Below are 126,678 nucleotides of genomic sequence, written 5' to 3'. Positions count from 1 at the left end.
CGGGAAGCTAATCGCGGGGTGAAACGCCTAAAGGCTGAGTTTGGGCTTTCTGTTCTCTCCTCTCCGGAAATGGGGTTGTCTCAATGAGGACGACTGTTTCCCACTTTTCGATTTTCTTTTTGTTCGTCTTTAATTTTCTTTTTGGGTGCACCAAAAAAAGACAAAAGGAGAAATGTGAAAAAGAAAATTAAAAATAAAATCAAATTGGGGAAAAAGAAATTCCCATTTTCTTCATCTCCTTTTGAGGGAAAGGGATTGGATCCCCAGCGCAAGTATATCCCACCGTGCGTGGAACAGAGTGGCTTTGTATCAGCCGGCACTAAGACCAATGGGTACCGATTGCACCCAAAGGAACTGTAGGCGATGCTCACAATCCATCTCGATGATCTTAAGCCTAATCCAGGGGTCTCCCGGGGGAAACTTCCTCGTGGGGATAAGCATGCATCAACCTAGTGTTGCTGCTCGCAGTCTCGAGATGGGGTTCAGTGTCAGGTAAGTACATGTGGTTCATCAGTGCATCTGACTCAACCCTGACGAAGGACGCTGGAGGATGGCATTACTGGCTGCCCATTGGGATTTTTCCTAGACAATCTTTGAGCGAAGGGGGAAATCGCCAATGTCTATCTCCGCCGCTGGCTCTCATGACGCGTAGAGTGACCCCGACATGTTCTGACCATGTTCGGATCTTAGCTGTCGAGGTGGATGGGAGACGCCGGAGTTGTCTAAATCGCTCATCGAGCCAACCCTCCAAGCCCCCCCCCCCCCCTGACCGTGTACGATCGACCTCGCCGAAACCCTGTTCGTGGTAAATGAAGCAGTGAAGAAGAACCATGGTCTGGGAGTCTTGACATAGTGGGGGGTTTACGGTGGGTTCCACTTTCAAGGATTGACCGCGTAGTGTTTCTGTCGGATGGAGACTCAGAAGGGGAAAGGGCCCTTGCCTGGGTTGCTTGTGTCCTGACCGGTGACCGACGCCTACGGTCACAACGACTCCTGGCGCTGGCAGTAGTATGACAGTATGTACGTTGATGAATGTACAGTACATGGGTGAACTGCTAGCCTAATCATTGAGGAATGAGGCGGATAACCTTTTTTTTTTCTTTTTTTTGCGGCTTTTTTCCTTTCATCCTTGCTCTTCTCTCCCCTTCACGCAGCTTCCGCTTAAGTGATTGGCGATGAGAAAAGCTGACACCAATGAGCTTGTTAGTCACAAGATCCAGTTGTGGCACGGCACGACTGTTTTCGGTGTGTCCCAATGGTGATCACTGGAACGCTTCGCGTCTTCTCGAATCATACATGTTTTTTACTTGATTTTTTCTTTCCCAAAAAAAGAGAGTTTAAAAAAAAAAAACTAAGAATCAGATGTCATGGACATTTGAAGCTGGATGATTGAAATCTCCCGGTTGTTCGGGTGTACGTTCAGGGCCGAACCACCGATTGGGGCTAACTGATGCTAAAAACAGACATGCACGATCCACGGCTGATGCGCACAGTAGGGTCAAGACGATGCGCGCTACCAGGAGGTCCAAAATTGCAGAATCTCCGTTGTATCTCAAAGTGGTCGAAAAGTGCCATTTATCAGTCACTGTGGCGGCCACTCATGCTGTGTGGACTAGGACTGTCGTGGAGGATGGTGCTCAACCAGTCCTCTGGCGAGAGGTCCATTTCGTTCTCCCTCTCTTGCGCGCGCGCGCTCTCTCTCCCTCTCCCTCTCCCTCTGTAGTAGTCGGGACTTGCTCACCATCGATCTCCAACAGCTAGACTTGAAACCGCATCAGATTTACCAAACAGAGCTGAGCTCTGCTCAGATTCCGGTGGTCCGACTTGATTGCATCGTCCGCATACTAGTCTAGTCTCTGCTCCACCCATTGGAGTATTGCCCAGTCATGCCCACGTTTCGGAGGCTTCCACTGTGCATAGCTTAATTTGCCTAGTGTCGTCTGGACACAATGACCTCCGGTCCCTGAACGTGAGACACTTCCAGAATCTCAAGTGATGCATGGGCGAGGTTCGGGTATGCTAGTTACCATGGTCCCTCTCGTACGGGTTCGCTGGGCCAAAGGCATCTTCCCCCCCCCCCCCCCCCACTTTGGGTTTGGAAAGGGGAAAGGAGTTGTCTCTTGGTTTGCACGCACCTTTCTTTTTCCGATCGCGCGGAGGGGATTTTTGATTTGCCTTTTTTTTTTTGATGCTCCCTCGACCTTCACCTCTACCCGGCCAATAACTTTGAGTCCATCGAACATCTGGCGGGGGGCAAAGACACGAATGAAATAGCGGGCGTGTCGCATTTAGTCCTGTGAATGCGGATCCACTAGGACCAAGGGCCATTCACGGAAACCGAACCCTTGACCGAGAAAATCCGAAAGACCACGACTCTACAAACACTGGGACAGCCTCATTTTGATCGGCACCATCCAGCCTCGGTGGGAAGCTGGTTATCCTACACTCGGATCCCGAGGACTTGCACCAATCCCATGCATCCGGAGAAAGGTGAGAAAGGGGGGCAATGACGCGCGACAGATGCGCCGAGCACTTGCACGGCTTGAAAATCATCCGCCGTTTGGTGGGCTAGGAAAGTGTTATAGATCTAAGCTACTGATGTGCCCACCGGCCCAGTCCTCGTCGAATGACCACGGGTCGTGATGTATCTGATGAGCGCCAAGGCCAGGTACTGACTCCTCAAAGAGGATGTCGGTCCAGTGGGCGTCGGGTGACCCAGTGATGAGAATACGAGACCATATCGACCGGTCTTGCTGGACGGCCGTGTGAGTTGGTTGAGTTCGTTGAGACGTAGACCACCGCCTAATATTGCGACGAAGAAGATTGAAAACGGTTCGGGTGGTCCTTGAGGCGGCCACCCGTGACACCTGCTCTCGGGGAGTCTCCGTCGCGGTGTCCGTGCGTGGCTGCTCGCTTCATTCGCTCTCCGCGGTAATTAATGCCGAATCCGAGCTTATCGATAAGGCTCCCAGGCTTCGCCGTTGTGTGGAAGTGCGAGGATGGATGGCCACTGAGATGACTTTGTGCACAAAGGTTCTAAATCACCCCAGGATGCCTCAACATTCAGGCTGATACACACTCGTGTCCATGTCCACTATTGCATACTCATACTCCTCAAAACTCATAGTATGCAGCAGACGTGGGGCTCTGGAAGTAACAAACACCTTAAAACGCAGGCATCCGGTGTAGCCCCACGTCCTCCCACATGCACCACATCTCCTCCATCGATGCCACACTTGCCGAGTGGCAGACGAGCCTCCATCATGTGGGGCTCGATGCAGATGACTTGGGAAAGTTGTCAAGGTTTGATTAAGGATCGGCAGCAACGCCCCTCGTCCGCTTAGCGTGTTACAGGTTTCTCCTGCCCCATCGCAGACCGGTCTAGCACGGGCGACCGAGATATCAAAATTGTTCTCCCTCTGTTCGATGCATTGTTCTATGGAGCCAGGCGGGACCCATCGGACACTGCTGGCCCATCGTATTCGCTCGCCTCGCCAGTGAATGTCATCCTGGACGCGCGGTCACAGAATCGCCCCGGCGCCAGGACCGACGGTGTCTGTTAGTTAAACGGAAGACCCGTGGCACCGGAATCGAGCGAGGCGTCCAACTCGCGTGGAGGTCACCGACCGGATACTGCAGGTGGTATTTGCCGAGCATGCGCATCGTGTGTGCGCAGCTTCGGACGCACTTTGTTGGAAGTTGACATTGGGGGTGACCATCAGGTCCGGATCTCGCCTGCTGATGAACACCTAAATGTGCAGTCCATACACGGATGTTCAACCATCATCCCCGCCGGGCCAATATCAACGGGGAATCTCAATCTCGGAAGATCGCACCTCACACCTTATCGATGGTGGCATTGCAAACCCGCATCCAGGATCGGGTTTGTTTTCTAGTCGATTAATGAAGAATTCTGTTTTTCCAAATTTTGCTCCTCATACTCCACCCCCGAGCTATCGCTCAATCCATGGATATCAGCAGCTCGAAACGCCGTCGCCAGATTTCGCTTAGGCACAATGCCAATGACTTGGAACGTAATGCGACAGAATCTGAATTGTGGAATAGCATCAGTGACCCACTTGATTTGACGGACGTGGCCTCCCCCATCCGTCGCCTGCCTAGGCTCATCCTTGCTCTATTCAGGCTCAAGTGACGAGATTGGTTCAGGGTTCTCATACCCCGATCCATCAAGAACACCACCTTCCTGATATCTATACCGTGCAGGCGTGCACTGCACAACGTACCTTGATTTTGCTCACTGCATCCTGTACAGTCATCTTCATCTGATGGAGAATGTGAAGATGTTTCCCAACGCTTCGACGCGGAAAGAGATGTAATCCACAAACCTAAATCCCGTTCTGATTATGGCTTTGTCATGAGAAGGGGATACCTACGATCTACTCGACGGTCTCGAGTCGAATCACCACTGCGTAGCGCACAACCGAAAGCAACCTCCAGCGAAAATTTCATCTGAACAATGCACAGCCACAGCACCGACGGTGATGACGGGCCAGCCCGACAAAGCAGAAATGAGGGAGCTCCACCAAAGGAAGGATGAAAAGGGTAAGTTTGGGGTTTTCTTTGGCTTTAAAATTCCTCTTGTTTACCTAATCGAGCTCGTTCGGCACATGCCTTTTACCCAAAGAAGACAAAAATCATCCATGGACCCGGAAGCCAAATGGTTACATCATACCTACAATCTTGGTCGAAGTCATCCTGTGGACATCAAAAAACAGGGGCCGAGCCTGTCTTAGCAGGAGCTAACCAGTCAGATGGGAAGTAATGTGCATTCCTTCCGGAAACGGTCAGGACACGCAGGTGCATACATAGTAGGGGTTCGGAGATTATGCTGAATTTGTCGGCATAAATTTTCTTTTGCATTCAATGTCCCCAATGCGGATAAAGTCCTTCATCTGTATCGAAATGGTGTTTGACCATAGCCCAGAATGAGGGCACCTCGAACCGCAAGAGTCAGCATTTCTACCGATTATAGGTGTTTGAATATGGTGTTGATTTTATCGCGAGGCTGCAGGTGATCGACAGGATGAACCAGGCTTGTGGAGGGTCTGAAGACGACCCCCGTCACCACGATGCGATCATGGTTAACAACTCCAAGATAATTGTGGATCGACCAGAACCTAAGTGAGCTCTCCAGATCGCTCTAGTTGGCAGAAATGACAAACAGCCGATCTGGTGCATCGAAACCATCGCGATCGGTACACTTCCGGTGTCACCGATCTAAGCATGACTGTTTTTCATTCAACCAATATCCATGTAGTCTAGTTTCTGGGTTCCACTTGCAGTGACCTTCATCTGATGTTCTTCATTTACCTGAGAAAGAACTGCCCTCAAGTCTCCACGTTGATGGATGTAGAGACCACTATCAATCATGCCCGTTTACGCACGTACGAATTTCAAAGCCTCCTTCCTCTACCACGGAAGATTCAATGTTGAGATAAGATCCTCCTCGATTGCCGAATGGGCAACCAATGTGCAGTGCTACCGTCATACAATCTCATTGGCAGACCCTCCAGATCCATATTAGGGGGGAAACAGCACTGTCGATGGCCGGGCCAGGAAATGAATGCGCTGCTATCACGTAGGCCATGTTTCACCCGGCAATCCCATGCAGGACAATTTCATGGTGGTATCGATTATCAGAATATCAACATGCTCATCAGCTGCAGTACACAACTCGACCAATGGACACGCGCAGTCAATCCTCCACTATGCATGCTTGTCGGACATGATTCTCCTTTGGACGAGAATTCCGTGAAATGGACGACTTTTAGGGCTCCGGAACGAAGTGAGCTGAGTTCCATAGCTCTGATTCGGTAACCCCGTAATTCGCAAAAGAAGCACAGCAGTATGTTCACATTCTGTCAGTGATTACTATGGTCGTTCGCCAACTTTCGGGTGAGACAGGCGGCAGTTGGAAATGGCTGCTCTGTGCCAAGAAGAGGCGCCCCCGTTCACCTAATCCTGCCTTGGGGTCCTTGCAGATATTCCAAATACATTTGCGCTAGAGCCATCTCGCTGACATTACGAGGATATACATACACCATGATGCCACTGTGATCAAGGACGGTCACCGACCAAAGCATGAATGTATAGTCGGCAAAATGGTCACCCTTTTACTTCATTGGCTTATTTCTTTGCTCGATCAATTGCGCCGTGACTCCGAAAGGAGAGCTGAAACATAATATCCCATCCAAGTTCCAGCCAGGATGTAAACGAGAACGAGAGGGAGGGAAGAGCAAAAGCTAATTGTCCGATGTCCTGTCACTTTCCAACATTCACCATATGCATCTGCGCCCTGGATCAGACGCGAGATTGATCCTGGTTCTGATGACAGCAACCAAATCCACTTTGTCTAGATTCAACACCTGCCGATGTATGAATGAGTCAAGGAATGTTATTTTTCCATCCAACGGCCATGCATTCAGGCATCTCCATTCCTTCACACTGTAGCCTCAGCCTTCTCAAACAAGTGAATAGGCCAAGTAACCATCTGACTACGCATGACCTTGGCCCGTCACCGAGCTAAGCGTCTAGCCCGTACTTTGACCACGTTCAATCACAGCTCAAGGATCTCTTCCCAATCCCGGAATGAAACCTCATCAACGCATGGCTAAGCATCCGCTACTAATACATCTGGAACGGGTGCACCTGGCACCTGCAGGAAAATGGGATCCTTCCCGGCGTGGGCTCTGTTTCACCATCCACGGGCCCTTGTCTCTATTTGGTCGAGGACTTGTACGCTTGGATGCTTGGCAAGACCTCCTTGGCGGATTTTCACACATCTGTACTACAGTACTCGAGTCACTGGATGTGCTCATATCTCCGAACTTCAATTGAGCTCAAGCATCTGTAGTATTGCAGGTGTGCTTTCCCCCAGAACCAGAATGATTTTTTTTTTAATTTTCTTATTCATGCTCCCTCACTCTCTTGCTCTCTGATTCTGCAGTGTTTGGTGGGAAGCATGACCTTTTGCTCCGGTCTCCTGCCCATATCGTGGAACAGTACTTGATAAACATTTGCAGCGTTTTCAAGTGTACATCTTTGCAAACCCAACCTCACGCGTCCTTGTTCATTCTACTCGTTTCGCGGAAAAAGGGGCGAAAGGGGACGGAGACGGAGAAAGAGAGAGAGAGAGAGGAGAGATCAAATGGGGAAATTTCTTCCGTGATTGTCACGGAAATTGTTGATTGGCTGGCCATCCTGCTCACGGGGATCCATCAATTTCCGAATCTGTCGTTGGACTTCAAATCTTCTTCTCTACAAATCACAATCATTCGCGTCGACTCTGTCGGGTCCCCGGTGCCTTGACCGCTTCCATCTCGCTGAACGTCACGCAGTGCGCCATGAAGCGCCATTACCGAGTCTGAGTCTGATGTATGAGCCCACAAAGACCCCACCCATTTTGGATTTCGCCCAGACCATGTGGGTGTCCTGTCGAGGATCTGAGAAACGACCAGACAAGATGGCCGAGAACTGATGAGCTGAGGAGCCCCGGTGCTTTGTGTATCGGATGGGGGGGGAGGGGGGGAGGCTCTGTGGCTGTGAGCTATATATGGTTATGGTAGTAAGTCTAGTGAGAGTGGCGGTCTGTACTGATTCCTAGCATTAGCGTCGCCGTCGCTCTTGGGTAGGGCTGTCGCCGAGATTGGATCACGTCGGCTAGACCGAGCAAGGGTCACTATCTATCTCTCTCTCTCTCTCTCTCTGGATTTGTGTTTCAAGTCATCGTTCAAACGTCCCGACTGGGATTCGCTCGAGCCAAGTTTCATTGGATGAGAAATACATCCTAGCGACATGCTTCAACAGGTGCCAAGAAGGAAAAAAAAAACAAAAAGAAAAAGAAAAAAAAGAAAACTGCCAGTCCAAAGTCATCGTCTCGCCTCCAATGACGGGTCCGCCTTCGCCAGTGAGATGTAGCCTTTCTTGTCTGGAACCGGAGTGGACACTGGACAGATCCATATGATGCGATGATCTCAGTGATATGTACACTACTTCTTGGCTCTTCAGAGACAAGACCCTCTAGCGTGGAACTATCTCAAAGCCCCGACTAAGAGAGCCTGGAGCCAGCACCGAGGTCAAGTGGAATTCCCCGCGAATCTCGCCCGTTTTAATCTGAAAAGGGGCAGGATCCCGCCAAGTGTAGTAGTTGGGCATCTTTTGGCGCCTGGCGCTTCCACAAGGTTACACTCTCACCAGATAGAGAATTCTGAGCCGGTCCTTCTTGTCCCCCAGAGCTTCTGCCCTGGGAATTTCACCACGTGTTGGGTGCCATTGACCCAACAGAGAGAGAGAATAAAGTACAAGGCAATGCCGCCCCTATGCAAGAGATCCACTATGTGTCGCTCTGCATCTGCGGTCAAAATCAGGGAGAAAGGAAAAACCACCCCCCCCCCCCAAAAAAACACCATAGGAATCCTGCAGCATAGAGAGAAGCGTATGATGAACAGACCCTATTAGAAAGTGTAGCACGCAGAGGCACAACCAACGCAGGCTGTGTAATCCGCTCGAATTCACCAGGTTTGCTGCGCGGTTGGATCGGCGGTTTGGCTCATTCTGACTGGAAGTGCTCTCGACCCTGTCCGAGTCCGGAAGCCCGCTGAAGAGATTACGTGATGCTTGATAATAGCCCCGTAATTCACCTGCCCTTAGTGCCCCATTTGATCTACTCCCCGTCCAAGGACGCCTACGAACCTCCAAAACTTCCATGGACCCGAGTTGGTGTTGTTTGGCACTGTGTCTGGAGGTTCCAACCTTGGTAATCTGCCAGATCAGTTCGAATATCTCATGCCTAACGGATTCTCTCAAGTGCCTTTATGTGTGTACACAAAAACTGCTGGACGCATTTGAAAACATAGACGCCACACTTGGTCCACGTGCCTCAACTTGATCTTGAAAATAGATGTACATATGGCAGGTGAAGTTTACTAGAATTTTAAAGTAACCCAATTCAAAAGAAGAGATGTTGTAGCCTGCAGCTTTGCACATTGCACACTGATACATGAAACACATGCTGAATACCCCCCTTGGCTCGCCACCTGCCATGTATATGGTTTAAAGTTCGTGAATGTCGTGACTTGTCGGGTGTTGACCGAAAGCTACCGATCGATTGCCACTGTTGTCTTTGCCACCGCGATGAACGAGGTGGTTGGGAGCACATGTAGCGGACCAAAGTCCCTTATTGCTATTGAAGAGCTCGGATGGGGCAGTGGTGTATGAAGATGCCAGAGCAGCTCAATCAGCCGTGAATTTTATTAAGTTTTTCGACCCGTATGATCGTCTTCCTCAAGACAAGCACAATCGGCAGATCAACTCTAGAGCTCGCCACTCAGGTTTCATTGCCCACTCTCACCACCACAGAGATGTCCAGCGCTCGAGCTTCTCGAACACAACATGCTACACACGATCTCCCCACTCGACCGATCACAGCGTGGCAGCCAACGGAGGCACACCAAGAGCGTGCAAACGCCTCTTTCGACCGACATCCCCGCGCATCCACAACGTAAACGGTCGCCGGTTCCTCATCGGACGCGCAAACCGGGAGGGGCCGGCCAGGAAGTGAGGCAAGTTGCACGTTTTCGAAGTGATATGACTGATGGAGCGGATGTCCTGGTAGACGTTTGAACTGAGCTGGGTCTTCAGACGAGTCCGACCCGGACCGCTGATCGTGTGACAATCCAGAGTCTCTTGTCCGACATACGGCGACTGCGTGTGGTCGTTGACAGTGATGAGCTGAAACGAATCGCACATGATATTTGAGCGGGAATGAGATTGTAGTAGATGTATCTGTCGCCGCATTATTCATGGAGAATGTCATTGTGGCCTGCTCACATTCCGTAATGCCTCCCCTTGGAGGGGTTTGGGCACGCAAGCCCAATTGAAGCATTTCGACCTCCGTCGTATGTCCATTCGTCGGAGGATCAATGGGGAGAGTAAATGCGTCGGCGGTGATATCGCCATTGCCCAACGGCGTTGACTCGATCGCCAATTTGCCTCCCTGTTTGATGCGAGACTTTCCAGAGCCTCGAGGAGCCTTTTGCATGGGAACTTCAATCCAGCCGTCTGACCAGGGCGTTGAGGTCGATTCCTCGCAGGGCAAGACACTGCACCCAACCCATCCCATGCACGTCTGTGCTCCTTCCAAGCAAGACAGGACTCGGCCCACGACGCTAGATTTGCTCCAGTAACTGCGGCCGTCGTAAACAAACCCGCCATAGAGATTAGCCACGGATCCTAAACGCGCGATCGCATCTTCATCACTCTCCAAAAGGGTTCCAATGAGAAGGTGGCAAATCGATTCGCCGGGGATGACAAGTCCTGAGAGCCAACTTCGAGAAATCCAACCAAGACGTTCAGTCCCATGTAAATCATCGTCATTGAGGCATGGGCTGCGCAGCCGGACATAGCGTCGGCATCGATTGCGACCATACATGTCCTTTTTGTCCGAGCTTGCCTTCGCGTGTTCATTTGAATTGCTCAACAGACTGCGCGAACCAAGCTTCTCGAGTTCGGGGTCGAACAAATTTTGGCCACTTCTGCAAAGCCTCTCAAAGTTGGCTCGTAACGCATCGACCTTGGGCCAACCGATATTCTCGGCAAAGACATACAGACCCTCCAGCTGCTGGCGCACATATGGAGAACCGATATGACAATGCCAAGCAGATGGTAGATCAGTCCCCTGCGTGGACGAGATTCGGCGACTGATCGAATCCAACAAGGAGAAACGATGAGACTTTGAAGGCGACTTGTCTCCTGTGGTATAGGGTGAGCCATTGCCACTAGCACCGCTCGATGGGGTCGAAGGCGACTCCGACTCGCAGCTGATGTCCAGGTTGTCGAGGAAGCGGCGCACAAAAATGAGATCCCAGTTGACTTTGCCTTCACGCAGCTGATCGAAACGTTGCAGCTCCGGTGCCGTCACGACTCCTCCGTGTGCATCGTGCAACATGCCTCTTCGAACAAATGCGTCGAGGCGGAATAGCAGCTCGGCTGCTAGAAGAATCTGGACGAGGAGCCACTTGCGCTCCATGCCAGAATTGATCCAAGGCTGCTTCGAGTTCTCTGCACAACAATCACTTGGGTCGATGCAATCTCCATCGCCATGCGGAGGAGCCTCCCACAGGATCTGTCCAGCTCGCAACCGCCATTCCGGGACACTGAAGTCAATCCATGCTCCGGGGGTAGCAAGAACCGCCGCAAGGGTCTTGATTTGAGATTTGAGGCCCTGTGGATGACCCGCGAGTAAATCGGCCGGGGGAGGATGAGGGTGGAGGAAATGCGTATGGAGAATATTGTGCAGTTCATGTGGTGACTCCACGTCCAGGATAGTGATAGTTGACCCTTGGCGAAGGATATCAAGACGTAATTGACGCAACTGATCAAGGCGCTGAACCAGGTAGCGCAAGTTGATGTCTCGCACGCCCACTCGTTTCCAGCCCGATGGTCCTTCCCTGATCAGTTTGTGCCGGTCCAAGACCGCACCGCTGAGGCATTGAGAGTATGGCTTGTCATAGTGATCCATCAGCTCAAAGGCTTCCGTCGCAGGGAGAGCGGACACTCTTTCCAAGTTGGGGGACTGCCTTGGCTCTCCCGGTCCCGTGTATTTCAACAAATCCGCAATTGACAATTCGAGAAAGTTGCGGAATCCAATGGTGCCCGGCTCTCTACCATTATTTCCAAGCATATTCGGCACCTCAAAGATGCCCACGTCAAACGTCGCCCTCTTAAATGCACCAGATCGACGCCAGTCCTGCAACGGTATCGGGACGCCCCCTTTGACTACCCAGTCGTCGGGCACGGGAAGATGAGCGTGCAGCGTACAGAGGGTAAACGAGGCATGTGCTAATGGCTTTCGGTCCAGCATGCGCTGGATCGCGGGATTATGTTCATCCCAAGGAAAGATGACCTGCGGATACCAACGACCATGCTTGCCACGCTCAAGCATAAAGTGCGGCGCGCCGGACAGTAACGCCTTGACGTCCTTTTTGGTTAGGACAGATTTTGAGCTGGAAAGGCATCGCGGATCGCTACTGTCGTCCGGCAGACCTGCTTTTTCAAGCCGGTAGTCTAGATAGTCCTGGATGTTCCCTGGTTGTTTGGGCTCGCTATGCGCTGCCGCAGACGGGCACTCTTGGCTTTTGGGATCGGTTACATGGCTGCTTGTGTACCCTCCTGAGTTTTGTCGATGGAGATCGTGCTTCCCCTTCCCTAGACCTCTGGCTTCGGCGTCTCGATGGACAACCTTGTCCCGGTCCTATGAGGATGTGGTCAGCGCCATCACATATGAGCTCGAGGCAGAGATGATGTACTGAAGCTTTTGTTGAATCAGCAGACGACGTGCTCCCGCTGCGCCTGCGAAAGAACCCGCGAAATAAGTGAGAGTCCGGATTCTCGTGGGGAAGAGGCGTTCTTGACGGATTGTGGTCGCGCGATGGACTTTGCGCGCTGGTGTCGAAGTGGCTGGCCGCATCTGATTGCGACCGGCGACGTCCGAAGATGAATGACATCAGGGAACCCTCACACTGGAGATCGGTCGTCAGGTCCGTGGGTGGTATGCTGCGAGTCTCATGGCCCGCTCGAATGATGAAAAGAGCAAAGCAGACGGTCGCAATGATCTTAGCAAGCCAGACCACTGCTCTGCCTCAAATATCAACCTCAGTCTGCTCGTCCCGGGTCGCTCGGCATGAGTACGGATCATCGGATCTTCTTTTTGGGGAAGTTGACGTTCTGGAGGTGGATACGACGGCAACGCGCACAAGGACGGGGCCCGAAATTAGTCCGCGACACCCATTCGGTCGTTGCATAGGGGGGGGGACTGCAGTACCTGACATTGGGCATGACTACGAGAACAATTATTCTCCATGGCTGCGACAAGATCCACTGACAATACATTTCCTTGCAATTTCACTCAATTCTAATTGAGGTAGGTTCTTGCCGCTCACATCCGGGATGATTGGGCGCGACCGTGAGGAAAAAGCCAGTTGAGTGTTCTCTTGGCTCTTCAATCTCCCACGTGTGAGGTGAAACAACAAAGCAAGCCTTTACAATCAGATACTGGTTGGAAGACAGTCCCCTCGTGATTCTTGATCATCTCGAGAAGTCATGCGCCTAGGAGGTTCTTGCGAGGAATGGAAGCGACAGGCTCGGTAGAGGTATTCAATCAAGAACATCAATTAGACAATATATAGTGGTGTTTCCGCCATGGTTTACTATGCGTGCTGGTGGAAGAATTCGAGTACAAGCCTGTAGCCACGCTCGTACTCCTTGCGAACCTCCGGATCCTCCAAGTTCGATCGAGCTGCCATAAAGCCATGAATCTGGGTGGGGAAAGTTTCGACCAGCTTGGGAACCTTGAGGTTATCTCCAAACGCTTTCAAGTCGTCGGTGGGTTCGTCTTTGGAGGCCAGCACTGCGAACGGAACAGACACCGCCTTTGCATCGTTGGGGTCGACCATGGCTGGGTGAGCTTGAGCGCCGGCCTTGAAGAGCTTGTTGTCGGCACCGACGGAGAGCGCAGCGATCTTACCGCCCCAGCAGAAGCCCAGGATGGACCATGAGGTGAAGGCGCCACCAGGCGCCTGCTTGTTGGCCTCGGCAACGACGTCCGGAATCCGAGACAGGGTCTTGGGAGGGGCAGCCTCGTTACTGAAAAAATCACCAAGCTTCTGCTTGTGCTCATCGGTAGTTGGTGGGTACCACGAGATATCGGCGGGTTTGCCGTCGAAGAAATCGGGCATGAAGACGCGATACTTGTTCTCATTAGAGGTGGAGAGAATATCGGCTCCCTGGAGGGTCTGCTCAAAGAAGCCAAAGATGTCTAGGTGAGGGACGAATGAGTCTCCCTTTCTCGCGGCGCCTACCATTCTTGATCGGGGCCGATGCATGAACACGTACCGTATACAACCAGAATGGCCTTGGTAGCAGACTCGGGTCCGGTGACATCTGCAGCGGTGACTCTGGTCAGTTGCCTGATGCTTTTCTTTTCACCCGGTTCCGCCCAGTCTGGTGTCCCCCCATGCAAGGTCCTTGCTGCACTGCAACACCCGGATCTCTTGTGGTCACATACAGGTCTTCATGCCATTGATCGTCTGATAGGTTCCCTTGGCCTGGTAACCCTTGGTCACGACGGGAGGGATCCTGTGCCGCCCTCATCAGCTCATGCGCACCAGGCGAAAGGGAGGTGGAAAGGCTGAACTTACGAGCAGCAGGCTTTACTGATTCCAGACATTTTTGCCGAGCTTGTTTATGGTAATATGTCAATTGACCAGAGACGTTGTGAGTATGCGGGAGTGTTGGCCCGGGAGGAAAGCCAATGGTAAGTGATCGAGAGAATTTGGAAATGCTTTGATGAATTGAACACACTCTTGGTGGATCGAGCAAGTCTTAAGAGGAAGTGCGAGTGGACGAGGACGGAGTTGTGAGTTGCGCCAGCAGGGCATGAGGGGATGTGATCGAGACGCAATCGGGTTCCCCGCCCCAATCGACGTCATTTGGTCGTCGCGGCATCGGGAAAAAGGAGCAAAAAACAACTCGGGCCTTTGTAAGACTGGCATGACCGGATCCTCCAGCCCTTCAGTTTTGAGAATCAGAATCTTCCCTGTACGAGTGAGATAGCTTTACAATGCCACTCGCTTAATGCTTTTGCTCGAGAAAAGGAATGAGTTGATGTTTCTATGACGACAAAGCCGGTGTGTCATTTATGCCGTTGACTATGCGGAGGGGTCCCACGCCCGCGAAGCCCCAGCTTTTGGACCCCGGTTTCCAATTTTTCCAGCATCAGCCACGACCATCAACTTCTCCGGAGTTGGCGTTTCGTAGTTCTTGTGTTCGGTACTGGGTTGTATATATTGATCAATGCGAGTCGAAAGAGGGGTCCACTTCCAATGACACTGCTGTAAGGCCGGGTAACTGGGGGAATTCTATCGCTCGCACAAGAGTGGGTGATGGGGACAGGAACTTGCAGGCAATCCCCTGAATTTCAGGGGATCATCTCCACAAGACAACGGCGTATCTTCATCGAGATTCGTGCTCGGGTACCGCCCTGTCAAGACCTGAAGCTTCGTAGAAACAGCTCAGGAGTCCAACATCCTCGACTCGTCCACGTGACGGCACCCAAGGGCATGCTGTATCGGACATCAAATGCTCGAGCAAAGACTTAACCGCATCTCCAGAAAGAATAGTCAACTGAAATTCCGAAATCAGAAAGTACGTGGCGTACATCAAGCCCACAGCTAAGCTACTTGGTGGAGAAGAGACATCAACTGCATGACAACATTGAACAGTGACTCAGATGAGGGTCGGCTTTCCTACACTGTCACACGTGCTGCCAAGGCCACAAGGCAAGACCTGCGAGGGACTCGGGGTGGAAGTGATATGAGTCTATTTCGTCAACACCAAGAGGGGCGGTCAGCCCTGGTACATAGCATCGTCAAGTTCACTTCAATGCTATGAACTGAGGAAGCTTCTTTGTAAGCGCGTTTGATGGGCTACCACAGACACGTCCGAACCCAAATGGAAGCCTCAGGATGTGCCAGGATGGGTGGACCGGAGGAATGCTTGGGTTCAAGGACCGCAACGGGGTTCACTTCCATTCTTGCGACATAGTCAACACCTTTGGGGTCCTCTGTCCGAGGCTCTGTCCATTCTCATCTTTGAAATCAGGGATGGCGGTGTGGGATGACAGCAAGCATCACATCAAGAATGGCCGATGGCTGAGTTGCCCGGTCATGTCGGAGTTTTCTTCGTCAAAACGGATGAATCTCAGGGGCGTAGGCTGTTGCTCCACAACCACGGAGATTCGGCACGCGCGGTGCCTCGTTAAGCCGCTCGTCCTGTCAACCGACCCCCCGGCACTCGGCACGGCCCCCCCCCTGGGGCCCTGAGACTTGGGAATGTTGATCTCCCGATGTCTTTCAGCCCCTTCCGAGGAGGCCCACGGCCAAGCCGCGTGGAGATGGGAATCTGCAATCCAGTGGAGAAGAAATCAGAAGGGCTTCAGCAGTGTGATCATCATTCGGTCATGAACCGACACGGCGCGTGGCTTGCTAACTGTGTGGGACGCCGCGAACGCCATCGACCACAAGCCACATCGGCACGAGCCGACGGGCGTCGATCGCGTCTGTAGGATGAGGACAGACAATGGGCGAAACAAGTCCACGGCGAATCTCGTGCAATTTCCCTCGCAATAGAAGAAACCGAAACCCAGAGAGAGAGAGTAAGTATACTCTCTGTTTAGGATCTCCCCATCTTCTCGAAAATGCCACATATATAGTAGGGCCGGGGATAATGACAACATGCCTGGCAGACCCTACCGATTGATGCGTGGTGCCTTTACACGATTTGAGCCTGCGATGTTGGAGCAGTGGATCACCGAAAGTAAAACGAGCTCCTCCAATTCAAGGGACAGGGTCACCAGGCTTTTGGGGACCACCATACTAGGAGACCATCACTTGAGAGCTACCAGATGAAGGGTGGCTCCGCGTTGCGATACACGTTGGATGTCTGCGTCAACCTTTCTCACAGACTGTATCAAAGTCGCAATGTTTTTTGCAGGCATCTTCCGTATACATAGTTAGAGGAGCCAAAAGCGTTGACATGCTGCGTCCGGGTACTGGGTCCGGTGCGTTTCATTCTATGCGAGCTTATTCAGCCAGTCGACCAACATCCCCACCAGCAGGCAGGCGAACTCTGGCCTGCCAGTCTCATAAGAAATGGCCACCGGCCTCTCAGAGACAGGAACTGAAGGCCCCTTCTTTGAGAACGCAGGACCTAGCAACCCCAGAGCCTTTCTACCAGATCAACTGGTAGTTCACCATACCAGGATCTTTGAGGTTTTCAAGACCCTTGATCGCATTTTCTCCCCCAGGCTCGACGTTCAAAAGCTTTCATTGAGCCTCTTGCCTCACATCATCTGGGGCGGTGCCGTCAGTTTGATACTCGCACAGAATCGCAGCGGACATGAAAATCCAAACGGGAAAGGCGAGACGATCATTGCCAATTTGGGGCCTGACAGAGCCCCGGAATGAAGGCTTGACCGTAGAGATACAGCACATACCATGTTAGTTGACATTGCGATCGTTCATTATGATGCGCCTAGACACCCGTGTAATCGACAGTTGGTCATCTCGTCGTCTGTGGACGCCAAAGGTTCTCGGGCAATCTCATCCCGTACCTCTTTCGTCCAAGTCACTTGTCAAGATCTCTTTGGCCGAAGCCTGACGGAAAACAAGGTCGCACTCTGGGCCAGTTAATTCTGTCGCGATGAGCGGTCCGATTGTTTCGATATCAGATCTGAGCGTAGACTCTTCCGATTCCTGGGGGATTCCTTGACATGATTGACCAGGGTCTGTATAGCGTGAACAGTGTTCCCGCCCGTGATTGTGGTCATCATGCACTCGACTACACCAGACGTGCGTGCTCAGCATGCGCTAATGCTCACGCAACAAACTTTAACCAACCGCGTGGTCAAATTTGCCACCGTCTTTTCGCAAATCGCAAAGTCCCTTGTACATCTGTTTGGGGTCGATGGTACTTTCCGACCGTCTCTTTTGGCGAGGGGTCCGAGGCCAAGGCCGAGGCTGCTTGTCCGTAGGGAAACACTAATCGATTGGTCCTCACCTGAAATTGCATCGCCAGCTGAAAAAAGAACGAGCAAAGAATATTTGGTCCTGCTCTCCAAGGAGAAGAGACCAGGAAAAGGTGAATCCGTGACTGACCTCATCTTGCGCCGAGGCCCTATCAGAGACACCTTTTCGCACTGCGCAGTCGTCTAAAATGTTTGACGGGCACACCCCTCTGCCCCATACCTGTCAGACAGCTGTCTAGTGCATCGGTTCTGAACGGTCTGTGTCACCGACGCTCGCCTATTGGCCGATGAAGCAAATCCATCACCGGTTCGTGGAAACCACCAGTCTCAACACAGACACCTCGCCAGTCTGGCTCGGACTAAACAATCACTAGCGTGTAACAGTCCCAGCTCAGTTAGATCTTTTTTTCTTTCATTTCTTGTCCTTTTTCCTTCACAGTTTTTTTGTATTTTTTTTCTCTATCTATCTCTCTAGTAAAGAGTCCCTACTATCCTGCATGTCGCTCAACTTATTCCTGGGCAGTCGATATTGTTAGTGGGTGGCATTGAGGCTAATCCAATCCCTACGCCAGCCCCGTTCGCGCGCACCGCAGTAACCAGATCCTCGGGGATCCAGACTCGAGGTTTGATTATTCCATGGGTCTCAAAGGGAACATCAGGCGAGTCCCCAACTGCTTATCGTGCCATGGGGTCTGTGACGGATCGCGTGGTGGCCCTCTTGTCCACTTTCCCGGAGGTATCTATCTGGAAGGGGCCAGAAGGGCCCGGGGAAGTGTCCGTGGTGCCGTGGTCGATGCCATCCAAGTCCTCGGGGCCTGGGGGCAACCGGTCCAGTATCACGAGAGAAATTCATCATGAAATGAATCTCTCCGACACAAATTCACAGACTATTTGCGACCAGTCAAACCGGACGAGGAGGCCGGGCTAGGATAGACACCCCTTGATGGGTACTGTACAACGCATTCCCTGTAGACCAAGTCATACTACTTATGCATTCTACGGCATACTCAATGGTATTCTTCTGAATCCCCGTCGCCAGAGCAAATCCAGCGATCCCCGTCGGTGCCGAGGATTAGCTTCGATATAATGCACGGAGCCTAACCGGTGTACGCCCAGCAGAACCTTCTTGAGTCTGAGAGATAGAGTCAAGCCACCGGCGGTCGCGGAGTCCTTCTCCCAACCAAGGTCCCCCTCCCCCGAAAGGACGTTAAGCGAGACAAGGTTTCTGTCCGCGTGAACAACACTCCCGAGATGTCTGATGTGATCCACTCGGGGGAAGCAGCCTGCAGTGGATGTGCCAACTTGGGTTGTCATTCGCCCTCGAAGATTAAGCACATCAGCTAGCTCACAAAATCAGCGTGTACTTCCATCAGCACCGGTGTAGAGTGCAACCAGCGTCCAGCCCAGACGACGGAGTTGCTCAGATTTCCTCCGGACATAACACGAGCCTACTCTCCTGATCAATGAAAAAGAAAATCAAGATGCCCGAAGGATGTACAACTGTCTCTCTTGATAGTTCAAGGTTAAAGTAATAATGGATCGAGTTGAGCGAGTAGTCTGCTTGATGACGGGAGTGATGTCCCCTTGGAGTAATCTCCGGCCGTGCAGTATACAACACACACATGAATTCTCTATATTCGCAACTCGTCATGGATACCTAGTCGGTGATGGAATCGTGGCTGTGGCCGACTGAGAGGGAAAGCGGGTGAGCATACTTCAATGGGAAACACGTTCACGTTACGGTCCAGCTTCTCCAGAGACATCGCCGAGATGGCGTAGGTAGCCACAATCTTACTGTCAAACTGGACACATACATAGATGGGGTGTTGTACAGTATAGATATAGATATGGGCCTCTCAGATGTGTCAATACGAGCAGTGCTCCAATCCCACTTTCCCATGTGTTTATATTCAGCATATTGCCAAGAATTTCTCGATGAGGGGTAAACATGGATGTGTCAGTCCCATCGTCAGTCGTTCAAAGTCTCTTTCGGCCAAGGTTCGCCCCTCCTTCCCCTTCCATCCTCGGCTGGAGTTTGGGGGAGTGAGAAAACATTCGGTTCGATTGATTCATCACGAGGAGCAGGGGCTCTCACTCGACAGGGAAATTCAAAAGTCAAACCAAGAGGGCCCTAACGAAGGGACACCTTGGAATTCCGCAGCACTGCCATGATTTCGAGGATGTTTGCACGACTAGACATATGAACATGGCGGAGATTGGGATGACCCAGGTAATCAGCCCAATTAGAGCAGAAGCAAGTCACATTGAAGTTGTATATCGCTCAGCATTGAGAGGAATCTCTTTTACTTTTTTGTCAATCAAAAAAAAAGCCGAATTGAACCTAGTGGGTTCACTCTAGCGTTTCCAGATTAAAGACAGGAGAGCGGAGGGGACTGGAGATTGACTGGATGCGTTGGGTGCGGGAGTCCATGGAGTCGCTGTCCCGTGAACCAATCATATCCTGCTCTGCTCGCTTGTCTCTACCCTTTTACACATGCGACCCAAGAAAGAAAGCTCCCAAGGAAGAAAAGGTCGAATGACTAGGATGCGAACGATGTCCGGTATTGATTCTTGCCGCTCCACCATCGTTATTGGGATTTTTTTTCTCCATTCTTCACTTTTATTTTGATTGCTGTTGCGATTTTGTTTGCTCATCAAATTGGATGATTACAATAATGATGACAGTACATACAGTAATTGTGCGTCTCTTCGCATGCCTACCTGTTCGTACGGGCTGGTGCTTGGGACTCGAGCGTCGATTCTAATTCATAATTACGGACGGAGAAATGCCTGATCAAAAAATCGATCGCTTCGATGATGGGATGCACCATGTTGAGATTCATCAAACTCGACCTCTCCGGTGAACTGCTGGCGAAAGGGGAGGGGGGAATCATCCTGGGCCATAAAATTGGTCAGGCGGGAGTCATCGGGCAGAAATCTCATCCCGAGACGTGCGCGCGACCGTGAAGTGGCCCAGCACTGCCATGACCGGGTCAAGCTCCCATCATTCGGAATCTTCCAGTAGAGCCCGCCGAAAGAGCCAGTCATCTTTGGCAGACCAGAGGAAAATTCAACACTGGATGATGAAGATGTAGATCTGGTTCCTAACCTGTCCACCAAATCGTGTCTGCTTCATCTCCATCGCCTATACACCACCCTGCATCTACCACTCCTGAGTACTTGCTGTGCTCCAAAAATTCTGGTGCAGAGACCGATGATACCGGCGTCCAATTGACCCGAAGGTCCAATCTCTCTGTCACATCAGGACTGCAGGATTGGACTGTTCTGTAGGGACTTCCGTCGGGGGTTTCTCGTTTTGTCCGGACGATGGGAAACGACATGTGCGCACGATTACTCGCACGATTCGACTCTTGAGTCGGGAGACCCCTCCTAGACGCGGAGGCAAAAATCATCCGATAGACGAAAGTTCCTTTTGGGCTCAGGTGATCCATCCGGATGAAGCTAGACAGTAGTTTCCGCTCACCGATCCAGACTAACGCGCCATCGCCTTGACAGATTCGGATAATGACCATTCCATCGGGTACATGGGCACACCCTACACCGTATACCCCTTAGGTCCTTGGGCTGCTCTATAGTGCAGCTTGTGCGCAACTGTACACTTGCACAGGACACCACTCCAGTTTAGCCTACACCCTAAGACACCATGCCGGAACTTAACTGTTGGCAGACGGGACAAGAACCCCAAAGCAGCCGTGAGCTCCGCGTGAAGGTCGCCCGCCCGGGCAGGCTGACGCCAACCGTCTTGGGAGTTGGTTCTTCCCTTCTCTGATTGGACTGGAAAATGATCTTCCGTCACTCAATCCTCGCTCCCCAGTAGCAAGCTGTCTGTTCAAATCAACACACGCGATGCATCGGCCATCCTGGTCCAACCCGGTGAAAGTTCAAGTCTTGCTCCCTCCCAGTCTATCCGTCACGTATCGACATTGGGTCGTCGACTTACGACGCAAGGAGACAGCTACGGATACGGACAAGGGAGACGGATAGGGGAGGGGGAGATTTCAATGAGCGAGAAAGTGAGCGACAGAAGGAAAGTGGAAAGATCTCTGCACTTTTGCACTCGAGTCCAGACCTGTCAAGCCTCGCGAAAGATGATCCACGGATGATCTACGAGTCAATCTGCATGACATTTTCTAGGCATCGATGAGCCTACTTGTATACGGATACCTTGGCGTCAGGCCACAGTCTTTTCACTTGGATATTCCGCGCCATCACTACCACACATGCCAGTCAGGGAGGATCACCAGAATAGTCCCGCTCGAGTGGATTCTAGCTTCACTGGAGTGTATGACGAGGTGTTCCCTTTGGTCGGAGGAAAGAAGTCAACTGAAAAGTATAGATGATTATTCATGCCAAATCCAGGATAGCGAAGGGGTACCCTATAGATAGGTGGTTCTGCAAAATACGTACCATACTATCCCTGAGGACGAGGATGGCACATTGCGAATCGTATGATTACCAACGTACAATATCATTCAACAGGTCAGGAGTACCACGACTACCTAGGAAATACTTGAAGACGTACTTGCCTATCCATTTCTGATGTGCCCATCGAGTCAGATGACATTCATACATCAAGAACAGCCTGACTACGTAGGAAGGACCAGTACCGTTCAAGGCACACTGCTGGCCAGGAGCACTCATTCATGCATTCCGACTTACTCAACAATATGTAGGATGCACACCAGATGTCTAGCAAGTACGATATATAGATAAGTGTATCCAAGAAGTACTTTTGCACATTGTACAGCCCTGGAAGAATGCTCCGTGTGATATGATTGGTCGCCGATGCTGCGATCGCGATTATAGGCAGATGCAAACGATCTACATGGTGACTCGTGTCTGCCCCCTTCATCCTTTGATAATAAAGCGCTCGGTATAGTCCCTGGAAGATGCCTGCTCGATCGAGGCAGCCAGGTATGCAGGTGCGAAGTAGGGATTGAGATCTAAAGTTTTGATGACTCTTTGACTTTCCAAGGGCTTCATGCATCCATGCTCGATGCGGACAGCAATCGAGATCATTGGGCCGGCCGAAGGGGCGAGATCAATTCGGACCGCGAGTGTTCAGTGCTTTCATTTGATGAGGTGCACATGGTGCAAGGAAGAGGCAAAATCGCGTCGATGTCAAGCCGACTGGTCTTGCAAGCCTGCACAGGTGAGCAGAGGTGCCAAGCTTCCCGATTAACTCAGCCCCCCGAGTTTCAACTGTCCTCTTGACTGTTGGATGTGGGACGCATCTCTCTGGGTCTCTGGGGCTCTGTACGGGCTCTGACTGGTCCATTCCATTCGCGTTGCGGTAGGCTGAAGCCGGTCGGGTGGATGAAGACCCTGTCAACCACGTTGTTGAGTGCCCCTCCGTCGCCAGGTCACAGCAGCAGCGGCGGCGGCTGCAGTACCATAAACACTAGCGAGTCACAGCGGTGGGTGATGCCTCGCAGGAAAAAGAGAGGAGTCTGGGCCCGCCCCAGACTCCGGGCTCTCGACTCCACATACGCTCAGGTGACCTGGTTCAATTTCTCGCCTTTTCCGATCAACTCGTGCATGTGCAGGTGGTGGGGGTCGGCCACTCCATCTGGACTGAAATGTCAATGGCTCTCGTGTCAGCTTTCCATCGGTAGGCGCTCAAGCTCCTGGATCTCGTGGAAACCGCTGCAGATACCCATCAGTTAGACCTGTATAAGGTTCTTCACTTGGTCTTGGTTTGGTGAATAAGGACTCGGCTAACCTGGAAGTGCGGCGCTGCTCTTGCTCTTGGTGAATCCGACAGCAATCTTACCCTCACGTTCAGCACGGCCATGGTACCACACGATCTCGAGGATATCCTCTCGTTTATGAATACATTTGTCCTAAATCTTGATCCCCCCGTCTCCCGCCCATCAACTCAGATTTCCTCTTCTCAGAACCGGTCGTCCGTCGCTCTTCGTCCTTCATGAGCCCAATTGTCCCCATTCATGATCAATTGGATCGTGCATCTATCTCACAGACTCCCTTCATCCTGTAAATCCCGGAGGTGACCACCCATGTCTATGTACTAACCCTCCGTAAACACGATCTGGTTCGGTCTCGGGCCCAGTTAGACAAGATATATACATTGTCCCCGAATCTTCACGCTGAGCCAGCGTCGTGTGCAGATTGACCATGGATCAGTGGGGAAGACGATGACGTGACAAAATCTCATTCCGTCTTTTGACTACCAGTAAAGACGTTGAAAACCGGGAAATTGGATTCAGCCTCATCGATCAAGAGGTGAACCGTTAAACCAAACTCCAGAATTTGAAGATGGTCAGACACATTTTGAGGGAGAAAACATGTGCTTTCAAAGGGGATGAATGAGCGGCCGTGTTTTTTTTTTTCGTCTTTGTTTTTTTGGGTGTCTTTTTGAGGGAGGCCCACCCGATTTTCTTCCAGTGCTGTTGCTCCTCCGGTCGGTGGCCCCGGCCAGGCCCTCGCAGACCCGTGGCTCGTCCATGGGGCCATGCCATTTTCGATTCCATGTATTGAAATTTTCTTTTCTCGGTGCTCCGGCCTTTCCTCCTGCATCTGGCCATCTGCATCTGCTCCCTCCAATCCCGCCGCGTGTGTCCGTCGCGTTGCGCTGGTCTTCTGATTTGGTCTGTGGTCTGGTCCGGTCCTTGCTCGGGTGGGGGTCTCCCTGCAGCCTTTCGCAGATTCCTCCTTTCGGCTGGCCCCGTGGGTGCAAATCTGGGACAATCGAGGCGATGGTTTGGGGCCAGATCTCACCTCCTCCGCCGGTCGACCTCGTGAAGCGCAGAAGAGCTGCACGATGCGTGCCGGTCCAGGCGAGATCAGTCCGCCTGTTCGTACATGGCCGACTTCCTCTGGACTTGTCTCCTCGCTGGTCGTGCCTGCATGACCGGCAAACCTGAATCGAGTCGATGAACTGATCAGGACATCGAGTGCAGGGCATCACCAGCCACGGATTCCGCGGTCGCTTTCAGAGAAAGGCTGGAGAGTGACCTGGAGGGGGGGGGTTTTTTTTTATAGTGAGTCAGTCCACTGCGTAGGGGGTAGGAGTTTACTGCGCCGAGGAGTCGTCCAACGAGTGTACGCCGACTGTACAGGACATTTTCACTTCCATGTTTGAGTATCCAAATTTACCAGGAGTATCTTCTCATCGCTCCCCCCTCGACTTCTCTCATCCTCGGGCAATTCTTCTCTCTCGTGCTTCGCATTCACTTGGTGCATTGCTGTAGTCAAGAGATGGGGGACTGGACTCCCATCGGGCGTGATGTCTGTACGAGTGGAGGGGTTGGCCACTGGCCGCAATGTGCCGACGGTCCCCATTTTTCCTTAATTCCGGCTGGCCCAATGAGTGATCGCTGGTGTCCATTCCAGTCCGGTCAAGGCCACGCCTCATGGCTCCTGCTCGTTGGGACCATTCTTTCGGGTCTCCGTCCTGCTGGGCCGAGCACGAGAGACCAAGAGGTTCGCATTATTTTGGTCCCGGGGTGTTGTTTGTGACGGTTGGTACCATATAGTCGTCGATCCTGTTCAGCATGGAGGCCCTCTTCGACGGTGGTGCATTGTTGACGGATTGGAAGGGTAGGCCCAAGTCAGCTCTCGAGGATACGACGATGGAAAGAGAAAACAAAAAACAACCGTCGGTCCTGGCGGTAGAGTACCTTGTTGCTGATACAGTAGTCCCAAGATTTCATCTGCCCCATTTCAACACACTGATCTCTTTCCAAGTTCTATTCTATTTTTTGTTTCCCCCATCGGTATGTTTTGCAACCAATATGACCGGCCTCATTTCTCCAGCGTACTTTCTCAGTCTCATGCCTCTCTCACCTGTCCGCGCTGAAAACCTTGTCCATGCGCTCTTCTGGCTGGGCGCCTCGACCCTGTGCCAGCCAGCGACCGTCGCTCTCGTCCAGTCGCTCTCGTGGAGCTTACTAGTCTAAATTTTCCCGAACCAATCATTAAGCCTCCCGATATTAAGTCGCGTCGGGTCCTGCGATAAACTCGGGCTTATCCGTTCGAGGTCGACGGGCAGGACTCGCCTCTTTGGGGCTCATCGTGCGCGCACGGGAGAAAGAGAGAGGATGAGTGGTGCTGGGCCTGACCGAGTCGTCGAATCCTGCCTCTACTCGTGAGGATGATGGTATTACGGTCGGGCCAACATCATCTCTTCATCTCTCTTACGGCCTCTATCCCAAACTCCAGGACCTCTTCTCTCCCTCTCTCTGCCTCTCCTTCTTTCAACCCTTCCTTCGCTCTGAACTGCATTTTGTCGTCTCTGAGTCTGTAGTCTGTACTGTACTGCCGTATTGAGCATTTTGTTCTTCGTTCCTTTTCAGCCTCGCTTGTCTTCACCTCTCTTCTGCATGACTACCGGACCGTAATAGGGGTGTCTTTTGATCTCTAAATTTTCTCTTTTTCTTTTCTTTTCTTTTTTTTTCGCCTTCCATTTTCCTTTCTCATTCCCGATCTTTCCCATCTTTGCCCTTTGTGTTTTTTTTTTCTTTGTCTGTCCGAGGTTCTCTACACGATCAGCTTGCCTTTGCCTAATTAATATCACCATTATCGTTATTATTATTCTGATTATTTTTTTTGGGAAAGAAAGTCTTCTCTTGTCTTCCTGAAACGGTCCAAACCCTTCCTCTCGGTCGGGTCGAGTCCACGGCCTATTCTGACTTCCCCTTTCAACGGTCGCCCTTTCGGAGGCACTCCTTGCCCTCCTCGGATCGCGATCGTTGAGGGCGACGGATTGGATTGCGCGCACCACTGTCCGGTGCCCATTGACCCTGATCGGACCCCAGCTGGTTCTGCCATCTAGGTGTCTGGTCGGTGATACACTCCAAACCATCCTATCTCGGTACGGCGTGAAGCTGCACTGGCGATTGTCCCTTCATCTTCCGAGTCATCTGAGTCCCCGATCGATCAGCCTCGAGCCTCATCTCACTCATCCGCTGGGCCTCTGGGGTGCTGTTGACGGTCCAATTTCATGCAATACTCCGGTTCCTTCAACTGCTTTCCATTCTTGGGGACCCCCCGTCCTCACCCAATAGACCCACGGCCAAATTCCCACGGTCCCGCTCTCATCGACGGGAACTTTAACGAGCTCGTCTGGGGGGGGGGTCTCGAACTATTTTCTTCTTCCAGCGCGAATAATTCCCATAATTCGAATAAATCAGAATCCCCGAAAAAAAATAATCCCGAATAATCGTCTTCATCTCCCATCAAATCACTTTTCTACTGTCCACTCTGCCCCCTCCTCCTCCCCTCTCCCAAAAATATCCCAATTCAAATTCAGAGGATCAAAATTTATCTCTTGTTGGCGGTTTGGCCGGTCGTCCGCCAACCGTCATTTCTTCCGGCCCTGGACAGATCATTTCTTATATTTTCCTTCTCTCCCTCCCCCCCTCCCCTCCCCGCGCTTCTGCGCCTCCTCAACGCCACGGCTTATCTTTCTTTCCCCCACTCGTCTCCCAGTCGGGTCATCCTTTGAGCCCTGACTCTGCCCCAATTCCTCATTACTCCCCCTTCTGTGTCCTTTTCCCCGAACAGAGGCCTCGATCTATCTTCGTCCGCGTCGAGATCTTGCGTACATTGTCAGGACGCCGCCAGTCCGCCGCACTAAGCTGCAATCTTGAAATTCACCGTGGCCAAACTGGATCTGGTTGCCATTTGCTCCTAAGATAAGCCACACGGCCATCGTGTGGAAAGCTTCGCCCAGCCGTTCTCTGCCTGTTCCACCGGCCTCCTCTCTTCGCCTCTCTGCTCCATCTGCCATCTTCTGGACCTCTCACCTTACCGGCTTCGTCTCCTCTCTGTGCTCCTCGTTGACGCGGACTTGGACACTTTCTGCCGTCCTGGTCCTTCCCCTTACCCCATCTTGCTTAGTGAAGAGCTGCGCGACACGTCCGACCTAGAGATCATGCACTCTTCGCGATATCCTCGGCCCTAATTTTCTTCGCTCCCTGGAACCCGCTTCTTCCTCTGTCTCCCTCAACTTGCTCGCCGACGTAGGCTGCTCAACCTTCTGTGCCCGTCACTCTCGAACCCGCCGTGTCCTGGGGGGATCTCCTTCGAGTGCCTCCGACCAGACCGTTCCGTGCGATTTCTTGTGCTTGTCCGGGAAAGGCGCTCCCACGTCAACCCGGCTTGACTGCATCTGTGCGACTGAAGCTCTTCGCCCGCCTCCGGAGACACTTGCTGAGGCAACCAGTCTCTCTATCGAGGTACCTCTGCCCTCGCTCTACCTCCGCACCGGACTCTGCTTCGGCGCAGAAACAGAAAAAAAAACCTCTCTCCGCCACCAACGTCCCCTTTCTCCGTAACACGAGAGGAGATTGACGAGAGTCGCTCCTGGACTCGGCTTTTCTCCCGATCGCGACCTCCTGCGATCAACAGCTTGCCCCTCCTGGATCCGTCTAGCCCTTCCGGGGCCAATTTGGGCAGTCGAGATTGGTCACTGAGCTCATTGAACTCGCTCAATTCCTTTGCGGGTCCTCTGCCGCCATCGGGTCAACCCTCTCTGTCCGAAACTGATCTCTATCTGACGGGCCCACGCGACCCCGCCACCAACATGACCGCCCTCGCAGTCCCTGCGGTGCCCGCCCCGGGCATGGGGACGACCCTCGAAGGCCTCAGCTCGCAGCCCATCAACTCCCGTCGCCCCGCCGCCCCTACGCTCCCCAGCTTTGAACTTCCTCCGCCGCCCTTCGGACTCGCGAGTGCGACGGGGTTGAAGTATCAAGCACAGCCCCAACATCCGAGCCAACCCCCCGTTTCGCATCCCCCGACCAACGTGAGTGTAGGAAATCTGTTGACACCGCCCGCGACCAACCAGCCCACCGATCATGGATCCCTCTCCCACTCCCTGCCGCCCTCCTCGGGGGTCTCTTCAGATCTGTCGCCGGCATATTGGCCCGGGACCACTCCATATGGTGCTCCGGGAGGCGGTCCGGGCCAGTGGGCGCCCACTGCCCACACGGCCTATTCGGGGCGCAATTCGTTCTCCCCGTCCAGTCTTCATCGGTCTGGCTCCATCACCTCTCCGCCCACAACCGATGGCCTCACGCAGTCCTTCGAAGCGCCTTCCATGGCATCGTTCTCCCAGGCCCTCCCAGCGCCCTCCTCCACCTTGGCCTCCGGCCCGCACCCGGTGACCTTGGGTCTCTACCAGCCGAGCCACACCGCATCCACGGCGCAACTGCCCTCCAACGACCCCTACAATACCAAAGCTCACTCGATGTATGCTTCTCCCGGCCAGCACACGGGATACTCACCCATGTATGCCGGTCACAATCCGCTCGGGGGCCATGGGAATCCGGTCATGCATCCCGGCGCACGAATGCCCCTCCAAAGTCCCGGTGGACAGTCGGCCTTGTCCTATCCCCGTCAACCGTGGCCGTCCTACTCCCTTCCCGCCATGTCCGGTCCGATCATGTCCAACGTTCATAGTCCCAACAGCCCCATGTCGATGATGGGGGGCATGCAGTCTGGCATTCTGCCTGGGTTCCACAGCGGTCACCTTGCCAGCACGCAACATCTCTATGGCGCTCACCCCGCGCCCATCATGGCATGCCTGGTCCCGTGGCCGATCGCCCATTCAAATGCGATCAATGCCCCCAAAGTTTCAATCGCAATCACGATCTCAAGCGCCACAAGAGAATCCATTTGGCGGTGAAACCGTTCCCTTGTGCCCACTGCGACAAGAGTTTCTCGCGCAAGGATGCGTTGAAGGTAAGGCGGATTGGCTCCCCACCTCCCTTTTTGTTCCACGATGCCATGGGCATTTTTGGGCGGGCGAAAACACGATTTTGGATGTCGTTACTGACCTTGTGATTGCAGAGGCATATCTTGGTCAAGGGTTGCGGTACCGGAACCGCTTCGGCATCAAATGGCACCGCCAACGACGACCAAGGGACCGTCAACTGAAACGTCGGGCTCTGGGAAGATGTGAGTCCGGTGACCAACGGCCGTAATTGAGTCATATGAGCAGTTGCCGCCCTTGACCTCTCTCTCTCTCTCTCTCTCTCCGCATCGCCACTGGAAATCCTTCTGGACACACCTGCCAGCTCTCCTGTCGATACATTCCCCTTCTGTTGGGGAGGAATTTACAAGCTCGCATTCGATGGCATCCGGAGAGACACTTTGCCCGTTGGGCAAAGTGATGCAACCGGCAGTGTGGATGTTCGAGTTTGAACCGTTGTCTTTTACCTAATTCTCTTTTCATTCTGTTCTGTTTCTTTTCTTGTTTCTTTCTCTTTTGATGATACTCCGGATCACCGCGGAACGTTCTACCTTGTCTGCTTTTTCTGACATGTTTCTTCTCTCCGGCGAAAGGTGTGTGATTCGGGCATCATGGGATGGGTTGAAGTCTTTTGTGTGGAGTTGATCAGTTCTTTTGAGCCTTGTCCTTGTTTTTCCCCCTCCTTCCTGATCTTCCGTGTTTGTTGGCTGTATTCTCTTTTCTGGATTCACCGTGTCCTTTAGCCTGACGTGTGACGTGTGACGTGTGTATTGGTTTGTTCATATCTGACCGTCTGTTCTGTTTGTCTATTCTTCTCTTTTTTTTTGTCTATTTTTCAACTCCATTTCCTTTTCCAACTGGGGGTTTATACGAGCGAGCTTCTCCGTGATTGTGAACTTGACAGGAGTAACCCGTGAGATGGGATCTGATCGTACATAGCCATTTGTGATCCATGCAGAACGAATCTGGAAATTGTGATTAGTTTCGCCCAGACCAAAGCGATATTTCAGATGGAGTGGCCAGATTCGATCAAAACGGTCGTCGAGACAACGAAAGGTTTAGAGCAAGAGAGGGGAGCTTCCTGCCGATGTAGGACTCACTGATTCATCTCCGTCTCGGCGGCGTTGATCCGCACGAGACCAGCAATTCCTCGCGCGTGTGATCTTCAAGACTCTTTAGAGGATCCTTTGATTGAAACCGGCCTTGCTCTACTGATCAGCCTCATTCGGGCCGCGACGGCTGTGACTGTCTTTCAGGAAGATCATCACACTGATGGACGTAAAAGTGGAACCAGCCAGGATTGGAATGACAGCTGTACTCACCCCATGACCCCCCCTCCCCCCTTGGGCAGGACCCTCAACGATTCAATACTGCCATGTCTTTCATCGCAGAAACCTACTACCGATTTCAGTGTTGAATCGGATCGGGCTCACCTGTTCAATCCAAATCCACGTCCCACCCCTTGGTAGTCTGCTCTCTCAAATAGGAAATATGTCGGGACGCATCCATCCCATGTGGCGCCCCAGTCGATCACCTCGTTCAATTCGGTTCCTGAGATCGGAACTGGATCCACCAGCACATGGGTTGTGGGGGGTGGATCAGACGCGCACACCATCATGTATGTAGCTTCCAACGAACACACAGCTATGAACTAGGTGCTGCTTGGTAACTGGTACCTGGATGTATATATCTATTGACGTGAGCGGCTCATTGGCAGCACCGGGGAGAGACTGGTTTCGTTCTATTATGTGGTACATGCCAGTAGCACTACAAATGTGGTGGGATGAATGTTATGTCAGTCTCACTACTTTCCAGAAGTGGGCATGGAATGACAGTGGAGGATGATCGACATTCACCAACCGGGGGGGGGGGGGGGGTGTCTAGGTCGGGATCGGGGCTGGAGGAGATACGTGGGCCTATATATACCAATTAAGGGGCAACAGGTAAATATTTAGTGTTGATTAGATGAAATGGAGCTGGTACATGAAATGCATACATGGGAGGACTTTTGTTTTCTTTTTTTTTTTTTGAAAACCCCCCCCCCCTTTTAGTTGATGTCTGCATCTAGTTGGAAGTATTTCACACATGTGGTTACTACAAGTGAGTACTCATGTCTGTCCTAGGTACCTAGGATCAATATTCAATGATGTGGACACGGCTGAAACTGCCCACCCGGATAGGGAATAAATGTACGGCTGAACACCGTGAACTTCAGTCACAGACTGGATCAATTCCTCTCCATTTGCTCGTACAAGAACGATTGGACCCGTTTCAAGACCTCAAGATACAAATTGGATCCATACATCAATCACCCGACACCTCCCTTCTACGGACATACCTTACCTATCTCCATAGGACGGACGATCTTACCTACTAGGTTACTGAATAAGCCGGCTTGAACCGACCTTGCCTAGTTATTTCTTGCAAGGTGGATTGATCGACGGCAGAAAGTCCAATTGTCAACTCTATTTGGTGAGATTCATCCTGCCAAGTCACCGCTCGGAATCTTCTTTGTTTTTCTGTTTCTGATAAAATTACATCCAAAGGTGAAAAAGAGCTGCTTCTTGATGAGTATGAAAGCCGGATCCATCTTTCCGGGGGAAAGATCAATCCGTCATTGATCTATAAAGGTCGGTGCGAGATCTATCTTGAGCGGGGGTTAAAAAAAACCTGTCAGCAATCAATTTGATCGAGGCAGGTTCTCTCAAGGGGAAGTACCTCTTCTGACACTCAAGTCACACCATCTAACCAACGTAACACACCATGTCAATCTCATCCAGGACCTTTACTATTTCCCCGGAAATTCAGAATGAATTGGCTCATGTCCGGTTCGCCATACCGACCCCAAACCCCCCATGGAGTCCCGAGGCGATCATGATCCTGGACTCCCCCCAACTCAGCGTGATCAACGCTTCCGTCTTCGACTGGTGGTATTTTGACAGCGTGTCTGCGCAAGATCCACGAGAGACAGTCACCGTAACCTTTTTCAAGTCCACCGCTAGTGCATTTCCATGGCTTCCTGTTGAAGAGTCCTCTGTGCTGATTGCGTATCTCTGGATATCCTTTGCAAATGGTACGATTGTCGAGGAGTATGTGCCTGCGACAGCTGCTATTATTGATCAAGCGATGCACGGAGATCTTTCCAGTTCGGGCAATTGGTCGTCGACGGGCTTTAGCTGGTTCTCGTCAGGACAAAATCTGTCCCAGTACGAAATTGTGGTTTCCTCGGGGAAGCTGCAGATTGATGGACGGCTTACGTTGACCTCGGTAAGTGTCACTCACGTCAACCCCACAATGTGCTTTTTTGAAAAAGTAGAGAGTCAAAGAGAGGCCGGGTGCCTCATGGAAAAAAGAGTAAAAGCAAAAAGCAGGACAGTTGTCGCTGATCCACTTCTAGAAGCTGCCACCTCACCTGCCCTGTGGAATCAGCCCAAATACCAGCACATTGGAAGTTGCCCCCCACATCGGATGGGCTGCTCTTATCCCAGATGCCATAGGGAGCGTGGACATGACCGTGAAGGGTTCTCGTCTTCAATTTCAGGGTTCGGCCTATCATGACAAGGTAGGAAGACTCATTGCCTTTTTTTTTTCTCTCGAAAAAGCCCGGTTCAACGTTTCGTCCGCTCACCGTAAGTAGAACTGGTCAGATGGGCCCTTTGTTGACTCTGTTGCAAGCTGGTACTGGGGCCACGGCCAGGTTGGCCCATATTCCGTGGTGTGGTTCAGTTATCTGGCATCCAACGACACCAATGGGAAAGAATACGTGAGCAGCTATGTGGCACGAAATGGGACTGTGCTTGTCTCCTCCTGTCATGCCGACGCTTTGAGAGTCGTCCCGACAGGAAGTTCTGGAACCAGTGCGCGATATCCACCAAGGGCTGGCGATGTGCCCGATGGGTTTCTGCTGCAATTCGATCTCGGAGCCGAGGGTTGGCTCATGGCCAATGTGTCTGGAACCCGTATTGCTGGCGACAATAGGTACTATTTTCGGTGGGCCGGGAGTATGACGGGCCAGATATATGAGAGCGGTCCGGGAGATGCTGGAGCTGAGTGGTGCTCTCAGGTGGCTTCGGATGAGAACGTGGTCCCTGGTAGCCAATCGGTCATGTCTGGACGCGCCATCTTTGAACAGTTTGTGCTCGTAGAATGAGATTTTCCATGCGAGGAATTGTCCCAACGAGCTGTCGTCTAAAGATCGGTTGACCCGCGCCTGTTGGAACCGGGTGTAAGGAAGTTGATCAATCTGACCGAGCCATGGAGGGTTGGCCGGTTTCCCAAATCCCATGAGGAAGCGAGTAGTTGAACCCCAGTATCGGATACAACCTCGCTAAGTCTGTAGTTGCCAGAGAGATAGAGTGAGAGACGAGAGTCACTCCCAAAAAAAAACAAAAGAAATGATCTTATTCTGAAAATCAAACACCCTAGAAGATATGATGCAGGTGCCAGAAAATGCAGTGAGTGAAACAAGACACGATAATTCCTCGGAAAGTTGAGAGGTATCTGGGGGAGAGTAACTTATAGAAAGACACGAGAAATATGAATAAGAAGACACCGATAAGGATACTCAACCAAAAAAAAAAAACGTACACGCTGGACGAAAAATCCTCCAGAAACCACCTTTTTCAGGCCTTGGTGGCCATCTTTCCCTTCCACTCGTCGACAAGTCCCACATAATCCTCCTGGCCGTAGGGACTCAAGCATCGAGCAAGCATGCCTTGCTTCCGAGTTGTTGACAGCCCCAGATCGGTGAGCATCAGGTCAATGTAAGGGAGGGCATCAAAGACGAAATCGGGGTTGCGACGACCGAACCCACCGGGGTAACGGTACTTGCCAAATTCTGAATGCAGCGCAGTCTCCCACGCCAGGTTGAGCTCGGCATCATCGTCAACCTTGATGTCGGATGCCGCCCGCACAGCCTGGGGACACTGTTCCCTGGATGTCGGAGTGAGTTGGCCACCAAAGTAGGCCGCAATCCAGAGGGCCTGCGTCTGCGCGATGATGGTGGTGTTGATCGTCATCGTGATTCCCATGAAGGCGAGCGACCGGTCCCTGACCTGCGAGAGTGGCACCATGAAGCGCGCAAGCCGGAAGGGATGGGGTACCGCGGCTTCGGCGGTCTTATCGAGAGGCTTGTATTTGGGATTGGGCGGAGGTTGGTCGCGCAAGCGTGGGAATCGGCGAAGGATCTCTTCATCCGCCGCCTTGACCATTTGCGGGTCCAATGGATCGGCGCTCCAGGGAAATCCCAGTTCGCGGTCGATGCCTTCGGGGAGGAATTTCAAGTTGGGCGTGGCTCGCCATCCTGTTGAGCAAATCAATGCCGTCGTGGTCAAGACTTCCCCCGTGGACAGATGCACCGCATGGTCAGAAAGGTGATCAATGTCGGCAATGTGAACCTTGATGGTACCATCCTTGATCAAATCGAAAAAGTTCGTCGGGTAGTTTAGAATGCTGAGAGAGGACGCGATCCAGAAGGGACTGATCCAGGGCCGAAGTTTCTTCATCTCCGGATGCTTGTCGTATCCATTCAGCTGGACCACGTCGTCCGCCAGCACGGCCCAGAAGGCATCGACAATCTTTCGTCCAAGCCAGGTCCCATGCAAGAAGCCTCGAATCCCCGAATATCCATCGGCGGCCCCCCAGATACACGGACTGAACCATGTCAAGAGACGGGTGGTGACAAGTTTCTCCAGCCACTTCTTCAGCGGCGTGACATAGGGGGGTGCCATCCAAATGGGCCCATGACCGGACTCGCGGATGACCCAGTCGATCTTCATCCCCGAGGTGGCACATGCATATGCTGCATCCCAGGCGGACTTGGTGCCTCCAAAGACAGTCACTCGCTCCCCGGATTGAAAAACTTGGGACTCGTGCTGTCGCAGATCCGCACAGTGGAAGATTGGGGCGACAAACTCCGTCTGACCGGCAAACGTGGGCAGGTAGGCTTGGGAGGTGATGCCCGTGGCGACAATCAGCTTCTGGGTATGAATCGCGGTCACGGCTCCGTCATGCTGGACCTTCAACAGCCACGATCCGTCCAGATTGTGCTCCGCGCTCTCCACACAATGGTTCAGTCGAATGCGATCCTGGAAGCCAAAGTGCTGGGCGTAGGCCTCCAAGTAGCGCTGGATGGTCGTCCCAGGAATATGCTCTCCTGGCTTGACTCCAAAGGTTGCTTCGTCCATGGGGAAATCACTGTATTCGTAGGTTCCCAGCATATTGTTGGATTTGAGGCCTTTGTACTGTCGATGTGTGGCCCAGACGCCACCGACCGATCCAGCAGCCTCGAGGAGTAGCACATTGCTATCGGGATTCACTTCACGATAGGTCTTGATGGCGGCCAGTCCACTCCATCCTGAGGGATCAAACTTTACAGTCAGCTCCCGTACAGAGATCTCTTTTGATCCATCTCGACCGATATTCTTCAACGGCCAGTGGAGGTAGATTCCCACCTGATGAAGGGAAGAGGGGTGGATGGTTCACTTTACCTGCACCCACAACGACGAGGTCAACATTATCCATGTTTTTTTTTTCCATTTGTCAAGTGTACATCCACTCAGCCGGCGATGGGATGAAGGGAGCAAAAGCGAGCCTTGCAAGTGGACACTGAATTGCCGTGTTGTTTTTTTCCCCCCTTCTCTTCCCGACTGACAGGCTGGGGACTGCTTTTTGACGCGTGGTGCCGGGAGAGTGGCTCGATATCCGCAAGGGAAAGATGTTGGGGGAATGAGGTAGCCAAACAAAAGTACGGAATTCTCGATGACTGAGAGAGGGAGAGAAAGTGAGAGAGTCGCCAGACCACTGCGCGCTAGGTCCCTCGTCCTCCTCTGTTCTGTGTCACCTGAGTCAAACCACCTGCACACGCTCAGTGATGCAACATAAGACTAGCCGCACTTTTCTTTTTCTCTCTTCCTCTCAAGATCTTCACACTATCTGGCGAGAGGTTGGAGTTTCCCAGGACGATGTGGTGTTTATTATAGTTCTCTCGGGGTGGCACCCCCCCCCCCCCCCCCCCCCCCCGGTAACCGACGGGCTATGCATCTGATCAACACGCCTACACTACTTGGTAATTGGTCTTAGTCCCAGTGCCGTAAGGAGGAGGCTATAGGAGACTAGTCGTTAAAGCTGAGCGCGTGTGCACTAGAAACCCGCCTGTCCTCGGCGCGATGCACAGCGAACAAACGGCAACGTCTCCACCATTGCGCCAACCGGGAGAAAGCATTTCAATCTAGTGCTCCGTTGCGAGCCCCCGCCAGAAAAGCAAATGGGCTTTTTTTTTTCTCGAGTGGAGGAATCCCAAGTGGACCCGCCAGGCCTGTCAACAACGAGCAATTGGGGTCTGGCATGTCTTGCGAGAAGGATGGGATCATCGGTTGTCCTCTACGGTGTGCACGGCTCTCAGGCTCTCCGCCGACGGTTTGACTTTTGCCTTTTTGAGGTATCCCTTGATATTTTCGGGATGGCCAGTTCGCGACAGCCTGGTTTGAGGGTCCACGGCGTCACGGTTCAGGACCAGACGGGCTCCTTTTGAAGCGTCGGTGGAACACAGGCCGCGCGAGGACGAGTCATGATTTGGCTCCGCATCCTCGTGAGTGACCTCGCTCGACACGGGCGCCTGGTTCTCAGGGTCTTGAGGAAATTTCAGGGATTCAGGGAAGGGGGGGGACCCCAGTAGAGAGCATGCCGGTCGTTCCTTTTCGAAGGTCAAACACGCAAGAGTAGAAGATTAGAAAGGAAGCATGAAAGGGAAACCTAATTTTCTTTGAACGCCACCTGGCGGGGGGAACACGATGCTCTTAAGGGAGGCAAGTGCGGATGTTGATCGTCCGCATTGGGCAAAGCAAAGCCCGCCCAAGGTTTTCTGGATTTGGCGATACACTGACTCGGTCGAGAGCTGAGGATAATAAGAGCCACTGACCGATCACTCTTTCCCTTTTTGGCTCTGAGATGCTGGAAACGTTGCGATGCCTCTTGGGCGTGACGTGTAGCGGAACCAGGGGAGCTCACTGCGGTACCGGGGGGGGGGGGGGGGGGGGGGGGGAGGGGAGGCCTTCTCGTCTCCATCGATTTCCGCACCAAAAGTCAAAGGAAAATGAAAATGCACGCGACAAGGTACGACAATCCTGGAATCTCAAATTCCAGAAAATCCGTGCTCCTGGGACTTCTCGGTAACAAAAATTGGAAATCAAAAAAAGTTAATTTAAGATCACAAACTGGCCACACCTAGGTTTCAAAATGAGACGATCACCACTAGTCCTCTTGGTGGTCGCGGCCGTGTCAAGGACCTTCATCTCCTCTCACACAGATTCCATCCTCCCATCCTCGCCGGGTGCAAGGGGGAGGATGGGAGGCCCAAAGGAATTGCGCTTCAGACTGGTGATATTTTTGATGTGTCAGTGGGACAAATTACATCCTCGACGCCGGCACTGCTCAAGCTTCTTGAATTCCTGGAAGGCGATGATAATTCACTCCCATTCCATCATTTGGGGGGAAGAGGGAAAGGCCCAAGGGGTGTAGATGCTCGCGCCTTGAGCTTCAGTCTGGTCCACGGCAGAGCGAGTTTGGACGAGTAGCGTCATTCATCAGGAGGCCAACGGGTGGCCCCTCCCCCCGCCACTATAGTCCATTTGACCACTGGCACGATGGCACGGGCATGGCGATATGCTCCGACCAAAAACAAAAAAGACAAACGGGTCCAACGGTGTTGTTTGACGTGTGGGCAGGGCGGTTCCACTTTGGACCTGAAGGTATGGCCCAGAGCTCAGAAGGTGGAGTCGGGGAGGAGGAGGTGCGTTGCCATCTCGGGTTCAAAGTTGGCGGATCGGACTTTTGTTCGTCCTCTTTCGACTTTCCACTTCCGAGGCCATGCATGCAGCCCACTACCTTGTGATCCGTGCTCATGCAAGTCAGCCAGGAGACAGGTCACAAAGAAAAATCGGCCCTGCCTCGGGGACCTTGGAAAGAGGAAAGATGTCGGGAATAGAGTACTTCGTTCTGAGAGCGGATTCTTCACGGGACATTCGCGACCATCACAAAACCTGTCGCACGTTGGATCAAGCCGCCTCCTCCAGATGCGAGGTGCAAGTGAGTCGGTCCGACAGCTGGGTGACGGAACCTTGATCCGGGTCATGGTTGATTCCAGGATGATCGTTTGATTCAAATGAAGGCGCACTCTACCCTGGCGAAAGGGCCCAGCAGCCATCCCAATCGGCTTGGTCTGTCCGCATGCCGCGACGTCCGCCCTGACGATCCTGTACCCATAAGTCATACATATCGTTCTCGGCTCAGGCAACTCAGGCATCAGGTCACTCGTGTATTACTACTGTCTGTCGGGCAGACCCTTCCAGACGGGAGTATGCGTTCTGTGGTTCATCCATCCTCCCGTGGACTCTCCCATTTTTGATTGATGACCTATATAGATGGAGGCCTAGTCTAGCCTAGAGAGTAAACTGAGCTCAAGACTGGCTGCGGTGATTGATGTGGCGACCCCGGAAGCCATCCACTACTGCATGGCCGAGTCCGCCGATTCCACCAAGACGTATCCGACACCTCTCTTCGCCTGACATCTTCAGTCCACAGTCTACGTTCTCGTGTCTACACTTGACAATGTCCAGCGTTCTGCTGTCTCGTAGCGTGCCGGACTGATGGTCCCGCCGGACAAGGCAGAGAATGTTTCAGTCAATCTGGGTCCTAATCTCTTCCGGTAGCCTCGTACTTCCCGGGGGCCCTTCTCCCCCACCTATCGATTGGTCATCGCTGGCATCGCTGGCATCGGGTCCAAGGTGAGCGCGACGGCAACAAGGGGCCATTTCCGATGGTTCGCCTGCTTGGCCTCACTTAATGCGCGATCATAAGGCGGGGAGGGAGACAGATTGCGGACAAACAGCCGTCCAGACAATCGTTTCGGTAGAAGATCGATCAGAGGATGTACAAGCACGGGAGAGGTAAAATTCGGATGCAGAAGGACGGCGGAGGAACTGCCAAAACGTGCCACGATGCTTCCGGTTACAGTAGATACGAGAAATCCTGGTGCACTGTCGACGCTCGTTAATTAGGAGGAACGGGAGGAGTGGGTTTGACGGTCGGTTCCCTCGAGATCCACTCGCTACTCCACTCGGCGCTCAACGGCGCCCTGCCCAGGCTTGACGAGCGGCCCATCGGCTATTCTCAGTTTGAGAGGGAGGGAGAGAGAAAGAGTCAGATGGGCAGAGGGGGAGACAAAGCGAGAGGGGGAGACCAAGAGAGGGAGAGAGGGAGAGGGAGAGAGAGGGAAGTAGAAAGGCAGAGCGAGCGACAGCAAGTCCAAGGAAGTAAATTTTGACATGCACCCAACGTGGAGAATTTCTTTCACCATGATCTGCACCATCTCTCGGAACGACGTTTGTCGAGGAAGGACCCCCGTTTGGGTCCCTGACAACAGGATGAAGAGTCACTGGAAAAGGAACGTCTAGGATTTCCAGAACGTGCCAACAAGGCAAGGCTCAGCGGCGCACGACGTTGCGAGATGCTCACCTAACCCGCATTACATCGCCGTGCACGGGATTGGGCAGATGAGACCTTGTTCATGCCCCCGGACTGACTTTTCTGCTCTGGATGGTCAAATCTTCAGGCTCGATGTAGTAATATCTGCGGCCCATGCATCTTCAAAAGGGACTCGGCCAGGGCTATGCATGAAAAACGCGTGGTGTACTTTGCTACTCACATGTAGGACCGGGTCAATCGATCAAGGTGGACTGATACACGGCTTGATCCAAGGGTCCCGACCAGTGAGAAGTGAGTGTGATGTCCCGGCAAGTTTCTCGAGACGCATCAATTATTGACAGATCTCTCGCACTCGCATGGACTGAAATTGTAGCACAGCGTCATTGCAAACGCCATGTTGCATGACTGCACTGCGAAACAAAGAGTCATGCCTGCTGGATCGGCGATCGAGGAAAGTGATCCCCTGTCAGTCTCTCCCACCAGTGTGACCTTGGATGCGCAAAGAGACTGGTCAGATTTGATAAACAGACCTTCTGGACAAAGAAGACTCGCTTTCCTGACTCGTAGTCCGTCCCTCCCCTCCCCTTCTTCCCTCGAAAAGGGGAGAAAGAGCAACACTGGTAGTAATGTATGAGTGGTCAGACTCGCCTTTCCGGTCCATCGGCCTGATGGTCCACCGTGCAACGTGCCCGATTTGACGCTCTGATACTGGAGATCTCCATGAGGCCCCATCTTTTCTGCTCAAAGGCACGTACTCTACAAACGAAAAAAAAAATAGCCTAGGATTTCCTCCTGGTCCATGCCGATCGCTTCTTCCGCGAAAGGAAAGTCGGTCGGTCGCAGGTACAGAAGAACAGTGGAGTCGCGGCCAGTCTGTCCTTCATCTCAATGACTGTCCCCGTCTGCGCTGTCACCTTGACCTCCAGTGACTTACGTACGGAAAGTGGAGGTGCCTCAACCGTAGAATGGAGCTGAAGGATTTTCCCCGGGATGATGGGAACTGGTGCTATCGGGCCAGTTTTGGGTGGTGGAGACAGTCAGAACTCCATTCAACATGTGCCAGAATGGATCCCCTCCTCCTGAAGGTGGGACGAATGTCATGAAGTTCTGAACAGAACCGTTGCCGCTAGCCGGGTCTCAATCAGTCTCGTCTTGTCTAGCCTGACTAGATTTGAGGAACAAGACGATCACGTCAGAACATGCTCAAAAGTTCATTTGATACGGATCCATTGCCTCTGCCGTAATCCATCAGTTCCCAGCCGTTCGACCATGCGTGGGCCGCGCCACTAGTATGTTGGAGAAGTTGGACTCATCCATTTTCTCCTTTTTCTTTTCCGATTTGAAGATTGGGTAATTTTGGAGGGGGAGAGAGAGGGGATCAAAGTCCCGTTTGAAGATCCTTGACCTATTCTCCTGTGTCGACGGTGGAATTGAAGCTTTGACATTTATAAACCAACCGTTGCGCGTGCTGGGCCTTTCTTTGTTACGCCCTGGTCCCAATGACAAGTCGAGAACGTCTCGGGACAGCCACATCGACAGCACGGTAGTTGATCATTTTTTTCCGACATTCGGTTCCTGTCCTGTCCTTCATTCATCATTCCGACACACTCCTGGTGTGCCTCTCCTTTCAATGCTCCGGGTTGTCGTCGTCTTTCTTTTTATCTTGAATGAACACCTCCACGGTCGTTGACTTTCTTTGAGTGCCCGAGGCATTCCAGCGAGCAAGCGACTGCACGCACACAATAGAGATCCATCATGGGTGACTTTGTGACTGAAGCATTTACTCTACTGGCAGTGGCGATTGTGATTATCGGCCTGCGTACCGTAGCTCGATGGATCATGGTTGGGCCGAGAAACTTCCAGGCTGATGACTACCTCATGATCCTGGCGTGTGTACGTGGAGTTGTCCGACAATTCTGAGACGAGGTTGAAACACCCAAGCTGATGAATAGCAGATTGTATATGGGCTCGAGACGGGCGCTGCATACACTGTGGGGGCATGGTTCAAAGGTCTCGCCAACAATGCCATGACCGATGAACAACGTCGGACCCTTTCCCCCGATTCCGAGGAATATCACCTGCGCGTGGGCGGGTCGAAGGTCCAGGTGACTGGCTGGTCCTTATACACTCTTCTTCTATGGCTGTTGAAAACATGCATGGCCATTTTCTACTCTCGTTTAACGTAAGTGTCGACTCATTCCGGTCAATGAGTAGTGTCTTGATGGAGCGGCGCTCAGAGGCAACGGTGCTGATGGAATTACCTTAGATCGGGCTTGGTGAACATGCGGATCCGCATTCTCATTGCGTACGCATTGATTGGCACAACCTATATTGCAACCCTGTGCTCCATTCTCTTTGGCTGTCATCCCATGCACAAGAATTGGCAGATATACCCGGACCCTGGAAGTAAGTTAGCACCACAGACCCGGACGTCGGTTTCCTTTGAAGCCCCCACCCCACTTTTTGCAATACAAATGAAGATATGAAGACCTCAGTGACTGACCATTGACGGGTCAACTCTTAGATTTCTGTCAGCCTGCCGTCTCCAAACTCGACATTTATGTCACCGTGGTGCTCAATGTCACCACCGATATTTACTTGATCAGCATCCCCGCTCCGGTATGAAAGATTCGACTCCCGAGGGGCCTGCTCTTGGTACATGACTCAAATTTTGACCGTATGAGTACAGATGTTGTTCAAAGCTCGAATTCACTGGCGCGAAAAGCTCGAGTTACTCATTTTGTTCAGTGGCGGTATCTTTGTGATGATGGCGGGTATCCTCCGCTGCGTGTTGATTTTGACGGTAAGGATGACCATTGTCTCCTCGCGAAACAGTCACAGGGTTCAGACGAGCTAATCTTCCACTGCACAGGCCGGCACCAATGGAGCTCAGCAAGCGGGTAGCTGGGCTTGCCGCGAGACCTTTGTCGCTGTGGTCATCGGCAATGTTCCCATGATATATCCCCTCTTCCGCCGCGTCGCCCGTCGCGCAGGTCTCTATCTGAGCTCCAGAGGGGGTGGCTCAGAGAGCTACCCGGCCTACCAGCTGTCGGAGGCCGGAGAAAATAGTTATGCCAAGCGAAAAAAGTTCCGTCATCCCCTTTCCATCCCCGGTGACACTCATTGGAACACCATCAGCGACGAGCAGATGATGTTGCCCACGTCGCGTCAGCAACCGCCCACTTGCACCGCCGGAGACGGCGATTGGGACGCGCACAGCCACAACAGCAGTAGCGGAGGCATCAAGGTGGTTCACGAAACAATCATTCATAGTACCAAGAAAGATTCTCATATGTAAATAGAGCTTTAATCATACAAATTATCTCAATATGCTCACTCGGGGCCGTAGTCTTTTTGGTTTTTGGGGGGGGGGGGGGGGGGGGGGGTTTCTAGAATGGCGGCAATGAGATCGCTGTCGGGTGAAGTTCTGCAGAGATCCCTCAAGGTAGACCACATGGAGACTGGCCGCTTCTTGTGCTTGGAATCAGGGATGCAGGTTCCAGCCATATCTCCACCGATGCATGCCGGATAAAATTTAGAAAAAAGCCAAGATTGCATCTAATTTACTGATGTGCGCACAACTGTACATAAACAGTCTGATTGCCCCATGTTGCTTTTGTGGCATACTTATACAGTGTTCGTGCATCTCCCGCCTCAGAGAACATATCGGAAGAACGGGTTCTGCTTGTCTGTCAAGTCGTCGAAAGCGAGCTTGTCGCGCTGGGTTTCGTCAAGCTCGATGGATTCTCGAGCACGGTTCTCGCGGAGAAGAATGGCGTAAAGTACTGCGGCTGTCACGATGACGATACAGTAGCTGGATAATGTGAGCTGGTGGTTCAAGCTCGAACGCAGAAAAGAGAGTCTTACCAGATGACCATCCCCGTCCACAACTCCGGATAATGACGATCTTTGGTTTCACTCTTGACGAGCTGGGGTCCGATGATGTTTCCCACAGTATATGCCACGAAGATTGTTGCTGCCATAACGGTCTTCTTGGTGGCGCCCGCCACATTACTGGCCCCCACAGTGATGATTAAACTCACGACAGGTCCAAAGAATCCAGTCAGCGCATAGCCGACGACGGGAACGACAGGATGGTAGCCCCACTGGGACTTCCAGATCATCACACAGCCAGCAATGACGGGGAGGCAGCATGCGATGAGCATGGGAATTCGCGAATTGGGCACAACGGTGGGGATGAATCCGCAAAGAGGGATAAATATCACGCAGATTGCGCCCACGGGGAACTGGAACAAGATGGAGTCCAGTGTGTTGTATCCAAAGGTGGAAACGATCAGGGGTCCGAAGCCAGAGATGGCGCCATTGATAGTATATCTGATTGCGCAAGAATTTGTCAGACTGGGCGGAGAGACTGATAATAATCGAGGAGAGACTTACGCCGAGGCCATCATAAGAGCCACCAGGTACAGCTTCACATCGGTCAGGCATTCCTTGATCTGGTCACCCTTGATCTTTTGGCATCGAACACCCGTTTGACCTTTTCGTAATCGCTCGACGGCCACGATGCGCTCTTCTGGGCTCAAGAACCATGCCGAGACGGGTGAATTGGGCAGCGTGCAACACCACAACCCAAATAGAAAGGTCAAAGCACCGGCTAGTATATATATGTATTGCCATCTAGCCAAGGACCCGGAGGTTATTTGACCAAACGCATAGTTCAAAGCGCCACCGATTATGGTGAACCATCCAGTCCCCGAGAACCACCAAGCTTGGCGAAGAGCTTGCTCTTCTTGGGTGTAGTAGCCACTGACAATGGACACAAACCCTGTTGGAATCACACTCTCAATAAAACCTATTCCGAGTCCTTAGAATGAAATCCATTCGTCAAATTATCGCAGAAGTTGACTCACCCAGAAAGAATCGCTGAACGAACAAGCCCTTCCAAGAGGTGACGCCCGCGGTGGCTGCACATACAATAGCCCACACAAGAACTACGGGGCCTAAGACGCTGCGCATGTTGAATCTCTGAAGGATGAAGGTCATTGGATAAAGCCCGGCGAGCATCCCAAAATAGAAAATGGAGGTAGCCCAGCTCAGACGCGAGGTGTCGACCGTTGGCGGGGAGGTCGACTTATCCACAATCTTCAAGGACAAGTCCGTCGTCATGCCAAATAATGCAGCGCTCCCCAGAATTGCCTATATGGACACACTCAGTTGGTACTTTCCAGCTTGACCTTTCGTTTCTATGCGAACAAGACCTACACACCTTATCATAATACACCATACCATAGCCTAGGAAACAGCTTCACTGATTAGAAGGTGAACGTCGATGACTTGGATCGCCATGACATGTCAAATTGTGACCTACCAATCAGCATTGCCGGCATGAAGTACCAGTCTATCTTTCTCACCACCCGTTTCTCAACGACCGGATCGATCTCCTGGGCCACATCGCTGACCACCGTCCGCGCAGCATCTTTATCAAAAACATGCTGCGAATTCTCGCCATTGCTCAGGTGCGGGAATTGTATCATCCCGTTGGTGCTGTGAATTGTAGAGATTTCGAGTGATAGTTGACAACGATCGGGCAACCGATAGTCTCGACCTTACTTGGTACAGGCCAGCTGCAGTGGGACAGTATATCTACCACAGATTCGATTGGGAACCTTACTTTGCCGTCTGCTCAGGTTGGTATCGGGCCTTTTTCGGGACGAGGGTCAGATTGCGCGCGTGTCAAAGAGCGATAGGCAATTAAAGCAAAATCACAAAATAATCGGATACCGAAGAGTTTTTCCTCTCAAACCCGCTTACACGCAAACAAACTTTTCTTTAGCCGTTAAGACTAGGTGCCTCTTTTCGATTGGATAGCACGCCATCCATTCAGCCCGGCAAGTCAAGATACACCGCTTTTACGCGTGGTGGGCAGAATGGGCGGCCTGAACCCCGCTATGAAGGGCGGTGGACGTGAATGGGATTTCCAGGCCCATGTGATCGTGTCGGTTGCACGTGACTTGCTTCTTGCCGGCGTGGTTTGAACGGAAAAGTGAACTATGAGGTCATCGATTTGGGTGGTCTTGCTTCCCAGAGAAAAATATTTCAGGCGCAAGCCCGACTCTTTCACGTGGCAACACACAAGCATCAGAGAACACTCAAGATGAATTGCTTACATTCTACCCTCGGCTTCGAGGGCCTGAAGTGACTGAGACGTGAATTCAGAGGCTAACCAATGATGGATTGAATGCTTGACTCGTGGCTCGCGAGAAATAGAGAGAAGCTTAGTAGAGGGCTCCGTTCGTCAACAAAACGTCATCCGAGTCGGAGGCCTCATCCTGGCCGACAAGAGTCCACTATTTTCAGCTGCCTCTGGGAATCAGGATTCTTATTATGACCATGACGGTGATCCACCCAGCCATGCCCCTTTGGTGTTATCTTGAGTTTTCTCCGAGGATGGGGTTGTTCCGACCTGGCAAGAAAGTCTCCGATTGATACACTCAAGAAGAACTCAATGCAATTAACTGAACATCTGTTCGGACGAGGTGCAATTCTTGGTCGTATCCGTGGAATCTCTGCATAAGGCGATGCCCTTCATCATCTGTAATCGAGTTCTTGAGATGTATCAAGGCCGGGTGCCTGGTGTTCAGAGAGAACAGCTAATGTGCCATATCGCTAGTTTATGGGCTCAAGAGCATATTTTGTTTAAGGTTGTAGCCACCGTCTCAAGGGCTGTGGGTCGATGTGCTCCACGACCTGGTGGGCACGCACGCTGATTATTCATCCTAGATCAATCCGGGGACATCCGTGAATCCGGAGCCATGAAATTAGTTCAAGCCGATGGCATCATCAATCTGCCCTGATCGGATGCAACTTGGATGTGTAGCGCCGGTTCCCCTCGATGAAGATAACGACGTTCTTGGTTGCGACATTATTGAACAGCTGGACTACCCGAAAGGTCGCCCACCGGGTTAACCCTTCAGGCCCACTTGGCTGAATAGACATAAAAGGAAGAAGCTGTTCCCTGGGTCAACCTGCAACTGTGCAATTCCACTGATTTCCTCTCCTCTCTTGACCAACAACCTCCTCTGACCTTTCTCAGCTCTTTCACCATCGATTTACCCACCATGCCCATTCAATTCACCGTTTTCAAGGGTTCCAAAGACGGAACTATCGTTGAGGCGAAGACTCAACGACCCGACCTCGCTCGCGATGACGTCCTGGTGCGCGTCACCCATTCTGGTGTCTGTGGCACCGACCTGCACTACCGGACTACTGAGATGGCTCTCGGTCACGAGGGCACGGGTGTTGTCGAGGCGACTGGTCCTGATGCCCACATCCTCAAGGTGGGCGACCGTGTTGGCTGGGGATATGAGCACGATTGCTGCGGCCATTGCAAGTACTGCCTGACTGGCTGGGAGACCATGTGCTCCGAGCGCAAGATGTACGGTATGGCAGATCTTGACCAGGGATCCTTCGCCTCGCACGCTGTCTGGCGTGAGAGCTTCTTGTTCAAGATCCCCGAGGGTGTCACAAATGAGGACGCTGGTCCCCTGATGTGCGGTGGATCCACTGTGTTCAACGCACTCCACGTTGCTGGCGTCAAGTCCACGGCTCGGGTGGGTATTGTTGGCGTCGGCGGACTTGGTCACTTGGCGATCCAATTTGCCGCCAAGATGGGTTGCCAAGTGGTCGTCTTCTCTGGCACCGACAGTAAGAAGGAGGAGGCCATGAAGCTGGGGGCTCGCGAGTTCTATGCCACCAAGGGTGTCAAGGAGTTGAAGCTGGAGAAACCCATTGACAATTTGATTGTGACCACCAGTGCCCAGCCCGACTGGAACATGTACATCAACGTGATGGCCCCCAACGGCGTGATTTCTCCCATCTCCGTGGACGAAGGTGACTTGAAGATCCCCTATATGGGTCTGCTGTTGCACGGTCTCCGTGTCCAGGGAGGCATTGTTTCCGCTCGTCAGGTGCATCGTGATATGCTTGATTTCGCTGCTACGCACCAGATCAAACCTATCAAAATGACCTTCCCCATGACTGTGGACGGGGTGCGAGATAGCCTGAAGACCCTGGAGGAAGGCAAGATGCGTTACCGCGGCGTTCTCGTCGCCGAAAATCAGAACTAGTCTGAGTCAAGTGGTGCATCCAGCGCTGAGCAATCTGTAAATAACTAGACCGATGGTGGAGTTTTGGGTTCCTTTTCACCTTCTTTTCCATCTCTCAGGCCATCTAATGAATGTCACGCAACGATCCTTTCTGTTCAATTTATGTCCCTTTAGCTGATCAGGGCTCGTCTGCGACGTCTTGTGCAGTCTGACGGAGGTTCATATCAGGTTCCGGGCTCCCCATTTCAGCGTGATAAATCAGACTGGGTAGAGTATGGCGTTCAATTCCAGACCAAAGGTTCCGAAGAGCAGGGATAGAAGCTCTCGCCCTTTGTGGGGGATACGCATCTCATATACTGAGGCCCCTGCAGTATTCTTCCCTTGGCCCGACCCCTTCCTAATGGCGGCATCCATGATGTCAAAATGAGTACCCCTGGGGTCACAATCGGGCCCACACCCGCATCAACTCGATACCACTGCTTCTTCCATATTACCCGCCTATGCCAAACAATAGTTCTAGCACCCCGTCGAGTATAACTATTTCACTGGGAGGGTAGGCAGATATCGGCCACCTCAACACTCTAGGTATATTCATGGTGACACCTACTCTCAACTGGCCCTTTGGTCAGCTGAACAGCAATTGGCTTTGAGCACTCGATCGATTCATCAGCCATGGCCGATGTCGGTCTGCCACTACCTTTTTGCCTCGGTTTCTCCTCTTTGATGAGTGAATGTGATTGATTGACAGCTACGAGATGTGCTGAGTGTATCGCCCTTTCTCCACTGCTTCCGGAAATTCGCTAAATTTTAGTCTCCAGACATCTCAAGAGGCGACTGGGCGAGCCGCCCTCGTAGGAACAGAAAGGTCCATCAGTTCAGTTAACAAGACTTGGACAGCATCGCTTGAAAGAGAAAAAGAAAGAAAAAAATATCGTATGAGGAGCCTGCCCGGACAGTACCATGATCCCATCTCCATCTCGCGATGTGGATGGGAAGGTTCGGAATGGAAGCTGAAGTAGTAGGTATATATCTTTGTTATCCCCTGCCCAACTAGCCGCCTCCTACTTATATTGTCCCACTGCGAGTCTGCGTCATCAATATGCATACCTCACAACGAATGCCCGATGCTGGGGGCAGCCATGCATCCACAAATTCGAGGAGATGCTTCCTTGACGAATCATGAGCACATGGAAAAGACGTCCGACGCATTTCATCTGCGGGCTTTTTGACGATGATTGATTAGTTCCAGACACGATCCCGCATGCTACATTATCTCATGGTGCAAAGCACCGACAGATGACCCATCAGGAGGTCCAGGGTTTCTCAGTTTCACTACTAAATTGAATTCTGGCCGATCACAAACTAGAATGGAAATTTGTCCAGTCATGTTCAGCGCACCAGTACAGGCATGTGTCCGCTTCATCATTGATGGATTCGGCCAGGCGGTCAAGATAGACCGTAGGGCGGAGCCGAGCGGACAACTCCTGCGTCACTTTCCGCTCAGCTTGAACCGATCAGATCCATACCGTTTGTTTTGGGATGGGCAGTTTCTTCCAGGGCCATTGTATTCAGTCCAGGAAGGCCGAGTGATTTCAATTGTCCACAGATCAAATTTTATGCATATCACCAGTCTCGTGCCGAGGCTGGGAAATGGATGAGACTTTTACCATTGGCACTATACGCTCAGAATTGCTAATTAGGACTAGTGGTACCTTGGGGGTGTGGAGGTGAGGTTGTTACCTTAGGTATTCCTCCAGTGGACCAACCCCACCTTCCGCTTCCCTCGGCTTCTTCTCAGTCACCTGCCCTTCTGCCTGTGCTTCGATAAGAAGGATTTCATTCCATTCTCTTTTCCTCTTGAAACCAACACCAACCTGACGCCTGTCACCACCTTTATCACTTCTTGTCCCAGTCAATTCTACCCACCGTACTCAAAATGACTACTATTAAGCCCGGTGACTCGTTCCCCAGTGACGTGGTCTTCCAGTGAGTGCCCCGCTCCCAAATTCCTCTCTCCCCAAGCTTCTCCTCATCAATATGCTGAGGCTTTGTCGATCTCTCTCATCGTTTGCCGCATGAACGTAGAAGGAATTGAGAGCCACATGCCCGTGCAAACTCACGACTGACCATGTCTTCTGTCGTTCGTGCACAGGTACATTCCCTGGACCGAGGAGAGCGATGAAATTACATCCTGCGGGATTCCGATCAACTACAATGCTTCAAAGGAATGGGCGGACAAGAAGGTGGTCCTGTTCTCGGTTCCTGGTAAGTCTTCACCGTTCCTAATTTAGTGCCAGTGACCGAAAAAAAGTTAGCAAGGGGTTCCCGTACAACAAGCCCTCGACTGACACTGGCTCTCCTCCCATAACCAGGTGCCTTCACCCCAACTTGCTCCGTCAACCACGTGCCTGGATACATCAAAAACCTTCCCCAACTCCGCCAAAAGGGCGTTGATATTGTCGCTGTCGTTGCTTTCAACGATCCCTTTGTCATGAGTGCCTGGGGCAAAGCCAACCAGGTGCGCGGAAACGACATCGTGAGTGTTCCTGCCATGAGTCACGCCCGCTTCTGTTTAGACCTCCAATTGACCAAAGGGCCTTCCTGTGGCATAGTTGTTCCTCACCGATCCCGAGGCTCGGTTCTCCAAGAGCATTGGATGGGCAGATGAAGCTTCCGGCCGTACTGGCCGGTACGCCATTATCATCGATCACGGCAAGATCAGCTACGCGCAGATCGAGACTGAAAGGGGCGCTGTGACGGTAAGTTGTCCCCTTCTACATCTCTCCCTTGGCGTGACAACAAATTGGCTCACATTTTACCCGTTTTGGGTTGGCAGAAATCGGGCGCCGATGCTGTCTTGGCCTCACTGTAGGTGAGTAAAAACGCCGGCTCGAAGGCTCACGCCCTGTCTTGATCACAACACGGAAACAATTGCCCACAGATCGCTGTCCCGACTGCATTGAGGCCTGTGGCCGTACTTGGGTAGCGAGAGCATCGGAAAGTGCGTGGGCGGATTTCAAGATAGACATAATGTATCTCTCTCCACCTTGCCACAAAAAGATACGATTCCAGAATAAAACTCAAGTTTGCCTGTACCCGGTCCAAGGGGATGGGAGACAGTCAATCCATGTATGGCGAAACAACGCCGCAGGTGGGTGAAAACGAACTATGACGGCGATGATCATGGAAACTCAGCGGTCGTCGAGTGCGATAGGAAGAACGGTCCGGTCAAGAAGATGGAGCGCTATTCCAGAGGAGACGCAATCCTCGTGCAAGGGCTCTACAGCTTGTAAGATCTTGGGCTTGATTGTGTGTTGCAGGGCTGCGAATTCCTCTGGACGATGCGAAGCGTCTTCTGATTCATGCTCGGTTGATACCTGCTGGAACGGACCCTCGATCTCCAGTCGATGCAGGCATGGAAAGGTTTTGTGACGCATCTGGACTACTGATCGCAGTTGTGCAACCAGCATGGACACATGACGTTCTTCGCATCCTTCAACATGGAGATGTTCGAGCGTCGCAGGCAAACAGTCCACAAGGGGCTGGGTCGGTTCAGTTTGATACTGAATGTCAAGCAGGTTCGGCAGACGAATGCGAACCTCTTTCAACGCGGAGAATTCAGCTAAAGAACCGAACCATTCGTCCCGGGTTTGGTTAAGACCGCCTGCTGTGAAGGCATAATGATCCCCGTAGTGGTCCAGCCACAACGTTTGCAATGTCGCTCTGCTAGGAGAGAGCCAGCGTCGCAGGCGCGCTGGTTGATAGCCATGAGAGGCAAGGTGCTGATCGGAATGCTGGTACTTGAATGATCTCAGATTGGAACACAAGGGAACCAAAGATGCCATTCCTTGGTTCGCGCAACTGCGACGCAGGTCAATCTCCAGGGGCGACGAGAAACGCAATGTCATTGGATAGGGAGTTAGGCCCTTCACACTGTGCGGCTCAGTTGATGTCTGAAATTCTACTACCGAATCCGCAACTATCGAACACGCAGAGGGTAGTTGCGTGAACATCAACAAGAGATTGGGGTGTTCGAGAGATATATCTCCAACAAAGCTCGTGTCGCCTTGGTAGAGGAGGGACACCTCGCGAAGATGGCTAAACGTGATGTCTGGGATGAATGACTCGCCTTCGGTGACCGCTTGATACAAGACACGCCTCAATGGGAGCGCACACTCATAGTAGACCAGGTGAAGCTTTCTTATATGGCTGAGAAGAGGGAACAATAAAGCAGTCCACGTATCGCCACGGCCTCCAAGTAAGTGGTGCATCCACATCTCCGACTCTTGTTTTGAGGGTGCGAGCCCTGTGATGCAGCGGTTGAGAGTCGGGCATCCCCAAAGAGTCTGCCATTCTTGAATGGGGACTGAATCCTGTTGCCATTGACTTGAGTCTAGCTCATGAATAGCCGCCGAAAGGAAGGGTCGTGCTGTAAGTGCCTTAAGAAATGAGTAGGCTTGACGCCAGTCATGCAACTGCACGTTGCGATAAAGGAGCGACAGGAACAGCTGGTGAAACTGACGACAGACCAATGGCAGACTGTAGCGGTCAGAACGAGAATCGATATGTTCCCCAATCAATAGCAGTACTTCATCTGGTAAACACACACGCGATGCAGACATCTTTTCAAGGGATCAATTGAATCGACGCGACACGCATGATATTTGAGAACACGCACACAATCTGGATCTCCTGCAGTATACGTGTTTGAGGGAACTTTTTGAAGATTCACGAAAGGATTTGCAAAGGAGTCTTCCAGTGCTACACCGATGATTATGCGAGAACATCCTCTTATTGGAAGAAAAACTGTGACGCCTCCACTTAGGACCGGATCATTTGGTGGATTGCCCTGAGTCCCGACTGTGAGCGCTGGGCCGTGATCCAATCCATCAGTCGATAGCGGGTCAGCACGACCGGTTCTGACCTCATCAGACCCACACGAAAAGAAATGGTTCCTGGGTGATGCCTCAAAGTCTAGGCAATCCACAACTCATTCATAGTTTGGATGTGGAAGCCGGTATTTTCACACCATTCTCACAACTGGAAACCATTGAGGTACTTGTGGCTAGTTGACGGAGACATCTGTCCTCTGGTGACTGAGCAGGACCTATCATGATGCGTAAGACTATGGAGGTCTCTACCACACGATTCTCAAAGCGCGTGCAAGGCACCTATGCTGGCCTATAAGTCATCTTTAGGAGCGGCGCGTAGCGGACAATGAATCGAGCATCACCATGCATTTTGACTTGGGTTAGGGCTGATTTATCTGACTTACCAGAAGTAAAGGTGTGGCTCATTATATTCGAGTGCTTCCTCATCACAAGCCCCATGCATCTCATGGGACAGCAATTAATATATGCCAACAAAGATCAAAGCCTCAAAAGCTTCTGGGTATCAATCTTGATACAGGGTGGTAAATTATGGCTATGAAACTTGGTGTGCGACACTGTCGTAGACGGGATAACTTAGAAGTCTAACGGGTAGTGGAGGCGAGTCTGTCGAGTGACCCCAAAGAACTGCGTGGACAATCCACGGCTGGGAAGCTAAAACTCACTGGAAGGCTGGCACTTCTTTCCATGTAGGCTCAGCAATGCCCAGAATGTCCGGAAGATTTGGGTTGGCCGTGACCCTGGTGCTGCCGTAAGTTTTCTTGGGCTTCGCTGATAGCAGCTCTTGCGCGGGTACCTGAAGGCACTCGCCGAAACTCTGATGCGGGTCGACATTGAAAAGCGTCAGTTTATTCATCTAATGCTATTGGAGTCGGCTTCTATGGGCTGCCTACACCACCTATACATGTACAGATGGGTCGACTTGATTGGTGCCTCATTAGTCTTCCGATTTTTTGGGCGCCTTCCTTTTAATACGTGCCATCCGTATGCAGGTTACGGTAGATCTTCCATCGCATTACCTCAATACATATTTGACGCAGTTCATTCTGGAGCGGCATCAACGATAGCGGGAAAAGTGGCTAGATCCAATCGAAGGATGATGGTCCTTTCAAGGTCGGCCTCGCTGGGTCAAAGAAGAAGAATATCAATGGGAAAACAGGAAGCCCACCTATCGGAGGGGGTGTAGTGTAATAAATTCGTGAGGTAAAGCAGCACATGTGAAACTTGTATTCCTCATGTCGCTCAGGGCTCTGTAATCAAGAAACCTTTAGTTCTTCCGTGGTGCACCATTTATTGTCCTTGCTCAAGCTTCAGTCTCAATCTCGGTATTTCCTTCCTTTCAGCCTACAGAAGTGTAATGTGCCCGAATTGTTCGATACGGAGACAGCATCTATCCTCGTGGTTGAGATTCAACCTTCGACGTACGGTCCCTACTATATAGTTGTGCAAGTGGGTCAGCTGCGCTACGAAAAGCGTGATCAACCTTAAGCATGATTTCAATTCGTAGAACACCTAGATAGCTAGTAAGCTGCATCTTTTTTTTTATTTTCCCCAATGACGCAACGGCCAAGGCTCCAGACAGTTGAGGAAAATGATCCACTTGAACAAAGGAAGGCGAGCACTATACAAGCGCCAAGATTTATGGTTGAGCATTCTATAATCATGGGAGCAGGCGCACGGTGGCCAACCCAAACATTCAGAGTCTATAGGATAGAAGACAAGGAGACTCACTCTTGTAATCCTCTTCCTGTTTTACTTGGCCAACACTTCTCCACCAATACAACCCTCGGCCCCCACATTCGATCCGTGGTCCACGTTGCATGCGCGCTCAGACTGAGATTCATAGCTGGATGTCTGGTATATCAAATCTGCTGGTCCACCCCCTCTTTCCCATTCTGAATCCCCGTCAACGAGGAGAAAGAGCGAATCCCTGCCAGGTCGTGGATTCCTGGCGGGTGATTGCCCGAAGAAGAGACGAGTTTGCCGATCGATCATCTGACAGGCGGGTGACACCGCAGCCACGGGACCTCAGACACGATCCGTCTTTGACCTCTTCCGTCAATCGACCATGGCTAATTTGAATGGCATGAGCGTTGCATGCCCATGGTGGTGACACAAGGTGAGAAGTGCTCAGCGTATCATGCCTGGACCTTGAATACGTCTACGCACATGGCTTCCACTACCCCGCATTTTCTTCTTTTGAATACATGACAGACGTCCCTACACCGAAGCGGCCGTCAAGCATTAGATTCGCAGTCTGATGGCGTTTTGATGACCAATTCTTTTTGTCTGTCTCGAGATCTCTGACTCGAGATTTTTCTTCTCACGTGTGCATATTGCTGGCAAAGTACATATCTGTGCGTGATTCAGTCGAGCCATTTGGGTCTCATTATACCGCACAACATTAGTAAGAGCGTCCTTCCGAAGGGGGATGGTAAAGGTGAGCGGCTGGTGGCTTCCCCAACACCTGACCCATGAAACCCAGAAGTAGCCTTGCTCACTTGTCGGACCAAGGATTTCTTTACCTTACAACTATCCGTGTTGGATATGTGCATAATGTGGCACTCAACGTTAGAGGGTTGATTCTGCTCATCCATTCATCTCTGCAAGTTTATCTTCGATTGAAAAGGGTTAGCTGGCAGAATACCTGATATCTCAAATTGGTAGGGGGTGACTATGGAGTGGTTATGCAAAAAGACCGGTCCAATCAACGTGCTGGGCAACACAGACGACAGCGAATCGTGAATGGTAAAATTTAGGTTCGCCTCGCTCACAGGCCTCACCACATAGCAAGCTAACTCAGATGCACGAGAAGGTGGACATTTAAAGCATCGCCGAAAAAGGATGTGGACGTTCTCATTCGTTCTCATCCATGGGATGTCCACCGTCCATCTGTACCCCAGCCCTGATGGCAAATGGTACATCAGCCGCAAAAAAGCACGGCTGGAAAACCCAGAGCTGCATTTCTAATTGGATCATGTTCAACATGTTTGGTTGACACGGAGCCAATACGTGAACTGGATTGACATGTCCGTTGCCCTCTTTGGGTCAAAGATCGGCTGTAACCGTTACAGAATTGACACGTCGAGCCACGCAGCGCATGTTTGGGTTTGCCAAGGGTCCAGGCGGCTTACACATGACTGATTGATTGCTTGTGTTGATCACATCTATATAGGGCTCATGGATGTTTGCTAGTTATTCCAGCCTGTGGATGTTTCCGTCCTTTCTTTCAGGTAGCAGTTCCGATTTCCTAGGGCGGTTGTCATCCAGCTTCCGTTAATTTCTCCTAGTGAATCTGCTTCTGACGTCTTACAATCACTCTGGTGCTTTCATGACCCCTTGATTCACTATGGGCTACGTGATCGGCAATATCTATGTCATTACCACCGTGGCCGTCATTGGCGGCGCACTATTCGGGTTCGACATTGCCTCGATGTCAGCCATGTGAGTGACGCGTCCCCAGCCGGACTGAAATCGATCTTTCCATGTGGAACTCCGAGAATTTGTCAAGCTGTTGATCAAGATTCGAGGGGCCCACATTCCTTAAATGAAAGACAACGGGAGAAAAATTGCTGACGACGGAATTCTTGTAGTTTGGGAACGCAGCAGTACAAGTGCTTCTTCAACCAAAGTGGCGTCGGGAGCGATGGCTCATGTGGAGGCCCGACATCGACAACCCAAGGAGGAATCTCTGCTGCCATGCCTGGAGGTTCCTTCGTCGGGGCGCTAGTTTCTGGAATACTGACCGATTGGCTGGGTCGACGTCTGTCCATTCAAACGGGCTCAGTCATTTGGTGCATCGGTAGCGCAATTGTGTGTTCCTCTTTTAGCATTGCGCAGCTCGTCGTCGGTCGATTCATCAACGGCTTCTCCGTGGGTATTCTCAGCGCACAGGTTCCCGTGTATGTTGCCGAGCTTGCCCAGCCAAGTCGCCGTGGTCAGGTGGTGGGTGCACAACAGTGGGCCATCACTTGGGGTATTCTGATCATGTTCTACATCTCCTATGGTAGCAGCTTCCTTGCCGGAAATGCGGCCTGGCGTCTACCATGGGGGCTGCAGATGATTCCCGCCGTGTTCTTATTTGGCATGGTTTTCCTCCTGCCAGAAAGTCCCCGGTGGCTTGCCAAGCATGACCGATGGGAGGAGGCTCATGAGGTCTTGGCTCTCGTACATGCCAAGGGAGACAAATCGGCAGCCTTTGTCCAGACTGAATTGCTGGAGATTCGTGAAATGGTCGAGTTCGAGCGCGCCAACGCCAACACCTCATATCTGGACCTCTTCCGAGGAAATATGATCTACCGCACGCACATCGGAATGTTCACCCAGATCTGGTCACAGCTCACCGGCATGAATGTCATGATGCTGTACATCACATACGTATTCGGTATGGCAGGTCTATCAGGCAATGCCAATCTGGTCGCGTCGTCTATTCAGTACGTGATCAACGTGGTGATGACAATCTTTGCTCTTCTGTTCATCGATCGCTGGGGAAGAAGAACACCCTTGCTGGTGGGCTCCACTCTGATGATGATCTTCATGTTCGCCAACGGTGGAATCATGGCAAGTTATGGCAAGCCCGCTCCCCCGGGCGGCCTCAACAACACTCCCGAACAGTCCTGGGACTTGAGTGATGCCCCAGCGGCGGCAAAAGGCGTAATCGCCTGTACCTATCTGTTCGTTGCCAGTTTTGCTCCCACCTGGGGTCCCGTTAGTTGGATCTATCCGCCCGAGCTATTTCCTCTTCGCTTACGTGGTAAAGCCGTGGCCGTTTCCACTGCTTCAAACTGGATCTTCAACTTTGCCCTTTCGTACTTTGTGCCCCCTGCCTTTGAGAATATCAAATGGAAGACCTATCTCGTCTTTGGGGTCTTCCTGTTCGCTATGACTGTCCACGTCTTCTTTGCATTCCCCGAGACCGCAGGCAAGACCCTGGAAGAGGTGGAGACCATGTTCACAACCCCTGGTTTGAGGCCATGGAAGACCAAGGTGCAATACCGGCAGGTACGACAGCTGGAGGCTGGCGCAGTGCAGCCCGGAAAGATGGCTGATGCTCATGCTGAGGCTGGAATGGCACCGTCCGAGAAGGAACCTGCAAGTACCAGTCATCATGATTGATCTACCGTGTATGTCGAGGGATCAAGAGCAGAGAGCTGGAGCATTGAGCCCAGCGAGTCAATATCCGCTGAATGAAATCCGAGGTCTTGTTTTCAGTAAGCAACAGAACAAATGTCACTCAATTCCAACAATGTGAATGCGGTTTACTCAAGTCGCCGAAAGATATGTTACACCGATAGAATGACTGTAGGAAAGAGGAGGAGCAGATACTACCTGTGCAACGAAACGTTTTTATGGTCTCGAAGATTCTTGCAAAGATTGAGAGACACACTCTTGGCATAGAGGCTACATGCCCAGATGAAATCTATCTATTGGGTATCATTGCATGGTAACAAAACCTATACGATACCAAGTTGAGATAAAGGAAACTACCACTCCTGCTCTCCAGTCCGGCTGTCAATCAAACATGAAGGGAGCACATGAATCATTCCTCTTTAAGAGCATATCTGGGGAAACCCACGCTGTATGACTTGCAAGCTGCTTAGGTACGAGAAACCTGAAGTTGGCTTGGCTGGAAACGAGGGCGGAGTACACTTAAAGCATCTGAAATGCCCAATTTTTGAATTTCTTATCGCATACCTATCGCATGATATCCGAATCCAGACCTTCGTCCCCACTCGCCGGAAGAGGTAGTCAATGTCAAAGATTTTGTGTTTCGTAAACGAGGTTTGAGTATGAGGACATTATCCGACCAGTTGATATGTTCCGCTGTGGCATCTCCCCACCCTATACCGGCCTTGTGAAACACTCTGGAACCATTACCTTCAATCAGGCATAAGTCTGATCTAGTTTTTCTTGTTTTTGCGCAGGATGTTGTGACCATTCCACCCCTTGATATGCGAGACTTCCTAATTGGGACCCCGAACTTCTAGTGTCTTGATCTCCCGACGAGTCCAGTCCACTCCAGAAACCAACGACTTCCTGACTCACCCGACTCGACTGGAGAATATTGCCCATATCCAAAGGAGACTCAAGAAGTTTGCTTCTACAATTCTGGCAAGATCAGCTCCACGGCGAGCCTACGAAATACCTTTTCAAGACACCTTGGCAGAACAAGTGCAAATTCCTCACCAGTGGAGAAGATTTCCAAAATGCAGACCTCTCGACTGGAATTAGTTCGATTGACCAAATCTCATGTCGCTGGCTACCACGCCATTTGGTCCGACCCGCTCGCAACGCGATGGAGCACACATGGTCCCTGTGAGGATATCAACGCCAGTGAGAGGTGGATGTCAGAGCTACTCCTCGATGCAAACCCCCTCGGCGAGAACTACGCGGTCTTGCTTCGGTCCGACATCGACCAGCTTGATCACCCGTGCCACAAGTCGGCTTGGGAGAATGGCGATGAGGCTGTCCTCAAGCCGGGTGGCTTCTTAGGCTGGGTTGGAACATGGAAGTCAGAACCAACTCCCGAAGTGGGCTTCATCTTTCATCGATCTGCATGGGGCTTCGGCTTCGCCACCGAAGCCCTCGAAGCGTTTCTCGGCATATTTTGGCGGTCGAAGCCACAATTTGGCATCCTTGAGGCTTATTGTGACACGGAAAATGCCGCCTCTATTCATGTCTTGGAAAAATGTGGCTTTAAGTTGATGGAACGGATCGACGGCGATTATGTCTTGCCCTGGATGGAGCCGTCGATACGAAATGTCCTTCGGTTTCGAGCCACGCGATGTGCTTGAAGACGAAATGGCCCGACGCGAGAGTCCATCACGTGGTTCATGAGCCACATGATGCGTCTCCGGGGCTATCCGGATCCGTGCGTGGGTCCTCCACGAAGGGAATGTCCCGTGACCCGCGGTGGGGCCGTGCTATGGCCAGATCGCTCCAGACACTGAGACTCGCCGACAGCACCCTTTTGGTTCAGTCTTGTCTCTAATGGTAGAATATTTTGGCATTGTTAGGGTTCGGGGCTTATATCATCATTTCCATGACCATACAATCAATCACCATGGTTTCAAAGTGATGCTTCTCCGCCATAGTGCTATGCTTCAGCAACTGTACTTGAGCAAACGTGATCAAGGTAGAATGGAAGATTCCCCCTGGCGCTCTGCCCCCTTCTTTGGGTACAAAATTACCAGGAGCGCTTGCTCAGTTGGTGGATGAAAGCAGACCTTTACCATGACAGTAAAGTTCCTTTGGCTTGATTTGTTAAGCACGTATGCAGCTTGGTCCATCGTGGTATTGGTTCTTTGGTTGATTTAGCCGAGACACGGCCCATGAGGTGGTATTCGACACCCTACCCCCGTGCCCGTCAAATTGAATTGGAGTATGGGGTGGTATTCTAGTGAGTGTCCTGCGCACTAGCCTCATCACCCGCAAAGGAGGGGAAACCTTAGCTTCAAAGGACTTTACAAATTATTGGCAGTCGCGCTGGGGCTGCGCTGCACAAGAAAACCACGGCGGGACGGACGGGTCGGGCTTATCCTCCGTCGCTGTTTTACCCATTTGGTGCAACGGCGGCGCTAACCTAACTGTTTGGCTATACTCTTAATTGACGGGTTGGCTTCATACCCGTGTTCTTGGCACTGCCATCTGGTAGTTTCAGTCCGCGTTCAGCAGAAGTCACAATCCTTTTTAACTTCATGCGTGGGTTGTCGTGCGCCTTCGGCTTGATCAACCTCTGGGCATCAGGATCTACGGGTCACCCATCATATCAGAAGGCTAGGGAGAACGAAGAGATCGCCACTGTTCAAAAATCGTGAGTTTCAACTGAACCACCAAATACTCAGGTCCATTCCTGGTCTTTGGTAAGTCGTAGGCAAGTGAGTAGTATTGAATGCCATTCAAAAGTTGAGCCTGCCTCATGCATCCGACCGGGAAGTTCGCTCGTTTTGGGTCGCTTGCGACTATTAGATTAGACGCAGAGTAGATGCGAGTCAACTTAAAAATGAATTCCGTGGAACATAACATCAGTTGGTGACCGAGAGCCACATAGAAACCGGTGACACCGTGAGACCAGGTCGGCGGTGCTAATATGGGAAATGCCAAGGATGGCCACCTTCCATTGAGGCCCGCAGGATGGAAAGTGAAACTTACATCGGGGGATAAGATTCAATCTCATGAGCTGAAAAACTTTGATGCACCTCATCCGCCAATGAAGAGAGAGGATCGACAGAATTAGACTGCTTCGGTCCATGAGCTTAGCCAAAGACGGACCCGCTTCGAACCAAGTTGCATTTAGCCTGTATACTGCTGATATCTCAAGACGCCACGCTAGGTTGTCTCTCATCACACGCCACCGCTGCCGCAGGCTGAACGAGGGTGGACGCTCAGTGTGTGGTGTGTGAACAAAAGGCTGTCAGCCCCCGTGGCTCTCACTTTATTTTTTCTCTTGTCCAAATCCTGCCAGCGAAGGTTGCCCCCGTGGGACATCTGTCAAGCTTCATCAAAATGGTTGCGGCGGCAAATCACCAAGCGCTGTCCAAGCGACGCGCTCAGCTCGCTGGGCCCGCCGGTGTCAAGGGACTGGCTTCAAATCTGCGAACACTTGCTATTGCGGTTTTTGCCTCCTTGGGCGGATTCGTCTATGGATGTGAGCATGCCTCTGGTGAAAAATTTAGTTAGATTTACGGGCTCTTTCTAACACCTAGTTTCAGACAATCAGGGTATGTTTGGTCAGATTCTGAGCATGACCTCGTTCTCAAACACGGTTCACCCGGAGTCCATCACGGATCCGGTTTCGAGAGGTCTTCTTACCGCGTATGTGACTTGCAGTCATCTCCAACATTACTTGTGTACGATCATGCGTGCTGACGAACGACTGAAAGAATCTTGGAACTTGGCGCTTGGGTCGGTGTTCTTGCCAACGGTGTCCTTGCCGACAGTCTCGGACGCCAACAGGCAACTCTATCGGGAGTTGTTGTGTTTATTATTGGCGTTGTCGTTCAAGCCTGTGCGAAGAACGTTGATTATATTCTCGGTGGGCGATTTGTCACGGGTCTGGGTGTCGGTGTCTTGTCCATGATTGTCCCTCTGTGAGTCATTCAAGAGAAAAAGTTCATTCCGCTCGGTGGTAAAGACTCTCTGACACTGATTTGCTGCTTGTCCCCAGCTACAATGCCGAATTGGCGCCGGCGGAGTTACGTGGATCCCTTGTTTCCCTCCAGCAGCTGGCGATCTGCTTTGGAATTTTGGTTTCATATTGGATTGGTCAGTGTTTTCTTCATCTGACCACTTTCTTCTTGTCTAATGTTGCTTACACCTTCAAGGATACGGCACCAACTACATCGGGGGCACTGGCGACTCGCAGAGCAATGCGGCTTGGCTCATCCCGATCTGTATCCAGATCGCACCCGCGATTATCCTTGGAGTCGGAATTTTGTTCATGCCCCCAAGGTCGGCTTTCCTGTCTTCACCCCTGACTTGATTCACAGCTGACATTCAAATCGCAGTCCTCGCTGGCTCATGGTCAAAGGTCGTGAAGATGAATGTCTCGCGGTAATTGCAAGGCTCCGTCAGCTACCTAGCGATTCTGAGCTGGTGCAACTCGAATTCCTTGAAGTCAAGGCCCAGAATCGATTCGAGCAAGAGACATCATTAGCTAAATTCCCGCAATACCACACCCCAGGGCTGATGAACAAAGTCAAGCTTGGCTACCATGAGTACACCAGTCTCCTGACCAACAGATCTCTCTTCAAACGAGTCATGGTTGCCGTCTTCATCATGGTTTTCCAGCAGTGTGAGTAGACCCATCGGACCCTGCGCGAGTGGAAACTAACTTTGTTTGTGTTTCATTAGGGAGTGGAATCAATGCGATTCTTTACTACGCGTCCGTAAGTCTGTTTTTTTTTTTTTTTTTTTTTTTTTTTTTTTTTTTTTAGAAAAAGCATCTCTCTTCGGGAAAAAGTTCTCATTAGCCTCCCGTCATCTAGTTCATCTTCAAAGACCTGGGTCTCACCGGTAATACAACTTCCCTGCTCGCCGGTGGAGTTGGCGGTATTCTCCTCTTCCTGGCGACCATTCCCGCCGTGCTCTATATCGACCAACTGGGTCGCAAACCCGTTTTGATTACTGGCGCCGTTGGCATGGGAATCTGTCATCTCGTGGTGGCCGGCCTCGACGGCAAGTACAACTCGAGCTGGCCCGAGCATAGGGCTGCGGGTTGGGTTGCAGTCGTGTTTGTCTGGCTCTACCAAGTGAACTTTGGATACTCGTGGGGTGTAAGTTGAACGGCAAGAACTCTTCTCTCAATCGGAATTGTGGAACTGATGAATCGCAACAGCCTGGTGCGTGGGTGCTTGTTGCCGAGGTGTTCCCTCTCGGAGTACGAGCGAAAGCCGTGTCTATCGGCGCCTCGTCCAATTGGCTGAACAATTTCGCGGTGAGCCCTCCTTCACTTCCTGGACCAGTTAAAAAATATGCCCTAACTTCTTTCAGATTGGAATTGCGACCCCCAAGATGGTGGATAAGATGGGATACGGAACATTTATTTTCTTTGGTGTCATGTGCTTCATCGGAGCCGCATTTATTTTCTTCGTCGTCCCTGAGACCAAGAATCTGACCCTGGAGGAGATGGACGAAGTGTTTGGGGATGAGGCAGGCAATGCGATTGAGGACCGCAATCGCCTTCACGAGATCTACACAGACCTCGGGCTTATTGAGCCAGAAATGGGGACCGAAACACTGGTCGTTGAGCCGAAATAGGCGGGCGTCGATGATGGGCAACATTGTCGGCAATAGTACGTTTGCACAAGAACAAACCATGGACCGAGATGAGGGGGAAGCTTGCGCGAAGAATTGAAGTATTTTCCCGGTCCTCCGAAATCAAGTTTATGATGCTCCAGCCACAGTTTGGTCTTGACAATGCGGCGCCTCAGGAAGCTTAGCTGCGATTCCTCATGTTGATAAAATCTAATATACTGAAGGTCTGCTGCTTGACGGTGTTTGAGAGACACGCCAAGAAGACTTTAGTTTGGTCAATCGTGCCCGAGTCCGTGGGTCAAGTTTACATCCGTTGATTTTATTCCTCACAGAGACGGGGCCTGAATCGATATACGAGCGGGGTCTGGACAGTAAGTACGGAGAAGATTCCCATTCGCGAGGAAGAACTTAATGATCGGATCCATATTTTCAACTTCTATCTCCTTTTCGAGTTTCATAGAGAGCTTGCCCACATTACTATCTGACCTCGAGTGAAGGTAGGATTAGTCCCTGTTTGACATCCTTCTCGGACGATTGAGAAAACAGTCACACCAAGTAGTCTTGCTCCCAGTCATTCGCCTGATGGTCGTTCTCATCTAGCCGTGAGAGACAGAACCGCTGGCCCGCTTTGGTTTCCCCTTTATAGCTCGAGAGGTAAACGGGTGGGTCAAGACTGGGCCTGCGAACAGGGAGAGATATGGCTCCTTGCATATGGGAAAACCCATGGAAGGGGAGGGAACACCCTCAAAAGACACAGCAGTCATTACTGATTGTTCCCGTAGGATGAAGGAGCCCCATAAAAGCAAGAGAGAGAGAGAGAGAGAAAGGGGCATCAAGTGAAAAAGTCGGAGGGGGATGACGCCGAGGCGGGTGAGGGACACGCGCTATCAGCCACGTCTTGGGGCCAAGCAAGTCAGCCGATCCTTCGGCCATCGGTTTCTCCGCTGGCATGTCCAGACTTCTCTCACAAGTCACTTGTAGCTACTCACCACTAGGTGCTCTCAATATGGCTTTTCACTTCGTGCCTATTGTCCGACCTGGGAGTCAACGAGGCTTGCTCTGAGTGGGTCGAGATATTCGGACATGTCCGTCACGCCGCTAGTCTTATTCTTATGGCGCAGCTACCGAAATTGAGGCTGCCAAACCCCTGAGAGGGCTGTGCCCAAAGAACCATGCGGTCGATCTTCGGCCAACTTCACCACGCCCTCGGCAACAGTCGCCCGTTCATGGAGCTCGCGTGGAGCTCGCACACACCTGCCTGGGCCCTGGTCCAAGGGGGGGCGTCCAATAGACGGTGGACCCCTGCCAGCGGCCGACCGAGCACTTCGGGGGTTGGTTCGCTCGACTCCACGCGCGATCGAAAATTGATGGCGATGGCCGGGCCAGAGTCCGCCATCGTGTTATCCCGTTTCTGGCAATCGGATGCCAAAGTATTGGAGGCGAACAAGATCTGCCGGTGGTGGTCTTTTTAAGTGGCCGGGTTTCTGCAGACAAGCCAATGTGTGTTTTGATTATCCCGGTAGTCTCGAAGCCTGCAGTCACTCCTTGAATTTCACGTCGGCAAGTCATCACTCGTTTTCCGCTTGCCGTCGCTTGCATTCGCTTGGCCCGTCTCTGGTCTCCATTGGTGATGTTCTTCAAGTTTGTCGGAACCACGTGGCTCCTGGCTGCCGTACTGCCGCTTCAAGCCATCGCGCAGCCGAACGAAGGCACAGGTAGTGGTCTCGGGTGTACTCGCACACTGATCAATGGCTTTACAAATCCCTCGTTTGAGCTGGGCGATTTGACGGGTTGGACGACACAATCTGCCAGGGGGGTCTCGTTGAATGGCCAAGTTGTGGAGGGAGATGCGCAAGATGGCAGTCATTTGTAGTAAGAATCATGGCCACCGTTCGCAATACTCACCCTCAGAGCTTCGCTGGCGAGGATCTAGAAGCACTCCTTCGGTAAAACTAACCCTGGCCCTTTTCTATAGTGAGGTTGTGCCAACGAGCATCTGGTCATACACCATGCAACCTGTCACCGGGTTGGACACCGCCGCCACCTACACACTATCCGTCTCCTATAAGCTCGTATTCAATCAACCCCCGACAGCCGCCGGGACAAAAAGCTGCTTTATCAATTGGGCCGTGGATAGATGGGATGCGATGGTTGTGCGTCAGTGGGCGATCGTCACGCCGTCGGCGTACGGCTCTGATCCCGAGTGGGCAACCTTCACCCTATCGTTTAAACCCACGGCTGCAGCACATTCCATCTACTTTGACTTTGCCTGTTTAGTCCCTTATGTGACTATGAGCTTGGACAACTTTCTGCTGCCATTGGGGGAAACAAACTCCTGTCCAACACCGACTCCTGTTCCCACACCGACCCCGATCCCGACCCCGATTCCTTTGACTTTGGCATCGAGTCCCATATCTTCTCCCGCGGATGTGTCCTCGTCTGCTGTGCTATCCGGGAGTTCGTTCGCCTCCAGCCATGGGGTGATTCCTAGTAGCCCTGCGATATCCAGCACCGCGGCGATATCCAGCACCGCGGCGATATCCAGCAGCTCAGCCGTGGCCAGCAGCTCAACTGTCGCGCACTCTCATTCTTCCGGCTCCAATACGGCCTCATCCTCGGTGGTCGTTAGTGTCCCATCATCCACCCCGAGCTCAGCAAGACCGAGCAGCTCTGTAATTGTGATCAGCTCACCTAGCGCTCTACCTTCTTCATTCGTGACCAAATCTTCAACCATTGGAACACCGGATGCGGCTGGACACTTGTCAACCCCGGCTCTGTCTTCATTCCATTCTTCCACTGTTCTCGTCCCCCTGCCTTCTCTGCGGCCATCGTCATCATTCGTGGTCAATCCTGGAAGCCCGACTTCGCTTCTCCCACTGGTCACGTCGACTGTTCTGTCCACGCGCGTCTCTACAGTCACTTCATGCCCAACCGCCCAGCCGGATTGTCCGGCCCGATCACGTACAACCTCTGTTACGACCGAGACCGTTGTTGCATATACCACGATCTGCCCCGCCAAGTCTACTCGGACCGATCAGCCTCAACCCACGGTATCGACTTCTAGCATCTTCTCCACCCGGACTGCGACGGTCACACTCTGCCCAGGCCATGCAAAGTACTGTCCGCTCCCGCAAAGAAAGACCACCGTGACTACGGAAACTATCTTGGCCTCCATCACAGTCGTACCCATCGAGCCGACGCATACCGTCACCACCACCATTTACGTGACAGAAGCACGACCAGAGGTTCCCACCCACACCGCCACTGTATATGTCACCGAGACGCAGACAGCGCTCATCACTTTCTGTCCCCAGCCTTGAAAGGCGCGTCCATGTATCGCTGTACATGTCTTGAGCGGTGCTTGACGTGGATAACCTTTTTATTGAGCATTGTGTGTAGACTCCTGTATAGAAGCCGAATCAGAATGAAATTACTCTATCCAATTGTTGTTCAGTCACAATATGTACAAGATAAATCTGGATCGATAAAGTAGGATTCACGATTTCCCCTATTACTAATGCGAAAGTGCGGGAGGAGTGGAGGATACCAGAAGAAGCCAGGTGGAAATATGAGCACTAATGAAGACACCGTGAAGTTCAGCGGATAATGCCAACGACCACAATGTGTGAACGATATATCGAAAGCCATGTCCACCGCTCTCGATTTCATCTCAGACGCGAAGACCATTGTGTCAAGCGTGCAAGGTATTTTCCCTTTCTGCGACATCTTCCCTGTGAACAGAAGCGTTTTTTTTTCCTGACGAAAGGGTCGAACAATAGGGTTGTGAAGCCCTCACTGACTGTTTTGTGGGGGCTCAAAGACTGAGAACCGGTACCACCAAAGTCGGGGACAGTAAAGGATAGGCGATTCAGGCGAAGGCGTGCCGGTGCTGGGTACAAAATCCTCGTAGCATTGAGGATCTTCACTGTGGAGTTCGTGCCGGTTAGGCTGCATCAGATTTTACCTGGTCATCGAGTTGTGTCTCTGATTTGACTACCCACCACCAAGAACTAGCAAGCACCAGTGGGGTTTAACCAGTTTACGCATAGCAACCCGTCGAAGACTCTCGCTAGAACCTACAACCGGACCTTCCATACCATGCCAAAATTGCTCACTCTACCGTCCCTCCTCAACGCACCAATGCGCATATTCCAGAGCTACTACCAAGACCGATTCTTCCTCACGCATGTGGTTTCAACCGACATCATTCCCGTAGCCTTTGGATCACCTGTGAGAATGCGGATGTCCAGGTCACAGATGACTCTCGTCCTCAGCACCCAGCGGCAGACTCCCTCTCATGAAAGAACACTTCTGCTTCTACCCAGCTCCCATGTCTGGAGATATGTGATTGGACAAGAATTAATCTCACCGGGATCGCAACCTATGAACTTTCGGCAGCCTCCAGTCAATTACGTCGTGCTCGAGCGGGCAAGTAGACTGTCGGCTCTTCGGCCGTCTCCACTTTCCCCCACTTCCCCAGTTTCTCCGCTCTTTCCGTTTCCTTCGACTCTTTCCGGTTTTCCAGGCCCCCCAAAACATCGTCCAGGCGAAGGCCCCCCGCCTGTTGACGTTTTGCCACCGCTCACTTACCCACATGGACGGATCGAATTCGCTTTTAATCGGTCCTGTTTCGCCTTGGCAAGGCAGGCATACGAGACCCCAAAAACACCATTGCCCACAATCAAGAATCTGCGGGAATACATGGTCGTGGACCGACACTCTTTTCGGTGGCGCAGAAAGCCGCAGCAATACATTCAGATTTGTGCCAAGTCCTGTGCAGTCTGTGCGGATACAAATTTCGTGGCGTGGTGATCCTGGCTGCGGGTGGCTTGGAAACGGGCAATGGTCACCATCAAAGCTTATCGCGCTTGACCCGGTGGATCCATGACGCCAGCTGACAACGCTTTGATACCCTGGGCTTCCGCATCAGGAGAAACCCCAGGCTGGAGCCAAACATGAAAGCAGTTCATTCAACTGGACGATTCGTTTGATAGAACGCGAGTTGATCGAGGGGTGGAAAAGAGATGATTGACACCCGCACGAGTCAGGCGTCCAACCAATCCCCAATCTTGATTGACGACACCAACGTCAGGTCTAACGTCACCACCGAGCCGGACCATCCATTTCAGCGTTCTGATATCTCTGGGGGATAAAGGGCGTCAGCTCCCACATTCATAAGCTCAGGTAGTTCACAATTCTTTCCCTATCACAGAAAATCTTCCCGGTGGATGCTAAGTGAACAACAACGGCAAGATCAACCGCGATGGAGAATGAAAAGAGCCACGACCCACAGGTCGGCACCGAGAAAAACCAGGCCGCCAAAAGATCTTCTTCCTTCAACGGAGAGGCCGAGTGGTATGAAGATGGACAGCACGAAAATGCGGGACGTGGCATCTTTGACTTTGACGAGAGCCAGACGGTGAGTGGAAAGTTTGAGAATCCTCTTGCTGGAATTCCCAAGGCCCAACTTTTCAAAGATGTCGAAAAGTTTTGCCACGACCACGGCTTGATGGATAAACTTGAGATAATGAAAAAAGGAGCCTTGGTTGCTCAATCGCCCTTGTCATTCCATGAGATCGAAGAGCTATCGAGTGAGGATATCGCCATCCTTGAGCACGAGAAAACGCACAAATGGAGCCAGCCCTGGATGCTCTATTGGCTCACAGTCATGTGCGCGATGGGGGCAGCCACGCAAGGCATGGATGAATCCGTTAATAACGGCGCAGTGGCCTTTTATCCCGACCAATTGGGGATCAGCAAACTGAGCAACGCAACCTGGATCGAAGGCCTCGTCGTCGGGGCCCCATACCTTGCTTGTGCCGTCCTTGGCTGCTGGCTCAATGAACCATTAAACTATTACCTTGCTCGCCGCGGAACTATTTTTATTTCATGCTTTTTCGCAGCCTGGGCGTCCATCTGGGAGGCCTTCACCTATTCCTGGGGCCAATTGTTTGCCGCTCGCTTTGTTCTTGGTCTGGGAATTGGTGCAAAGTCCAGCACCATTCCAGTTTATGCTGCCGAGTGCGCTCCAGCCCCGATCCGGGGTGCTCTTGTTATGCAATGGTACGCATCCCAACCCCGAATACTTGTTCTGAGGCGGCGACTCAATTTTCATCGCACAGGCAAGTCTGGACCGCGTTTGGAATCATGCTCGGTAACATCATGGGCGTCGCTTTTTACTCATTAGGTCCAGACGTGGGCTGGCGTGTCATGCTCGGCTCCAGCTTCGTGCCCCCAGTCTTTGTGATGGTACAAGTTTTCTTTTGTCCCGAGTCTCCGCGCTGGCTGGTTGAGAACCACAAAGTCGACAAGGCCTACCGATCTTTCCGCCGTATTCGCAACACTGAGCTGGAAGCATGTCGGGACCTGTTTTACACTTATGTCGGTGTGGAGATTGAGCGAAAAGTCAATCGGGGCAAAAACTTCTTCACCAAGCTGGCCGAGCTGTTCACAGTTCCACGGAACCGCCGCGCGACGATGGCGACCTGGATGATCATGTTTGGTCAGCAATTTTGTGGTGTCAACGTGAGTGGGGAATCCCTACGCCTAGTTTGAGTCGTTTGTGTTGACTTTAGCGGGGGGATTCAAGGTTATTGCATATTATTCGACCACGATCTTTGTCCAAAGCGGTTATTCACACCCTCAAGCTCTGCTCTTCTCTATGGGAACAGGCATTCTCAACTGGGTATTTGCTTTGCCGGCCTTTTTCACAATTGACACGTTCGGCAGGCGGTTCTTACTTCTTGTCACCTTTCCATTCCTATGTGTCACCCTTCTGTGGACTGGTATGTCGTTCTTCTTGCCTGAGGGAACGACGAAACGAACCGCAATGATCACGACGGGAATGTATCTCTACGAAGTATTCTACTCCCCTGGCATGGGTCCGGTACCCTTCTCGTATTCTGCAGAATCTTTCCCAATCCAGGTGGGTTAGATTTGCCACTTTCCGCTCTCCTTCATGTACGGAGCTGACACGCGATAGGTTCGAGATGTTGGAATGGCCTCAGCAACCGCTGTTCTTTGGGCTTTTAATTTTATTCTTTCCTTTACATGGCCGGCTCTTGTCAAGGCTTTCCAACCCCAGGGCGCATTCGGCTGGTATGCTGCCTGGTGCGCGATACTATGGTTGCTAAGTAAGTATTTTCTCCCTGTCAGAATTATTGGCATAATGCGTACTAACTCGGTAAGCTCTTCTTATTTTCCCCGAGACCAAGGAGCTCACCTTGGAGGAACTTGATGCCGTGTTTAGTGTACCTACACGTAAACAAGTTGCCCGTGGGTTGCGGGAACCATTCTATTGGGTGAACAAATATCTTCTTCGCCGTGATGTTGAGCTTCCTCCTCTGGTGGACATCCAGCATCTTCGTGGCAAAAAGGAAAGAGCAACAGCTAGTGCCACTGTTTGAGACGATACTGCTTGCAGGACTGCCCTGCGCTGACTATCGGTTGAAATCCCCTGTTCGTTTTATTCAATGTTGCAAAGAGGTCAAGTTACACATTGCTTTCATGGAGTCTGTCAGAGACACAACGGGCGTCTTGCACTCACCGTGGCGAGTCATCATCTCTTCTCCTAAACTGCATTCTTCATGTTTCTATTCGCTCTCACTGTGACGCAATTATGAGATTGAGGTTTTTAGGTAATAGCCAGGCTTAGCCCTTAGGCAGCTTGAACGACCTTCGTGATTTTGTGATGATCTGATTATATGTTTTGCCTCCAGAGCTGGATGCAGCTTCCACTCCAGCCACCCTCTCCACGTGCGTAAGAAATGTGTGATTATCTACTGGTAATCGGCAAACCAGAGCAGCAAACTATTTCTACAGAGTAACACCTATCAGCGAGGCTATCCGGATGAAGAGATAGAGGTTATTACAGAGGTGGCTTGAGTTTGATTAGGGACCTTGAAGTCTACGACAAGGGGATATACTATGTCTGTGACCCAGAGTGGAGTCAGTGGAGAACATGCTAAGGTGCCATCTGATGTGATGGAACGCGGAACCTTAATGCCCACATGGTACTGCGAGCGGGGCACTGTAGTTACAGTATAGATCCACATTTTTCGTTTCAAGGTTCCCCTAGCTGATAATGTGAAGTTCACAGTGTTTCCGCTTGTTCTCGGAAATTTCTGTCAATGGAGATATGACAACTCTGCTTGAAGTTAATCCACGAATCAGACCGCCTAGGTAATCATGTAGAAGCTTCGGGCCGTCGTGCCCCAAAAGATCTTTAGGAGAATTGGTTGTAAATCTATCTATCCTCTATGGTATTGTGGTTATTCATGTGCTGTCTAGGGTTGCCGCTCACTCGTTTAGTTTTTTTGGCGTCTCGAGATTCCTCGCAATGGAGATGCTGTGACGATTACCTTTCTGTGTTGCTTGCTCCGAATCAAGTGAAGTTACGCCAAATCTCCCCATATACATTGTTTCTTAGAGCAAAGTGCTACAGATTTGGGGATTCGTCGTGCAGAGGGTAGTGAATCCACTGTCCTCGTAGTCACTCATCTAAGCCACTTATCTGATTCATGTTACTCAAACTCTGTCTCACCCAGCGGCCCAGGGGCCGGATTGAGTAATCGAACTACGTATGGAATCCACCTCGAATCATGAGGGAAATCCGAATGTGGAGAAACTTCAAGTTCTGGTCATTCTCGGCAAGAATACTAATGCTACCTCGACCCTTTCTCTTTTGTAAACACAGGTAATTTGGTCAAGCCATTAGTCATCAAAAAGATGGCGTCAGCCCCAATGTCGTGAGTTCATGGGCTTCACAAAGTCGGCATGGTCACAGAGGTGGGTGCAGTACAGCAAATCAGATATTGAAGGTGTGAGCACCAATGTCGATAGTTGCTACTGTCCAAGTCTTGCCGCCATCTGTTGTTGTGAGGCCACTTGTGCGGGCTTCATTGAGGACGAGGGTCTTTCCAAAAGCTGGGTCTGCCGAATCCAGAATTATTTTTGTCGACAAATAACCTGTTCCGGAGGTGAGCCGCAAAGGACAGGAAGATTTCGATATAAATGAATACGTACGATGAGCAGGCACATAGCTTTTACACGCCTTTTCCTGGCACTCGACAGCGGTACCCCAGCCCTGTGCATGGCCATCACCTGGTATAATGTATCAGCTTCAACTCAACGATGAATAACAGACATGAGCAGTTGCCGTACTAGTTGAGAGGGTAGAAACGATTACTCCGTTTAAAGCAACTGATTGGTCATACTTCCCGGTACGGTCATTGAATTGATCTGTATGCCCACGTCAGAGCTGAGCATGACGAATTCGTATTGTGTAAGGAGGTTCTAGAAAAATGACACTCACAGTGGATCGTCAATTGATCGCCCGGGTTGGCAGGAACCTGTCTGCCGCCAAGTTGTGTGCCTTGTCGCATTTTCAGCATCCCATGAATCTTTGTAGTACGGGCTCTTCTATTCACCTTTTAAAGTACTGGCCCAAGTGCACCATTGGCCGACACGTGCGCCGCAATTTCTAAGAGGTAATGGTCAGCGAATAACTCCTTGAAACGGCTCGACTCAGCTTACGCGTTTGGGTTATCAAAGGAGACAGCCAAAGCCTGAATGAGATCGCCGCCACTGGTACCCATACCGGGCCAGAGAGCGAGCCGATCCGCCCGTGGCGAAGGAATGGCCGGTAGAACCAAGGTGGTAAAGGACTCCCGAATCCAAGAGGATGCCGAAACTGGTCCTAGAGAGAAGTGAGGCCCAAATCCGATGGTTGTCTGAGCACTCCCAACCTCCGCAATCGCTAGGATTGACGCAAGCGCGATATTCGAAAGACTCAACATGGTCAAAACTCAAGGATTAAGTTTTTAGACAGTGCAAGGGAAGAGATGATACCATAGAGAAAGTCCAATCAGATGAATAGCACGAATAAATCTGAAGACAGGCATGCAGCTTATATAGTTGTTGAGTTGGGTCAGAGAGATTCTATTTAGGCTATCCTGCTTTGTCACATCGGAGTTACCAACCACCAGAGTATCAGCCATCCATCTAGCTGAGACTTGGGGTCCAATTTAGGGGCCGCCCGGACCAGAACAGGGCTTATCTTGCGCATTGCATGTTAGTCTCACCAAAGATCATTTCCCAGTTCAGATTTCAGATGTCTCAAGTGTGGGTGGAGAGACCACCTCCAATGTGGGGCCTGCATAATCGACAATTGACGATTGCAAGTCTCATCACCGACTGCCCGAAGATCCGGGACAAAATTATCCTAGTGGCAATAAGCAACTCAATGAGCTGCAGAGGATAAAGGCTGTGTGTTCAATAGTACAGTTTAAACGATGATTTTGAGAGGCAACGCTGGTGGGGGAACCGACCCAACGGCGCGCTATATCCCGGGCCACCGACGGCAAAGGTCCGTTCAAAGTAGCATTGTGCACCGAAATGAGGGGTCCCCACGAAGCCGTTCGTTTAAGAGAGCAGCTTCAAGATTGCCTCCGAAGAAATGAAGAAGCTTAGGTCCTGAATCGGGCAAAATTCCGCTGGATGCCAGTCGTGGCCAGATACGTGCCGCATTTCGCGTTTCACCTGATCGGAGGCCACCTCAGCAGTAGGGTGCCGGAGCTTGCTCTTGTGGGGCTTCAGATTATCTGCGATGAGAATGACAGAAAACCGTCAAACGCCATCTACCCAGGAAAGCCGCTCGTTAAGCCAGGAATTTATGAGCAATTATAGCTACCAAATTCAGCGATTGAATACTCGGTCTTTCTTATTTGTTTTTGAATTCAGTCTCTTTCTATTACACTTTGTCAAAAAAATTATAGTTTATTACTAGTCATTGGCGCCGGCTTCTACCCCCCCACCTCCTCCTAACCCAAGACTATAAGGATGTAGTCCGAACTGCTTTCAGAGGTTGGTGAGATCGTTTTGTTTTCTCCGTCATTTTTTGTTCCGGACCAGTGCACCGGCGTGGTAGTCCAATTTTAGCATTAGTGTCCCCTCCAGAGAGCTTCATAATGGTGTGATAGTGACCAAGACCCCAAGAGTAGCCCATAGGATTTGGGCAATTATCAGAAGTTAGCGTCATGAGTGACCCCCGGTCGCTTTTCTACCACCTCGCTCGACTGCATTGCTCTGATTGCGAGTACGTGGATTATCAATCTATCGTAGTTCGTACGGCATTGTCTTAATCTCAGTAAAAGGAAGTAGATCAACATTTGTCAGTCTCGTAAATAGACTCAGTGCAATGATTGAATAAATTCGCATCATTCGATAGAAGAATAGCGGCGGAGAGATTTTTAGCTTAGTTACTATATCCGGAATTCATAAGTAAAAGTACTTGTCAATACTGCATGATTGAAGCGTTCATCAGATTCTAAGAATCTCATGGGCTTCATGAACGCCAATTTCTGTATCTCACCTCTCGAATCACCTCTATGCTCAAATTCCCGCTCGAAACTAATCCCTCTTCCCTTTTCGTTCCATATCATATCCTCGCCGAAAATACGAAAAGACCTAAGCTCGTGAAAGTAAACACCAGAAGAATGCAGTTTTTTGAAATCTATTCACGAAACTTAGCTTGTCGTAAAGTATCTTTCCCGGCGTGTAGTACCCAGTTCATCCTGGTGACATCTTTCACCGTAGCGGCCATATGGTTCAAAAATGGGCACATAGTCGATCTTCTGCTGTTTGAATCTCGAAACATACAAGGTTATAGTAAGTGTTGATCACTGATCCTCTTCTCTGGCCTTGGCGCCTATACTTAGCCATGTTGCAGTTATCAAAAATACGTAACATCGAAGATCCTCGAGGCAAATACTTTCAGCAGAACCGCTCTTGTCTATTCATCAAACCCAGGTACTGATTATCCTGGAAAAGGTTATGCCACCCTACTCTTAGGTATATCATTTTTAAAACAACAAATGTGTTAGGATGTGAATGGGCCTAGTTGGTGGTGCTGCTTATTCGCGAGAAACGTTATTGCAGAGATCTGCTCAGCCTGAGAGTATAGCTGTGAATTTAATTGGTACTAGACGAAGATCCAATATTATCATTAGTTCAGCTTTATTTCCCAGGCAGTAAACACGAGCAGTTTCTAGCTGAGCAGCATGCATCCGGGTTGTCTACGCCGTCTCAGGGGCTCTTCATCGGTCCCCTTGGCGCATCTGTCCATGTTTGCCTTTCTAAAAATCAGGTAAATTAAAATTTCTTTCATTCTAGTTGTGCCTGATGTTCATCATCGAACGAAAATTTGTGCCGTCGATCTCAAACCATAATACGAAAAAGCAGCGTCGAAGACTCTGGTGTCATGGATGTTGGCCTCCAAACCTAGGTGCCAACGATAAGGAACTTACATGATGTACAATCAAGAGTGCCGCAGCACACAAGCATCGGCCAGAAACCCTGAAGAAGGGTCCGACGCGTCCACTATGTCCTCACCACGTCCGAAGTCAACGGACATTGCCTATGAAGTTTATATATTAATGACCGAGGAGGAATATTCGACAGTAAAACTAAGTAGACCTCACGGTCGGACATTGCGAGAAAGCATCCGTTGAAGTTCCTTTTCCAACAGTAAACAATAAACGTGGTTTGTACAAAGAAGGGTTACCTCCAATTGAGGAAAGTGTTATCTGGTTGAATTATGATGAGATTCTTCGTTAAGTGTTGATCCGTAAACTGCAGAGCAGTCTACTCAGCGGGTCATGGTGACTTCTCAGGAGGGTTGATGACATGATGGCTCGAGCGAGCATACTGTACTCTAAGTAATTTGCTCCTTTTCTTGTACAGGGGCAAGTCTCTGCCATTCCTTGAACTTGGTTTCATGACAGAGCTTCTTCTGTCTAGTGACTCTCTTCAGTATGAAAGACTTCTCGGTACTTCTCTTTGAGTATTTTGAAACCTGGATCGAGAGGGGAGTGATGTGTTGACCACCTGTCGTTCTGAACTTCTTACCCGTCACGCATCGGTTGCGAAGCGTCCACGTGATATAGAATGCTTAGGCCCAACAACCCGACCTTCCCCGCGATTCTGTGCAGCGTGATACCCATCCTAATTACTACGGGCTACCTATCATTAAGTAATTTCGTTCTTCCTTTCAGGTCACCTCGCGTTGAGCGTACAATAAAGGGGAATTCCATATCAATCAACATGTCGACCAGTGTTCCGATCTCGCGCACAGCCCATTCGCCTACCCTCGACGGCGATGAGACCATGCGGCAGGCTGTGGATCTATTTCGCACACGTATGGAAGCCACCAACCGAAAATTTATCATAGACCGTATCTCAGAGATTTTTGCCCGCGGCCTCGCAACTGAAGAGGAACGAATTCGCCTGATGCAGCAGTGGCGACATTTTGAACTCCTAGGCTGCGGTGGTGGTGACGACAGTAGTGATCCTCACGCGCGCTCTCTGGGCAATCAGATCCGGCAAACACGGCAGTTGGCGGCTATACCTACCCTACTAGAGGGCGATACCCGTCCTCTATTCGCAATGGGCGGACTCTATCCGCCACTGCTCTGTACACGAGAGGCCCGCCAGATCTTCCTTGACACGCTCCAGGAAGTGTTCCAGCGACAGGCAGATGAGTGGTCTACCGAGGAGGGCGAGAATCTAGCGGTCATCCCGCGCTGCGAAGAGCTCGGTCAGCTCCTAGCGTATACACACGCTATAGAAGACCCGGACTTTCGTCAGTCGGGTATCGCCCCTTTCGAGGCTGGGCTATCAGTATTGAATAGCGTTGGTTCTCAGCCTTGCCTGGATACGCCGGAGCAGCGTGATCAGTATCACTCGCTTGTACGTAATGAATGCAGACGGCTACGGGAGCGTCTCGAGACGAAGGATACCTCGGATTTGATCAACAAGGCCCTAATTGGGGCCAGTCCGGATATCGATCTAGACGTACGTGCGGGCGTGGTCATGGGTACAGGCTATGCTGTGGAGACTGAGACCCGTGTTTGGTATAGCACATACCTCTACTGCCGATTGGACCCCGATGAGGATGCCCCTTGGCTTGAGGAGTCTAATGGGAGCACCCCGAATACTCCAAACATCCAGAACGCTCTGAATATCCCAGACTCTCCAAACATTCATGAGTGGGGGTGGCGCGTTGTTTTTATAGAAGAGGAAGGGGATGGTGTGTTATCGCCGCAGGTGCTTAACGGACGGAGGCCGCGCTTTGACTCGATTCCGGAGTTTCTGGATTGGTACGCGAGCTGGCCAGACCACTTGGATGCCCGAGGGCTACTCAGTCTACGCCGCCATGCGGTAGGGTGTGATACAGATTGCGAGTCCGAATGTGAGGAACACAACCTTGGTGGACCTTGGCGACCATAAGGAGCTTCGCCTACTGTAAGTTTTCGGTCCTTCTGGTATATTAATCAATCATGAAACCCCGTGAGAAGGTGGTTGAAACTGCTAAGAGGCTGAGCTGAAACTTACGTGTGAGATATTTCCCCCATGAACTAAGACGCCAGCTTGCATGGGGCGCACAGGAACGCCCGGAATTACGTCAGTTCTCACCTCGTGTTGACTTAATCTCGACCCGTCCCTCCACATTTGTTACTTTGACTAGCTTTCATATGTGGTTGGAAGGAGTCTTGAGGTTTAGAGACTCAGAAATTTCTATTTCTGTTGCTTGAATACAGTACAATATCCAACAGGCGCATTAAGAAACTCGGTTTGAAATATGAAAGTACCTGGTAGGCGTTTCATCAAGCAGGGTATCTCATGTGACTAGGAAGGGGAATTATATCGACAATAGCGATCTGGGGAGGCCAACCATGTCTGTCTACCACCGACACGAAAAGACGTAAGTCATGATAGCAGGTACGCAGTCGAATGCTGTATTGTAACCACTATCCTTTTGACAAGTGATACTATTCACCCCTGGGCAGGTCATCGTGCCAACAGTATTATCTTCACCTGCCGTATAAATGCATCCTGAGATACCATGCGACTGGAAGGGTCCGATATCGGCGCTGGGAAAGTCCGGATTAGGAGAGACGGTGTTGGCAGACGCCCCAATATCGGGATTTGTGTTGCACGGGTCAAAGGTCTGACCCGATATAACATCAAGGATGTTCCATTCGTAAATCCACGACGAGCCCGACTCAAATACCGTCAAAAAGAAGCTCGCGAGTCTCACGCCGTTCGTGGGCTGGGAAGTAGGGATTGAGGTTGAATCAGTTGAGGATTGGGCTTTAGCGGTCGTGGTCGTAGTAGGACGGCTCGCTATGCTGGTACTGATAGCAGTGGGCTCATCTCTCCCTGAACCTGCAGGAATCGGGGCGGGTCCTCCGAGGAGATCACAGTCCGAGCAAGGCTCCATCTCCGAATCCAACCGACAGCCCAGAACCTCAGTGTAGACCCGGGAGTCGAGGAAACTAATCCCTGAAGGATCAGTGCGACGCGATAGTCCGTTGATCTCGTGAAGCTCATTTCCGATAACCATGGAGGCATTGAAAGAATGGATGCTCTCGTACGATCTTCGCTCTGCAGTTTGGTTGAGGCTCACGTCGCGCTTGCGTCGGTAAGGGAACTTTTGACTAGGCGGCGCATCGTAGATGAGATGGCTGCCATCCGGCTGCGGTACTACCGCTTTCGGGGTGCCAACCGTCCTAGTCTTTCCTTCACGATCCACGAACTCAAGCTCCCACGATCCGAATGGGAATTCACCAATGTAGATCTTTTGTCCAGGGCCCGAAGGCTCCTGCTTATTCACAGAAAAGGAAGGAGGAAATCGAGGTGGCAGGGTCGATGTCACCGCTTGATACACTGGGTTAGGGAGTGCCAAGCCGGCCGGATCCCAACTCAAGGTGTGGGCCCATTTCCGGTCCGGATAAGCGGGGTCATCGAACCACAGGTCCCATTCTTGCATGTTCGTATATCCTGCCTTGGCGGCGGCTTTTGCATCGCCTTCTAGGACATCATTGACTAAAATGAAGCTTGGTCCATATGCTTGGGCACATTTGTTCTCACAAGTCAGCCACTCGCTAATGCAATAGTCTGTTGGCAGCGCCTGGCCTGTACCGCTCGAGACTTCGACACCTAAATTTCCTGGTCAGCCCTGGTTTTCGCTGAAGGATCGCATTGAAATTCTTGGTAGACCAACAATAGACAGGTTGTTTTATGTTCTGGACTTTTTGGAGGTATTGTAAGAACTTGCGCATCTCCTCCCCATGATTGGAGTTCTCTTTCTGAGGGATGAGACGCAAAGTCGGCCGATCGTAATAATTGGCCTCTTGTTTGATTGCACTGATGCTGTTGCCGAACGGATACTCTTCCACTTCACAGCCTGTGGAGACAGGTGGTCAGCTGAGTGCGGCAATCTTTCGTCGGGAACATTCGAGGCTCTTTTGACTTACCCATGAGACCCCATCCAGACCTAGTGACGGTCTTTGGAGGGTATTTGAAGACCCGTCTGTCATTGCGTTGGGCGCCGCCTTCGTTTTTGCCGAGGCCGTGTGTCTGCAGCCATCCCGCGGTGTTGTGGAGCCCATTCTTGCGATGGGTGTAAGTGAGGATGGAAGCGGCGTTCTTCTTGTCCATGGCCGAACGAGCATTGTTGCACACATTGGGCCATTTGTCAACATCGCAGTGGAAGATCGCGTCACACTTGTCATTCGGGCCCGGTGGTTTATACGAGTCCGGCTGAGGACATTGGGTTTTGCCTCGCTTGGCCAGTTCCCCGCCACACGTGTCCGCGTAACAGTCGATTTCATCCAGGGTTTCGTTGAGATTATCCGTCGCATCCTTTTGGCAGTCTGACATCTGGGTTTGAGCCTCATCGAGGGGAAGCTCACAGCTGATTTCTCCCGTATCAGAATCCCAGAGAGGGAAATTACCATTCCCACAGGTGCCCTGTGCCTGGCTCGGGGCCTCGCTAGGATCCGTGCATTCCTCTGGATCGTCGGGATCGGAGGAGTTGGTCGAGCCCGTGTCGGAGCCAGAAGATGACCGATCCCCCGCGCATGCACCGTTCCCACAGGGCGAACAGTCCTTTTTATAGCACGGGGGATCTGTATTAGGGAGGGGGTGCGGAGGAATCTTCAGTGGGATCACGCCTGGCAAGCACATGCCGGCCGGCAGGGTGATCGCGGACGGTAACGGCACGTGAGGCAGGAATGTGGTCAGGGAAATTCCTGGCCCGATGGACCGGCATGTTTTGCGGGGGGTCCGACTCTCATGACTACCAGTCACATGGGAACCGACAGCGGCAGAGGAGGAGGTGGTGATCACGGTGGCGGTGGTGACGATCGGCGTGATGATCGTGGTGGTGACTAGTTGACCATCTTGGCCGGTCTGGGTGACCGGAAATGTAGACTGCGTGGTGTACGTGGTGGTGAAGGCTGTCGTGAACAGGGGAGCCACGGCAGTGCTGGTCGTGGAGGAGCTGGGCGACGGATTTCCAAACACCCCGTCGGGGTCATAGCCCCCGGGCACGGGAATCACAATGGGAATATTCGGCTGATAGCCAGGGTAAAGTGGAATTCCCAGCGGAATCACGACTCCGGGTGGAATCTCCACCGGGTTGGTGAAGTTTTCCCCTTGTCCACAACAGGTGCCCGTCAGAAGCCGGAAGAAGTCACACACCTCGTGGCACACCGCGGGGGAGCCGGCTGGAATATTGTTGCTGGAAGCGTCCGGTCCACTCGAGGGAAGAAGGAGGACCCCGTCGGTGCACTGGGCCGAGAGGGTAAACGTGGCCGTCGGGGTGAGGGAGGTGCAGGGAAGTGGTTTGATACCTACCTGGCCCGGAGAGGCGCCATCAGGACTGCCGTATGGATTGGTGGCGCAGGCCCCTTCCGGACAATAGCCATGGCTGCAGGTGAAGTCACAGAGAGGCCCATACACCCGGGCATCCAGCCCCGTGCCTGCATAGCCGCTCACATTCTGGCTGGGAGGGGGCAGCACCAGGGCGCCCTGGCCCGTGCAGGTACAGGCGTTGATCGGACAAAAGCCAAACCCACAACTGAAAGCACAGAGACCTGCCAGATTCCCCTCGCCCGTCCCACTGATACACGCTGGAGGTGAGAAGTCCGAGACCGTGGGGATCGTCAACGGAACCTCACTGGTACCGCATGCCGCGGGGTCACAATGACCGTAATTGCAGTTGAAATCACACAGGCCACTGTAGCTCGCGTCTTCGCCGGCCAAAGGATAGCCCTTGATTCCGGTAGCCTTGGGCAAGGCTCTCTGTTTGCCCATGGCGGTGCAGACACACGCCCCCACTGGGCAATACCCATAAGAGCAGCTGAATCCGCAGAGACTGGCAAAGTTCATTGGTCCGGTTCCGTTGACGCAGACTTGCTCCCCGATGTTCAACTCCGGAGTGGCGGAGATGGGGTCGTCCGTGAACGAGGCAAGAGTCCAGGCATTCCAGTTCTGGATACCTAACAGACAATTCGTGGGATCGACGGAGATCCCGTCCGTAGATATGACCACAGCACCATTGCGCGAGATCGTCACAGTGACCTGACCAGTCCTCCCGTGGAAGGGGACACTGCCTTGATAAATACCAATCCCCCCGTCTGGAGCATTGGACCAACTCCCCTGCTGGACCACCCCGCCGATGCTGACTGTGACTTCAGCCGGAGACCTCAAGAGGGCGGAGTAAAAGACTCTGTCCTGGAGAATCTCGACCGGGGGGAACTCGATCTGGAACTGGCTCACGGTATTACCAGTGGTCCCATTGTTGGTGCAAGCTGCAGCGGGAGCTCCGCGGTTCCAAACCTGCACGCCTTCCCGGGTGATTGTGGCCGTGCCTGTCTTGTAAAGATCAATCAGGTAAGGCAGAAATGCCCGCCAACCATCGTGCAGATATCCGGCAGCGTAGTTGTACGGAGCCTCGCCGATGTCGAAAGCGGCGTAGGCGTTGTCGAACAATGGCCCGATGTAGTGGGACTCGCCATAATCATTCCATGAGATGATCTCCACCCACTCAGGCTGGAGATACATCACTTGCTGCCAGCGGTCGAACCACAAACGATCACCATTCCAGAGCCAATTCTTCTTATATCCCGGGAGAGCAGTGTAAAACCAGGGCGAGACAGGCATCATGTACGGTTTCCCATTCAGATACTGCATGTAAGAAGCGTCCACGTAGGTATCCATATCATTCGGTCCCCACGGCCACGCCGCCCAAGAGAAGAGGCCGTCGGGAACCCCTGGAGAAGCCTCGAGTGCCGCCTTGGCACCGACAGAGGACCAGTCAGGAACAAAGTAACACCCAGTCTGCTCCTTGATATCGATCCAATCCGAAGCACTGCCAGGCCCTTCGAAGGTCGACACAAAAGGCTTCCCCTTGTATCGATAGTAATGCTCATTTGCTCCATACTGGTTCAGGAGGTCAATGACGGCGCTCTTCGGCCAGGGGCCATTTCCTGCATAGCCAAATGAAAAGAAGAGTTGGAAGCCCACCACGCCGGCCGCCTCAAAAGCATGCACTAGGGAAGGTTCATTTGTGGAGTCCGCGTACGCCATATTCAGGGCAAAGGCATCAATGTGAGCTTGCTGGGCATTGACCATGTTGGCTTCCCAGTCATAGGTCGTGAAATTCTGACTGTTCGTCACCTTGACGAGTATGTAAAGGTCAGCAACGAGAAAAAAAATTAATGTGAGATGATTTTCAATTCCTTACCATGAAATGTGCAAAGACAGCTGCGGCCTGCACATGGTAGGTACCGAGCCATATGGCTATCAAAATTGAAACAAACAAGCCCTTCACGTCAAGTGCCAGGTCAGTAGGCCTCGAATCCTCTTTTTTGTCACTGGCCTGTGCACTAAGATTCCGGGCTCTCTGTGTATTTATGTACAACCTAGTTTTCACAGATCTACCTGGGCTATCTTTCCCCGAAAGGCCGTTTTCCCAGATTATTTGACCAAAAGTGGAATTAGAAACATGGGATCACACAATCTACCTAGTCGTTAGCGCAGTTCTGACAAGCGAGCCTGCTAGAGGATAGCATTGATACGACCATACCTCACGCTAAACAGAGGAGGCACTGGCCCGGTAATTGTTTACCCTTGCCAGATCATTGATGTAGAACATACCCGGAGCGAGCATACCTCGTCTGTGCAATTTTCGGCCTTCATTTTCGGCGAATAAACTCATGCCATCTAGTGCTATAGAGTGAGAGGGAACCACTCACTTGCTTTGAGTATTGACTACACCACAGATAGTAAAGTACCAACCAGACTTTTGCTCAATCGGGAGACTCGCGCTAGCTCTTCAGGTCCCAGACCGCTTCGTGTAGGGCAGGGATGATTTAACGCCTGATTCGAAAGTAAACCAAACTAGCACATACATCGCCGTAGGGACCCGTAAGTGAGGGAATATCCTTTATGCAACTACATATCAAGCCCTGTGAGCAAATACTACCAAAGTACCTCCTAGTGGGCACTCTATACTGCCCCGCCTCCAAGACGATACCCATTTTGCTTTGCCTTATCGTATTCTTACAACCCATCGCCAGTCTGGAACCATACTACATTGCACCTTCTGTGGGACTTATGTAGGTACTAGGTAGCAATGCAAGTGTGCTACCGTCTACTCCCGACAGGGCCACCTCACTGCTATACATTTGATGTCAATATTGGAAGGTGAATTATGCTGTTCTACACCATACAGTTTACCTCTAACTCACCGGGAGAAACTTCCCATGCAGGGACTTTATTCTACAGGGATCAAATTCATTGCCGCCTGATTCACTTTCTAGTGAGAATGAAATTGTGATCTCAGGAGTGTAAGGGGCATGGATTTTAACCGATCATGAACTAAATGTGACTTACTTTTTAGCGGCAAGGCCCGTCCCTGATATTACCGTAAATGGCGGTTCTCTTTGAATGAGGGTGACACGATCTCGGTGGGCGATATGAAGGGCGGCTACCCGGAGGTAAAACCAGATAAGGTGAAGTTCCCGATTGCAGATTTCCGGGTAATTCCTGTGGGTACTACCTATTAAGCCATTTCCCACACATGTATTGTCGAATACTGTAATCAGCTCGATGGTATGCAGAGCGCGGACTCAATTGCAAGGCACCATTGATCTGACACTATCAATATACACAGGATAATACTAAATGTATCGGGGCGGTAGAAAGCTTACCTGTCTACATTGGCAGGCTTGATTTCGGCCAAGTCGGTTACTTTAAAGAGTATGCCCGTGCATTCGTACTCTAATCACATTCGAAATTATGGTCAATAATGGCAGTCTATGCATCACAGCCAATGGCAATTTTCGGTCGGAAAGTGATATAAGTTCAGATCAGCGGAGCTTCTACCTGACTGTCCGCTTGAAAGGTGGACGGGATAACTAAACGCCATCATAGGTACGGTTCCCTACCTGCACCCGAATGTTGTGCATGGTGTAAATGGTGTAAATTACATCCTGTAAATATAATAATACATATGCTGGCATCTCCCAAATGGCACTTTGTAATCGCACACAGCCAGACTTGAGGTATTCTGACCTAGGCCCACATAGGCGCCCCGATTTCCTAAATAGAGAGTTCAACATCTTTTCTCCTATCCTCTATTTACTGTTCAAAGCAGGGATCAACTTAACCGAGTTATTGATCACACTGTACATTCATTCAAAATCCGACTGTCAGAGTTCACTCCAAGTGCAGGCTAAGTGGATTCCGGACATTTGCCCCCGACACCCTGAGGTTACCGTGCAGCCAATCACTAGGTTAGAGTAGAGATTGATATGAAATTAACCTGAAATGGAATTAGACATCCGGCTGATTTGATTCGGTGCTCGTCCAGGGGTAGACGATGCCCCTGCAGAGTGACTCGGATGAAGGAGAAATCTCTGTGCACCTTAAACTTCGTTTAGCTTAGCGGCACTTGATGGCACGGTTCCCCCCTTCGGAGATTCAGCCCTATTTTGGCGACTTATCTATAGGATACCTCGGAACTCAAGGGAATCCGTTTGTACAGTATTATCAAGTTCTTAATTAGATTAGAAAACCACCGGAATTTTTCTAATTGGCTCTCCCACGCACGACTTTATGAGCATTGTGAGGTCCACGACGCTAAGAATACGGTGACTAGATATAGGGTTATCTATTATAGGATTGATGAGTACTCAAAATCACGACCATAATATAGAATACTTTAAATGAAGTCAAAGCATATTATCCTGGGCTCCTTTCTTATTCTTATTTCTCGCATAATCGCGTCTACACCTTAGGTGCAAGAATAGCTTCTAAGTTTCTTTGGCATTGGATATATTCTATGCTTTTGCTAGCGGTGGCTACCTGGGCTATCCTGAGCTCGTTGGTACCCGTAAGTGTTCGCTACACAGAGAACACCGTTGAGGTGCATGGAATTCTTGAAGTATTTCGCGACAGAGGCTAGCTTTTTGTTGAGACTTTTCTACTACTGTCCTATCTTTTAGCGACCGGTAAGCGTTACAGATAAGTCTCCCTCCTAACACTTGTCCTTGTTCTATAGGCACTGACCCGCGGTATTTGAGTCCGTGCTAGATGACTGATTATGGATCTTGGAGTGGGCCGTTGACGGAGCTCACTCTTTTTTCGTGTGGGCCCTGTTTTATACAAGTCATCCTGTTTACTTAGGCGGTTCAGTCGGCACCTTGAATGCGGTTATTCTTTCGGCTGGGATGTATTATTCCCAGAGACATTTAGGGGATATATCTATGCACGACTAAGAACTAATCAATGTAATGTCCGGAAGTCGGGCGCTTGGTGAGACAATTGCCTTGTGCATTGTCCTCGGGGCACGAACCCGGACCGGACCACTTCGGCGACTTAACTCGGTGGGCATATTTGATTGCCTGCTTGTGATCTGTATCTGCCTGGGCTTATCCATCGAGGCGGGCATTTACTGTCTGATAGTCCTTAATGTTTATCGAATTTCCTGGTTATGGTTATCGCTCGAAGACTATCGAAAGCATCTAGCAAGTTCCCCCTTCTTTTCCTGAAGTCACGTGTCGCAGAATAATAACCCAGAAACTAAGAACAGGTGACTATAGCTTTCAGCTTAGTTGCTGAGTGGATTCTGCGGGGACTTATGCTGGCCGCTACCCTTATCGGTATCTTCGCTATCACCTTCACTTTTAGCGAGACCTCGGTGGGTGGTAACTACAACCTTCACTACTTACCAGCTTCGCTCCGACGGGAGCTGCGACCTATGATACACGTATATTCTCCCGTAATCGCAGAGCTGGGCGGCCGCTCCTTTCTGGTTTATTCGTTGGTTCCTGAGGTTCCTATTAGCCTCTATCTTCCCCGTGCGGGCTTTTTGTGGACCGACGAGCTTGCCTGGGATATAAAAACGTATTAGTTTGATTGGAAAGCAACACCGCAACCTCTGTTGCAATCGAGTACTATCGATGCTATCGAAAAGTATACCGCCTATTTGATCGACAGGAACTCACGAGTTATCTTCTCGGACGAATTTAATACCGTTGGTCAATATTTCCTTCAACCTTCGATATTAGTAGCGGGCGACTGATGTAATTCTAGGCCCGTGGTTCTTCGACTAGGTTGTGGCCGGTGATTATGACCCTAGCAACCCCATTGTTGCTGCTCGTGTCTGGCCCGGCTAATGAGATCCCGGAAGGGTGGTCACGTGAGTCATGACTCACGTGAGTACCCCCGTTCGGCCCCGTATAGCCCCGTGACTGTCCTTACAGACCTGATATTTAAGAGATACTGTAGATATACTCTAAAGAAAAACCTTTCTTTACTCTTCGAATCATATCTGGTAGCAAACCCTTAAAAGGAGGCGCCTTCTACGGCCCTCCCCGGAGGGGGGACCCCTTCCGAAAGGAAGCGCGAAGCCCTATATACTTCTCCCTCCCTCCCTGATCCTTACAAAAAAAGCACTCGTGGAGAAGGAAGGTAACCCTCATCTAAAGGACTCACGAACGAAGATGATAAGGGACTGGCTTAGGGGGGACCTCGTGAACCCTCGAAAAACGGTCCCGGGGGAGGAGGGCGTTTACCCCCGATATAGCCCTTACGGCCCCGCCTCTCCTCCTACGTTACCGATCCGCTATAATACCCGAGGACCTCGGTTACTAGTAGACCCTTACTACCTTCTCAGAAGAGTCCGGATACCCCTATATGGCTCCTTACGGACCCTTATACCTAGGAATAAACTATAAGAAAGGGGAAACCCCTATAGGTATAAGAGGCTACTATTCACGATACTCCCTATATTCTCCTTGATCCTTCCTATTTCTAATAGATACTACTTCGACTTACGGACCTACCTCCGCGGACCCTCTCCCGCGAGAGGAACGCCTAAATACTCCTAAAACCGACTAGGCCCTCTCCTTCTTGCCTCTAATCGTGGCTAAAGCCTACCGAATATAGCTTCGAAACTATATCCCGGACGACTACGCTAAGGCCGTGTAGGATATTAAGACTACCGCCTCTAGTATCTACCTATAACAGAACGGTACCTAGGCGTAGTCGAATACCTCCTCTTCCTCCTGGGCGGCGCCCGCTACTACCCCGGAGGAGACCGACTAAACTAGCTCTTCTCCGTCTCCGGTAGTTAGCTTAAATCTCCTAGAGATCTGTAAGGTCTTGATAAAAAAGGTGCCTAGTATCCGTCCCTACTCGGGAACGATCGCCTAAGACGCTACTCGCGTATACCTGCGCGATTACGAAAGGTTCTTCTATGAGGTCTCGTACCTGTAGGCGCAGGAATTCCGGACACCGACAAAATTATCTACGCCTAAGGGTTCCTGACCGGGCGAGCTAAGAAGGTATAGAATACCTATCGCTAACAGATCGTTAACTAGTACGCGGAACCGATTAAGACCTAGGAAGGTTATCGCGCCTAGATCCTTCAGGAATTTTCCGAATACCTTAGCCCTGAAAAGCGCTAGGATCGCTTCGCTAATATATGTTAAGGATCCCTTACTTTCGCTAAATACGCTATGAATCTGTAGTAAGTAGCTATTAATACTAAGGTACCTCTTCTAGAAGAAGTCGTTATCTAATACCTCCGAAAGAGTGCGAAAGCTACCCTCTAGAAGAAGTAGGCTAAGGATCGCGAATACCTAACTACTCTCCGAGCCGTGATCGACCGCTTTATCTAGTATAAGAGGGGAGAAATGATCTCCGGTTAGATCGGAAACTACTCCCCCTCTAAGGCTAGAGACGCTAATAGCGATTTCCGGATAAACGCTATAGCTAGCGGTCGCGATAGCTCGAGCACGGCCCCGCGAGAGAAGGTACGTGGACGGGCCCTGTGAAATGCTATGTATACGGGAAGCTAGGTTATATCAAGAGAGACTGCCCTAAGGGAGTCCCTTTATAGCAAAAAAATATAAGCGGCTAGACGAATTAGAGGCCTTTGCTAGCTGGCTCCGAGCCGCCTCTTGCGTGCTCTTGCTTCTAGGACCTAACCTCCTCGAACCTAATATACACGAAGCCTTCCTGCTCGCTATCTAAGCGGGTCTCCTGCTCTATTAGGCCTGAGTTAGCCCTTAGGAAGTGCTAATACGTGCCCTCTTAGACTCTGGTTCCTCCTATACGTTCGTCTCCTCTCGAGCTATAATATTACTAAGAGGATCTGTTCGCCTAAAGAAGCCTCCGGACGCCCTCTAGGTAAGGCTACCCGATAGGCGGTCCCTATATATAGAAGGACGCGCTCGCGTCCTGCTAAAAAATAGGGATATAGACCGGAAGCGTAAAGGCCTAGATCCTAGATATACCCGACCTTAAGATCGTCCTTAGTCGGGACTTTCTAAAGTAACAGAACCCGACTATTAATTAGGTTAGCTCTTGGCTAACTATCCGTGATTACTAGCGAATATACCTTATCGAACCTTGCGAGGCTCGACCTAATTACGAACTCGAAGAAGCGGGTATCTTCCTGATATCGTCTAAATAGATACGTAAGTAAATACGCAAGAAAGATGAGGGCACCCTTATAATCTCTATTAGGGCTTCTCGAGATAACTCCTCTCCTCTAGAGGCTCCTATCTTATACCCGGACCCCCGGATCCGGACCCTTATAGGGAAATATAGGAAGATTATCCGCGACGAACTCCCTAATATCTTGCCTTCGGAAAGGGAGATCTAGTATAATATTAATACTAGCGACGCGAAGCCTGTGAATATCTATACCTATTCTCTCTCTAAAGAGAAACTAGATGAATAGATACGCTAAGTCGATCTCCTCTTGAAGAAGGGACTAATCCGCTCTTTAGCTAGTCCCTAGGGGTTTCTAGTCCTGTTCGCCCCTAAGTCTAATAGTAAGTAGAGGATATATATCGATTACTGTGCCCTGAATAACCTAACTAAGAAGAACGGGTATCCGTTACCCTAGATCTAAGACCTTCTCGACTAAATCAGGAGCGTACGGGTCCTAACGAAGATCGATCTCGCGTCTAGATTCTAGTAAGTACGCCTAACTAACCGCGTAGTGCCTAAAACTGCCTTTAATACTATCTAGGGAAAATATAAGTAGCTTACGATGCCCTTTAGTCTTTATAACGCCCCCGTAACCTTCTAGACGGTTATAAACGAGGCCTTTTAGTCCTACCTTAATAAGTTCGTAGTTGTGTACCTCGACGATATCCTTATCTTCTCGGATAGTATAGAAGAGTATTACGAGTATCTTGAAAAGGTACTCGAGATCCTCGAGAGGGAATAACTGATTGTCTAACTAGGGAAGTGCGAGATTATAACTAACGAACTAGAATTCTGCGGATATATCGTCGGGAACGGGAGCGTACGGCTAATACTGGCTAAGATCGATATTATCCGCACGTAGCTATAACCTTAGAACGTGTACGAGCTACGATAGTTCCTCGGCCTCGCGATATACTATTAGCGGTTTATCTACAGGTTCGCGGAGATATACGTATCCCTGTATAAACTCCTAAAAGAATCGGACGCTAAGCTCCGGAAGCTTAAGTTCCGCCCTGTCCGGTGGAATATAGCTTGTGAGGCTACCTTCCGAAAGCTAAAGAAGAAGTTATCGGAAGCCCCCGTTCTCTTATAACCGGATCTTACGTAGCTATTTACTATCGAGACCGATACTTCTAAATAGGCGATCGGCCTAGTCCTGCTCTAGAAGGGACTAGAAGAGGCACTCTACCCTATCGTATACGATGTGACGGTTAGCGGGGCGCAGCATCTGGCTCCCATTGAACCGTCGCCCTGCCGCCTCTGACCGCTTGCTGGATTCCGCTTGCCCCCTGCTATACTGGGGATAGCGCCCGCACCCGGGACCAGTTTGGGTTTAGTGCGATCTGTGGCCGCTTTTACCGCCCCAGCTCTGCCGTCCATCTATAAAATATCGGTCTCCGTCCTCTCGACTCAACCACGCACTTTCTCTTCTTTTCCCCTTTGTTTTCCCTACCCCTTTTTCCTTTGAGCCCCCAAAAGTCTATGCTTCTTATATCTCCACTTGACGCTCTGACCCCTCTACCTCGCCGGAGATGCCGCTTGAACCGACGGTCAAGCCGCGGTGACTGGCGTTGCGGCGTTGGTCTTAACACAGTTTGAACTTGTACTACTGTACAGCTAAAGGCCATAATTTGGGATGAAAGAGATTATCATCCACGGCCGACTATCCTTCCATTGCATACAACAGCTATGAACGCGCCGTCTCGTTAGAATCTCGATCTTGCACCATTATATTGGCCTTCTCTACATGGTACCAGATCAGCGCGCAAGGTGTCTTTGGCTCATTCGCCTTTCCAGAGTTCAGTCTGCACTGTACAGCCTCAAAATTTCCCGCTTACGCCCCCTACTGCCTTGATTCTCAACCTCATTGGCAGCCATTTGTCGTCATCGTCGGTCTCTCCGAAGCTATCTCGCCCCGTTGATGCGCTCTCGAAACGATAGACTCACCATTTGAGCCAATGGCGAAAATACCGCATTCAATCCCAGCTTCAAGCACTGACTCTCGCTAATCATAGGGCCAGAAGTGGATTGCCACATGAACCACAGGATACTGGTCCTGATCCGATTAGGCTATTTCCACGTAGCGCATGACGATCATAATAACGACTCCCAGGTACATTCTTCAGAATTGAATGGCCGGAGGTATCGCAAAAACTCTTCCAGTGACTAAAAATTATCTGCCACTGTACAGTTGCTGCCGAGCCCCTTCGATGGATTGGGCGAGCTTGAAGGATATGATTGGACCAGCGGTCAAGCTGCGGGTTCCTCTACCATAGCTCTACCTATATAAGGACTTTCATCCTCCTGCTCCTGGCATACTCAAATCACCATCTCATCCCCCCCCTTCCCTCGCTCCTCGAACCCCTCATCTTCATGCCACTCTTCCCCCTCCCGTCCCCTGTTGCACACGTGCCCAGAATCACCCATCCCCGAGACCAGCCGTCCAATTCTCCCAAGATGACTAGTGCAAGCTATCGTCTGGACTCCTTTCGTCCCTGGAACCCTTTTCATGACAAACCAGAAGCCCTGAATATGACTGCGAAACTTTGTCGTTACCCAAGCCCCATCTCTATGACAGCCACTCCAACTGCTTTATCTTATGATAATCCACCAAAGGCGCAGAGTTATGCCGACAAAGCTCGACGACATCCTCTTCCTGCCCGCCCACCAGAAGAAGTGTGCTTGAATGCTGAAACTAAGTTGCGGTCTCAGTCGACCACCCTGTCTGAGTTCGGAACTTCGCAGCGAACTGTCACCGTGGAGCACGGCGACCCAACTTCCTATCCCGAGGAAACCGTCCAAACAACAGAAATCGAAGATACCACCGCGCACATCGATCCTGCAATTTTGAATGACAACCCAGCTTCAAGTGTTGAATTTGCCAGTGAGGCTTCACCCTGTCAGGAGCTTGATCTTGCAAACACTACGGACAGCTCGTCTCCACAAGATTCGACCTTCGACACTGTACTTCCTGCCCCGCAACTCAGACAACATACCTCAGGAAGCTCTGCGACTTTGAATAAACACACCACTTCAGTGACGAAGCGCTGTTATATCCGAAAGAGACTCATAGGAAATGGCTCTAGTCGGGTTCTCTTACGGGAAACCAGCCCTCGCAGGCGGGAGGCTCATAGCCCCACTTTTTCCGCTTTTCGTACTCAATTCTTCGCAATGTCATTGCAGGATCGGTTGCAGTTCGTTTCCTGGTTGTTTGAGAGCGCCCTATCTCAATGTCTTTCTCAGCCTAGTAGCCCGGGCACCAAGTCTCTATCAAATTGTGGAACAAGCTGTGATCCTAGTACAAAGTCCGGTCCTATGCACCAAAGCTCAATTGCCGAGAGCGTGCGTTCCTTCGATCAGTCTCCCTACCGTGAATTAGAGTGTGGACCGCAGCACCACAGAGAATCACCACTGGTCGAAGACAAAGATCAACAAGACGATGATCAGCTTGAGTACGAAATCGAAGAGATCCTCGCGCATAAGAAAGGCGCGCATGGTTCCGTCTCATACCTCGTTAAGTGGAAGGGCTACGAAGAGTCTGAGGCCACTTGGGAACCAGGTGTTTCAGTGCGAGATACGGTTGCACTAGAGAATTATGAGTTACAAATGGCCATCACCGCGGACAGAACTCATGCAACACGTGATTACAATGGCAGCACCGGCCGTGCACAAGGCAGGAATCATTCTTATTCCCGTCGTCCAGACTCAGTTACCAAGCATACACCTATGCGCCATGAACCTCCTACAAGGAAAGGTTTACCATGGTCTCCGGATGAATTCGCCCTTCTGTCAAAGCTCAGAGTCGCAGACAATCTCCCTTGGTCCGCAATCTATCGGGAATTCTCACGGAAATTCCCTGGTCGGACTAAGGGCTCCCTCCAAGTGTATTGGAGCACAAAAAGAAGGGAAATCTAAAAGATGCGTGTTTTGACTGATAGCCATGCTTAGTTCACCTGTCATCTCAAGCGAAAGAAGAAATTTATCATTCAAATGACCTAGTTAAATAGCAATAATTAAATACCGTTTTCTCCAGGACACTGAAGCAATGTGTTCATTCGCTACCTTGCTTTGGACAACGGTTACTGGTCCTCTTTCCCTTCCTTTCTTGAATAATCTTATACGTCCTTGGTCCCCGGGCACAACATAAAATTCTAATCGATGCATTCAAACTGCTCGGGGAGCACTGAAAGTGGCTGGCTCTATGAACTCTGTAATTTGTCGAGGGAGAACACTAATGAGGTCTGGTTAGCATCCTATGGGGGGCGCTGATGAGCAGTGCTCTAATACGAGCAAGCCCCAGATATATTCGAAAATCCATCAATATAAGCAAGCGTAGTTATTACAAAGCCAGGACACGAGGGCTTTCTAGCCACTCCTATGCTGACCCATAATCTACAACTCTTCATTCAGCCTTGATTCAGCGCTTAATCTTCTACTTATGCTTTAGCAAAGATGACGCTTAGGCTATCAATTCGGGGAGCGATCGCCTCCTGGTCTCTATGCTAGTTTAGTCCCGGCTGCCTCGTAAGCAATCCCGGAGCACTCCCGGAGCAATCTTGGAGTAGCCGGGGCGAGTCCTGGAGCAATCCGGGAGTAGTCGGAGTACTCTGGAGCACTCCTGGAATACTCTTGGAGTAATCCGGGAGTAGACAGAGTACTCCTGGAGCATTCCCGGAGTAATCTGAGAGTACCCGGAGTGCTTCCAGAGTGCTCCTGCGGCGCGGCGCGTCCGGAGCAGCTCTTGAGCGACCCACTTCCAGCGTATTCATAATCAATTGATACATAAAGAACTTTTGTACTGCACCCCTCCGATGTTACAGTAGCCCGCTCTAGTGGGGGTTCCCGGGATCGCAGATAGACAACGTGTTCTCACGTCCCTTCCATACCTAGTAGGTCTCGGTTACTACACAAACCTGCCTCCGATAACGCTTACGTCCTCCAAAATCGAAGGCTAGGGCTCGGTTTTTGCTACTAATTTACTGAATCCAAGGGGCTTCCCGCCGTTCTTTTTGATGAGTGCTACTGCAGGAGTTTTCTTGCCGAAAATAGATTTTCTTGATTGTCCTGCCTCGCGATGCTTCCTGCTCTCAGAAGCCCCTTTGTGCCAGCGATCGGGGGCTACACATAGCAATCAAAGAGAGATGGGAAACGGGACCAAGCACTACATAGGGGAGCGTTTAGGTACATCAAGACACTTTCGCTGTGTTAATGTGAAAGCAGCAAACTGCAAGGTATCCTACGATCTAGAACTCTAATTCCCAAGTTGATGACTCTGTGATTTGACTCGGTATTTAGGATGGACTTAGTTCCCACATGGAGTACAATATCTCATCGCCAATTTATTCTCATCAAAGCTAGAAATTCAGAGATTGATTGACGTCGCAGTTCTGTGTTCACGTCCTATGCTTTTTACTTCCAGTGATGTATCATTATGTCAGTGCTTCGTGTAGTCTTCTTCTAAATCCGAAGTAGAGGGTGGTAGAAAGCAGAGAGTAATGCTCACGATTTGTAGAAAGGTCCACAGAGTGATCGTCTTCCGAAACTGGCCATTGCAAGTTGCACCTAATCCTGCCATCGCTCAGATTCAATTCGTGGTCGGGATCGTATTGCTGTAATTAGACAATTGGGCATGTTGATGGCCATGCCTAATGAGGTTACAGCTTGGTTGATAGACATGTGCGTTTCTGCGTGCCAGTTTGCTCGTTTTTTCGGCAGTAAACGTGGAACCTGGTAGAGATTGTCCAACACTGCGACGATTCCAGGATCAAGCTGATTCTCCCTGAAACCAATAGCGCCCCGAGGATCAAGTTCGTGGTTGATTGATTGATTGATTGATTCATAGTCTGTCCCAGCCGCCCTACTAGCAGCTATGCAGCCTTCAACTATCAATACATGTCTTCCTGCTTCCTGCATTCGAAAATGAGTCGCTCTGACCAAAGTGACCTTCTTCTACTGCTTCCAGCAGTTACACCATACTCATAGTTATAATAGTTGTTCTGTATCCATGACTTGTTAGACCTTTCCTGGCCCCTTCTGCTTCTGTTTGACAGAATCACTCGTCTGCGGTAAGTTGAGCACCGTGGATGGGCTGCCGGTAGGGCCCCTCCTGTAGAGACTGTTCCTTGTTCTCTAACAGTTTCCTTTGTTTTATGAGTGCCTACAGTCACCACATCCCGAAGCGTTTTTAGCCGTCTTTTTCACATTTTATGTCAAACGTGAGTTTCCCCCTGGAATTCTTTCGGCCGTGGAGTCTTTTTTTCAGAAAAAAAGCCCAGCATCTATGAGATTTTCTCGATATTTGCCGCTACCCCAAGACTTTGGATGACGCTCAATAAACAGCCGATTCCATTTAGTGGAGGCCACGTAGAAAATGAGATCTTTATATTAATCACCGTCAGCTTTTCACATCCTTCTCTCTTGTCAGCATTTTTCCAACGTTACAATTATTCTCCACACAGCTTCGATCAGTTTCATAGATTGTTTAGTAATTCCACCTTTCATTGCCTTTGCCAAGCTTTCCCGTATATCATCTCTTGAGACGTGAGAATCGTGCGAGCGGCGCTGGAGTGCGGGAAAATTGCCGTTACCAACGGGCAAGACGATCACTTTGATTTCCATTATTCAAAACAGGACAGGCAGCTGGCTGAAGCGTTTAAACCCCTCTTCCAGTGGTACAGCAACAGGGGGGTTTTGAGGTAGGATCGCTGACAGTATTAAATGGCGGTGAGTCTTACCTAGGTTGTCTGTAGCAGTCCACTCAATTCTCACTTCTCTTTACATTATCTCAAGGTTCTCTCCTGGGCGGTCCTACTTCACGACAATGACGACTTATGTTCTTTACAGTCCTGACGGCGCAATTGATGAATTCTTCAACTCGAACACTACTGTCACAAGACAGCATTGCGATGAATACGCCATTTCTCACGCTGGTGGTGTGTCCACTGCTTTACAGATGCAAGGAGTGTGCAGCTATACCGTGACAGCGGGGCCCAACAAGTCCAAGCTCTTCCAGTTCCGAGATGAGGACTCTACCATTGACATGGGCAACATTTCCCTTGCCAAAGCAATCCATCCCGAATTTGTGGCTAGCTGCAAGTATCTCGGTACCATGGGCGATTCGCGGCCAGTCTATATCTACGAGATGGAGCATCTTCCTGGGACTGCTCACATAATGGCGCGCATTCCTCCAGACGACATGTCCCGACAGCGTAACGCTATTAAGAACTTTGCAAGGTACGCCTAGCAAAGATTTTGCTTCATTTGTAAGAACTAACATTTAGAACAGATTCTTTGCACAGTCATAGAACAACGACCTACGGCCATGCTCAGATGCAACTGCAACATTGCTTATGGAGTTTCAATCAAGTTTTGACCTCCTTGCTCGAAACCTGCCATCTCGCTTTGCACCGAGCCTAGAAAGGGTCCGCAAGGAGCTCCCGTCTCTCTTCTCAAAAGCCCTCCCCTTTGTTCTTAGCCACGGTGACCTTAACGGGATGAATCTCCTCGTCAATCCCAAAACCGGAAACATCACAGGGATTGTCGACCGGGCTGAATCAAGGATTCTGCCGTTCGGCTTCGCCCTATACGTGCTTGAGATTTTTTTGGGCCGGATAGATTCAGAAGGGTGGCACTACTACGATCGCTACCGTGAACTCGAGAGCCTCTTCTGGCAAACCTTTCGAGAGGAGGCTCATAATTTCCCTTCCACTGATTTGTATTTGATCCGCGCTGCGAGGATGGCTGAATTATTTTACCGTTATGGATTTAATTTTGATGCGAAAGGCGTAGTGCAAGGTGTGCGGATGGACCAGCCGGATGGTTCGCTCGCATATCTCGATGCTTTCTGTGCTGCTGGTGAGTGGGCTCCTCTTGCCTGAGCCTGCTTATGATGTGCTGCAACGCAGGCAGGGTGGTAGGATGTCATGTGCGGATGCAGGTACTTCTATATGTATTAGCAGTAAACTCTGAGCGTACATATTAATACTTGGTCAATCTAGTGAGTGAAAGGAAACCACTTTAGTAAGACATCGTTAGCAACACCCCCGATTTTGAACTATTTCGATACTATCTCCTAGGTAAAGATACACTCAAAAGACAATATCTTCATTTCGGAGGACAGCCATAACTCAACAGAGTGTGGGTGATCCCACGGGAAGAATTTGGCTTAGTCAGCCTGTTTTAGCCGAGAGATTGAAGATTTCAGATGTTGCATGGAACAGTGCGAGTAACCCGTGGCTTTCAGACGAGGAACAGTCGCTTTTCAATCGAGAGGGCCACATGAGCCATCTTTCGCACAGTTTGGTGGGTTTTTTGACTTACATCCAGGAGCAGACGCGATGAGAAACAAGTCTATATTTGTCACCGTACTACCCAAAGACAAGAACTTCCTTTCCGTTTGTCCCATCATTTCAGTCCAGGAAGGAGATTTTCTTGGAGTTTTTGCTGGGATGATTCGCTATTCAGGGCCCTGCAACGTCACATATGGTGTGCCTGGCCCTGAAGAAAATCTCTGGTTGGACTATTCCACAGTCACTGGGGCACTCAATCTGATGAGCGTATCGCGCCCTGGCGAAGATTCCAATGTTCGCCTTGACTGGGAGCTCATTAGTGAGCGGAAAGGAGAAAAGCCGTTCTTGATGTGGAGGGTGACAGTTCGAGCTCTTCGGCTGATTAGATCGTTTGAAGAGATGATTAGAGCTGCTCCGCGAAAGGAACAATACCTTTTGCATAAGTCAGCAGCCGGCGCAGAAAGGGGATTCAGGAAAGGTGAACAGTAATGGATTCAGAGGGAAGAAAGATGTTGAGCCGTTCTTTGCTTTATTGGTTCGATCTCCTGTAAATTTTCAAATCGAAGGCTTCATTCTATTGATAGCTTTGATTCAAATCCTACCTCGATCAAGTCTGTTCTTCCACGGCCCTGCCCGCCACTTCTGTTGTTGTTCTGTTTGTTCCGCTCCTTCTCTCCAGGGCGTTTGTAAACAGGTTGTGGCCTAGTTTTCAATATGGAGTGAAAAAATCGCTGATAAACCTGGAGAGGGGGAAAATTTGCACGCACCGCTGGAGAACAAAGAACGCCGGTTTACGCCATCCACTTTTAGCTACTATCCTAATGTTTTTAGAAGGATTTACACGACCCATGAAGATAATTTGTGATACTGCGGGTAGAATATTCATTCCTGGGAACCAAAATTGCTCGGGGAGCGAGGGTAATTTGCCCGGGAGTGAATGGGAGTGTGGCTGGGGATCTCTGCGCTGATCCCATAGTCAATGCGGCTGCCATGTACATCCTGTGGGATTGTGAGGAGCTTCCTTGCGTTCAGGGAAGCCAGGTAAGCTATGTGGGGCCCTCGATATTGTATCTTCCCCAGTCATCGCTTCCTGGTTAGGTAAGATGAAAACTCCTAGCTGAATATCGATCCTGGATAGGAGGGATGCGTGCCTGGTGCTGGTCGATGCGTAAAGGTAACCTTCTGGAACTTTCGAGTGAAATGGTCGGGGACTTGTGCCGCCTATAAGCAGAGAAAGGTCTGACAAAGAACCAATCATATAATCTAGTTTGTTCCCAGAATAGCAACACCAATAAGTTCTAGCTGGGCCAGAACATGGAATCTGTATTTGAGGTGTCTCGATCTGCTGAAGGACACGTACTGTAACCCATCATTAGGAGGAAAGATAATGTGGTCTTTGATCGAAATTCGCCATGCGTAATTCTATCTCAGTTACCTGCACCAAGGCAAGCAAATATCAAGCATTGTGGCAAACAAAGGCGCCACTCGCAGGAGAATGGCCAACAGACATGGGTCGGGTGAACCAAGAGATGTCATTTCCGGCAGAATACAATGAATGTGAAGAACACTAGAAATATTCAAAGCAGAAATCTTCACACCACGAAGATGGAAACTATGCCATCTTCTCCTGGGATCGGAAGACCCCTTGCTACAAGAGTTCGTGTTCGTTTAGCCCTCTTCCTCGAGGACATGCTCTTCCAGTTCTGATATAAAGCTACATCCTCAAGCGAAACTTTCGGCGGACGAAATTTATCCGGGGAATCCTCAGCAGCAACAGGCTCATAGGCAGCAACAGGCTCATAGGCAACATCAGGCTCATGAGCAGCATCAGCCTCATAGGCGGCAACAGGCTCATCGGCAGCAACAGGCTCATCGGCAACATCAGGCTCATGAGCAGCATCAGCCTCATAGGCAACATCAGGCTCATCGGCAGCAACAGGCTCATCGGCAACATCAGGCTCATGAGCAGCATCAGCCTCATAGGCAACATCAGGCTCATGAGCAGCATCAGCCTTCACAGAAGCGGGATTTCCATTAGTCGACTCTTCTGTGTGTCGCCCATTAGTTATCTTGTCCACTGATTCGTCTATTGCTGCGTTTCCCTCTCCGTTCCCATGGCTGTGCATCTGTTCGCAGGGGCTCTTCCCGTCCTGCGAGGTGATTTCCTGGGAATGAAGGAGTATCTCGAGCATCATTTTCGTCACAGTATTATCGAAATAATGATCCTGGCCGAGGGCATTGTAAAGTTCATCCAGATCGAATTCTGACTTGCTGGACCTCAACGACTGCCGGAGGTTTCTTTCGATATACTTCGGAAGCCAGGTTTCGTCGTTGGGAAGTTTTGAAAAAACCTCCTTCGTAATCCGCAGTATATCAGTCATAGACATTTCTTCGCCGAACCGTTCTATGTAATCTCTGGCAAGGGCTTCAAGAGCAGGAAGCTGGTATGTCCTGGATGCTTGGTAAACCAGGACACTTCTCTTATACTCTCTTACCACACTAGATGTGCCGTCCTCAACTGACGAGTTGATCGTCTCGTAGCATCCTGAATATAGGAAATGCACAAAGGTATGGCCGACATCCTCGTGAACATCAGGCAGGGTAATGTATGAATACAAAAACGACTGCTGCTCAAATTGTGGGCATTTCCGAAGATAATATCCCGGAATGCAATATTCCTTACTCCCGATCGTGGCGGTCACGACTGGGGCTTCGTACGGTCTATAGAAAGTCAGATATAATTAATTTTAATGGACCAAAAGCACTCACGATGACAATGGCTGGACATAATCGACCTTTGGAGATACCTGGACAGACATCGGACTCGCGTGTTCCTCTTGGGTTCGACGCTGCTTGGAACTCTTCTTTGCCATTTTCGTCGGTCCTTGCAGTATGGAGAGAGAAGGAAAGTGGAAACGAGGAAAACCAGGCCAATTTAAGAAATATCCAAAGCAGCGGAGTGTGTGCCATGGCTTTCAAGTTCTTTGGGCGGCAAAAAGAGGGGAAATGCAGGAATGCAGGTATGAGTTGTTCTGCATGCGCTACCATGTACGTACCGCCATCGCCAGATTCTCTAAAAGCTGCAGCACGTCCAGTCCTCGTATTACTACGTCCCTTCGAAAGACGCAGTCCTCTCAATGATCTGTTATGATGGAGCATTTTTGTCCTGTTCAGAGGAGCATTTTTGTCCTGTTCAGAAGCTGTTACTACTCATTAGCACCAGGAACGTGTGCCTCGTCTCCAGTATCGCGCTATTTATTCCTGGGAGCTACGAGACCTCCGAGAGCCTTGCTAATAGCTCCTATGGGTAGAACTGTATCTAGGAGCTTCACCCTAGGCCGAGGGTCCCAGCCAAGCCAGGGTGTGTTGTCCTTGGAGCCAGACGCCTCTTACGGCGGAGAGCCTAAACCCATCACCTTTCGGAAAATATCCCAGCCGGAGCTGGGAGCTTTATTGCTTCTGGAGCCTCCAGTACAGTTTCCAGAGGCAGCAACAGGTCCTCCGGGGATCAATTGGAGTGTCTCTGGGATCGGTGTCTCCTGACTCGAATTAATAAAATATTGGCGGCTACATGCGCTCACGGTTTCCGTGTCTTCTTTTCTTGCGCTCTCCAGGAGCCTTGTTTGGCATAAGCAACTGCCACGAGGTACAGAAAGTTGCTATGTGCTGTCTATTCGGAGCAACGCTAATTTGAACTTCCATTTCCTGCCCGACCCATCTCTAAAACACGGAATATCAACGTTCGTTGGGACCGAGCCAGAGCAATGACGTCATTCAACCTTATTGGTGGCGACCAGTGGAGCTCGGTGGAGATTCAGGGCTCCCAAAAATAGACCATATTCCCTCAAGAATGTAAGGGCTGAATATTAGACAACGCAACTGCGCAGTCTACCATGTCGGCTAGTCCTAGTAGGCCCACTCGAACACTACTACTAATTCGGAACACAACCTGTCTGGCGAAGCTGAGTGTTGAAGTCGGCATGTCAAAAGATGAGGCATACAATCCGTTGTAGCTAGGATGCTTGCCTGGCCTTTAATTAAGCATTAGTGAACGATAGTCAACTGGGGAACGATATAGTCAATGCATCGGGAGGGATACAATGAGAAGCTAGTTGGCTCAATTCTTGAGGTCGATTGATCTTGGGAAAGACGAAGAGATGAGCCGATCTACAGTACCAGATAAGACTTATTTCCGTTCAGAATATTATGCACCCGTGCTGATATTTCCACAATGCCAATAAAGTGCGGTCTAAAGAGTGTATAAGGGTAAGGTATGCGAGTTCATTCAGCTGGCATTTCATTGGATACGTGGGTATTGCTTGTGTTGGTTAGCCGTAGGCCGTTCTGGCTCCTGCCCTGGATGTCTTTGCCTTGGGTCCCCTGGGGTACGCCCAAGTATACCGAAACGCACGTGACAACGCTAATCCCTTAGCGTCCATAGAATGATGGGCTCACGGCCGCTACTCAAATAGCTGCGGCCCCCGCGCTTCTTTGAGGTCCGTAACAGAGGGCTACTCGCTTTAACAGAATTTCAGACTACCAGCTACATTATCATGTCTGCCTATCTCACGATCATACACAATTAACAGTCAACCCAAATGGTGGCTATTATGCTGCACGACACGCGATGTCGCCCGGATAAGAAGACGACAAAGGCCTAGTGCAAGTCTCTGAGTTGGAAGGTAAAAAGAAACTCAAAAATATCAATTCAAGTCCAACCCAACAATGCTAATTCGATTCCAACTTCATCTTCGGCTCGAATTTCTGTCTTTTCAGTTATCCACGAACTGTCTTCCAAATAATCATCCATTATCACAAGGGTATACTCGTCGAGGAAGACACGGCCGCAACGGTAGTTGTCTAGATCAAGCTCCCCTTCCAATTCCGGGGCGGATGTTCCATCAAGCAAGCGGCCATCAGCGTAGTAATGTACCAGCCAACCGCAGTCTTGGAGAGCTTGAAGCTCTTCAATTTGCCATGATTCTTTTAGAGGACCACAGACGATGGTTTCATGCGCGCTTGAGGTGGAGCTGAACGGGACGTAGATGGCTTTGAAGGTAATTAGACATATCTCATGTGTCGCGAAAAAGTGAAGCATGTATTTCTCAGCGAGTGTCCCGAATCGAAACCACTCGCCATCCCTGTATTCTTCAGCGACTCTCTTGACTCGAACCCTCTTTCTATCGTGGCACCTCTGATAGGATGAACCAAAGGGCCCCTAGAAAGTGAGCGTTAGCTAAGCAATCACACCGAAGGAGACCCGTCCAGTACCTCGTCTATGCTGTAAGAGGCGTTTATTAACAGTTCGTGCCAGAGAAAGCCGAAGACGGGGTTTGCGATATATATGGTTGCTCTTTTGCATAGTACAGGTTCCACGGCTATCATAGCCTCAGTTCTTTTAATCAAGACGTTTGCATCAGTCACATCACCGAAAAAGATCTGAAGTAAATGACGTCGATCAATAGCCGGTGTCATTTTCTCCGGTTTAAGAGCTTTGAATGGATAAAGTTGGATTTGATATATTGAGCACAATATGGACCCCGCTCGTTTAGTAAAGTGTCTGGATTATTTTGAAGAGATGATGAGGGAGTGGCTACCCTTATAGTGTACCAACATCTACCGGGAGAAGCCGCAGCTAAATGCATTCTCTATAGGATCTTATGGTTCCCCGTAAGTCCTTTAGGGACAGTTAAACAACTTATGCCAGGAGTGAATTGAAAGTCACCTATGGTGCAAGATGATGTCGATGACAGAAGCAACGACTTGAATGAAGAAAATAGGTCCACCTTGCAATTTGGTGCACGGAAAATGCAAGCTGGGCCAGGTTGATTCACAACAAAATGGAGAGTAACTTGGTGATGGTTTTCACCGGACCTCTAATCTCTCCGGTGAGCCCCGATCTACAACAAGCATCAACGGGCATTCATTAAGTTCTCAAAGAGGAAAAGAATAAAGTAAAAAGGTAATTGGAGCACAGATTGAAGGCTCGGAATGTGACTTTGTTCTAAGAGCATGAGAAATATTACATGACTTGATGAAGAGGTCAGGGGACTGACGATACTCTTGAATTATTGGCTACCCACGTCGTCTGACCAGATTGCAGATCAGCGAGAGAAGAGGAATATTCAACGGTGAAACCGAGTTTAAGTGGGTCGAGTGGGCCCCGCGGTCGGACATTCCCAGGAAGCACCCGTGAAAGCTCCCTTTACAATAGTAAACCATCACCGTGCACTTGTAAGAAGATGAATTACCTGCAAATTTAGGAGAGTTGTATTTGTTGAATTGTGATGAGAACTCCCGTTTAGTGTTGATTCTCAAATTGCAGAGCAGTCTATCGGGTCATGGAGCGTTTCCAAGAGGGGTCGGTGAAAAGAGAGGGTGGTGGAAAGACGGGGTTGTGAACAGTGAACAATAAACAGAGGCTATAGCTCCAGCTAGGAGAGCGGTGGGCCAAAATGTGGGTCAGGCGGGACGGTTAAGCAACGGTGAAGTGTCATCAGTTATCGTCAAAACTTCATTTATGAGTTACCTGTTCTACACCACAGAGCTCATCGATAATAGCTCCGTCGCAGACGATGTTGCAGATCAAAAATTGCAGAAGCTGAACATTTACTAGTGGATGTTAGCGCCTCATAAAAACCCACGACACCAGGTTTCGACTTACCAGACTTATGTGACCGCGGAGATAATCTGTAAGTATCTAGGAAAGAAAGCCACAAATTTGAAAATGGCTCAGATGAACTCTCTCTTCCATGTATCACCTGTATCCAACCAGAAAGCACATGGTCGCAGACTGCGTCAGGCAGCAGCAAAAGCATTCCCTGATAGTAATCTGAAAACGGATCCTGAGGAGATGGTGCACATCCTCCGGGCCCATGTGCTATAAATCCTTCATTGGGTGACGAGTTGAGCGCTTCCAAGGCTCGGAGGTCTCGGAATGTTTCCATTAAACGAAGCTTTTGAGGATTCCTGGGTTCTGATTTTAATCATTTGGTCGCACCCGTTACTTATATGAAATGAGAATAGTGAGGACGATGCGTCATTTGCTTATTCAATCCTTTGCACTCCTGTTGGTCCACGGAGCAGCTCGAAAATATCCCAGAGAACCCAGAAATCGAAAGAGATTGTGATGAATAACGTGCAGCAGCAGGGCTTGAATATCCCACTTAAGCCAATCAGGTACTATGGATGCTCTTGGCTGGCCTATAGTTCTAAATAGGATACGGCTCAAGAAAAATGATATATTTCTTACGTACAAATCCACTTTAATCATTGCTGATTTGACTTAATAGCAACAGATCTCAAGACACGGGTTCTTTCGCGGCACATAGCTGGACATGTAATAAAACTTGCATCGCACAAAGCCCCCTATATCTAGGAGCTATCTCAGCGATCTCTACAAAAGACATCGATAAAAGTGTTTGGGCCCAAATCACCATTCCAAACGATACTATTGTTTCTCACAGAACCACCACCGATCATATGGATTCGAGCCCCATGCTGATTTTTGACTTCGGTAGCGTCGCGACTGAATACAGCGGAACTTTTATCACCTCTGTGCCGGAGAAACCGTGCGTAGACCGTCCAGAAGAAGTGCCTATCAGACATGAAGAATATTAGACGCAAGTGGCAAGCGATGAAACTGCTAGGGCATACCGTGTCCGCTTCTTTCCTCATCGCGATGGAGAACTTCTTCCATGTCTCGATGGCAACTTGCACTATCCTTCGTAGATAGGACCATTTCCTCTGGTTGGGATGTTTTGATGGTATCACCGCTGGAGCATTCTTCGTTTCTATTTTCCATATCAAGAGGGAACAAGGATCAGAGGAGCTAGCCGGCAGTACTGGCTTGAAGTGTTGAATGGATCGCTTGTGGATGAAGGGAGAAGTCGGGCAATGGTTTAATTATATACTGAAGGGCCTAAGATGCGGGAAGATACTCCGTATCCTGCTCCTTGGGGGCAATACAAGGCTATGCAAATTATGCAGCCGGTTGCGGAATTGGACTGACCAATGCGATGGTATGTTTGGACACTGCAATCAGATCTTCGCCCAGCAGCTTATGATCTACAATTAATTCTCCTAAAATCATTGTACTCATGTCCAGGTCTAGAGGGTCTTCCGCCATCTATAACCGCTATACAACAACGTTCATTCATACGAAAGACCGAGTCCCCAAATTCCAAGTCTCGATTTCTGCGATTCGTTCGGGAATATCCTCCCAACCAGATGCGATTGCGGTTTCTATGTGGCCATTTGGTAGCGAAACGGCGACCCTGTTCGGAAATACCCTGTGGGTTCAGTCAAGTTCGAAATCGGGGGTTAGACAAGACACCTACAAATACGTGAGAGGAGGCACTGATTGGCCGGGTGGCGGCGGGCTTTCACAGAATTCCCCGTCAGTTATGAGACGCATAGAGACCTCGGAAAACATACCCATATGCGACAAGAAGCTTTAGGTTACCCATTCTTGCGTCCCTCTGAATCTCTTAGGCCACCGAGCGTTGTAGCAGTGTCGGCCCCTCTAGAGAAATGAGTAATCCTTCCCGGAGCGTACAACGGGTCATTGCTGTAGCATGCCTGGGCTAATGTCAGTTTATTTCGTGTCAGCTATGTTAATCACTTACAGCGGCTCTTCCTGCGGTGAAAATGACAGCCATTCAACACAGAAATCGGAAGTCAAGTCCGCATAAACCCTAGGAGAACTCGAGTTTATATCCACGATTTGCCTAATTGATGTAGCTAGTAGAGTTGGGTGCGAGTAAGCCATCAGGAAGACGATGAGAATGGACATGATACTAGATTGTGGCCCTTTTTTTAAACTCTTTGTAAAAGGACTAGACTAATTCTTACCTGTCTCACGACTCTCAAACGTCCTATGCTGAGGCGCGTTTCGGCATTTCTGTTCATATTGGAAAGTATCGAGGATATTGGTAAGGGTCCTTTGGTACCCCGATGAACTCAGTAGGGGAGAGATGGTCCGTGCCGCTATCTCCAAGTCAATTTTCGTGCATCGTTCAAGCAACTGTCCGCATAGTAGATCGCAGAGAAGTGTAACTTTTTCTTCATCTCGTTAGCTTTCAAGATCCAGTCAGCAATAATTATCATACCCTTTTTTCAATTTGTGCCGACGATTCATCCAAGGTATACCCTGCGGCCACCAAACTGGTCTCACGCCAGAGTAGTTCAACTCTGGCTCAAACAGTCCAATCCAGCTACATGCCAAATTGCCACAGATGTCGGAAGTGAAATTGCTGAGCCAGTCTTTGTAGGACTTGGCTAGAGAACCGTTGCTTTGGATTGTTTGGGTCACTGTCATTCTATCAAAATTCCGCTGTGACTGACTAGAACCATCATGATGGGGTTCCATATGTGAAAACACCTTGCAGCTCATCTGGTCTGTGTCGAGAAAAATTTTCAGGTAGCGAGAACTGAAAACCAGGAGACTTCGTTACCTAGTACTTATAACTCTCGCTAGTTCAATTGCTCTATTGACCCGGTTTCCTTATGCAGTCAATTTTCTTTTTTTTTGATTGACCTTCTGGTGATGGAGACCACACTGGTACTTTTAGTCCACTGAGGCATTTTTGGTTTTGCGTTTTCTACGATAAAATCAAGCTAAGGGCATGCGTTTTTGGATTGGGCTAGCTTGACTGGGCAATCGCGGACTGGAGTACAGCCACCTTGCACTCCAACTCCTCTAGACGACTGTCATCACCTGAACCTCCCGATACAGTTGTGTAGATTCTTTACGAATATTACCGCCATCATTTGCTTCCGACAAGACTTCAGTCGCATCATGTAAACAGGTATTACGGCTAAAGTCATCAGCTTGTTGATGCCGACGGCGCAGGTGTTCTCGGAGGTTCTCCCGCTGCGTAAATATGTTCCCAGAACTGCGACTGCAGTCCGCGCAGGGACACATAATCGGCATTCTCGCGTTAGTGTATTTTTGGTGAACCTCACGCTGATGGCGTAAGAGACCACTGGAGTCGGTGAAGCCATTTTCTCTGCTGCAGCCTGGCTCATGACATCTGAAGGAACGGTCATGTTTATCCATATGTTTACCAGGGAAGATACGACTTAAGCAGGAATATGACGGAAAGGATAAAATGAAGTAGAGCTACCCACTTTCAATTACATGGACGACCGTACATCGGTGGCATGGGCTGACAGTCCTGATGGTCACAGTAAATCTGGTCGTCGGCGTTCCTGGGAATAGTACGGGTGGGCACGCGCCGACGCTTGCCGTCCATACTGTTGACGTTTAATTACTTGGTCATTCGGAAAATTTTTGAAAACCCCCCGTAGAACACAGAGCAGAGTTAGCTGGACCGGCTTCATATAAACCTAGAGGCAAATGTTAGGATCGTCAGGTTAAAGGCACATTCAAATCAACTCAACTCACGATAGTGATAGGCCAAATATACCGGTGAAGCCCAACCGATCGTTCAGATGGTTGGATACTCAAAAAAACCATACAGGGGCTGATCGAGGAGGTTCTGGGCAGCTGGTCTTAGTTAAATAAGTCATCTCTTGGCAATTACGTACAGGACCGCTCGAAATCAGTTTCACCTCTTTGTTCTCTTCTATTCTTTCTCAAACTTGATTCTGAAACACGCTAGTCTATTTTTAATTTAGTCTCTCGTAAAATCGTGAAACGTATTTATAAATAAAGTCACATGATTGTTTTCTGTGTAATGTACTGAAATAAAACACATTGCTCTATATCTGGCATTGTCTGGTCGTTAAAGGCTTTCGTATTACGTGCAATAGGTAAAATGGTACCGCGTGGCCACTACTCATTATGATAATAGAAAGGGAACCAACCTAACTTAGTAAAACCCTCTGTGGATATATCATGAGTATGAAACCGGGAGGAGATTGGCTCCCCTGACCAACTTTATCGGTCGCCTGCCAGTGGTCAATCAGCTTGTTCAAAACGTGAATTTGGAGGATTCGCACAAGGTGCATTGACAAGTGGTAAATGTGAGGGAAGCGTACTCAGTGTAGTGCCTTTACGTCGGAATACTAGCGAGTTCCATCGAGATACAGATCCTCTTACTGGTACACTCAGCGTTCGTTAGTATTTGGACATGCCACATCCCCCACTTATCTTTATACTACTAGAGGGATGTGCTATGTTTCAAATGCAAAAGAATGGCCACTGTACGTTCAGTTGAAGGTTTTAAGCCAAAAGATATGGTGGTACAAAAATGCGAAGCATGTCCTCCTTCCTAGTTTTTTTTGACAATAATAGTTCCCAAGGCTAGAGTTTTTTAGCCTCACAGATCTTTTCATGTAAAGAAAAGACTTCTCGAATGGACTGAGGCTTCCCATGAATCCAGGACCCACCACGACCGCCATTGCCATTATGGTACATCAAAAACATAATGTCAGGAGTATCGACTGTGTTGTAATTGTACGACAAGCGGCAGAAATAGTCAAAGCTCCTCACTTCATTCAGAAAATTAAGATCCAATCTTCTTGGCTGACACATGATTATTAGATATTGAAAGCGTGGAGAATGACGATAGTTCGATGAAAGACTTACCCAATCCTGAGTCTCTCGACTGCATCTCGGCATAGTTTACGAATAGGTTCGGTTCTTAGAATAACATGACCAATCTGGAGGTATGGATGGAAGCTCAATGATATTACTATCCAAGCTATTGCTTAGTCGTGAAAGATATCTCCGAGATCTGTCTTGTGCCGGTGGTTCTGTGATCCTCCACAGTGAGAGACGAAACGGAACATTTAGATCTGTGAGTAGCTCACCTGAAATAGGCTTCACTTGACAAGTAGCTGAGTCTGCTTCAACTCTTTCTTGGAAAGGAGTGTCTGTACGGTAGACAGGATCGGGCTTATATACCATGCCCGCAGATTGCGCATGCGAAGTTATGGTGCCGTGGATCTCTCGGTCCAACTCCTCACTGGGACCTTGCTCCTCTTCCCCACCCCAAAAGGAATCATTACTATTGTGATGGAAACCTAGGGATGGAACGCAATTGGTAAGAAAGGACAGAAGAGAGAAAGTGGGTAGACAACCCATTACAGTGATGTGTGTCTGAGATCAAGGTGTTGTCAAAGACAGAGGAGCTCAGAAATGGGTCAGGATCCTTAATATATAGATCTGTACAATTCGTAAGTTCAATAGTATTCACTTTCTAGAAACCATCAGTCGCGATTAAAGGATCTGCACAGTCATGATCAGTTCCACACTCTCTGAGAGAGCTATTAAACTAATCTCCAAAGCCCTCTCCGATTTATCGACTTCTCTTGACTCCTCCAGCAAAGCTGGCCTTAAAGCAATTGGTTTATTCGAGAATCGCTTCTCCATATTTCTGGGCTTGGCATCCCCCGGAAGACCTTACCCAGGATGCTAGATTTTTTTGGACAAGTGCAAGGCTTTGACATATGTGAGACCATCTGAACCTCTCGACAACCATGTTGACGCATTAATGGAGGAGGTGTTGGCGCATTGGAGCTATGGTACTGTTCTCAAATAAGCCCTGACAACTTGGCATTTTGATCATTGAAATATTGAAAAACCGCCTGCTTCAGCCTCAGATGATCTGATCTCCTTCCTGAGTCGGCCCAATAGCGCCGTGATTGAGACAATACAAGGCCGATATAGAAGCATGATGGGCCGGGGCGCTGTGGTGAATGATTCCTTCGATTTTTTGCTGGTCTCGATCTGAGTACGGGATAACGAGTTGGGTTCAAAATTATGTCTGAATACCCTTCATGTTTTCGGGATAAACCATGCCAAACAGACTGTATTAGACTAAGCTTGCATCATACATGCCAAATCTGCCCTATTCAATCCATTTGTGATCAGACAAAAGTCGGAAGACAGGATGAAATCAGCCAAAAAAAAACAGACCGGCGCATAGCGTATAAAGCTCTGATATTGCAGATGAATCAGGTCCTATTTCACTTTATCATGCAGTATTGTAAAAGAAGCAGTGAGGATGGCACTGTCAAGTTGGTCCTTGCGCTATGCTTTCCTTGTAAGGGATTGATGGAAGCGCTTACAATCTGTCAAGGCAATGATACGCCGTGTACGTGACCCGGTCCTCCGTAGATCCTGGAAGAGGTCAAGCAGCTTAGTATTTTGGGTGAAAACCCTCTGGTCAAACCAATTCGTGGGAAATTCGATTCTCAATTCCAGTAGCTCTCTAGAGCTATTCTTGTATGGGACTAGAGGCCCGGCATTCCGAGTCCGCTGCTTGTCGTGCCAGACAATTGGAACCATGTTGGCGAGCTGGAGAACAACGATGGCCCCGAACTGTCCAATCATATCCAACTCCAAACAGCAGGATTTAGGAGGACAGCATTATAATCGTAAAGAGGAACGGCTGCAAGTACCTCTTGTCAAGGCTCTTCTTTTTGGGTCCGTCCACGGGACTACGTTGGGGGTGGGCGGCTGAGGCTTACAATGCACTGTAGTTAACGTGATCAATCAATATGAGAGAGGCTGAAAAGCAACATACCTGGAGTCGGTGTGTTGCCGGTAGCATCTTGACTTTCTCGTTTGACATAGCGGCGTCTGAGTTTTAAATTGGCGTTGGTGGCGGGCGATAAATCAGAGCCGGCTACTCCACTGGAGATTTGGTTAGGATGTAGTTGCAAATGCGTTTGGCGATGACAGGGGTAGGGCCTGGTAGGCCCTACCCTGTCGGATACCAAGACGGAGCGGTGGAGTGGATGGAATAGGAGGGCGGTTGGTTGTGCATAAGGTGAGGGCTGACCTGCAGCCTCTTTTTTCAATGCACACGGAAGGATAAGGATAGAAATGATATTCACCACCTCCGCATCCCGCTCATTGACCAGATTAGAAAGTAAAGGTATGAGGAAACTGAAGCCTAATGTAGTACAAGGGAACGGAACCCGATTGGTAAGGAGATCTCAGCGATATACTTACCTGCACAGACCCAGTCGATCATCATGATCGACAGTGACCCAGAGAGAAATCGCATGTGGGGTCTGGGGCTATGTACGCCCGATCACAGGGGTAGGGCCTACTAGGCCCTACCCCTGTCTACCCAATCACCTGTTGTTCCATTTTCAAAACTTTCCCCGCCCTCCCTTGACCGTCTTCCCTCTTGAACATCTCCCTTCATCCTCTTCGTAGAAGATGGACCCGCATAGTTCCTCCTGTTATGTCTCCAGCTTGGAAAGACAAATCCAGAGCCTTCACCTAATATTGAAGGAATGGGCGGCTTATGTGCCGCAGGATGTTATTCTGAAATCCCGGATTTCGTTCGTGGTCAATCCTCAGGTCTCCCCGCTTGAATCTTCACAAAGCTCTCTGAGTAGCCAACGTCAAAAGACCTTGCCTCCAAGTCCACCCGAGCCAGAAGAAGCATGGAGGAAAACATTGATTTCCTTTATCAAAAAGATACCTACCGCTAAAAATTGGTTCAAGGCCATATCCTCTGCATCTCTCGATACCGAGTCTCTCTCATCGCCATCCATTCTGCAGTCACTGCTAAAAGAGCCCGGTCAAATTGAAGGAGGCCTTTCTTCAGTACCGGTTATTCAACGTCAGCATACAAACATACTCCATACGTTGGAGTCTTACGCTTTACTCACGCAAAAATGCGAAGACAGTGCAAAACTGGCGAAACTTATCGCATCCTATCAAAAGTTTCTATTCGTTGCACTTTGTCATGTTGCATGTTGCGTCGGCATCGACGAAAATGTGGTGAACAAGATGATGGGGTCGATTTCAAATGGCAATCCCGAACATCTCCGACAAATGCGGCTCGCCGCGGCTTGGGGAGTCGCGGCGGTTGACAGGCTTCAATGCAAGAGCAAATGGGGCATGAGAAGTGGCGATATCCTCTTCTACTGTCTGTACACATTGTACCCATTTTCATTGGCCCATATAGAGCTGACCATGGAATTTAGTCACTCCGTCATTCTATTCATTGAGAAACATAGCCAAAGGGAAGCAGTCGATAGACGTCTTCACGACCTCTCTGTGTCAAAGTCAATATACAGAGATCAGTGCTCGTCTACCGAAACTTCACATGAACAATCTCTCTGTGCCTTGTATAATCAAGTGCATATTTGGGAAAACTGTCCAGTGTGTGCACAATCCCCGAAAGTGCTGCCATTTACTTATACTTGTTTTCCAGACTTTCTGAGATATGCAAATCTCTACGCGCTGATTTGAACGCCGCAAGGGATATATTTACCAGGTGGTATTTGGAACCATTTGGCTCTAATGCTTTTGATGAGCAAGAGCTCTCAAGCCTGTTCTCCCCTATGATTACTGTATCTCCAAGAACCCAGTGGGGAACTGGTCCAGGTGGTGGAATGATCAACCTTGCCGAGGATGTGCGGAAAAGACGGCGTACTGATAATGGAGCGGGTTCACCGACTACAGAGAAAACCCCGTCCGGTTTAGACAGCCAGTCTACAATCGACACGCCAGGTCCGACTATTTCTACAGATGCTCTTACAGTCGTTGATGATGATCAGATCAGCCCCCGGCCTTGTCCATCGAGTGAGCTCCTCAACCCTTTATGGTTATTCAACCTGGTACTGACTATCGAACAGCGTACGTTAATGCGGACTTCGGAGATATATCGCAGCAGTCCGCACGGGAACATTCAGTCCTCGCTGCTGGTACAGGTCTACAATTGATCGATGAGCGGCAGATAGGATGGCCAGTGCCCCAAGCGCAAGATTATTCAAGTAAGTCGCGGTTTGCAGATCGGTGGATAAACAGCTGAAGTCCGGTTAGATCATGTTCCTCCGCTTTCGGCTCGCTCACCGGATACCGCGGATGTACAAGCACTTGCGTATTCCGTTCCGTCCTTCAATGCGATATCTGCGATCCCGTTCTTGCCAGACTCCCCTTTTCCAGTTCATTCCTCGCCGCTTCCGTCTAGTTCGCTTGAATATTGCATTCCATCATTTTCTCAAATAACGGGCATCCCTTCCCCTGTATGATACCTGAACTCATTCCAGACTATCAAATCGTTTCTCTGCTCCAAGTAACCACACAGATACACGAGTTCAAGATCTCGATCAATCCACTCCATTCTACTGAGTCGCCCTTCGCGAGTGGTATTTTTGCCTCATGGTTAACAAGGGACACAGTCGCGTTCTCTTCGTAAAGGAGGATTGCTGTTAAAGTGCCGTAGGGTTCTCGTGGGGATGCTCCGTTCGAAAATTTGATCAAGCTCGTCTTCATGTTCTGCCGAGACGTTAACTAAAGGAGAAGAAATGAAGATTTGCGTATTTCCGATACCTCCTTTTGAAAAGGCCGAAGAAGTTCTAACGGGACATTTCGACACAGTCTCATGTGTGGCGCATCCTCCGCTGCTGAGAACTCTGCTTTCGGCAGCCAGTCGCTCAGGAGATCGCAAGAAACCTGATTAGGGTTTTTCGTAGTCGGTCGGAGGTAGGCCATGGGTCCATTCGATGAATAGCCACTAGCACTGATCCTAAGTGCACATGGACTGTATTGATCGTTTTGGGTTCTGCTTCAAAATATTCAAAACAATCCATGTTCTGCGATCGGGTCAGAGGGCGGGGTTGGGCAGAACATCTGGGACAGTGCACGTGAACAATGGCCAACCCCCACTTCGGCACCTTTCCCCACCATTATTAGTCATTCGACATTCAATAACTAACGTAATTCCCGGCTTCGCGGCACACCCGGCTTCGCGGCACACCCCACTGAGAATCGCGTCCAACTACCTACCTACCTTCTTCAACCATCTACCATGCCACCAATTCGTACTGCATTTCAACAGAAACTGGCCATTCAAGAGGGCAAGATCTTATTAGCCCTTGACGATATCAAAAACGGTCGTATCGAATCGATTCGCGCAGCTGCAAAGCTATACGATATACCCTACCGAACTCTCGCTGCACGCGCGAGTGGGAGGCAGGCACGCGTTGATCAACGCCTATCTACCTATAAATTGACCGAAACAGAAGAGGATTCGCTAGTTGAATGGATCATCTCTCTAGATACGCGTGGAGCAGCGCCTAGGCCAGCTACTGTACGAGAGATGGCTAATATCCTACTGGCTGCCCGCGGTAGCCAGCCACCACCTACTGTTGGTAGGAATTGGCCATCAACCTTCATTAATCGACGCGAAGAGATTCGATCGCGTTTCTCTAGGCGATACGACTATCAACGCGCCCTAAACGAAGATCCAAAATCGCTACGAGCGTGGTTTGCGACCGTACAACGCGTGATCGATGAGAACGGTATTCAACCGCAGGATATCTACAACTTCGATGAGACAGGATTTGCAATAGGCCTTATATCAACACAAAAGGTTGTTACGCGAGCTGATTACTACGGTCGGCGATCGTTACTACAGCCAGGTAATCGCGAATGGGTTACTGCTATCGAAGCAATTTGCGCTGATGGCTATTCGCTACCGCCATATGTGATTTTTAAGGGCAAGGTTGCAATCGCTGGTTGGTTTGATAACCTACCACAAGATTGGCGATTCGAGGTCTCGAATAACGGATAGACTACCGATGAGATTAGCCTACGATGGCTACAAAAGCTATTTATCCCATCAACAAATTCGCGCGTACGAGGCCGATTTCGACTACTAATTCTTGATGGCCACGGTAGCCACCTTACGCCTCAATTCGACCGAATCTGCGCTAAAAACGATATTATACCACTCTGTATGCCTGCGCATTCATCGTATCTACTACAGCCACTAGATGTTGGCTGTTTTGCAGTATTAAAACGCATATACGGTCGATTTATCAGTGATCTTGCGCGTAGGGGCTACAATCACATCGATAAATTTGATTTCCTCGATGACTATCAACGCGCACGGCTAGAGGCCTTTCAACCAGCTACTGTTCAAAATAGCTTCGCAGCTAGTGGGCTAGTACCGATTGATGCAGAAAGGGTGCTTTCGAAGCTTAATATCTCTCTACGAACGCCTACACCACCAACTAGCCGGCCAACTAGCCGATCTAGCCAATTCACACCAAAAACACCTAGAACCGTGGTTCAGCTACAGAAACAGGCTACCTTACTCAAGAATCTATTAAAATAGCGCTCAAATAGCCCTCCGTCGCCATCGAAAACCGCTGTGGATCAGATTATCAAGAGTGCCTATCTCTCGATGCATAACGCCGCGATACTATCGCAAGAAATCGCTAATCTACGCGCAGCAAATGAGAAGGTTATCAAGAAGCGCAAACGGTCAACTAGGCAGATACCTTGCGATGAGGGTCTAACCGTTCAAGAGGGCCTACAACTAGCTCAGCAGGCAAATCAGCTAGTTGAAGTGGGTGAGGTAGTATCGCATGCGCAGGGCGAAACGCCTAATCAGGCAGACCAGCCGGCTACCAGGGCTCGGCCTAAGTGTAGTGGGTGTGGGCAAGTTGGCCATAGGATCAATTCATGTAAAAGTCGCCAGATTTAGTTGAATCAAAGGGTGCTGGTTGAGATAATTGATTTTGAAATTCTTTGGTGGTGATGAGTGTGCCGCGAAGCCGGGTGTGCCGCGAAGCCGGGAATTACGTTAGTTATGTTCTCCCTATTCTTGATTCAGATTTCTGCCATTTTCAAGAAGAAAAGCATCTCTGCTCGCTTAATTGTTAAATTTTGAGATTTAGGTATCACTTCTGCTACTTCAGCTAGCAGAAAACTTCCATCAGACTCGGCGATATGTATAGAGGTTCAACAAACCAAAAGGCGAGGAACATTCATATTACGGCGAATATCATCTAAGGCTTGTGGGAGGAGGCACAGACCTAAGCCCATATCTTAATTGCGTCAGATAGCAGGGCTGCTGCATGGTTGCAGAAGTCGCGACGCATGAATTGGTCCTAAGTGGCGTGGTGTTAACTGTGTATCGTGTTACACGTTGAAGTTGAGCGCAGCAAGTCGTCACGTGCCAGGACGCAAAGCGATCAAACCACCCAGCATACACTAACAGGGCTGGGCGAGAGGTTCCAACGCAGAGGTCTAGCGACCTGCTCCTGCGGTAAGCTAAAATCCCTCATTCACTTCTTCTATCCACCTGCCAGGAAGCGCTGGAAGGATAGATGGAACGGCCCAAAGGCGCTAGTAGCCCGTCTGCAATAATAGACTGGGGACTAAGTACATCTCGTAGTCACGGTACGGAGTAATCTCATTAGAAATGTAAGTTTTCATCACATGAAGGAATTGATCTCAGCGCCGGCGAATCGCTCATCTCGTTAACTTCAACGCCGTGGCTTGGAATGTCCTTTCAAAAAAGATATCGATTTCGCAGAACGGGGGACGGTTATCTCTACAATGTGTGCCCTAGCTAGCTGGGGGCCGCTGCAGGTTACCTTGCTTTCCTACCCTCTATTGCCCTATAGAAAACCTGCCAACGTGGGGAGATGGACGCCAATCTGACGAGGAAAAACTGTAAATTGTTGCTTACTTTGCTGTTGACGAGAGAGTTCCACTCCGAACGACGACTGTATACGGCATATAGTCTCTCGCTGACCTCGAAAAACAGGGTGGCCCTGTTGAATGAGAAGAGTTTGAGCGCTAACTCATCAAACGTTTGAACACAGAGGGTAATATCGACTGGTGATGGTGGCTTCCGAGAATACCTCGAGGCGCCAGCTGAAACTCCGATTGTCGCACATCACACTCGAAGGCTGCAGCAAGCCCCGAAATCGTATCTAGCCTTTGATTTCACGCGCTTTTGTATCTGACGGCTTAAGTAGCTACTTTTCAACCGGGGTGTATTCTGCGCTATTTATTAGAACACTCAAGCGCTTCGGAGATCCTTTTCCGTACATAGCATACGTATATCACGGAGATGGCATTGAATGATGACCAGTGATGGGGATTGATAAATACCCGTGCCTTTGCCGCCAATGTCTGTCTGTCTTCAATACAGGTCAAATACTCCTGCCTTCACAATCTGACTGCTGTTCGCCTATACTGCTTCCAAGCTTCACCCCGATCCACCAGCAACAAATATTTCTCGCACGTTTTCTACCGCAGTCCAGAAATTGAAGTCCCTTACCTGGAGTAATAGAGGAACAACCCAGGATGTCGCGTGGGTCAAGCAGTATGCCGAAAATGCCGTGGATCTTATTCCGCAGCTACTGGACAAAGTTGATTCGGCCACTGTGCAGTAAGCACTAGCCCTCTCTCCGGAACGCCTTGATTGGCCGAAGTACTTAGCAACGGATTGGGGGCGACCTTCATGCAACTCCTAGAAACAATGACCCTCTCCACGGTTCTATATCATTAAGGAAGGGGGATTCCCGCGTTACATCCGCGCATGTGTACCCCGATGGGACAGTGGTCTTTTCGAAGGCTATGTATGGCTGCGTGAAGCTTCCGCGGATTCCCGCTGCACCTGAAGGCTCTGACCCTTCTCAGTGATCTGGAGGGGTAATTTGGCGGCTTGTGTGTGGCTGTTACGATATAGGGTGGTTGCGGTTGGTGCGGTTAGGGTAACTGATGTATCGTGGGTTGTTAATGGACTGATATGCTCAAGCTTCATTTCAAAACTACGAAACGCTGTATGTATATAGACATTCAAATACATTCTACTCTTGGCATTTGCGAAAGGATTAAGGATTAAAGTTTAGGAAAGGGCTCATTGAACATTCATGCAAATCATTATCTTATACAACTACACGGTGCACCTTTTGGTTGACAAACTTAGAACGCAAAGGGCTGCTCTGAGATCCGGTTCGTAGAAGGTTTGGCCTCATTTTCCCAATATAAGCGGATAGCTGATCAAGCCCCAAGTTTGAGGAATGGGTGATGCATCAGTTCGCGAGCTGTCTTCCTCTTCTCTGGGAGCCAGGTGACCATATCTCCAACAAAAGATAGAAATGCTTCTCGATCGCTCTCTTCGAGGAACGTGGCTGTATCCTTTAAACATCTGGATTGAATCAATTCATTACAGCAGAATTTTCCTTGAATCAGACAGTATCTCGGGTATTGACGTGCAATAGTTGTCTAACAACCTTCTGCGTCGAAGAAAGGGCCACCAAAGAATTCTTGAGCATTATTGCAGAGTGCTCCAGCGTCATTCGTGACAGGCTGAGGCCAATTGTGCTCTAACATGGCCCTTGATTTCGCGAGCAATATCCTAGGTGGAGGGCGGAGTAGGGCAATCATTTCCGCGAGGTGTGACGTTGCGTCGTATTGGCTTTTCGTATGTACCTGTTCAAATAACTCCTTATTTCCAAGGATATTCCATAGCTTGTAAACAGGAATATCAGACTTGATGCCAAGCCAATAATTGCAAATAAACTCAGGGGAAACGGAAAGCGTTGTGTTGCAAACAGACCTTAAGAAATACGCCCAGGGTCTTTCCAGCACACCAAAGTTCCAGATATCTGCCTTAAAATCCCACCCACAGCCAAGGATTACCTCTGGAGCACGGTAATAGTCCGGTTGTATAGGGTAAATACCAAGTCGCTCTCCTAACATTCCGTTTCGGGTAGATGGTTTGTCCAGTCTTGTGGCGAGCCCAAAATCGGCTATTTTAGGGATGATATTTTTGATTTCTCTCCCATCAAGAGCACCGAAGTAATTATGGCAGCGGTAAATCTCCCGGGAATTCTCGTTGTCGACCTTAAATTGCATCGGTTGTTGTCGTTTGATGAAGTCTGGAAGAATGTTTTCGTTTTCAAAGCTCATGAGGATATTTCCCAGCTTTAGATCTGACAAATAAATTAGGTCTGAAATCCCAAAAAGGCACAGAAGAACGGCTTCAAACGCTTACCCGTATGGTTGACTTTGCACTCTGCGTGAAGATAGTCAAGGCCAGCAAGGAGGAAGTAGACATAGGCCTTCGCAATGGGGAGGGGGATCTTGCGATCAACGAAGCGCCTCTGTGAAATCCAGAGAGGTTCTCTCATCGGCTCGTACACAAGGCACACGTGCTTTCCTTCCGGACCAGTCACTTCGAAGTCATCCAGGCACGTCCTTAGAATTACGCGACCACGATGCTCGGAATGCTGTTGGGTATTATGGCTTTCAATCTCCTTCTCATGACGAGCATCGTCAGCGTCGCTACTGTTAATTATTTTCAGGGCCACGGTTTTTTCAGATTGCCATTTAAGTCTTAGTTATAAGGATCGGGGTTAATTATCGTGGTCAACATAAAGCAAGCAAGCGTGGTCACAGTGTGGAGAAGATACCTGGAAATGTCTCGGGCGAGCCAGGCGATTGACTGTGATCCCCATCCAATTTTGACAAGTAGTTGAAATTTGTTGTCGAGGACCTCCCCGGTTTTGCTGGGTAGAATGTCGCTGAATTGTAGTCAGGACAAACCTCTTCGTCAACAAGTTCTTCTTGAGGAACTGGTGGCCCTGAGTTGGGTGGTAACTGCCAGAGTGACTTTTTGGCGAATGAGAACATCGTACGCCTTGTTGTCAAGGCCAATCGCCGAAATGTTGACATGTGGTCAAGCAATATTTTTTTGTTCTTGGAACAATCAAGCAACCAGGGAGGAAGCTGCGCTCGATGTTTCCTAAATAGCCGCCAGGAGGCTGGTGAATTATGACTAAGCACCAAGCACTTTGGCACGGGCGGTGTGGTGTTCGAGGGGTGCTGGGTGTCACGGCGCAAGTCATGCGTGGTGACTCAAGACGATTCGCGGTCGAATTGACCCCGCGTCGCCTAAGGGTAACAACCCCAAGGGCTCTATGTGGGGCTATGGGGACTCGATATGCGGAACCTCCATGTATATATTGTGGGAACTAGTGGAGCCTACCAGACCCCAAGATTCAGTCTTTGAATTCAGACCCCATAGACTTGGACTCTCTGCCTAGCCAACAGGTTCTCTGTCCTGCGATACAGACCCCCTAACATTGGGACAGATTCAATTTTGGGCAGGAGACCTGAGGCCTCCATATTTATCACGTGAGATTCACATTCTCTCACTTTCTGGCGGTCATTAAAGGGATCATGCTTTATAAAGTGTCAGATTAATACATCAAGCAAGACCGCATCGCCCACTAGCTCCACCGCAAGAGTTTCTCCAAACGCAAACGTATGGGGTATATTAGGTGGTTTCTTGCTATGTACTTAGTGGTTTTCAGTGCGAGTGTTATCTTCCAGTGATGGAGTGCCTGCAAGCAGCTAGAATCGCTACAACTCTGGGGTTCTATTTGTCTTCAAGGATTGAACTTTGGTATGAGAGAGTTTATGTACGTGGTGACCATATTCGTCAGTCCTAGGATTATCTCCAGATGTACGAATTATCAGTTGCTCAAAGAGACATGAAAAGTCTTGTTTCCTACTTTGCCTGGGCTCAGAGTAAGCGACTTGGTCCTCGCATGCCCTTGATCGCGTGTCACACAAATCCCATATCCTTTCTTTCAAACATGTCAAAGAAGCTTGTTCGAATCCAATAGCCCAGTTGTGGCTCAACACTGCGCCAAATGCGGGATTCAGCACCCCGGTTTTGATCCCAGTCACCTTCTTCGAAAGCCGCACCTGATTCCTTTGCTTGGTCTAGGCACATTTCGAATGCGGCCGGGGATGGAAAAATCGAAAACTCACACCCCTGTTGAGCGAGTGTGCGATGGAGTTCATCCGCTCGGCTAAGTACTTTTTCAAGCTGGGCTAGCATAGCACCGTTCGCCTGCCCTGTCTCGCACCTCGATAAGCTAATAGTGGGATCCGCCCAAAGAACAAGCATGATGTTTTTGCAATGACGGAAATGAATTTGCATAAGAGTGATTGATAGACATACAGGTCTACAAGGCAAGGAAGCAATCTGGAGGCGAGACAACTGGAATTGGGAAGTCTATCTCAGGAAGAAGGAGGAAGAGAGAGGGAAAACCCACGAGCGGGAGAAAGACCCTCAAGGCACATGACTGCTGCTGGGCCTAGCAAACATCTGGAGAGGGCAAACTCTCTCAGAATCAGAATATAGATATATAAGATTTCAATTCTTATCCGGAAAAAATGAGCGAATATACTATTCCGTACCGTACTTCTTACGCTCTTTCAATGCATTTGGCAGAAGGCCTTCATTAACCAAACATGCACCCCTTTGCAGCGGATAGCAGTGTGAAACGGATTAACAGCGCGACAGTTGAAGTGGGGCACACTATTAGGTCGCCGCTCCCTTGCCCCACTTCACCAGACAGCAAAATCGTGCATCAACGGTTGTGAATCAACAATGAGACAGTCCAAGTAAAAGCTATCATCCAGATTTCCGCTCATTACTGCTGCATGATCATGTCGGACGGGAAACGCTCGCTGCTCTGAAGTACCGCGATTATGCCCCGCCCTAGGGAGTTGAAAGCCTCTAGACGGTTCCATAATAGCAACTCGCGATCGGCGCATGCCTGGTGCAACTGGCTGTTCCCCTGTGCGAGCCATGCATTGGAGTCCCGGAGCACTCGGTATTCCTCTTCCAGCCGTATCTTCTGGGTGGACTTGACAATATAGCAATCCCATAGACAAAGATAGAGATCAAGAAGCTCCATGGCCGACGAAGCTAGAGAGGGATTTTCATCCAAAATCCGTTTCATCTCACTAACAAGGGGAATATTTCTAGTCACTGATGCCTCCTATGTCCTGGTGAGAGTCCGTTGAGATTGATAGAATATTCCTGCCGCCGGGGGAGAGGAAAGAAGCCTTACTTTGATTCCGTGCCGTATTTTTAGACTGGCTGGCTTTTGGAGACTGTCTGTTCCAGAAGCAGATTGCGATTCAGAGTCGAATTGTCCTCGTCGTGTTTTAGCCGAACGCTCCAGAGATGAAACAGGCATAGTGGAATCCATTGCAACCCGATTTGAGGACCTACAGATGAATAGAATCCCGCTCCCAAAGGGATTTAGGATAGGATTGAATTGATTGAGCGACTTCTTATATGCTGACTTAAGCTTTGAGAGACAAGACAAGCGAATAGAGCAGGCGATCAACAAGAGCTACCCGTAGCCTCAAGAATGAGCCGAAAGGGCTTTGAATGTTTGCAGGCGAGGGTTCACTGCCCGGGTTGAGCTTGGCATCACTGGCCCACCCGCCGAATTCAACAGGCCTCGAGACGTGGAAAAAGCCGTTCAATACGGTCGGCGGGTGCTGATATCACCAGCTAGGTACTGTGTACACGGTCAAGTGGACAGTTAATGCTAAAGCAAAAGTTGATTGGTTCGTGTATGTTACATGTTGATTCTAGGTCCTCGTCTATTGCCCCTGAATCTGAGTGGCGGTAGCCGTAGCTGAGCAAGAATACGTGAAATACGTTTTCTGACAGGAGGATATGTCCTGACAGCAGGAAAAAATTGCCCAGGAAGCTTGGGAGAGACGGAGCGTTAAGATAGTCATAAATTGGATAAAGCTCTATTTAGACTGAAGTACAAGTTCTTCTAGCCCAAAGAACTAACCGCGCCGCGGGAGTGGCATTCATCTCAAAATTCGTACGGCGATTCCATTATACCGCCCCCTAGACACGCCCCGAGGAAACGAGCACCATCCACCGAGACACCATTCCAAATGTGAGGGTCGGACAACTCTATCGGGTAAAAGGGCAGAATTTCGGGAGTAGGGCGGGGAATATTTGACGATCCCAGCCGACGCACTAAAAAGCGCTGTGACCGATACCGATCCTCATGAGAGAAGTCTCCAACCCCGAGCACTTGTAAAGATAATAGCCCGTCTGGGCTGAAAGCCCACGTGGCGAATGACAAACATTCGTCGGCCTCTGTTGAGAGAGTTTGCCCTCTCCAGATGTTTGCTAGGCCCAGCAGCGGTCATGTGTCTTGAGGGTTTTTCCCCCATCGTGGGTTTTCCCTCTCTCTCTCTTCTTCCTTCTCCCTAGACTTCCCAATCCCAGTTGTCTCGCCTCCAGATTGCTTCCTTGCCTTGTAGACCTGTAGGTCTATCATCTGTGTATAATGCAGACAGCGTAGCATCTGCCGTCGGGCCGCACTGGGCCGCCGCTAGATCGCAATGACTATGCTCTGTCTCATTATTCTCCACATACAGAGGAGGAAACGGGTCGGCTGTGACGTCACGGAGAGGATATAGCTGTCGCGATTTACGCAAAAGAGAATCAATTTCTCGCGTGAGGTAACGGTGCATGTAGTCGGGTCAACTAAAACGTAGGTATAAAAGCTCCAGCGGGGAATGCTCAGGTGACGGTTCCAGGTGTCGTTGCTGTTTCTATTAGAACCGGTAGGAGGAGGGATTACGAAACTTACCGCTGCCGCTGGATTCATCGATAGCGCCAGTGCAGTTATTTGTCTCAGGTCAACCACAGAAGACAATCTGCAATCCAAACAAGACGCACATCCAGCCCATCATGGTCATCGAGCGGAATCAGCTGTCGCTCATGATACACAAGGGATCTTAGAGTGGATTGATGCGATTCAGTACCCTCGACGAGGGACTCGTTTGATGGGAAATTCGATAAACGTAAGCACAGGTCCCGTAGTCCACGGAAAGAGCTAAGAAAATCAGCAACTACACCAGCGCAACCTTCATCCGAACCATGTAACAGGAAGTCGAAGCATGCATGGATCTGGATGCCCTTGACAGCAAACGCAAAAGGCGAAGCTGGTTCGGGCAATTGAATAGCGACAAAGATTTCAGAGGAGTAAAGGTGGAGATATAACCGCGAGAGAGTTCTGATGGAAGCGTGACACGGGACAATCGCTTCTTTGGCAGCATTCCTTCTGGCTTGCCGCTCAAAAGGGATTTCGAACTCCTCCTGGTCGAGGATCTCATCCACCGTCAAGTGATCTACCGACGCCCACATTGTGTGAGGACGGTAAGGAGATTCCAGTGAGGCACAAAGTGGAAAACTCTTTGATAATTCGGTGGAGGAAAATCGATTCGTGCTTTCAGCAGAATCATTGCAGCGTCCTTGGTCGACGCCAAAATTCACGGCAGGGTTTCTCCATCTATTTTCTTTGCCTTCTTCCGATACCTCATGGCGACTGGCGATGGAAAAACTCTCGGTCGGCGGGATAGTGGTGGCTTACCCGCGGCCGAACTCATAGAAGGGGTCGACGTGGGCCCAGTCCAAATTCCTTTGGCAGCCACCCCCGAACCTACCATGCCACCAGAACCCCATCACCCCTCGCTTCTGCCTGCATAGCATTTTCGGCAAGAAAGGGAGCCAACTTTTGCACACGTGCAACAGCCAACCGTTTTCATGAAAGACGTAGTCATGGATGGCAATACACACGCGCTGGGACTACCGAACGACAGGACCGTTTTGAATGAATTCTTCCGTAGCCTGGAAGAGAATTACTTTCACATATCGAATCCGTGAGACGATGGAAAAGGTTTGAGTGCGAGCGACTGCTACTATCACTATATCCAAAACCCCCTTTCCGGACTCCACGCGAGCTTCCGAACAAACCAGTCCTTCGTCCAGCGCGTTAACTATACATTGGGGGAATTGGACGGGACTGAGCTAGGGTTGGAAACGGCAGAGCCAGAGCAGGCCAGAGAGTGGTTGAATAGGGCGAAACTCATCTTGGCCGGATTGAATCCTGCATGTCCGGAGCTCTAATAGTCCGCCGAGGTTTATATGATAGCGACTATCTCAGAGCGCGCTGTCTCATATCCGCCTCCCCGGGTTATAAAGTCGTGGCGTTTACGGCTATGAAGCCTTTACCTTTATAGGAATAGGACACGGGACATGCTTGTCTTCGGTCACATGACACAGGACGGTCACGTGATACAGGATCAAATAACGATGTCTTGACATCATGATAAAAGGTGGTAAACCCGAAGAATATTTTCCGTAGCAGCACGGACAAGTTCAAGGTCCAGTTACTAGCATTTACAGAAAGAATGTCGCCTGGCGTATCGCAAATACTTCATAATCATCTACAGCTATGTAAATGGCAAGATGAACTTGAGTTTCTCTGCTTTGTCCTGTGTGCCATTTTCGAGGGCCCGAAGGATCGAAACTGCGAGTGTAATCAGACACTGGATCTTCTGCAGTTCGTCAAGAAAATCAATACGCTGTGCGAAGATTCCCACGGGCGATTGAGACAACTGGTACCGGAACACGAGCTTTCACAGCTAAAGTCTTGTCACTACCAAATCAAACAAATACGCAATCTAGCAGCCCACCACGTTCCTGCCGGTAATGGCGTCATGAAGGAGAAGCAGGCGGTTTTCGACTCGGTGATTGCCAAGTTAGAGTCTACTATTCAGAAAGGAGCGAAGACATACCAAGTTCATCAGGTGCGGACATTCTCACGGCACCATAACAATGATACTAAAATTCAATTAGATTAACTGGTATCCCATTGCTCACACACCTACAGCAATACCAGCCACTGAAGACTTCTTCCAAGTCGGAATCGTCTTATCTGGATCTCCAGTTCTCTCCAGTCGACAATCATATCTGCAACAGGGGGCATTTTGCCAAGAGTATTGGTCAAGAGTGGAGCCTCGGTGCAGGAATGGGCGACAACGCATCTCGAAATCTGATTATCGCAACCCAGGTTGCTTGCCCCAACAAAGTCATAAAAAACAAAAAAGTGGCAAGAATCAACTCTTAAATCAGACTACCCGACGGAAAGAGGCATCAGGTAGGAAAAGCGACATATCACAGGATCAAGCAGACGTCGGCCGCTTATCAAGGCTGGAACAATCTTGGAGTTATGGGGTTTTTATACTGGAATCATTGATCTTGGTGAATATTCTAATTTCACTTCTCTGCTGCGGCCAAGACTGATGAATATTAAGAGTGTGGGATGGTCTTTCATTTTAGGGACAGAGAAAACCAGTAACTGTGGGGTTCAAATTTCGACATTAGCGCTCTCCAGCCATTCTCATGAATACGCTTGACGATTGTTTTCATAAATATATGTGTGTATTCAAAGGCACTGAATGCAATTTTCACTAGCAAATTCAGGGGCTTGCTGTCATGGTTGCTGTCGCCGAAGGGGAGCCGGCCTGCGTTGACGAGGAGTCATCCGACGTGGGGGAGGTTGGAGCCGAAGAGGCTCTCGCCTCCAGCACGGTCGTAACCGAGGCACATAGGCAGTCAGTAGCTGACGCACTTTGCTG

The 126,678-nt window shown here is 50.3% G+C and overlaps 30 protein-coding genes across 30 annotated transcripts; 16 read left to right on the top strand and 14 right to left on the bottom strand.

The window, feature by feature from the left end:
- Window positions 1-3,892: 3,892 nt before the first annotated feature.
- On the bottom strand, window positions 3,893-4,277 carry POX_f07468 (uncharacterized protein; the record flags this gene model as incomplete). Its single annotated transcript, XM_050116267.1, has 2 exons — window positions 3,893-4,135; window positions 4,245-4,277. The coding sequence occupies 2 exons, from the start codon at window positions 4,275-4,277 to the stop codon at window positions 3,893-3,895; spliced, it is 276 nt and encodes a 91-aa protein (XP_049966406.1).
- Window positions 4,278-9,346: 5,069 nt separating this feature from the next.
- On the bottom strand, window positions 9,347-14,245 carry POX_f07467 (uncharacterized protein; the record flags this gene model as incomplete). The annotated part of the gene is made up of 6 exons (XM_050116266.1): window positions 9,347-12,271; window positions 12,327-12,654; window positions 13,279-13,834; window positions 13,912-14,019; window positions 14,084-14,154; window positions 14,217-14,245. The coding sequence occupies 6 exons, from the start codon at window positions 14,243-14,245 to the stop codon at window positions 9,347-9,349; spliced, it is 4,017 nt and encodes a 1,338-aa protein (XP_049966405.1).
- Window positions 14,246-18,257: 4,012 nt separating this feature from the next.
- On the bottom strand, window positions 18,258-18,455 carry POX_f07466 (uncharacterized protein; the record flags this gene model as incomplete). The annotated part of the gene is made up of 1 exon (XM_050116265.1): window positions 18,258-18,455. One exon carries the CDS (start codon window positions 18,453-18,455, stop codon window positions 18,258-18,260), a length of 198 nt encoding a protein of 65 aa, XP_049966404.1.
- Window positions 18,456-23,936: 5,481 nt separating this feature from the next.
- POX_f07465 (uncharacterized protein) lies at window positions 23,937-24,548 on the bottom strand (the record flags this gene model as incomplete). The annotated part of the gene is made up of 1 exon (XM_050116264.1): window positions 23,937-24,548. The coding sequence occupies one exon, from the start codon at window positions 24,546-24,548 to the stop codon at window positions 23,937-23,939; it is 612 nt and encodes a 203-aa protein (XP_049966403.1).
- A 2,610-nt stretch (window positions 24,549-27,158) lies between these two features.
- POX_f07464 (uncharacterized protein) lies at window positions 27,159-27,374 on the bottom strand (the record flags this gene model as incomplete). The annotated part of the gene is made up of 1 exon (XM_050116263.1): window positions 27,159-27,374. One exon carries the CDS (start codon window positions 27,372-27,374, stop codon window positions 27,159-27,161), a length of 216 nt encoding a protein of 71 aa, XP_049966402.1.
- A 795-nt stretch (window positions 27,375-28,169) lies between these two features.
- Window positions 28,170-29,273, top strand: POX_f07463 (uncharacterized protein; the record flags this gene model as incomplete). Its single annotated transcript, XM_050116262.1, has 1 exon — window positions 28,170-29,273. One exon carries the CDS (start codon window positions 28,170-28,172, stop codon window positions 29,271-29,273), a length of 1,104 nt encoding a protein of 367 aa, XP_049966401.1.
- A 2,829-nt stretch (window positions 29,274-32,102) lies between these two features.
- On the top strand, window positions 32,103-33,489 carry POX_f07462 (uncharacterized protein; the record flags this gene model as incomplete). Its single annotated transcript, XM_050116261.1, has 3 exons — window positions 32,103-32,606; window positions 32,737-32,901; window positions 32,977-33,489. 3 exons carry the CDS (start codon window positions 32,103-32,105, stop codon window positions 33,487-33,489), a joined length of 1,182 nt encoding a protein of 393 aa, XP_049966400.1.
- Window positions 33,490-33,961: 472 nt separating this feature from the next.
- Window positions 33,962-35,861, bottom strand: POX_f07461 (uncharacterized protein; the record flags this gene model as incomplete). The annotated part of the gene is made up of 2 exons (XM_050116260.1): window positions 33,962-35,791; window positions 35,838-35,861. 2 exons carry the CDS (start codon window positions 35,859-35,861, stop codon window positions 33,962-33,964), a joined length of 1,854 nt encoding a protein of 617 aa, XP_049966399.1.
- A 5,715-nt stretch (window positions 35,862-41,576) lies between these two features.
- On the top strand, window positions 41,577-43,119 carry POX_f07459 (uncharacterized protein; the record flags this gene model as incomplete). The annotated part of the gene is made up of 6 exons (XM_050116259.1): window positions 41,577-41,714; window positions 41,777-42,003; window positions 42,088-42,227; window positions 42,346-42,440; window positions 42,511-42,624; window positions 42,694-43,119. The coding sequence occupies 6 exons, from the start codon at window positions 41,577-41,579 to the stop codon at window positions 43,117-43,119; spliced, it is 1,140 nt and encodes a 379-aa protein (XP_049966398.1).
- A 356-nt stretch (window positions 43,120-43,475) lies between these two features.
- POX_f07458 (uncharacterized protein) lies at window positions 43,476-45,316 on the bottom strand (the record flags this gene model as incomplete). The annotated part of the gene is made up of 6 exons (XM_050116258.1): window positions 43,476-43,635; window positions 43,689-44,156; window positions 44,220-44,634; window positions 44,693-44,978; window positions 45,049-45,074; window positions 45,151-45,316. The coding sequence occupies 6 exons, from the start codon at window positions 45,314-45,316 to the stop codon at window positions 43,476-43,478; spliced, it is 1,521 nt and encodes a 506-aa protein (XP_049966397.1).
- A 1,584-nt stretch (window positions 45,317-46,900) lies between these two features.
- On the top strand, window positions 46,901-47,908 carry POX_f07457 (uncharacterized protein; the record flags this gene model as incomplete). The annotated part of the gene is made up of 1 exon (XM_050116257.1): window positions 46,901-47,908. The coding sequence occupies one exon, from the start codon at window positions 46,901-46,903 to the stop codon at window positions 47,906-47,908; it is 1,008 nt and encodes a 335-aa protein (XP_049966396.1).
- A 1,915-nt stretch (window positions 47,909-49,823) lies between these two features.
- On the top strand, window positions 49,824-50,759 carry POX_f07456 (Peroxiredoxin Asp f3; the record flags this gene model as incomplete). The annotated part of the gene is made up of 5 exons (XM_050116256.1): window positions 49,824-49,873; window positions 50,040-50,152; window positions 50,260-50,423; window positions 50,500-50,646; window positions 50,724-50,759. 5 exons carry the CDS (start codon window positions 49,824-49,826, stop codon window positions 50,757-50,759), a joined length of 510 nt encoding a protein of 169 aa, XP_049966395.1.
- A 319-nt stretch (window positions 50,760-51,078) lies between these two features.
- Window positions 51,079-52,509, bottom strand: POX_f07455 (uncharacterized protein; the record flags this gene model as incomplete). Its single annotated transcript, XM_050116255.1, has 1 exon — window positions 51,079-52,509. The coding sequence occupies one exon, from the start codon at window positions 52,507-52,509 to the stop codon at window positions 51,079-51,081; it is 1,431 nt and encodes a 476-aa protein (XP_049966394.1).
- A 3,616-nt stretch (window positions 52,510-56,125) lies between these two features.
- POX_f07454 (High-affinity glucose transporter) lies at window positions 56,126-57,891 on the top strand (the record flags this gene model as incomplete). Its single annotated transcript, XM_050116254.1, has 2 exons — window positions 56,126-56,220; window positions 56,370-57,891. 2 exons carry the CDS (start codon window positions 56,126-56,128, stop codon window positions 57,889-57,891), a joined length of 1,617 nt encoding a protein of 538 aa, XP_049966393.1.
- Window positions 57,892-58,982: 1,091 nt separating this feature from the next.
- On the top strand, window positions 58,983-59,570 carry POX_f07453 (uncharacterized protein; the record flags this gene model as incomplete). The annotated part of the gene is made up of 1 exon (XM_050116253.1): window positions 58,983-59,570. One exon carries the CDS (start codon window positions 58,983-58,985, stop codon window positions 59,568-59,570), a length of 588 nt encoding a protein of 195 aa, XP_049966392.1.
- Window positions 59,571-61,281: 1,711 nt separating this feature from the next.
- On the top strand, window positions 61,282-63,534 carry POX_f07452 (uncharacterized protein; the record flags this gene model as incomplete). The annotated part of the gene is made up of 10 exons (XM_050116252.1): window positions 61,282-61,423; window positions 61,488-61,590; window positions 61,659-61,865; window positions 61,943-62,040; window positions 62,100-62,226; window positions 62,283-62,569; window positions 62,629-62,663; window positions 62,763-63,050; window positions 63,113-63,211; window positions 63,268-63,534. The coding sequence occupies 10 exons, from the start codon at window positions 61,282-61,284 to the stop codon at window positions 63,532-63,534; spliced, it is 1,653 nt and encodes a 550-aa protein (XP_049966391.1).
- A 1,627-nt stretch (window positions 63,535-65,161) lies between these two features.
- On the top strand, window positions 65,162-66,851 carry POX_f07451 (uncharacterized protein; the record flags this gene model as incomplete). The annotated part of the gene is made up of 2 exons (XM_050116251.1): window positions 65,162-65,403; window positions 65,507-66,851. The coding sequence occupies 2 exons, from the start codon at window positions 65,162-65,164 to the stop codon at window positions 66,849-66,851; spliced, it is 1,587 nt and encodes a 528-aa protein (XP_049966390.1).
- A 1,943-nt stretch (window positions 66,852-68,794) lies between these two features.
- On the top strand, window positions 68,795-70,937 carry POX_f07450 (uncharacterized protein; the record flags this gene model as incomplete). The annotated part of the gene is made up of 5 exons (XM_050116250.1): window positions 68,795-69,594; window positions 69,654-70,056; window positions 70,121-70,456; window positions 70,514-70,664; window positions 70,720-70,937. The coding sequence occupies 5 exons, from the start codon at window positions 68,795-68,797 to the stop codon at window positions 70,935-70,937; spliced, it is 1,908 nt and encodes a 635-aa protein (XP_049966389.1).
- A 1,400-nt stretch (window positions 70,938-72,337) lies between these two features.
- POX_f07449 (uncharacterized protein) lies at window positions 72,338-73,328 on the bottom strand (the record flags this gene model as incomplete). Its single annotated transcript, XM_050116249.1, has 6 exons — window positions 72,338-72,498; window positions 72,556-72,633; window positions 72,694-72,771; window positions 72,845-72,904; window positions 72,960-73,012; window positions 73,066-73,328. 6 exons carry the CDS (start codon window positions 73,326-73,328, stop codon window positions 72,338-72,340), a joined length of 693 nt encoding a protein of 230 aa, XP_049966388.1.
- A 3,304-nt stretch (window positions 73,329-76,632) lies between these two features.
- Window positions 76,633-77,817, top strand: POX_f07448 (uncharacterized protein; the record flags this gene model as incomplete). Its single annotated transcript, XM_050116248.1, has 1 exon — window positions 76,633-77,817. The coding sequence occupies one exon, from the start codon at window positions 76,633-76,635 to the stop codon at window positions 77,815-77,817; it is 1,185 nt and encodes a 394-aa protein (XP_049966387.1).
- Window positions 77,818-78,271: 454 nt separating this feature from the next.
- POX_f07447 (uncharacterized protein) lies at window positions 78,272-83,577 on the bottom strand (the record flags this gene model as incomplete). The annotated part of the gene is made up of 5 exons (XM_050116247.1): window positions 78,272-79,530; window positions 79,595-79,777; window positions 79,848-83,055; window positions 83,123-83,281; window positions 83,536-83,577. 5 exons carry the CDS (start codon window positions 83,575-83,577, stop codon window positions 78,272-78,274), a joined length of 4,851 nt encoding a protein of 1,616 aa, XP_049966386.1.
- Window positions 83,578-91,842: 8,265 nt separating this feature from the next.
- POX_f07445 (uncharacterized protein) lies at window positions 91,843-93,300 on the top strand (the record flags this gene model as incomplete). Its single annotated transcript, XM_050116246.1, has 1 exon — window positions 91,843-93,300. One exon carries the CDS (start codon window positions 91,843-91,845, stop codon window positions 93,298-93,300), a length of 1,458 nt encoding a protein of 485 aa, XP_049966385.1.
- A 2,905-nt stretch (window positions 93,301-96,205) lies between these two features.
- POX_f07444 (uncharacterized protein) lies at window positions 96,206-97,262 on the top strand (the record flags this gene model as incomplete). The annotated part of the gene is made up of 2 exons (XM_050116245.1): window positions 96,206-96,618; window positions 96,752-97,262. The coding sequence occupies 2 exons, from the start codon at window positions 96,206-96,208 to the stop codon at window positions 97,260-97,262; spliced, it is 924 nt and encodes a 307-aa protein (XP_049966384.1).
- Window positions 97,263-97,721: 459 nt separating this feature from the next.
- Window positions 97,722-98,162, top strand: POX_f07443 (uncharacterized protein; the record flags this gene model as incomplete). Its single annotated transcript, XM_050116244.1, has 1 exon — window positions 97,722-98,162. The coding sequence occupies one exon, from the start codon at window positions 97,722-97,724 to the stop codon at window positions 98,160-98,162; it is 441 nt and encodes a 146-aa protein (XP_049966383.1).
- Window positions 98,163-99,265: 1,103 nt separating this feature from the next.
- Window positions 99,266-100,546, bottom strand: POX_f07442 (uncharacterized protein; the record flags this gene model as incomplete). The annotated part of the gene is made up of 2 exons (XM_050116243.1): window positions 99,266-100,394; window positions 100,443-100,546. The coding sequence occupies 2 exons, from the start codon at window positions 100,544-100,546 to the stop codon at window positions 99,266-99,268; spliced, it is 1,233 nt and encodes a 410-aa protein (XP_049966382.1).
- A 1,835-nt stretch (window positions 100,547-102,381) lies between these two features.
- On the bottom strand, window positions 102,382-102,771 carry POX_f07441 (uncharacterized protein; the record flags this gene model as incomplete). The annotated part of the gene is made up of 1 exon (XM_050116242.1): window positions 102,382-102,771. The coding sequence occupies one exon, from the start codon at window positions 102,769-102,771 to the stop codon at window positions 102,382-102,384; it is 390 nt and encodes a 129-aa protein (XP_049966381.1).
- A 4,602-nt stretch (window positions 102,772-107,373) lies between these two features.
- Window positions 107,374-107,733, bottom strand: POX_f07440 (uncharacterized protein; the record flags this gene model as incomplete). The annotated part of the gene is made up of 1 exon (XM_050116241.1): window positions 107,374-107,733. The coding sequence occupies one exon, from the start codon at window positions 107,731-107,733 to the stop codon at window positions 107,374-107,376; it is 360 nt and encodes a 119-aa protein (XP_049966380.1).
- A 2,859-nt stretch (window positions 107,734-110,592) lies between these two features.
- POX_f07439 (uncharacterized protein) lies at window positions 110,593-110,745 on the top strand (the record flags this gene model as incomplete). Its single annotated transcript, XM_050116240.1, has 1 exon — window positions 110,593-110,745. One exon carries the CDS (start codon window positions 110,593-110,595, stop codon window positions 110,743-110,745), a length of 153 nt encoding a protein of 50 aa, XP_049966379.1.
- A 3,673-nt stretch (window positions 110,746-114,418) lies between these two features.
- POX_f07438 (uncharacterized protein) lies at window positions 114,419-115,183 on the top strand (the record flags this gene model as incomplete). The annotated part of the gene is made up of 1 exon (XM_050116239.1): window positions 114,419-115,183. One exon carries the CDS (start codon window positions 114,419-114,421, stop codon window positions 115,181-115,183), a length of 765 nt encoding a protein of 254 aa, XP_049966378.1.
- Window positions 115,184-123,889: 8,706 nt separating this feature from the next.
- POX_f07437 (uncharacterized protein) lies at window positions 123,890-124,402 on the bottom strand (the record flags this gene model as incomplete). Its single annotated transcript, XM_050116238.1, has 1 exon — window positions 123,890-124,402. One exon carries the CDS (start codon window positions 124,400-124,402, stop codon window positions 123,890-123,892), a length of 513 nt encoding a protein of 170 aa, XP_049966377.1.
- Between the last annotated feature and the right edge of the window lie 2,276 nt (window positions 124,403-126,678).

This window comes from Penicillium oxalicum, chromosome VI (assembly GCF_001723175.1).
Source record: "Penicillium oxalicum strain HP7-1 chromosome VI, whole genome shotgun sequence".
NCBI lineage: Eukaryota > Fungi > Ascomycota > Eurotiomycetes > Eurotiales > Aspergillaceae > Penicillium > Penicillium oxalicum.
Note: the sequence above shows the minus strand (reverse complement) of the source record. Positions and strands in the feature narration are given on the sequence as shown.